The sequence below is a fragment of the Oryza sativa genome, chromosome 6 (assembly GCF_034140825.1).
Source record: "Oryza sativa Japonica Group chromosome 6, ASM3414082v1".
Classification (NCBI taxonomy): domain Eukaryota; kingdom Viridiplantae; phylum Streptophyta; class Magnoliopsida; order Poales; family Poaceae; genus Oryza; species Oryza sativa.
This window is the reverse complement of record NC_089040.1, coordinates 8,848,431-8,990,375: the sequence shown is the minus strand read 5'-3', so window position 1 is coordinate 8,990,375 and position 141,945 is coordinate 8,848,431. Positions and strand designations below refer to the sequence as shown.

The window sequence follows — 141,945 nt, the reverse complement described above, 5'->3', positions numbered from 1 at the left end:
TTTGAAATACCAAATGTTATCATCCCCGTGTTTCTAATTATATAGTTTTTAAAAGTCACAGTCGCTACCCCTTACTTCTGACATCTCCTTTATTTATTTGCTCGATCTACCACTATTTATATTCATTCTTCTTGGAACCTTTAAAAATTGGATCTTATAGTTTTTAGAGTTTATTGCCTTGTTGGGTTTCTTTTTATAATTTCTAGAAGTCCCATCAAATGTTGCTATTATACTCCTTTATGGCCCGTTGACGGAGCTCGTGGCCCCTCACCGGGAGACCGCACAGGCCCCCCTTTGCCGGTTCGGCCGGGGGCTCAGGGTGAGATCTCAAGCTCTCGCTGTAGATGACGGAAAGATCGCCACCTCTCAAGAGAACATGAAACACAAGCGATGTATACAGGTTCGGGCCGCTGAGAAGCGTAATACCCTACTCCTGTGTTTTGGTGGATCTGTGTATGGAGGAGCTACAAAGTGTGAGCCGACCTCTCCCTCGTTCTAGGCTCTGAATCTGGAAAGAATCAACCAACCCCTTTCTCTATGGGCAAGGTCCTCCTTTTATACTTCAAGGGGATACCACATGCACCCCTCCCTTTCCAAACTGGACTTTTCTTCTTTTCATAAATGGACGGAGATTTGCACGGTCGTCCTCCGAACATCCTCCTGACGGGACGGCACATACCTACCTCCACTTCTGCCTGAGGCGGGCACGTCGTGGGAAGGTGGCTGTGTGCTGACGACATGAGCAGTGTCAGACCGGTCACAAATCGGTCATTCTTGTCCACCAAGCGTCGGCTCAGCAACGTGCATGTTTGCCCTTCTTCACACAACATCTTGCTTGTAATGGTTAGGATGAAGCCTGGCATATATCGATCGGGGCTAACGTGTCATCTCTGGGATGTAACACGCTAGCTCCAGCCGGGAACGAGTGCCTAGAAGCTCTCGTCTTGACAGGATGGGGCGAAGCATGCGTCTGACCGCCTGTCGCCACCTAACCCGCGATTTGACCGGTCTGTGACTGGTCACAGACCGGATAATCGAGTGCACTGCACCGCACTTCGTGCGGCGTGACACGCTTAGCCGAGGCGCAATAAATGCGGTTAGGTGAGCCCTGCTGTGCTCACCTAACCCATACACGTGGAGTAGAAAACGCGAGGGGTCGGGGCGCCTCGGCCCTCGGGGGCGAGGCTGGAGTGGTCCGACCCCCCCCTCGGGGAGACCAAGAGGTGGGCGCACACATCACCCTCGGGCCCGACGTCCCCCGAGGGTGCCAGGCCACGTGGGCGATTGTGTCTGCCTCAAGCCTCGAGTCATGATACTCCCAGTCCCATGTCACCGACAGTAGCCCCCGGCGTTATGCCAGGGCGATCGCCCTTCTTATGGGAAGCGGCCGGGCGTGACGCCACTCCTAAAGCCTGGTGACAGGTGGGACCGGTCTCCATGGTTGGGCAAAAACCCAACGGTCTCAAACCATGCACACCGGTAATGGTAATTTGGCTGTCAATAATGGGCGGTCTCTTCAAGACTGCCACATCACCTGAGCGGCGCACGAATCTGGGCGAGCCGATTTGCCTCGCCTGGAGATACGGTAATGTCGTTTCGGTCGGCGAGCGTAATTAACGCGCGCACGATACGATCTATCTCGACTGCCGCAACCGCATATCCATCTCACGCGCCGCAAGCGGGCGAATGGGATTAGTGGAAGCGTGGGCGCGAGAAACGAGGGGGCGAAATAATGGGCGCGAGAAACGAGGAGCCAGGCACAGCGTTGGCAAGGGTATAAAGGCACTGAGGATGAGATTTGTCTCCTTCCTTTCGCCATCATTTCCCTTGCCTTCGCCGCTTGCGTCCTAACTCCTTCTTCCCTGCGCCCTTCTTTCGCCACACGCGCTCGCTCTTCATCTTCTCTTCGTCCGGCGCCATGGCACGGGGCTCCGCACTGCTTGATGGTAGCGTGCTGCCGCCTTCTCGCATTGTGAGCGAGAAGCAGGCCGGGTTGCCGCGCCGCTTCATGCCGGAATCTGCCACCGGCCGTGAGATAGTAATGCTGGGTGAGGGACGCCCGGCGCCAGACTACCCGGGGCGGTCCGTCTTCTTTCTCCCCTTCGCAATGGCAGGGCTGGTTCCGCCATTTTCTTCTTTCTTCATGGATGTCCTGGAGTTCTACGATCTCCAGATGGCGCACCTTACCCCCAACGCAGTGATGACATTGGGCATCTTCGCACACCTGTGCGAGATGTTCATTGGGGTGCGCCCATCTCTCCGGCTGTTCCGGTGGTTCTTTACCGTGCAGTCGGTATCGCCACCGTCGGTGGTCGGCGGCTGCTATTTCCTGCCGCGGGGGCCGGTGTTGAACCGCTACATCCCCTGCGTCCTCCGTAAAAAGTGGGATGACTGGAAGAGCGACTGGTTCTACACCCCCCTCGCCGACGAAGCGCATCTCCGACTTCCGAGCCAGCCCCCGGCGCAGGCCTCCAGCTGGCGGGCGCCGGTAGATCTGGGGGATGGCTATGACGCCGTCCTCGACCGCCTCGCGGGCCTGCGATCCCAGGGGCTCACCGGGGCCATGGTGTACGGCGACTACCTCCGTCGTCGGATTGCGCCGCTCCAGCGGCGCGCTCGGGCCGCCTGGGAGTACACCGGGTCCGAAGACTACATGCGGACCCACCAGGGAGTCAGATGGGATTGGGCCCCCGAGGACTTCAAGATACTGGTCCAACGGGTGCTAAATCTCAACTCCGTGGAGGCGTCCCTCATCCCCCACGGTATCCTCCCCCTTTGCAGCGATCCCGACCGCGCCTCCATTCTGACCATTATGACGGCGGTCGGGGCCTCAGAGGAGCAGGCTCCTAAGGGCCATGACGGCGCAGGTGGGAGCCGCCGGGGGGATCAATCTACCCCCGGAGGGGGTCGTGCTTCTGGGCCCCGCGTCGGGGGCTCGGGGAGCAACCGTCCTACCGACGCCCGGGGGAAGAGGAAACTGGGAGGAACACCTCCCCCATCTCCTCCCCGAGGGGGCGGGGCGGTGCGTGCCAGCAGCAGGCGCCCGGAGGGGGCCGCGCCAACATCGCAGCCCGAGGGGGAGCGCAAGAAGAAGCGGCTGCGCAAGATGGGGGAGACAGAACCATCCCGGGGAAACCTAATTTCCCCTCCAAGGTGGTCATTTAACCGACCCCCTCGCAGGTTCGTCCCACGCTCATTGCGACCGTCTTTTCTTCTATCCCAAAAGCAAGTTTTCTCTTACCCATCTTGTTTGCCTTCTGGTTTTTCTTTCTGCTTCAGTGATATCCCATCGCGTTCCTCCCACCATCCCAAGTCCGGCCAGTCCGAGGCCGAAGATCCGGCGGCCGCAGAGGCACGGAGGCGGGAATCTGACCGGCGAGAGGCCGCAGACCGCCTACGGGAAGCTGAAGAGGCCGCCCGGGAAGCCGCTCGGGCTCGCCATGCAGAGGATACCGCTCGGGAGGAGGCCGCCCGGGCCCGCCAAGCCGAGGAAGCCGCTCGGGAGGAGGCCGCCCGGGTTCGCCAGGCCGAAGAAGCCGCTCGGGAGGAGGCCGCCCGGGTTCGCCGGGCTGAGGCGATGGCGGCTTCCGAGGCAGTTCACGACGAGGCCGCGGACGCCTCGCTTGGGCCCACCCCTTCAGGCGACGCCCAGGACCAAACAGGTCCGGGGGTGGCCCGCGATGAGGCCGGCGCGTCCATTGGCGGGCCGAGCCGCGCGGCGTCTTCTTCAAGGCAGCTCTTCCCCTCGTCTTCTGTCGCCCCGCTGAGCGCCGAGCCCCTTCTGCAGGCCTTGGCCGCCGCAAACACCGCGGTGCTAGATGGGTTCAGCGCCCAAGTGGAGGCCCTGCAGGCGGAGCGTGCGGAGCTCGACGCCGCATGGGCGCGTGTCGAGGAGGGGCGGCGCTCGGTGGAGGCCATGGTAGAAGCGGGCCGCAAGGCACACCGCCGGCACGTCTCAGATCTTGAGGCCCGCAAGACGGCACTGGCGGAGATCGCACGAGAGGTGGAGGAGGAGCGGGGGGCTGCCCTCATCGCCACCACTGTGATGATCGAGGCGCAGGATTCCTGTCACGACCGGAAATAACCCAACGGGCATTCCTTACGTGCGTGCATTAATCCTTGTCCCAGGAGGCAAGGTACACCAAAAGTTGATACAATTCAGAGTTTAACAAGCGGAAGCGTAAATAGTTAATTTATTACATGGGCGACGAAGGCCCAGCACACACAGAGACAAACGAGAAACAGCGGAAGACTAGGGCGACGACCACAGGCGCTTGACGGCAGGCACGAGCTAGACACCAAAGCCTTCATCTTCAAGGAGCTCCTCTTCTGGGCTTGGGAAAAATTGAGCAAGACTGAGTACAACCACCGTACTCAACAAGACACACCCACAAATGCAGAATAAATGCAAGGGAGTACAAGGGAATTATACCATAGAGGGGTTAGGGTTGCAGTAAACAGCATTTAAAGACATTTAGTTGCTCAAGCTATTTTGTAAACACGATCCTAGAACTAAACAATATTATTAATCAAGGCCGTGAACCCACACGAACCTGCCTTAACCCAAGGCCTACGATGATTCAGACCGAACTGGCAACCCGACCCTGGGTCCCAGCTCGTCCTAAGCCAACCCAGGCCAACCATTCCATATTTTAGTTGTTAAGCAGGTTTTAAGAATTAAAACACTAACTTGGGTACATTGCTCGGCTTGCCCATAACCGAGGGCTCGGCTATTCGAATAGATTATACTCTGATCAGAGGTGTACATCTTTACCCACAAGACACATCTTCCTCACGTGTAACCACGTGCCACATACCACCACGGTATACAGACGGAAGACGTGACATAGTTTCCAACCCATCCTAGCCTTAGACAAGAGTACCGACCCAATCCCACCTACGGCCGGGATACCCGGGACAGGCAGGCAGAACTGAGCCCCTAGCAGCAGGGCACCAACCCTCTGCCATATGACATCTCGACTACCGGGCCGCAGCTCGTGTAGCCTTCATTTGCCCTGGAGAATGTCCATCGACACCCGACTTCATCCATCTCCAATCCGTGTACTTTTGTTTATGACTAGACTGAGCCACAAACTAAGCCTTACCCATTAGACATGTGGAAGTACGGTAGTGCTTTGCAACAGAGGCCCGAAGACCGGTCCTTATATGGCCGAGGTGCTACCATCAAAACCATGCACCCCGAGCCCAGCCTAAAACCATTTTAGGGGATTTTGAATAGAGGGGGCGGTGTGAAGCCAATTCCACAATAATCCAACAATTCCACAGTGTCCAGGTGATATGAATATTTCCCAAGTCTAAAGTTATAAAACCACCTAATGTTACCTAATTAAATTGCGAAGCATCTACCTAAATTTAAACTAGGGATACCACGAGTAGAGTGTCCACTAGTTGAGGTTTTGTTTAATCTAGGGTGAACAAGGTAATAATAATAACAATAACAATAATAATATGGTCATAACAAAGGTAAATAGGCATGGCTAAATAAAACAGTGATAACGCGGGAATTTAAATAAAGCGATAATGCAATAATTTAAATCAACATAATTTTACAAACTGGGATTCAATATGTTCAAAGATGATGTGACTTGCCTTGCTCGCTTTCCCAACCGACGGCTTCGACTTCCACGAAGAGCGGATCTTCCGAAGCTGCAGCGTCTACACGACCAACGGAAAAGAAAAGGCTTTTACTCTAATAAACTCCACATAACAGCAGAAACAAAGCACAAAAATGGGTTCTTGACTTCTTAAGGAAAAATTAGAGACTTGAACGGTCCAATTCCGAGTTCAAATGGCCAAGATATGGCCATTTGAAGTTTATATGCTCTTTAAATGGATATTTACGAATTTCTTCATTTAAATTTTAATTAAAAACGCATTTATTGCGTCAGCCGAGGGAGAGGGCGCGCGGACCGGGTCCACGGGAGTGGGGCCCACGCGTCAGCCTCTCGGTCCACGGTGGACCGGGAGCACGCGTCTTGCGGCGGTCGGCGCCGTGGGTCCCACGCGTCAGCCGCACCCGCGGGCGCGGGCGGCTGACGGCCGGGCCCACTTGGCAGCCGCGAGGGCGCGCCCGAAGGCGGCCTCGCCGGCACGGCCGACGGGAGGGGAACGCGCCCGCGCCCCGATGGTCACCGCCGGCGACCACCGGCGCGGCGGAGCGGCACCCGAGAGAGAGGAGGGAAGGGGGAAGCGAACGGAACGGTCTTCGGCTCACCCCGGTCGACGGCGACGACGGGAACGGCGGCCGAAGCGGAAGAAGGCGGCGGCGCGGTTCGGGACGGCGAGGACGACGGAGCTCCGGCGGTCGGCGGGCGAAGCGAAGGCGCGGACGAGGTCGACGGGAACACGGCGAAGCCGATGGAGGTGACGCCGAGTGGGGAGGAAGTCCGGAGCGACGGCGGCGGCGAACCGGAACTCGTCGGCGACGGCGGAGAGAGAGGAAAGCGGCGCGAGCACGAATCCGACGGGGAGAGCGAGCGGCGAGCGGCGGAAACGGAGGAGCGGAGCTCGGGGGTTGATTTTATAGCGTCGGGAGAGAGGGAAAGCGGCCGGAGAGGAAGGAAACCGGCCGCGGAGTTCTCGGGCTCCATAGATGCGCCGGCGGAGATTGCGGGAGTGATTCCGAACGAATCCGAGGGAGAGAGAGAGGGAAAAGAGGGGGAAACGGGAGAGGGAATCACGGGGAGTGATTCGCCCCTCTTTATGGCGCGCGGGGAAGGCGGGATGCGGCGGATTCGGCGGCGGCGGCGGCGCTAGGGCACGGGCGGCGGCGGGCGCGGCGCGGGGTTGGGGATGACAGGTGGGCCCCACCCGTCAGCGAGGGCGGCGGGCGGGCCCGCCTGTCAGCGGCGCGCGCGCGGGGAGTAGCCGATGGGACGCGGGGGAAGAGAGAGAGAGGGAGGGACTGGGCCGAGGGGAAGGGGCCCAAGAGGAGGGAGAGAAGGAGAGGGAGAGAAAGAGAGGGAGGAGAGGGAGACTTTGGGCTGGGCTTGGCCCAAAGGAGGAAGAGGATTTATTTTTTTAGGTTTTCCTTTTTAGTAAACTTTGATAATTGTTTTTGTTGCTTAATAATTATTTCCGGTGCTCTGAAAATTCAAGTAAAATTTGAGGGCTCCTTTTAGACCAAGGAGAATTTAACAAAAATTCTCCGGGCCACATTCGAATTTTTCTTATACGTACTTTAGTGTTTGCCAATTTCTTTTCGAATTTTAATTAATTCTATTATTCCTTTTAGAAAATGAATTTTATTTTGGAATGAATTTATCAGGACGTGACAAATCCACCCCCCTTACAGGAATCTCGTCCCCGAGATTCGAGGAGGCTAGCAAGAAGATAGGTTGGGCGGTCTTCTCTTCTTGTCCGACTTCTTCCGTCGCATCTTTTATAACAAACTTGCCTAGCAAAACTTCTCCACTCTGGACTGCTTGGCTCAATCTCCTGTTGCAGATGGAATCTTCTCTTCACCTGACTTTTCCCTGGTTGCACCTCTAGCTGACTTCGACTGGGCTGCGGCATTGGAAGATGGGGCTTCAGTTCCAGAACTTCTTATAACTCATATCTTTGGAGTCAACCTCATACAAGTTACCACTTCATGTCATGCGTCAACACTAGCTTGTCATTACTAGGATACCATGTTTGTCATCATTTAGCATTCAAAGTATTCCTTTACACATTCAACCCTGATGTGTTCTTTTCAAATTTCTCTTATCAATCACCTTTCGACCTACTTCCTTGCCCGGTAATAAACACCTTTGCTGGTATCTTCTATCAATCACCTTTTAAACTTTGCCAACCAAGTACTCTTCTCTCCGAGAGTTGTGGATGCTTCTGGTGACGATGTGGTCCTTTGGTCTGCTACCTTTCAGTGAAACCTTGAAGTGTTTCGCCAAAAGCTATACTGACTGTCATTGCCTTCGATCCGAAAAAGACACATCTGAAACTCTTAGTCCAAACAAATGTCTCTTTGGTTAATCACTTGATTTTCTTTTCCATCCTCAGGTTGGTTATTAGCTCGAGGTTAGAATATAGTTCCTCTGGCACGAGACCCTAGGTCTCCTTTGTCAGTAAACAATTATACACATGATCACATATCCGCATCTTCCAAAAGAATCCTCTTAGAACTTGTTTTTATTACAAATTTCTCCCATATTTCATGAATACAAGGCACTGTCTTAAACAAAAAGGGAAGGTGCTTAACATCGGTACATTGTTTCTACTATGGGTTAGAATTAACATGAGGCCTCACAGGTACAGCGTTTGCTCCAGTGACCACAAGGCGAGTGACTTGTCTTCTTCTTGCATAATGGCCGGAGTGATGGCGCAGGTTACGCTTCGGCTGTGGACAATCTCTAGAGAAATGACCTGGTTCTTTGCAGTTGTAACAAATCAACGTCTTCTTTACTGAGCTGTCCATCTGGGGACGATCATTTTGACTTGGAGTTGGAATTGGTGGTTGGGAATCCTTGCTAACATTGGCATCAGTGGTACCATAGTTGCTATCACCATTGGAGTCTTTCTCAGTGTCGAAATTGCTAAGGTTGTCATTCTGGGTTCCAACATTGATACTATCGTTGACATCTTGGTGAATGCTACTGACATTGCACGCTTTATTCGAGTGGTCACTAATGGGGCAAGAACCATGGTTGTTGGTGGTATCATCATCATTAGTATTGCTAGTGTTGTTGTCTGCATTGTGTTCATCTTCTTGGGGCAGGAACTCTTGATGCACAACAGAAGATCCGGTGATCTGAAGTGGCTCAGTGCGCTGTCTTTGGTTACCACCTGGAAATACTGGGATGTTGACAATCCTTCTCTTGCAGTTCGTCATCCGATTATGCTCACTTTCGAGTTGCATGGCTTTGTCCACAAGTTTCTCAAAATCTTCATAATCCTCTAGAAGTAGTTGCACTGCAAGCTCATCTTTTAACCCCTGGAGAAACTTCTCTTGTTTGTCTTCATCCGTTTCCACATCTTCTGGTGCATAGTGAGCCAAACGATAGAACTCATGCAGGTACTCTGTGACGGTCAAATCTCCTTGCTTCAGGTAGCGAAACTCTCGTTTTCTTAGTGTGATCATTCCTGCGGGAACATGTGATCTCCTGAATTCAGATGAAAACTCGTTCCAGGTGATGGTATGTCCTTCTGGCCGTGATGCTTCGTAGCTATCCCACCACTCTGAAGCCGGTCCAACCAACTGATGAGTTGCGAAGCCAACCCGCTCCTGGTCGGTGCACTGAATCAACCCTAGCTTCTTCTCGACTGTGCGCAACCAATCACTGGCTTCCATAGGATCGACGGCCATGGCAAAGGTTGGAGGCCCCGTTTTGAGAAATTCTGATAACTTGCACTGTTGCTGGACTGTAGGTACTTGAACGTTGGTTGCCCCTGCTGGGTTGTTCCGATTCTGTAATAGTTGAAAGGCTGTTGCCAACATGTTGGTTTGGTTAACCACAATTTGGATTAGCTCTGGTGAGGTTTCGTTGATGCTTTTCTCATTCCCATTGGCTTGGGTTCTTGAGTCATCGGATCCATCATTCCCATAGCCTTTGTTACCAGTGTTATCCATCTGTCACAAGGTAGGGGTTGAGAGAGGAAGCATACAAGGAAAGAATAGACCAGAGCTAGGGACAAGACCTTAAAGGAACTAACTCTTTTTGTTGATGTGTTGTTTGTTTTGCTTATTCTGCAAGTTGATTAAACAAACAACCTAGCATGGTCACATCACAACCCACCGATGCAAACCACGCACTACACACACAAGCAAGGAACACACGACTAACGACTCTACCCTAGAGGGTGGCTTAGGTTCAGCGACAGGTTCTCCAAGATCTTAGCTTCGGCTTCACAGCTGGCTTCACTGCTTCCTACACTTCGCTAGCGAATCCTGCAGTCTTCCGGAGCTTCGGCAAACAACTGACGATATCTTTTTCTTCACAAATCTGACCAACTAGTACTAATTGAAATTTGAAGAAGGAAGAAAAGAGTAAACCTTTTGCAAATAGCATTAGGGGAAGGAGAAAAAGAGGAACTTTCGCAAATAGTTTTATTTATAAAATATGTCCTTAGGTTTTATCCACTTGGCTTACCCTACAGTCGAGATGGCTCTGATACCACTTTCCTCCGCCTTCAGCATGGGAACTGGGAGGCGGAGCTGAAGAAAAAGCTCGACGCCGCCCAGGGGGTTCTTGATGCCGCCGCTGCCCGAGAGCAGCGAGCGACGGAGACCGAAGCGGCGCTCCGGCGGCGTGAAGAGGCCCTCGAGGCGCGCGCCATGGCGATGGAGGAGCGCGCCTGCGTCGCGGAGAAAGTCCTGGCGGACCGCGAGGCCGCCGTCACCTCCCGGGAGGCAACGCTGGCGGCGCACGAGTCTGCCTGCGCCGAAGAGGAGTCCGCACTCCGCCTCCGCGAAGACGCGCTTGCCGAGCGGGAGCGAGCTCTCGAAGAGGCCGAGGCCGAAGCGCAACGGTTGGCGGACTCCCTGTCCCTCCGTGAGGCAGCGCTGACGGAGCAGGCCCGCCGCAATTTGGAATCCGTCCGCGCCGAGAGAGCCGCACTGGAGCAGCGGGCTGCCGATCTCGAGGCGCGGGAAAAAGAGCTGGACGCGAGGGCGTGCATCGGCGGGGCGGCTGCGGGCGAAAGCGACTTAGCCGCCCGCCTCGCAGATGCCGAACACACCGTCGCGGACATGCAGCGCGCGCTAGACTCATCCGCCGGGGAAGCCGAGGCCCTCCGCTTGGCGGGCGAGATAGGGCCCGGCATGCTCTGGGATGCAGTCTCCCGTCTGGATCGCGCCGGCCAGCAAGCGGGCCTCTGGAAAGGCCAGACAAGGACGCACTCCACCAACCTGGAAGGCCTCGCTCCGCACCTCACGAAGATGGCCTGGGCTCTTCAACAACTCCCCGAGGAGCTCGAGAAGACCATCAAGTCATCCTCGAGGGACCTCGCCCAAGGAGCGGTTGAACTCGTACTAGCGAGTTACCAGGCCAGGGACCCCAACTTCTCTCCATGGATGGCGCTGGAAGAGTTCCCTCCCGGGACCGAGGACGACGCGCGCGCGCGGGTCCGGGATGCCGCCGACCACATCGTCCACAGTTTCGAGGGGTCGGCCCCTCGGCTCGCGTTCGCCCCCAACTCCGACGAGGAGGGCGATGCCAGCGGTGCAGACGACGTGGAAGACGAGGCCGGCGACCCGGGCGCATCGGATTGAGCCCCCAGGCCCCCGCCAATCTTCAATTTTCTTCTTTTTCTTTCTTCTAAGGCCCTCGGGCCTGTTTTTTGTATAAATCAACTTACAATCTGCAATCAAAAATGATGAAAAAATTCTTTGTGTTAATTTTATTTTGCTATGCGAATGAGATGAGGATGATCTGTGCCGTGATCCTCTTTTTGTGTCTTAGCTTGATTTAAGGGCCCGTGCCCAAGTCCCAGTCCTCGAAAAGCGCGGGTCGGGACTAGTGCCTGGGGAGATCCGCATGTCGAGACTGGCCAGGCCGGGAACGTGGTGACCGAGGGTTATGGGTGACCCGATTGTGGGTTTTTGCCGATTCCCCCCCGGAGTTCACCACGCCCCGGGCACGGCTCGGTTCTGGGCCCCGTTTGGCGATTTTAGCTGACCGAACCGAGCCCCCGAGGGCAAGGTTGAGCACGAGTGACCTTATTTCAAGTCAAAATTCTTCAAAAAGGAAAAAAAAACGGCACAGATACAGCCCTTAGGAAATTGAAACTGCTTTTATTGAAATACTGAAATGAGAGAAATGAGAATGTGCATGTGTGGCAGCCCCCGGTCAACCCTGCACACCCGAGGGGGGGTGCGGGGTTGACCCGAGCCCGAAACCTGACACCCGACCCCCCCTCAGGGGTAGAAGCGACGAAGGTGCTCGATGTTCCAAGGGTTAGGCAACTCTGTGCCGTCGCCCGTGGCCAGCCGTATGGAGCCCGGCCGGGGGATACCGATCACTCGATACGGACCCTCCCACATTGGTGAGAGCTTGCTCAATCCAGCACGCGTTTGAACGCGGCGTAAGACGAGGTCGTCAACGCAGAGTGATCGGGCCCGGACGTGGCGCTGATGGTAACGCCGCAGGCTCTGCTGGTAGCGTGCAGCTCGGAGGGCCGCACGCCGCCTTCGTTCTTCCAAGTAGTCGAGGTCATCTCTACGAAGCTGATCTTGATCAACCTCGCAGTACATGGTAGCCCGAGGAGACCTCAGGGTGAGCTCGGATGGGAGAACCGCTTCCGCGCCGTAGACGAGGAAGAAAGGCGTTTCCCCGGTTGCTCGGCTTGGTGTGGTTCGGTTCGCCCAGAGCACCGCTGGTAACTCCTCGATCCATGAATCGCCATGCTTCTTGAGAATATTGAAGGTCTTGGTTTTAAGGCCTTTGAGGATTTCTGCATTGGCGCGCTCCACTTGGCCATTGCTTCTGGGGTGGGCAGGTGAGGCGAAGCAGAGCTTGATGCCCATGTCTTCGCAGTAGTCGCCGAAGAGTTCACTAGTGAATTGGGTGCCATTATCCGTAATAATACGGTTAGGCACTCCAAAACGGGCCGTGATGCCCTTAATAAATTTAAGTGCAGAGTGCTTATCGATCTTGACGACCGGATAAGCCTCGGGCTACTTAGTGAACTTGTCGATCGCGACATACAGATACTCAAACCCGCCCGGGGCCCGCTTAAACGGTCCCAGGATATCGAGCCCCCAGACAGCAAATGGCCACGAAAGTGGTATGATCTGCAGGGCCTGGGCCGGCTGATGGATTTGCTTGGCGTGAAACTGACACGCTCTGCATCGCCGGACCAGATCAACTGCATCATTGAGAGCTGTCGGCCAATAGAACCCTTGACGAAAGGCCTTGCCAACCAAGGTGCGCGAGGCGGAATGGGCTCCGCACTCGCCTTCATGGATATCGGCAAGAAGCTCAACGCCTTGTTCCTGAGGAATGCACTTCAGGAGGATTCCATTAGCCGCGCGCCGATAGAGGATCCCTTCTACCAGCACGTAGCGTTTGGAAATGCGTTGGACGCGTTCACTCCCTTCGCGGTCCTCAGGTAGAGTCTTATCTGTGAGGTATGCTTGGATCTCGGAGATCCAAGCAATCAATCTAAGGGAGCTTGCAGCGCTCCCTTCGGGTCCCGAGGCCTGGACTCCGACGGACCTCGGGGGCCGGTCAGGCACATCCGTCTCCCCTAGGGGGTCGGGTCGCGCCGACGGCTGGGTAAGCCTTTCTTCAAAGGTGCCCGGTGGGGTCTGGGCTCGCGAGGACGCGAGCCGTGAGAGTTCGTCGGTAATCATGTTATCCCGTCTGGGCACATGCCGAAGCTCTATCCCGTCAAAATGGCGCTCCATACACCGCACTTGGCGTACGTAAGCGTCCATTTGCGGGTCAGAGCACCGGTACTCCTTACAGACTTGGTTAACGACTAGCTGGGAGTCGCCTAACACCAAGAGACGGCGGATCCCCAGTCCAGCTGCCACTCTGAGTCCGGCAAGGAGTCCCTCGTACTCTGCCATATTATTGGTCGCTCGAAAGTCGAGACGGACCAAGTATCTGAGGACGTCTCCGTTCGGAGAGGTCAACATGACCCCCGCACCGGCGCCCTGGAGAGACAGAGAACCGTCGAACTGCATCACCCAGTGGGCGGTGTGAGGCAGCTGAGAGGGGTCCGTGCTGGCCTCGGGGATTGAGACGGTCTCTGGAGCCGGGGTCCACTCTGCCACAAAATCGGCGAGGGCCTGGCTCTTGATAGCGTGGCGTGGTTCAAAGTGCAGATCGAACTCAGAAAGCTCGATTGCCCATTTTACCACTCGTCCTGTACCCTCTCGATTATGCAAGATTTGACCGAGGGGGTAAGACGTAACCACAGTGACCCGATGCGCCTGGAAATAATGGCGCAGTTTCCTCGAGGCCATCAGAATAGCGTAAAGCATCTTCTGGGCCTGAGGGTATCGGGTCTTGGCGTCCCGGAGGGCCTCGCTAACAAAGTAGACAGGCCGCTGCACCCTTCGGTGGGGCCGATCCCCTTCGCTAAGGGCCATATCCCCGGGGCGCTCCTCGTCCAAGTGGCCCCTCGGGGCGCACTCGTCTTCTGTGCCGATGACCTCGGGGTCGGAGGACGACAGGGGCGGCCTTCCCGCAGTGGCCTCGGGGCCGTCCTGGGGGTCGGGGGCTCCTGGCGTCGTCGGACAAGCGGGCAAAGGGCCAACCCTGGTCGTCAGGGGCCTTAGGCCACCGTTCGGCTCGGGGGCCTCTTCTCCCTGCTCCCTCCCGGGTCGAATCGGTACAGGGTTAGCCTCGGGGTCAGAGGGCGATAGGTGCAGCCTTCCCGCAGTGGCCTCGGGGCCTTCCTGAGGGTCGGGGGCGCCCAGCACCATCTGACGAGCGGGGAGAGGGCCGACTCCGGTCGCCAGGGGCCTTAGGCCACCGTTCGGCTCGGGGCCTCTCCTCCCTGCTCGCTCCCGGGCCAAGTTAGCACAGGGTGGGGGTGCGCGGAATGAGGATTGCCCTCATCGCGCTCCACAACCAACGCTGCACTAACTACTTGGGGGGTCGCCGCTAAGTAGAGTAGCAGGGGCTCGTTTGGCTCCGGGGCGACTAGAACCGGAGGAGAGCTGAGATATGCTTTCAACTGAGTGAGGGCGCGTTCAGCTTCCTCCGTCCAAGTAAACGGCCCGGAGCGCTTGAGGAGCTTAAATAAGGGTAGCGCCTTCTCTCCCAGTTTCGATATGAACCGACTTAGGGCGGCCATGCAACCGGTGACACATTGCACATCCCTAAGTTTACTGGGGGGGCGCATCCGCTCTATAGCTCGTATCTTCTCGGGGTTGGCCTCGATGCCTCGGGCAGAGACCAAGAACCCGAGAAGCTTGCCCGCAGGTACACCAAACACACACTTATCGGGGTTCAGTTTTATGCGGGCGGAGCGGAGGCTCTCAAAAGTTTCCGCTAAATCTGAAAGCAACGTTTCCTGGTTGCGCGTTTTTACAACCAAGTCATCGACATAAGCCTCAACATTACGTCCTAATTGGCTACCCAAAGAAATTCGAGTAGTACGTTGAAAAGTAGGACCTGCATTCTTTAACCCAAAGGGCATTGTCGTATAACAATAAGTTCCTATGGGAGTAATGAACGCAGTTTTTTCCTCATCTTCCCTAGCCATGCGAATCTGATGGTAACCAGAATATGCATCTAGAAAACACAAAAGGTCGCACCCTGCTGTGGAGTCGACAATCTGATCTATGCGAGGCAAGGGGTAAGGATCCTTAGGACATGCCTTGTTAAGGTCGGTGTAGTCGATGCACATCCGAAGCTTGCCGTTCGCCTTGGGAACGACCACCGGGTTCGCCAGCCACTCCGGGTGGATGACCTCGCGGATGAATCCGGCCTCCAGAAGTCGCGCCACCTCCTCGCGGATGAAGGCTTGACGTTCCGGGGCCTGGCGCCGCACTTTCTGCCGGACCGGCCTTGCGCCCGGCCGCACGGCGAGACGGTGCTCAATCACCTCCCTGGGGACCCCGGGCATATCCGCCGGTCTCCATGCGAAGACGTCAGCGTTTGCCCGCAGGAAGGAGACGAGCGCGTCTTCCTATTTGCCGTCCAAAAGACCACCGATCCGTGTGGTCTTGGACGGGCCGTCGCCCAGTGTGACCTCCTTGACCGGGACCTCATCGGACGTGACTATCCGCTGCTTCGGGGCGGCGGGGGCGGATGTGTCAAGCCTCTCGTCGCCGCCCTCGGGCTTGGACACGACGGCGAGGCGGTCCGCACGCTGCTCCATACAAGCAAGCGCGACTTTGAGGTCGCCATGGACAGAGATGGGGCCGTCGGGGCCCGGCATCTTCATCTGGAGGTAGGCGTAGTGGACAGCCGCCATGAACTTCACCAACGCGGGCCTCCCCAGGACCGCATTGTAGGGCAGACTGAGGTCCGCCACATCGAAGTTCACCCGCTCCGTGCGGAAATTGGCGGGTCCACCAAAGGTGACCGGGAGGTCGATATGACCTAGCGGCCAAGTGTGCCCCGGCGTCACGCCGATGATTGGCTGGGACGGCCGGAGCATCATCCCCGGGGCCTTGATGGCATCAAAGGCTGCGGGGGAAAGGATATTGAGGGCTGCTCCTCCATCAATGAGGACACGCCCCAACGGTGTCCTCATTGCAAACATGCAGTGAGCGCAGCCAGATCCTCAGAGCGAGCGCGTGTGGCGAAAGAAGGGCGCAGGGAAGAAGGAGTTAGGACGCAAGCGGCGAAGGCAAGGGAAATGATGGCGAAAGGAAGGAGACAAATCTCATCCTCAGTGCCTTTATACCCTTGCCAACGCTGTGCCCGGCTCCTCGTTTCTCGCGCCCATTATTTCGCCCCCTCGTTTCTCGCGCCCACGCTTCCACTAATCCCATTCGCCCGCTTGCGGCGCGTGAGATGGATATGCGGTTGCGGCAGTCGAGATAGATCGTATCGTGCGCGCGTTAATTACGCTCGCCGACCGAAGCGACATTACCGTATCTCCAGGCGAGGCAAATCGGCTCGCCCAGATTCGTGCGCCGCTCAGGTGATGTGGCAGTCTTGAAGAGACCGCCCATTATTGACAGCCAAATTACCATTACCGGTGTGCATGGTTTGAGACCGTTGGGTTTTTGCCCAACCATGGAGACCGGTCCCACCTGTCACCAGGCTTTAGGAGTGGCGTCACGCCCGGCCGCTTCCCATAAGAAGGGCGATCGCCCTGGCATAACGCCGGGGGCTACTGTCGGTGACATGGGACCGGGAGTATCATGACTCGAGGCTTGAGGCAGACACAATCGCCCACGTGGCCTGGCACCCTCGGGGGACGTCGGGCCCGAGGGTGATGTGTGCGCCCACCTCTTGGTCTCCCCGAGGGGGGGGTCGGACCACTCCAGCCTCGCCCCCGAGGGCCGAGGCGCCCTGACCCCTCGCGTTTTCTACTCCACGTGTATGGGTTAGGTGAGCACAGCAGGGCTCACCTAACCGCATTTATTGCGCCTCGGCTAAGCGTGTCACGCCGCACGAAGTGCGGTGCAGTGCACTCGATTATCCGGTCTGTGACCAGTCACAGACCGGTCAAATCGCGGGTTAGGTGGCGACAGGCGGTCAGACGCATGCTTCGCCCCATCCTGTCAAGACGAGAGCTTCTAGGCACTCGTTCCCGGCTGGAGCTAGCGTGTTACATCCCAGAGATGACACGTTAGCCCCGATCGATATATGCCAGGCTTCATCCTAACCATTACAAGCAAGATGTTGTGTGAAGAAGGGCAAACATGCACGTTGCTGAGCCGACGCTTGGTGGACAAGAATGACCGATTTGTGACCGGTCTGACACTGCTCATGTCGTCAGCACACAGCCACCTTCCCACGACGTGCCCGCCTCAGGCAGAAGTGGAGGTAGGTATGTGCCGTCCCGTCAGGAGGATGTTCGGAGGACGACCGTGCAAATCTCCGTCCATTTATGAAAAGAAGAAAAGTCCAGTTTGGAAAGGGAGGGGTGCATGTGGTATCCCCTTGAAGTATAAAAGGAGGACCTTGCCCATAGAGAAAGGGGTTGGTTGATTCTTCCCAAATTCAGAGCCTTGAACGAGGGAGAGGTCGGCTCACACTTTGTAGCTCCTTCATACACAGATCCACCAAAACACAGGAGTAGGGTATTACGCTTCTCAGCGGCCCGAACCTGTATACATCGCCCGTGTCTCGCGTTTCTTCCTGGCGGACGATCTTTCCACATACCGAGAGAGCTTGAGATTTCACCCTGAGCCCCCGGCCGAACCGGCAAAGGGGGGCCTGTGCGGTCTCCCGGTGAGGAGCGAGGACTTCTGCTTAGGCTGTTTCCTAAGCAGAAGGTCGTAGGTTTCACGTTGCAAACGGTGGGAGAAACCACCATCGCAATTTGCCCTCCCCGGGCAACGCACGGCGGGCGGTCGGACTGGTCAAAAGTGAGGGCAACTTCCGACCACCGCGCCCGGCGCGTCGCCTCATGAGTAGGGGCAGCGGCCAGAAGCTCTCGCTTCATGGCCTTGAGGCTCCGGCGAGAAACGTGCGCACACGCTCCTCCATCGACAGTGGCTATGGTAGCCCCAGGCTCTTGGAAACCTAGGTCATTATCGCCATCATCGATGTCCTCGGCGGGGGCCTTCTGCTTGGCCTCACTTCGCCGACGGCCGGAAGGAACCGCCGGGGACTTGCCTTCCCGGCGCTCCTGCCTCCTCTCCTCCTCCCACTTCCTTGTCCGCTCAGCCAAGCTTTTGACTGCGCGACAGTCCGCAAGGTCATGGAGGGAGGTGTTGTGGACGGTGCACCACTTGCCGGTAGGGCGCTCCCTGCTGGGAACGCTGGCCTCCTTCTTTTTGTCGCTCGCAGGCCTCCCCTTTCGGGTGGCCCGTGAAGCGCCCTCGACGGCGAGGACATGACCCTCGTAGTCGGAACGGACTGACCTCTTCTTCCTCCTCCTGTCACGCCGCCCTGACTGAGCGGCGGATCCGGGGGCGGCCGAAGCTGCCACTCCGGAACCGGAGGGGTTCCAAGTCCAGGCCTCCTCCTTGCGAGCCACTCGGTCCGCGAGCTGAAAAAGCTCTGCGGTAGTCTGGGGCTCTTTGGAGGCGATCTTTTCGAGCATGCGGTTGTGCCGCACACCCCCCCTGAACGCGTAGATTACTGCGTGTGCAGGGATGCATGGTATGGTATTGCGGACTTGACAAAACCGCTGAATGTACGATTGAAGCGACTCATCGTCCCTTCGCTGTACAGCGTGCAAGTCCGCTTCCTCACCGGGGCGCGGATACGTGCCTTGGAAGTTCATGGTGAACTGCTGGCACAAATCCTCCCAGGAGTGGACAGACGCGGGTGGCAAGTTCATTAGCCAACCCCGTGCTTGCCCCTTCAGGGCCATGGGAAAGAAATTCGCCATGACCCTGTCGTCACCCCCGGCGGCCTCAATCCCGGTCGTGTAGACCTGGAGAAACTCGGCGGGGTTGACGCTGCCATCATATTTTTCGGCGATGGTGGGCCGGAACCTTGGGGGCCAACGGACATTCCGAAGACTCACCACGAAGGCTCTACAGCCAACACCACCAACCGGGGGCACGGAGGGCTGATTCCCACGTCCGTGTCGAGGTGACACTCTAGACGAGGAAGCGCCTTCCATTGCGTGGGCAGCACTTCGGTCATTACGCCGGCGCTCGAGGCTGGCGCGGGCGCCCTGCTCCCTACGCAGATCTTCTCGGGTCGAAGGAGTCGATGAGGGAGTGGCTACTGAACGGCGAACAGCGGCTGCTGCTCGTCGTGCCCTTCGTCTTGACGACGCGGAGCCAGTGGTAGCAGCACCAGAGGTCTTGGTGGCGGAGGACCGCCCACCAGCATCTAGGCGCTGCCGCGCCGTCATGACCAATTTGGCCACGTCGTCCAGCCATCGTTGGGCTGGAGATTCCGGGTCAGGGACGACAGGCGGGTGGCGTAAGAGCGCGCCCGCAGCTTGGAGCGCGCCCTGGGGCGTGCTGCCGTCGCCGTAGACGAGGAGGCGACGCTCCCCATCTCGCCGTTCTCCTCCATCGCCCGCGATCGGTGAAGCCGCGGATCTTTCGACCCTTTCGAGCGCCTCCCCCTGCTTAGGACTTTGGCGAGGAGGGGGCGGTGGAGTACGAGCTCGACGGCGTGGATTCGGCTCCCCGTCGTCGCCACTCACACTGGGAGAGAGGTCGGGTGCCTTTGCTTGCTCAGCCATGAGGCTGATCAAGAAAAACTTGACGCACCCGGAAAAGTGCGAGAGCTCAGAAAACACTCGCTGAGCCCCCTACCTGGCGCGCCAGATGACGGAGCTCGTGGCCCCTCACCGGGAGACCGCACAGGCCCCCCTTTGCCGGTTCGGCCGGGGGCTCAGGGTGAGATCTCAAGCTCTCGCTGTAGATGACGGAAAGATCGCCACCTCTCAAGAGAACATGAAACACAAGCGATGTATACAGGTTCGGGCCGCTGAGAAGCGTAATACCCTACTCCTGTGTTTTGGTGGATCTGTGTATGGAGGAGCTACAAAGTGTGAGCCGACCTCTCCCTCGTTCTAGGCTCTGAATCTGGAAAGAATCAACCAACCCCTTTCTCTATGGGCAAGGTCCTCCTTTTATACTTCAAGGGGATACCACATGCACCCCTCCCTTTCCAAACTGGACTTTTCTTCTTTTCATAAATGGACGGAGATTTGCACGGTCGTCCTCCGAACATCCTCCTGACGGGACGGCACATACCTACCTCCACTTCTGCCTGAGGCGGGCACGTCGTGGGAAGGTGGCTGTGTGCTGACGACATGAGCAGTGTCAGACCGGTCACAAATCGGTCATTCTTGTCCACCAAGCGTCGGCTCAGCAACGTGCATGTTTGCCCTTCTTCACACAACATCTTGCTTGTAATGGTTAGGATGAAGCCTGGCATATATCGATCGGGGCTAACGTGTCATCTCTGGGATGTAACACGCTAGCTCCAGCCGGGAACGAGTGCCTAGAAGCTCTCGTCTTGACAGGATGGGGCGAAGCATGCGTCTGACCGCCTGTCGCCACCTAACCCGCGATTTGACCGGTCTGTGACTGGTCACAGACCGGATAATCGAGTGCACTGCACCGCACTTCGTGCGGCGTGACACGCTTAGCCGAGGCGCAATAAATGCGGTTAGGTGAGCCCTGCTGTGCTCACCTAACCCATACACGTGGAGTAGAAAACGCGAGGGGTCGGGGCGCCTCGGCCCTCGGGGGCGAGGCTGGAGTGGTCCGACCCCCCCCCTCGGGGAGACCAAGAGGTGGGCGCACACATCACCCTCGGGCCCGACGTCCCCCGAGGGTGCCAGGCCACGTGGGCGATTGTGTCTGCCTCAAGCCTCGAGTCATGATACTCCCGGTCCCATGTCACCGACACCCGTCCATTGTCTTTTCTCTTTATTGTCATTGGGATTTTGAAAATCGAACATAATTATCGTTCGGGTTCATTTTTTTACTTTCTAGAAGTCCTACCAAACCGTCGACAGCTTTGCCATTGTACTCCTCTATGACTCGCTCGCTGCCTCCCTTCTTATTATCATTGAGATTTTAAAATCGAACATGATTATCATCGTTTTTTTCACTTTGTAGAAGTTTTGAACCTTTAAAAATTGGTTTATTGTCTTGTTGGGTTTCATTTTTTTATAACTTTTGAAGTATCGTCACACGATGCCACTATACTCCTATACGACCCATTCGCCTCTTAGTCTTTATTATCATTGGGATTCTAAAAATCAAACATAACTATTGTTGGAATTCATTTTTTATTTTCTAGAAGTCCCGCCAACTGTACGGCTATGTAACTATACTCCTATACACCCCGCCCGCTGCTTCTCCTTTTTATTGTCATTGAGATTTTTAAAATTGAATATGATTATCAATGGGGTTTATTTTTTCTACTTTCAAGAAGTCCCGGCAACCGCATTGCCCGTTTGCTTCACGGCCTTCCTGTCGTCCCTCCTTTTAATCGTCATTTGGATTCTATTTGGTGTTTTATGAACAGCTTTTATATGTTTTCTCAACCGCCACCACTCTACATTTTTATAGGCCAATTACTTATAATTCTATTTGGTGTATTATTAACAATTTTTATATGTCGTATCAACCACCACCTCTCTATTCTTTTATAGGACTGTTACTTAATTTATGTCGTCATGTGTTTTACATGGTCTTTTCTTTCAATAGTATTTATTTTTTATCACCAATTTTAGTTATTTATAAATTATATTTCTAATTAAATCTTTTTTCTTTTTCTAATTTCAGAATTTATTTTTTTTCCAAATTTTAATTAATACCGTATAGTGTTCTTTTAATATTTTTATAGCAAAATTTGCTACAGGACACTCAAAAAACGCGTAATTAGCTGAGGGACACCGAGAAAATGTTTAACTGCTCCAGGACACTACAAATTTTGTGAAATTTGCCGTAGGACACCGAGCTTATTATTTTATCATTTCCCGGCTGAAAGTGGCGAGTATTTTTTCAAAATGCCTAAATTGCCCCGCGTCCCAATCTATACTCTGGAGCTTTGGAGCTGATGATGGCATCAACCTGCTCTTTCGGGGAGATGAAGTTGTGCGCAGGGTTGGTGAGATCCGGCACGAGGAGGTTGTGGGCACACACCATGTCTGCCTCATCGAAGGAGCCCATCTCGATGAGCACAAAGGCGAGCGCAAAGGCGATGTGCAGGCAGCACGGGGCCATCCATGCTGCTCTCCTGAGGTGATTCGTCGCCTTTTGCTGATCCGCGCGCGCGAAGTACCATTGCGCAAGGATGGTGTGGTACCTCCCGAGGAGCTGCTTGGTGGCGAGCCCGTCTCCGCCTGTGTCCTGCAGCGCGGCGATCGCCCCGTCGGCCTCCTCGGTGAATGCGGCGTCACAGTCCGACCAGTCCCAGTTGCTCGCCGGCCGCTCGCCGCTGGCACCGGCCATGGGAGGAGGAGGAGGAGGAGGAGGAGCGCGTCACGACGTTGCAGCCCGCCGCGAGGCAGACGACCGACACCAAAGAAGCGCGCGCGTGAGGTGTTTGTCGAAATGCCGATGTGGCGGGACGCGACGACTTAGGATATACGCGAGACTTAGGATATACCGACACCAAAGGAGCGCGCGCGTGAGGTATTTGTATGGTATGGGGATCGTTGGAACTAGGATATACGCGAGACTTAGGTAAAAGAGACAGACGAGAATTTTTATACAGGTTTGGGCCCCTGAATTATCAGGTAATAACCCTACATCCTTGTCAGGGTTATGGAAACCACATACCATGTCGGTAGGGCCCACCACATACTATGTCTTATACGGAAACTGACCTCGAGGGAGTTCCGGATAAGGAAAGACAACCAAAGTTCTACATGGAAACGACAAAGACTGCTCGAATTGTATCCATATTGGTTTCCCTAGTTCTACTTGGACAAGGGGACACATATGGGTATAAATAAAAGGCCCCTTAGGAGGAGAGGGGACACAATCAACATCCACCATAGAAGACACGGAACATAGATCAAGACAGAAGATCAATATACAAGCCAACATACGCCAAGACAAGACGTCGGATATCGACTTCAGGGATAAGCACGGCTAGTCCCCTACGGTGTCTCCGGATACTGTCAGGAGAGACGAAAGCGTTATCTCTGATCTCGCCGGGCACGGATTCGAGGAGGAAGACTACTTTGTTGTTGACTACGAGTTAGATCTTCAGACCGCCATGTCGACAACAGTTAGATAGGCTACCCCAAATATTGTACTGGTGTGATTATGGTGAATAAGAGCAATACCGGCTTCGGCCAACAGGATGTAGGGTTATTACCTGACCATTCAGGGGCCCGAACCTGTATAAAACTCCTTGTCCCCATCTCTTTTATCTCAGTCTAGCGTATATCCTAGTACCAACGATCCCCATACTATGCAAATACCGGAATCGCGACATCAAACGTCGACAGTCCTGTTGGCCGAAGCCGGTCGTTGCTCTTATTCATCATAATCACACCAGTACAATATTTGGGGTAGCCTATCTAACTGTTGTCGACATGGCGGTCTGAAGGTCTGACTCATAGTTGACAACAGGATAGCCTTCCTCCTCGAATCCGCATCCGGCGAGATCAGAGACAACACTATATCTCTCCTGACAGTAGCCATAGGCACCGTAGGGGAGTAGCCATGCCTATCTCTAAAGTCGATATCCGGCGTCTTGTCTTGGCGTATGTTCGCTTGTATGTTGTGGCTTCTGTTGTTCCGTGTCCCTTCTCCTCCTAGGGGGCCTTGTATTTATACCCATAGGTATCCCCTTGTCCAAGTAGAATTAGAGAAACCAATATGGATACAATCCGAGTAGTCCTTTTCGTTTCTACGTAGAACTCTATTCATCCTTCCTTATGCGGAACTCCTCCTATATCCGAAGGTTGTTTTCGTATAAGACATGGTATGTGGTGGGTCCTACCGAGATTTAGTCAACTACTATTAGGTATGTGGTATCCATAACCCTGACAAATAGGACAATAGGTTTTCATCAAAGTCTCGCTTGGGAAACATATTAGTTTTTTTTATTGATTTTAGACAATTATATTAAGTGATACTCTTTCTGTCTCAAAATAAGTACAATTTTGTACTATTCATATTCAACGTTTGACCGTTCATCTTATTTGATTTTTTTATAATTAGTATTTTTTTGTTATTAGATGTTAAAATATGAATAGTACTTTATTGCTATTAGATGATAAAATGTAAGATTTTAATAAGAATATAAGTGCAACGTAAGTACTCCATCCGTCCTAAAATATAAAAACTTTTTACCTTCTAGAATTTGACTCAAAATATAACTTCTCTTCCCAAAGAATCATAACCTTCCATCATTCAATTTTTCCACCTATCTTCAATTTCAAACTATATAATTATAACTTTTTCTTATTTAATTCTACCTATTTTCTTAATACCCGTGTCTACATTCTTGTATTTAGAGATGGAGGTAGTAGAAGATTATAAATATAAGAAAACGTAAGAATGATTGTTTGAATATACCACGGGAGAAAAATGTTGAAATCGGTTGAGCGAGATAGACTCAATAAAATTTTGCAAGAGGTTGAATCTCGTACTAACTTTTCTCTAAAATATCTATATTGTCCATTCAATAAGAATTACAAAATAAAAAGATATAATTCAATCATTTATTTCAAAAGCCATCCTAGTATTTTTCTTCTTATAGAATTGAAATGCCCCAAGTTTTCTATATGTTTCTTACAAATTGTGTGTGTGTGGGGGGGGGGGGGGGCATTATTTCCTACTCCAGATCGTACTATATCCATACCTAAGCTGTCGGCAACGATGGTTGCTAATGCCGGCTGTCGGAGGATTTTAATTGTCTAGAAAAATTTCCTAAAAGAATATTTCAACTATAGGATTAAATCATATTTTTTTCTATAAAATCCCTATAAAATAGGCAATAATATAGAGATTTTAAAGAAAAGTTAGCTATAATTATCTTTAAGTTTATTTCCCACATTTAATTTCTACTGACTAATTAAATGACCATTTACATATTTTTCCTGTGATTTACAACTGTTGGTTTTACGCTCACTATTATGCCAAAATCTTACTACTTCATGTGTTTCTATTTCTCAAGTATTTTTTTTCATCGCGTTTTAAACGAGCCTTTCACTGCTCTCCATACACAGCACCCGTGAGCAACCGGCTACTCCTACTCTATAATTAATGAGGGTAGAGTATCTGAAGTGTCCCCCCCCCCCCGCACTTTTGTCCTGTTCGCGGTCACGCCTCTACGTAGTACTACCTAGGTGTAGGTATGTTTGAGGAGGAGTGGATTGGGGAGATTGGGAATATACGTAAAACGAGGTGAGTCATTAGCGTATGATTAATTGAGTATTAAATATTTTAAATTTTAAAAATAGATTAATATGACTTTTTAAAGTAACTTTACTATAGAAAATTTTTATAAAAAACGTTTAGTAGTTTGGAAAGCGTGCGCACGGAAAACGAGGTGCTTTCTCACCCTATATCACACACACGAACGCAGCTTTACTGTATAGACCCTCTAGTCAAAGAGCAACTGAAGTTGCAACACCAACCTCCGACCCTGGACCAAACAACAATATGGCTACCACATCACTAGAGGGATGATGAAGATGAACCATCAAAAAACCTGCACAGGCTGCAGGGTCCCCTACTCCACAATCCACAACGCTCAGTTCAAGGTTCCTCCAGGCTTTTTCCCCTGTCACGGCCTCTCTCGTCGTCGTCGCTTGCGTAGCTCTGTAGGAGTACGCAAGCACACTCGAATACTACACCACCACCATCGGTTGATTGACATTTGACCCTGATTGACGCCTCTGCGACTGCACTGATCGATCGATCTCTGACATGCACCGATCGACACGTCCGGATCATGATATCTTTTCCCTCTCTTCTTGCATCGTCTGATGAATCCACAATATTCATATCCTTGCTATAAAGCGCGGCTGCAAGCGTACGCTGCTGTCGCTGTCGCCATTGTTCTTCATCTTCGTCGTCGTCGTCGTCGTCGTCGTCCTCGCCGCTTGCAGTCGCTGCTGCCGCCGCCGTCGCCGCCGATGCACCACCATCCGTCACACGTCTTTACTACTAGGTACTGTAGTGTTGTAGCAGTGCGTGTCGTCTTGCGACGAGCTTTGTGTTGGACCACGACGCCATGCTTGGCTGTAAGCTCTAGCTTGGCATCGCGCTAACCCCTTTTTTGTTGGCTTGCGCGGCGGCGTCACGCCCGTGGCGGTGCTACTGTTCAGCTGCAGGGCGGAGGAGCAGCAGCTGGGTGGCATCGGCACAGCTGGATACCACATCGGAGATGGCGCCATCTTCCCTCCTCATCATCTTCTTCCTCCTCCCGACCTCCCGCTCCTCCGCACTAGTAACTCACGCCACTGTCTCTTCCACTGTTGCATTCCAAGAACTGCTCCTTTGTTTGATTCTTGCTGCATTTTGTTTTTTGTTTTTTTTTTGAAAAGGTCCGAATCCGAGCTCCAAGTCGTCGAGCAACCTCACCGCCGGAGGACACCTTCCGCCGCTCGCCGTCGCCGCCGCCGCCGCCGCCGCGGTGAGTTTGGTTCTTTCTTCTTGCTGATTGATTGATTCTTCGGCTGATGCAATGCGACCAGCAGCAGCATGGCGTAGCGGTGGTGGGCATGGCGGCGCACCAGGGGATGGCGGCGGCGACGGCGGCGGACCGGTTCTGCCTGCCGAGGATGGCGGCGGCGGCGGCGGCCGCCTCGCAGGTGGAGAACTGGGGCGACTCCGGCGTCATCGTCAGCAGCCCGTTCACCGACGACACCTCCACCGACCTCGACGACAGCGCCGACAAGCACCACCTCCACGCTCTAGTGGTGCCACTGCCACCAGCTACCTCCTCTCGCCGCCGTCTTTCTTGGCTGGCTCCACTCGTGTAATGCGGTTTCTCGTGCTACTCCCAGGGCGGCGGCGATGGCGGCGACGACGCCGGCGAGCAGCGAGGCGCGGATTCCTCCGCCGTGTCCAAGGAAAGAAGAGGGGATCAGAAGGTGCAGTCATTTTGTGTCAGAGGGGAAACGGAATCTGATCTCATGAGTGATCAATTTGGTTGTGTTCATTCTGAATATGATTTGTCCCCGAATTTGTGTGCAGATGCAGCGGAGGCTTGCGCAGAATCGCGAGGCGGCGCGGAAGAGCCGGATGAGGAAGAAGGTGATCGTCTGAACCTATACATTATCGATCATTCATTCGATTAATGGGACAATTACAATATCTGTTAAATATACTAGAGCATTAATTGCTTCGGAATCAATGTTGACTGCTGCTGCCGTTGCTGCAATGTTCTGGGAGTAGATGCTCTGCTGTTACTTGCATCTTTGTTTTGTGGTTATTGATGATGACTAAAGACATTGCGAATTGCTGTTTGTCGTAGGCATACATTCAGCAGTTGGAGAGCAGCAGGTCCAAGCTGATGCACCTTGAGCAGGAGCTCCAAAGGGCAAGACAGCAGGTGAGCCCTGCATTGTTCAGCATACTTATCAAATCGCCTTGCAGAATCTAATGTTTGAAGTCTGAACAGCTCAGTAACAAATACGCAAATGCAATTGACGACTATCCTTTACAGGGAATCTTCATTGCAACTGGAGGCTCCGGCGATCACGGGCACTCGATCGGAGGAAATGGTGGTGTTTTCCACTTGCTTGATTTCTCTGATCTGTCATGGCATCTGCGCAAACATCGCAATTCTGATTCTGTGTTGTGTTGTGTTTGCTTCTGCAGGTACGTTGGCGTTCGACCTTGAGTACGCGCGGTGGCTGGACGAGCACCAGCGGCACATCAACGACCTGCGGGTGGCGCTGAACGCGCAGATGAGCGACGACGAGCTGTGCGAGCTCGTCGACGCCGTGATGATGCACTACGACCAGGTGTTCCGCCTCAAGAGCTTCGCCACCAAGTCCGACGTGTTCCACGTCCTCTCCGGCATGTGGATGAGCCCCGCCGAGCGCTTCTTCATGTGGCTCGGCGGCTTCCGCTCGTCGGAGCTCCTCAAGGTTTTGACACGATCGAGTGATCACCCACCCAATTCAGCAACAAGCAAAGAATCTGAAGCTACCATTGACCGCCATTGTTGATGATGTTGTTTGTGCAGGTTCTTGCCAGCCATCTTGAGCCGCTGACGGATCAGCAGCTGATGGGCATCTGCAACCTGCAGCAGTCGTCGCAGCAGGCCGAGGACGCGCTGTCGCAGGGGATGGAGGCGCTGCAGCAGACGCTGGGGGACACGTTGGTGTCGGCGGCCGCCACCGTGGTCAGCGGCGGCGGCGGCGCCGACAACGTCACCAACTACATGGGACAGATGGCCATCGCCATGGCCAAGCTCACCACGCTGGAGAACTTCCTCCGTCAGGTAATTGAAGCTTCGGAAAAACATCGACGGCGAGGCGAACTGAATTGCTCATTACCACAGCGTGATGCGATGATTGATTGTGTGTAGGCTGATCTGCTGAGGCATCAGACGCTGCAGCAGATGCACCGGATCCTGACCACGAGGCAAGCGGCGCGGGCGCTGCTCGTCATCAGCGACTACTTCTCGCGGCTCCGGGCGCTGAGCTCGCTGTGGCTGGCGCGGCCGAGGGACTAGACTGACTAAAGAGGATCAATATCATTTGCCTGAGTTCTGAGTTCTGACGATGGATGGAGGTGAACCTGTTTTTTGATTGCTGAATCCTGAGAGAGCGTTAACTGCGATCGGCATTGTAAAATCAGTTGCTTTGGTGATGAAGCAGTAGTAGTAGGAGAATATTTTAGATTGGGCTCTTGGGCCTGTAACGTGTTGTAGTGTTAGCGTAGTAAGAACTAATCCGCGTACAATGTCAAAAGGAGAAGTTTTATTACAGGCCTATTTCCAATCTCGGATGCCGTCAAGGACCAGGTCATTGCATCTGATCGGTGCTACCTGCGACTTTAGCAGGTTTGTGCATAAGCCCGTTACTTGACCGAAACAGCGGAGTAGCTCAGAGAAGACCCTTACGTCCTCTTTGTCTGGATTTATGAAGACGACCGTCTCGTCGGTGTACATGGATGTGCAGAAGCGGACGGCTCTACCTCGCATCTTGCTAATCACCAGTGGATAGTGGGTCGCCCTAACGTAGCCTCTTGCCATGGCTGATCGCTTCTCCCGGGATCCCATTTGGGATGATCTTTGAGGTGGAGGTGGATAGGAGGCCCGTTATCTAGTTCTGCCTCTTATTTTTTTGGAACCCTCTATTTTGAAGGTGAGGAGGTATATAGCCCCATCTCATCAAGTCGAAAGCTTTGGAGATGTCTAGTTTAAAGAGCAGGATTGGTCTTCTACTCATGTGGTGTTTCCTCACCATATTCCTGACGTACATTAAGTTGTCGTAAATGCTTCGATCGGGGATGTAAGAGCTTTGGTTTGTTGAGATCAGCTAGTGCATGAGCGGCCGTAGCCTGATGGCCAGAACTCTGGAGAAGATTTTGGCAAAGCCATGAACCAGGCTTATTGGTTTATAGTCCTAGATTCCCTCAGCCCCATCCTTTTTTAGAATGAGGATCACGTTTGCTGAGTTTAGCAGGTTTACGTGCGTGCTCCTAGCGTCATGCAAGGCGTTGAAGGCCGCCACGATGTTGTCCTTGATGATGTCCCAACATGACTTGAAGTATTTCCCAGTGAAGCCATCTGGGCCTGGTGCCTTGTCAACCAACATTTCATTTATCGCCTTGCGAATCCCTGATTATGTGAATGGGGTCATTAAAACTAGACATTTCTATCAGGGCGGTCCTCATGGAAGACCAGTTGAGATCTTGCGTTCTTGGCTCCAATTGGCCCATTACTTGCTAGAGGTGCTTGGCAACGGAAAGTTCCTTTTATGTGTGTTGTATTGCCCATCTGTTGTGCTTACGCAATCGATAGATGTGGTTTTTTTTTTCCTTTTGTGTGCATTCATTTTGGGGTGAAAGAATTACATGTTTACGTCTCCTTCTTTGATGTTGGTTACATGCGCGGCATGTTTCTTCCTTTCTCATTCTATGACCGTGAGGCCGAGTAGCCTTCACTTTAAGGCCGTGCGAAACCTATACTTTGATGGGCAAATCGTACATATAATTAAAAAAAAGGAATTTAAAAAGTAGCAGAAAATAACATCTTCACAAAGTGTGTTTAGATTATTTAACATCTTGGCACACTTCTATTGACTTAGATGATCCCATATGTAATCCTCACAAATATCAATTAAATTAAACTAAGGTAGCCCACATACATGCGTGGGTATATTTAATATTGCTTAAATTTTCTATTACAAATGTTTATAAGTTGGTGATATTTTTCTAAATATTTTTTACTTCATTTTAAACATGTTTCGTTAGTAATTTGTTTGGGCATTGGTTATGATCTTTTTGCTAACTACCCTTGGAACATATAAATTTTAAACTAAAAATGTTTGAAACCGTGTAGTGTTGAATTTATGAGAAAATAGTGTAGTAATAATAGAGTTGGTTCCTATCTCTAGATACCATATGTTATTTTTTTGGAATATTTAGCATATCTTATTTGTGAGTTTTAAAACTTTAAATAACAAATTGTCTTGTATACTATAGATGTCTTCACATAATTTAGGATATATTAATGAATTTTTAGGATTGTTTCATCCACTTAAAGGTAGCAATGTATTTATTTCTAATTAGAGTGAGATGATTAGTTATGTATAGAGATATATGATGGGTTAGATAGTGAGTGGATGCCAGTCGCTCTCGATTGGACAAGGAGTAGTATAAACTTGCACCAACATAAGGAGAAGTATCATGACTTAATTTCGTTAACAATAGAAGCAATATCATTCTGTTGCCAGCTATGTTCTAGATATCACATATAGGAAGTAAAAACAGTAACAAGCAATTTCTATGTGATTCGTATGAAATTTCTAGTTCCAAAGGGTTCTAGGGTCAGATTTGCACCAACATTTAAATTCAGCCAGGTCACACCTCAAAACCCAGTACACGAAACATATACAAGCAAGTAACACTTTAAGTACATGCTTACCAAGGCATCAATATGCTTCCATTTGCCGTATGTTCTTACTCTGCTTCCATTTGCCGTATGTTCTTACTCTTCACTTCGTCTGATTCTTCTAATTTCCTTTTCCTTTTCATTTTGGAACCTTTGATTCTCCTAATTTCATCCCCCCAGTTAAGCTTCGCTGCCAAAGCAGTCTTGTTAAAAGCATGGATAATCTTAGAGTCCCTAGCAGGATCAAAAATATATGTAGTCCTCTCCAAATGTACCCCGTCGACAAGCTATTAGCTTCCCATGACTGATGATTCGCTCATTGTCAATAGTACGTCTCCCCAAAGCCATCTTCTCGAAATCCATGGCATCTCCACAGTAACTTTCAAATGGATGCAGAATCCTGGTCCCTTCAAAGTCACAATAACAGCAACAAGCTTTTTTTTAACAGATCAATTATATTGAACCGGCTTTGAAAGAAAGCCCAACAAACAAACAGAGTCTTATAAAAAAAGAACAAAAATAGAAAAACACAGCTCAAACACAGGCTGTTTTTCCCTTGAAGCACAGGTACATGCAAACATCCACACACACTACTCCAGACCTAGATGCAAAAGAGCACCAACTGAACTACATAGCTACAAATCTTCAGGCAATCGATCTGCCTTCAGTTGTCCCATTTTCTCCAGCAGACGATCACGCCATTCTTCCAAGATACCATGCTCCTCCCATTTTAGCATGATACATCATTTCTGAACAAAAGACAGAGTTTTGTAAACAATATGCAAAGGGTATTTAATCAACACATTTTCAAAAACCCAATCGTTCCTAACCAACCGCAATGCCCAACACACAGTAGCCAGAAGCACCACCCAAACCCTATTTATTTTCTTCCCCTTAACCAAATCCAAACCCTCACTGATATTACTTGGTCTTTTATCCAAGCCAAGAGCATCCCTAATGACACAACACGCAAAACTAGCTAAAGGGCACATAAAAAGGATATAGTTCGAGGTTTCTTTTTTTACCACACAGCTTACACAACTCATCTCCCCCTCTCCACTTCCTTTTAACCAATTGAGTAGCATAAGGTAGTCTTCCTATTCCTGCCATATACAAGAAATGCTTGATCTTTTGAGGAATTTTACTCTTCCAAATACTCATCATTTCAGAATCTTTCACACCTCCAAAAGTTATCAATCTATACATCGATCTCACATTAAAGATCTTGTTGCTGGTATAAGGCCAAACCACTCTATTTGCTCCCCCATCCAAATTATATTCATTTAAAAGGCCTCTCAACCTAATTAAATCTTGACCTCTGTTATCATCCAAATTCCTTCTAAACTCCAAATTCCAAGTCTCATTCTCCCATAAATCACTCACAGTCGCTTCTTGATGATAATTTATGTCAAACAACTCAGAAAAAACAACTTTCAAAGGTACCTAACCCAGCCAAACATCCCTCCAGAATTTCACACACCCTCCCTGGTGAACTTCTTTAACCACTAACCTTTCTAGCCAACCCTTACAGTCATGCAAACCCTTCCAAAACTTGGACCCCCCCTTGAGGAGAACTCTGAAAAAAACTAGGCTATACCATGTATAATTTCCTTCTCAAAACTTGTAAGCACATATCCTGCTCTCCATTCTCAATTCTCATGATCCATTTGCTTAGCAAACACAGGTTCATCACCCTAGTATCTAGAAAACCCAAACCCCCAAACTCCTTTGGTCTGATTAGAGCTTTCCATTTCAACATATGATACTTTATTTTCCCCGAAACCCTGCCCGTAGAACCTACTTCTTATAGAGTCCATTCTCTTGTGAAACTTCTCAGGTAGATAGTAAAAACCCATTGCATACATAGGAGCACTTGACAGGCAAGAGTTAATTTTAATTTCTTTTTCCATAAGAAAGGTAACCACTTTTCCAGAACTGCAGCCTCTTATCAACTTTCTGAGTAATGTGACACAAATCTTTTATTCCTATCTTCTCAACCCCCATAGGAAGCCCCAAGTAAGTAAAAGGTAAAGTACCAACTTTACAATTCAGCATATTAGCAACTCTCAATTCCTCCTCCTTACTAACACCCAGAACATAGACCTCACTCTTTTGATAGTTAATTTGCATCCCAGACATTTCCTCAAAACAAAACAACAGAAATTTCAGCACCCTAATGTTGTCCTCCCCATTCTTGATAAAATGAGCAGTATCATTAGCATATTGCAAATGAATTAAACCCCCAAGCACTAGATTAGACACCAAACCTTCTGACACCCCATTTGTTTTTGCACTTTCAAGGACAGCTGCCAAAGCATCATCCACCAGATTGAATAACAGAGGGGACAAAGGGTCCCCCAGCCTAAGCCCTCTATGAGCCTTAAAGAAAGGACCTTGCTCCCCATTTATATTGATACTCATCCTGCCACCTTTTGTTATCTTCTTCACCCAGCCAATAAACTCATCACTAAAATTCTTCTTTCTCATCACCTCATACAGGAAGTTCCAATTAACTCTATCATATGCCTTCTCAAAATCAATCTTAAAGATAATCCCCATGTCACCCTTTCTTTGCAACTCATGCAGGATGACACACCCCTCAAGAATATTCCTCCCTTAATATTTTATCTACCAATTCTGAAACCCTTCCATTGATTGTCTTTGTCAAGATTTTGAAAAAAACATTCTGCAGACAGATAGGGCTATATTGTTTGATGGTCCAGGGGCAGTATTAGCTTTCATCACCTTCATATTTTTGTCTAGTTACTCAAGAGAGAAAGGTATGATCATGTTTTCCTTTTAAGCATCATTCAATCTAAGAGAAGCACTCCAAACATTTCCCCCCAAATGTACATTCCTGCACTCTTCCTTACCAAAAAGTTTCTTATAGTAACTATACACAAGTTCCTATATATCCTTAAACTCAGAAATGGTTTGATCCCCACTTTACAAAGAGAAAATGTGTCTTTTCTACTCCATGAAAAAAAAAGAAGTATTAGCATCACCTTGTAGCAATGAGCTTTTTAGGATGAAAAGAACATTAAAGAGAAAATGAATAATGAGCTTCAACATAGAAACATGAAAGAATTATATCAAAAGTTCAAGAAAATGCCAAAAATATGTAGATGTATCCGGTGTAGTAAATAAAACGTACCGTTTGTTGAGAGACTTGACACTAGCCAGCAAAAGGACTGGTTATGTTGCTTATCTTCATCATCATTACTGACTTGGGAAAAAAATAAGGTCAAATTTGCTTCATCTTTTGCACTCTCCCAAAAGTTGACATGAGAATACGGGTACTTTGTTGGAATTAATAGATGGGCTAAGGCCCATTCGAAGATTAATTCTTTGGAAAATCACAAAGCCCACCTCATGGGATGGCATGCATGTGGAGTTTAGTACCACCTTGCTTATTCTAGGAGAGGGGGACCTCCTTAAAAGGGAGGATGCCCTCCTAGCCACTTGAAGCATGTGTGGTGGAGAGAAGAGGGGGAATACACGCGCGTGCTCACTCGCCTCACCTCGCCTGGCAGGCGGCGCGCGTGCACGACGTACGCGTCGAATGGTCCGCAAAATTGGCTCCTCACCCTTGCGCAGATGCAGCCTCCTTTTGCAGTTTTGTTTAGTTGCAAGAAAATTTGGATTTGTTTTGTTTTGAAAACATTCCGAAAAATCCGGTGCCTGAAAACGGCGTGGAGTCCGGATAAGTTACGCGCGACTTATCCGGTTCGGTTACGCGGAGTGGAGATCGTGCGGGCACCCTGATCAAGCGACCTATCTCTATATAAACCGAGCCACCGCCTTCACGCAAAACACATGAAATCAATCTAGGGTTTGCCTCCTCCTCTGTGTTGCGTCGTCGCTCGTGGACTACTCCATCCCGCTCGTCAGTGTGCACCGGCGATCGGGAGAGCAGGTCTCCGGAACCTCTGCCTTTCGACGTCCTGCACCTGGAGAAGGCGGCGATAAGGTTTTTGGGAAGCGCTTCACGCGACTGCTCCCTGTTCGTCCGCGATGGCTCGCCTTCCTCTCCGCTCGCGTGCTGCACGCCTTCATCGACGCTCGCAACCGCGAGTAGTTCCTGCCGAGCAATCAGTCTTTCCGCCACCTCGGTACGTGTTCGACATGTTGCGCATATTTGATCTGTTCATGTTTTACTGCTTAGTTTACATGTATAGATCTAATGATGCGTTAATGCTAGTATACATCTGTAATGTCATGATTTATTTATGGAATATATTAAATCATTATATGACTATATTCTCAACAATCCAAAAATCTTAATATAGGCGCTATGATTTTACTATGGCTGTTTTTGCCGATGCACTGAGGCCGGATAAATTTAATGGTGTGCACTTTAAGAGATGGCAGATCAGGGTCACTCTGTGGCTGACAGCTATGAAATGCTTCTGGGTGAGTACTGGCAAGCCTATGGGCGTTCTTAATGCTGACTAGCAGAAAGAATTCGATGAGGCCACTACTCTCTTTGTGGGATGCATTCTTAGCGTGCTTGGCGATCATCTGGTCGAGGTGTATATGCATATGACCGACGCTAAGGAGTTGTGGGATGCATTGAATACTAAATTCGGTGCTACTAATGCTAGCAATGATCTGTATATCATGGAGCAGTTTCATGACTACAAGATGGCTGACAACCGTTCTGTAGTCGAACAAGCTCATGAGATACAAACCATGGCTAAGGAACTCGAACTCCTTAAGTGTGTCTTACCCGACAAATTTGTGGTCGGGTGCATTATTGCGAAACTACCTCCATCTTGGAGAGGTTTCGGTACTGCACTCAAACACAAGAGACAGGAATACTCCGTTGAGGGGTTGATAGCGTCTCTTGATGTTGAGGAGAAAGCTCGGGAAAAAGATGCGGCGTCTAAGGGCGATGGTGGGCAGTCCATTGCCAATGTTGTGCACCAGGCCCAGAACAAGAGCAAGGGGAAATACAAAGCTCAGCAGACCACCAACTTCAAGAAGAAGAAGAACAACAGCAATCCTAATCAGGATGAGAGGACTTGCTTTGTGTGTGGTCAACCTGGCCATCTGGCCAGGAAGTGTCCACAACGCAAGGGGATGAAGGCACCTGGAGGGCAGACCTCTAAGTTTGCTAATGTGACCATTGGCAACACTGGAGATGGAAGCGGGTATGGTAATTTACCTACTGTTTTTTCAGTTAACCAGTCTACTAATTGGTGGGTTGATACAGGGGCCAATGTACATGTTTGTGCTGACATCTCATTATTGTCTTCTTATCAGGTCGCACGGGGTTCTACCGTCCTAATGGGGAATGGGTCACATGCTTCTGTTCATGATGTTGGCACGGTAGATCTGAAGTTTACTTCGGGAAAGATCGTGCAGCTGAAGAACATGCAGCATGTCCCTTCTATCGACAAGAATCTTGTTAGTGGCTCCCGTCTGACTAGAGACGGATTTAAGTTGGTTTTTGAGTCTAATAAAGTAGTCGTGTCTAAACATGGATATTTTATTGGTAAAGGTTATGAGTGCGGAGGCCTGTTCCGCTTTTCCCTTTCTGCTTTCTGCAATAAGTCTGTGAACCATATTTGTGGCAGTGTGGATGATGAGGCTAATGTATGGCACTCACGTTTATGTCATATTAATTTTGGATTGATGTCTCGGTTTTCCAGCATGTGTTTAATTCCTAAGTTTTCCATTGTCAAAGGTTCTAAGTGCCATAGTTGTGTGCAATCAAAGCAACCTCGCAAGCCTCACAAGGCTACTGAGGAGAGAAACTTGGCACCTCTAGAACTCCTACACTCAGATCTCTGTGAAATGAATGGGGTGTTGACGAAGGGTGGAAAACGATATTTCATGACGTTGATTGATGATGCTACTAGATTTTGCTATGTGTACTTGTTGAAAACGAAAGACGAGGCTCTAGACTATTTTAAAATTTATAAGGCAGAAGTTGAAAATCAACTTGACAGAAAGATAAAAATACTTAGGTCTGATCGTGGTGGAGAGTTTTTCTCAAACGAGTTTGACTTATTCTGTGAGGAACATGGTATTATACATGAGAGGACGCCTCCCTATTCTCCCGAGTCTAATAGGATTGCTGAAAGGAAGAACCGCACACTGACCGACTTGGTGAATGCCATGTTGGACACCGCGGGATTACCTAAAGCATGGTGGAGGGAGGCATTGTTGACCTCGAATCATGTGTTAAACAGAGTTCCTAACAGAAATAAGGACAAAACACCATATGAGATATGGATTGGGAGAAAACCATCACTTTCTTACTTGCGCACATGAGGGTGCTTGGCGAAAGTCAATGTACCAATAACGAAGAAGCGCAAACTTGGACCTAAGACTGTGGACTGTGTCTTTCTGGGATATGCTCACCACAGCATTGCCTATAGATTTTTAATAGTTAAATCTGAGGTACCTGACATGCATGTTGGTACAATTATGGAGTCTCGTGATGCTACCTTCTTTGAGAGCTTTTTCCCAATGAAGGATACACATAGTAGTTCTAGCCAACCCTCTGAAATAATTCCCAGTTCAATCACACCACCAGAACAAACTGAACATACACATGAACATGTTACTAAGGAGGATGACAGTGAAGCTCCTCGAAGTAGCAAAAGACAAAGGACAGCTAAGTCTTTTGGTTATGATTTCACTGTGTACCTCGTGGATGACACTCCTAAGTCAATTTCAGAAGCATACGCATCTCTTGATGCAGACTACTGGAAGGAGGCTATCCGTAGTGAAATGGATTCCATTATCACTAACGGGACTTGGGAGGTGACAGAGCGACCCTATGGGTGTAAACCTGTGGGGTGCAAGTGGGTGTTCAAGAAGAAGCTCAGGCTTGATGGTACTATTGAAAAGTACAAGGCTCGGCTTATTGCTAAGGGTTATACTCAGAAAGAAGGCGAAGATTTCTTTGACACTTACTCACTTGTTGCTAGATTGACCACAATTCGTGTGCTACTTTCCCTAGCAGCCTCACATGGTCTTCTCGTTCATCAAATGGACATTAAGACAGCTTTTCTTAATGGAGAGCTGGATGAGGAGATCTATATGGATCAACGTGATGGGTTTGTAGTTGAAGGTCAAGAAGGCAAAGTGTGTAAATTGTTGAAGTCTTTGTATGGTCTGAAACAAGCTCATAAGAAATGGCATAAGAAATTTGACAAAACATTGACATCTGCAAGCTTTGCAGTCAATGAGGCAGATAAATGTGTGTATTATCGCCATGGTGGGGGTGAGGGAGTTATTCTGTGCTTGTATGTTGATGACATACTGATATTTGGGACAAACCTTGAGGTGATAAATGAGGTTAAATCATTCTTGTCTCAAAATTTTGATATGAAGGATTTGGGAGTAGCTGATGTTATCTTAAACATTAAGCTAATTAGAGGTGAGAATGAGATTACACTCTTGCAGTCCCATTATGTGGAGAAGATCTTGAATCGCTTTGGCTACATTGATAGTAAGCCTTCTCCAACACCTTATGATTCTAGCTTGTTGCTTCGCAAGAATAAGAGAATTGCTAGGAATTAACTGGAATACTCTCAAATCATTGGCTCGCTGATGTACCTGGCTAGTGCAACTAGGCCTGATATCTCCTTTGCTGTGAGCAAGTTGAGCCGGTTTACCTCTAATCCAGGAGATGATCACTGGCGTGCGCTTCAGCGAGTAATGCGCTATCTGAAATGTACTATGGAATTGGGGCTTTACTATTCTGGGTATCCTGCAGTATTGGAGGGATATAGTGATTCTAATTGGATCTCTGATGTGGATAAGATCAAAGCCACTAGTGGATATGTCTTCACACTAGGTGGTGGTGCTGTTTCGTGGAGGTCTTGCAAATAGACTATTTTGACGAGGTCAACCATGGAAGCAGAACTGACGGCACTGGATACTGCTACTGTTGAGGCAGAATGGCTGCGTGATCTATTAATGGATATGCCTATTGTTGAAAACTGGTGCCGGCTATCCTTATGAACAGTGACAATCAAACGGTAATTGTCAAAGTGAATAGTTCTAAGAATAATATGAAATCGTCTAGACATGTGAAAAGACAATTGAAGTCTGTTAGGAAATTGAGAAACTCCGGAGTTATAACGTTGGATTACATCCAAACAGCTAGAAACCTGGCAGATCCTTTCACGAAGGGACTATCACGAAATGTGATAGATAATGCATCGAAGGAGATGGGTTTGAGACCCATGTGAGTTATACTATGGTGGTAACCCAGTCTATGTGATCGGAGATCCTGTGAATTAGAACCTGGGAAGAACAAACCATTAGTAAACTAGAGGAGAGTACCAATCTATACCCTCTCTAAGTGAAGATGCATGTACTCTCGTGAGCTACAAGGCAGGTTGGCTATGCCTTAATGAGTTCTGTTGGCTTTATATAGCGAAGATGCTGTCCTGCAGAGCATTCTTGAAAGAACTCACCTTTGTAAGCTTGACTGTTGGTCGCAGTCTATGAAGATTTTGGGTGAATCTTCTAGGAAGCTTACTAAAGACCTAGGAGTATGACTTATATGCTCTACCCGAGGGGTAAACTACAGACGGTCTAGTACCAGATAAGACTCTGAGTGAAACTTGCTTGCACAAGACTGTCAATTCAAGGCGTAGTCCATTGTTCAAGTTGTGAGTAAGTGTAGCTTGGAGATCTAGGTGGATGTTCAACCTTGATCGGTCTCCATCGAACCGCTGGTATATAAACAATACATTGGAAAAGACAAATCTCAGTGGGATTCTGAGATTTGGTTGGGGATTGTTGGAATTAATAGATGGGCTAAGGCCCATTCGAAGATTAATTCTTTGGAAAATCACAAAAGCCCACCTCATAGGATGGCATGCATGTGGAGTTTAGTACCACCTTGCTTATTCTAGGAGAGGGGGACCTCCTTAAAATGGAGGATGCCCTCCTAGCCACTTGAGGCATGTGTGGTGGAGAGAAGAGGGGGAACACACGCGCGCGCTCGCTCGCCTCGCCTAGCCTGGCAGGCGGCGCGCGTGCACGACGTACGCGTCGAATGGTCCGCAAAATTGGCTCCTCACCTTTGCGCAGATGCAGCCTCCTTTTGCAGTTTTGTTTTGCTGCAGGAAAATTCAGATTTGTTTTGTTTTGGAGTCCGGAAAATCCGGTTCGGTGCGTGAAAACGGCGTGGAGTCCGGATAAGTTACGCGCGACTTATCCGGTTCGGTTACGTGGAGTGGAGATCGTGCGGGTGCACTGAGCAAGCAACCGTCGCCTTATCCGGTTCGGTTACGCGGGTTTATCTCTATATAAACCGAGCCGCCGCCTTCACGCAAAACACACGAAATCAATCTAGGGATTGCCTCCTCCTCTGTGTTGTGCCGTCGCTCGTGGACTACTCCATCCCGCTCGCCAGCGTGCACCGGCGATCGGGAGAGCAGGTATCCCGAACCTCTGCCTTCGACGTCCTGCACCGGGAGAAGGCGGCAATAAGGTTTTTGGGAAGCGCTTCGCGCGCTGCTCCTTGTTCATCCGCGATGGCTCGCCTTCCTCTCTGCTCGCGTGCTGCGCGCCTTCATCGACGCTCGCAACCGCGAGTAGTTCCTGCCGAGCAACCGGTCTTTCCGCCACCTCGGTACGTGTTCGACATGTTGCGCATATTTGATTTGTTCATGTTTTACTGCTTAGTTTACATATGTAGATCTAATGATGCGTTAATGCTAGTATACATCTGTAATGTCATGATTTATTTATGGAATATATTAAATCATTATATGCCTATATTCTCAACATACTTCAAGTCCCTGAAGCTTTTGCTGCCCACACACTCATGGTGCAAATGAAACGTAGTTCATATTGTCCCTATAGTCACAAGTGTCAAAAATATGAGATTTGCTCCGTCCAATAAAAAAGTACCTCGACGTACCAGTACCTCACGGTACCAAATCATTTCTGACCATTGGATCTAACAATACTCGTCATGCCCAACTATATCCAACGATCGAAAACGATTTGGTATCATGAGCTACCGATACCTCCAGGTACTTTTTGCTGGACCAAAGAGCCTCGCATGTGCCCATCCTAAAAATCACAAAAAGGAATAATGGGCAACTAAACAACTGATTTTACAACCGGGGCATGCACATTAAACTGTAAGATGTGGAGGGCATAAATTACACGAAAGCTAAAGTTGTAGGACCAGAACTAACCTTATTTTGATCATAGTTTCACAATGTATGTTCCACCTTTTTGCGAACAATGTTCTGTTGAGAGAAAAAGTTTGATTTGTAGCTTTAGGCCATTTTCAAGGCGTCCTGTGTTAGCTCATCAGTTGGCTGCAATGAATTATAAGGGTAACTCCTTGTATATGATAACAACTCTGAGAGGTGAAGGGTAACTCCTTGAATATGATAACAACTCTGGCAGGTGAAGAATATGGTTGGAAGAGAGAGTATGTGCCAACAGTTCTTGAAGAATGTGGCTGGAAGAGAGAGTATGTGCCAACAGTTCTTGAAGAATGTGGCTGGAAGAGAGAGTATGTGCCAACAGTTCCATGACAACAGACCGCACCATAGGTAGCAATTCCATGGCAAAATGCAGATAAGCCTCAGGTTTCGGATGAGACGATGCATATGTTGTAGCTATGTAAGCAGTAACATCCCAACTTGATGTCTTATATCATTTTGTCCCGCTGTCTAGATTGCTTGAGTAAGATCTAGATTACTTTTGAGCAAATAAACCATGGCATCATGTTCAGAGAGGCCAGAAACACGGGCAACCAACACATTGATGAGACCATCCAAAGATTGAGACTCGATACATATAAAAATTTGAGAGCTTGATCCGGTGCAGGAAACATTGGATTGAGTGGCCCGTAACAATAGCCGGCCTTGAGAAGGCCGTGGTGATAACGGCCGCGGAAATCTTCCATAGGGATCCGAGAAATTGCCCTGAGGTACACACCATGGATTCTGTCCAGAAAAATGCCCCGGAGTGACAGTGTCAATGTAGGCTGAACCTTCATTTCGAATTTATGGCATCTCATAGCAGCAAGATCCATAGGATTGTTCAAATTCTTCAGATCCAGCGGCTTCTGCATCAATCTGGTTAACCTGGTCACATCTTGAATCGAGAGGAGGCGACGACGGGCCGGAATTCTCTGCAGACAAAGAGTGGGCGAGGTGAGACACTGGCGCGGACAATCCAATGAGGAAAGCATCAGCATCAACATCAGGCAGCCTCGTGGACAACGCGGCGCATCTAAGAGCAGCCTTGGCAGCATGTGAGCGGAATTGGAATCTGTCCTTGTGACGATGATGGTGGCGGTCAACCTCGATGAGGCGGACGGCGAGAAGGAGATCCGCCATGGATAGGCGGAGGTAGCGGAGCGCATCCTAGGTGGGGAGATAGTGGTAGTACGATGTCAAGGTGATCAGGCCTTCCAGCGAGCGCTCCGCGACGGTGTGCGCCTCTGGAGGGGAGGGGACGTCGCCGCCGGTGACGATCTTAGAGAGGACCATCTCCCCACTTGCTCTTGCCACCCGCGACCGTGAGGCCATGGTGGTCTCCCGCTTCGGAATCATGGCACCGTCGGAGTCGGGGAGTTCGCTGGGGACGACGCGGAGGGTGTTGGCGATGATGTTGTTGACAGGGTCGGCGAAGCCGAAGTAGACGCCTGCGTTGAGGAGGCGTGTGTTAACGACCAAATTTGGTAAGATATGAACCAGGTTCGGCATTGGAATCGAAGCAGATTCGGCAAAGAGTTAGATTCGAAGAACAGAGTATGCATCGGCTGCGAAGGCATCGGCTGGAGTCTGCATCGTTTGAGATGGATCGGATAGAGAACAACGGATACAGCCGGTAGAGTCAATACAACCGATTCCGATGGGGATGGCTCCGAGGCTGTTTCTAGAATCAATCAACGTGCTTCACAAGGATTGCCACGATGGAGATAAATCTCTCAGAAAGACAATTATATATATTAATTAGGATATTTCGTGTAATTCTCTTTAGAGATATGTTTGGGCAAAAGTCTGCCGCAAAGACTTATGGTATCTTAGAGTTTGTTAGAGATAAGAGTTGTGTCCGGCAAGGACATATTTTGTATCTCAGGTATAAATATGACCTGAACGGCTGAACCCAATGTAATAAAAAACAACAGTTCAATAATACTTTCGGTGCATCGCCACCCTTTTACTTTCGTTCTATTTCGACGAGTTCCTACTTTTGGGTTGAACTGCATCGGTTTCGATCTTCAACTAGATGAAACTTGTCATGGCGGTTTGCGTTCTCCGGATTAGTGTGTCCATCTTTATGACACTCTAATCCTGTTTATGTAATTCGTCGAGTTATCATATACACTCTGTAATCTCTGTTAGTTGCGCTATATGACTTGTCATCGGCTGGTTCTTACTATTAGGAAGTAAACGATAGAGTTATGTTTTGTTATTAATCTAGATTATATAATGTATCTACCATCTCTTAGAGGTTTTCATCCTCTTGCCTAGATCTTATACTTGTCTTTATGCTTAATGCTACATCGGTTGAATTCGATCTATTAAGTAATATCTATAATTAATTATGATATCTGGCTTGTTTTATGATTATCAAGAGAGATAGCATCGGGGTTTCAGCCGATCTTACCTGATTTAGCTACTTTACATCTCATATGCTTGATTGATAGGCTAGATCTACCCTTTAGAGTGAGATCTTATTGCATTAAAGTATATTAGACTTTTTGTTTGATATATTTTGCCTGTTTTAATATCTTAGTATAAAGTGGTATCGGAGTATTAGCCGATACATGCTAGATCTACCTGATCGGCTATGCTATAAACGTATATATAATCATTACTTTAGTGTATACTTCGACTTTAGTGATTTATACTATCTCGGCATGGCGACCGATCTATCCCAATCACGTAGTTTAAATATACATCGAAGAAAGCATTATATATCGTTAATATCTACAGCCGATCGAGTAGATTTAGCTTTATCTTATTTATTCATAACTGTCGATCGATTCCAACATGACATCGGCTCAAAGATAAATGATATGTCATCGGCAACTAGCCGATCGGCTATCGTTTATAGATTTAACCGCGGTTTTTCTTATCTTTCTTTCTTATTGATTGCATGATCAAATCAACTGGCACGCTCACGAACCTAAAAGCAAGATTTTGGACCTGCACTGAAGTTAAGCAGATCTTACAGGCTAGTGTGTGTTTTTAGCATCAATAGCGTGCGGCGAGCACTAGCACACGGTCCAGCGACAGCGCGTCGAGCGCCTCCTCGTAGTACCCGTACATCAGTCCTAGAATCACGCGTCTGTTGCGAGCCATGCCCTCCCGCGAGCAATCGGAACGGTTTGGCCCGACGCCGGAGTCGCTGCCGTCTCCATCGCGGTCGCTCCCGCCTCGCACCGCTGTCGGCCGGCCATGATCTGGGGTTAGGGTGAGCGTGGATCACAGGAGGAGGAGGGAAACAGATCCTCTGACATTGGGTGGAAAGTCACGGTGTTGCAGTTGGTTTCATCCCTGCTGACCACTGCATCCAACGGCACACATCCATCTTCCCTCCTTCGAACTGCATATTGTGCGGCCCAGTTCGATTTCTGTGGCCATCGGCTAGGCCATCAGGTCACAATGACCCTGTTGCCTGCTACTACATGCAAGGACTCAGTCTCGCAGAGGACAAGGCTGTCAAGTCTACAACAAGAACAAGAGAACCAAAACTACTGAAGCATAAAACTGCTATCATTTAGAATAATTCAAAATAAGACCTAAGTTTCAACTAGCATCATTCATGCATTGCAAATCAACAGCTGAGTTTGGAGAACACTACAAGGCGTGGCTATTGTGACTAAAACAGTAGAATTGAAAAAAAAACAAAAGTATTGCACTGGGTACAAGCAGCGTGTGTAGCCAAGATTATGCGGTCCAGTAACTTCTTAACATGCCAACTCATTGCAGCTTTTGGCCTAATCCCTGAATTACCAGCCGCTTCAATTTCAAAGGCTTGAATTTCTGAAATTTTTCTTTGTGATGCCATCAAGTGGATGGTTTCTGGCAAATGAAGGATGTGATTATGCTCAAGAACTAGATCCGACACTTGATAATTTCCTACCTCTCGATTTATTATGAGACCCATGCGTACTTTACAGTCAGTTCTAGTTTCAGCTCTAGGATACCTAGTGAGATGATCTCTTTTGTCCTCTGTTCGTCGACCCTCATTTGAACATACATATCTGCAGGATGTGATCTTGTCATCAGACTTGCTTTTATTTTTGTATCTTTTTTTTACATCAAAGCCCATATGACCTCCATATTGTACCCAAAACTCCCAAGCCTTATCCTCATCAACCTAGGTAAGAAGAGCTTCAGTGCGGAAGCAGAAGGCCTCGAGCCAACAGAGGAGTCTGTCAACAAGCATTTCTGCACAAGGAAAGTTCTCCTAAGCAATGACACGCCAAACGTTGTCGCCACTCTATGTTTCTCATACTGATCTACATTTGTTTTATTTTTTCTGCAAGGAAATCAATTTCATACTATCTATGTCAATGCTATAAGCAAGAAGAAAAATTCTTCTTGAGATTGAATTATATCATCAAATAAAGGAAGCTATTTAATCAGTTGAGGACTAGACACGATTTATTTCCGCCTTTGTTCCACTAATGGCAACTTGGAGAACTAATTTGTTATTGCAACAATTTTCATTCTATATATGTAGCTGCACAAGAATTGGCAATTAATTTAATTATGAACTATTTCGTTATTACTTCAACAGTTTATCTAAGGTATGATTCACACCCCCTCAAACCCCTCTATTCTAAGAAAATAAAAATCAAGAAAATATTTGTTTTTCGATCTATGTGTTGGAAAATTATTGGGATTTTATGTGTTGGAAGAAAATTATTGTACATATTATCTTTTAATTAATGAGTAGATGATAGGGTTAAAATTAGAGCTAGTAGTCACATTTACTATAAAACTTGCTCTAAGGCAAGTAGCACATTCCAACGAAGTTCAATCAAAAGAAGCCAAACCATCGCGCCACCGCTAGTGATGACTAGAATGACCCGTCACAACATGTGCACAATCTCCGTGGTACAATCTCAACTCCAGTAGTACTCCAGTGCTCTCTGGAACCTCCTAGCTTGCCCGAGACAGAGAAAAAAAAGCCTCTTCTCTGGCCCCTCTTCCTCCTTGATTCCGGTGGCTCGCCGCCGGTGACGGGAGGGAGAGGGGTCAGGCTCAATCGCGTCTCCTTCGTATAGTAGTTTAGTCGGGTTAGTCTCGTAGTCGAGTTAGTCTCATTCTGTGTCCTTCCTATTCTTCGTCTTTGGTCCTCTATGAAGAGTCCAGTGTTCCCTTCTTCAGATCTGAAATCTTGTGGGTGGATCAGCCAGGGAGGTCAGTCTTCGCGGTGCCAGACCTCGATTTCGTCGGCCCTAGCGACGCCTGATTGTGGAAAATTCAGCTACAGTGCCGGTGGCCGAAAGTCTTCAAGCTTTGACTCTTTGAGGTCGCTAGCCATAGTTTGCGGTGGATCTGGATGGCTTCAACCGATTTTCGCGGCCCCTTTGTCCATCTGATCCTTGGCGATGTGCCCTTCCTCAGCGATGTGCTCAGCCGCGTCGTGTCCGGTGAGGGTGGGCTCACACACACCCAGATCGTCGTCGTATTTGGTGGGTTTGGAGGTGCAGAGTTAGCTGAGTTGTTGAAGCAGTTCGTGCTTGCTGATTCCTCCCATGCGAGCATCAAGAACATTGTCTCGACCGACAGCATCTCCATCAATTTGCTGCTGTGCCTAAATCAGTTATCCAAGCAGTAGCACAAGTCATGGGCCAGCAAGGAGCACGCCATGAATCCCCTGCATCATACAGGCAACCAACAAGCTACACAACAAGGCAAAGCTGGTCCCGGCAATTCTGTGCATGCTGGCAACGAGGTCTCCTTCTCAATCCTCACCCATGGGATACATCTTAAGTTCGTAAGACTTTATCATCGCCACCATCTAGCTTCTCTAAAGCTTAAGGTCAGCTGGGTTTTGGGTGCATCTTCCATTTCATTCCTTTGCAGCAGTATCCATGTCGAGATTATCGTTCGGGTTGAGCACCGACTATCTGTTAGACTTTGGTCGGCAGGGATGTTGTTAGTGTTCCTCAGATTTGACGATGACTTTCATGGCAATCATTGGTTGAGTCCGGTGAAGCCACCAACATATCTACGACTCAACTCCAAACCTCAATTAGTGCCAAATCCGTGGAGGCAGCCGGAGGGATCGCTGGCAGGTCAAGCGGGAAGCACGTTTGAAGAGGCCCTTGGGTGCAATCGTCGCGGCAATGCCGCGGATCTCCAACGATTGTATTCACTACTGATGTATTAGATGATCTGGAGGTTTGCTTTCATCATTCAATCTTTACCTTCTTTCAGGAAAATGGTCCTTAACGTTTGTTGTCAATTTTTTGCAAGGCGATGTTTCAGGGAATGTTGTTCCCTTCCAATGTACTCTGTTTAATATGCAATAAAACTTTATGAGTTTCAAAAAAAAAAACAACATGTGCACATTGTTTAAGGGCTGTTTGGATAGCTCTCATACTTGTAAAGTGTAGCATGACACACTTTGTGTTGCCAAGAATTTTTTGTCACAATTGTGATAGTCCATGGTAAAAAAGTAGCTCTATGATAAGTAGGTCAGCTTATTTGTGTCTAGCTATGCGACAAGTAGACTATGGTAAAATATGGCATAACCTATTTGTGGCTTAAATCAAACACAAAACTTTAGTCTTAGTAGATCAAACTTAGTGTCTATAAGGTTGGCAACTAAATTTGCTACGCTTTAACTTAGGTAAGCCACAATTTTAGTAGGTAGTGTTTGGTTCATGCCACAAATCTACTTTGCCTAACCCTTAGGACCTGTTTGGTACAGCTTCAACTCCTGAATTTAGCTCCATGAGTTGAGTCTGGAGTGGAGTTGTGGAGCTGCCTAAACCTAGCTCCACAACTCTAGTACATTTTGAGAGAGCTCCACCCAACTCCACTCCCAGTTTTGGTGGAGCTGAAACTGTTTGGCTGAGCTCCAGCTCCAGGAGCTGGAGCTGTGCCAAACAGGCCCTTAGTCACCTGGGCCACATGTTGTACACTATATTTTCTTGTCTAACTTTGTCTAAACTTAGTTTGTCATTTTATTTGCCACAAAAATGTGGCAAGACTCAATTTAGTAACCTTAGTCAAAAAATGTGTGACATAATTAGTCCTCAACCAAACAAACCCTTAATTACCAAAAAAAATGCTTAAGTTTGACACTCAACCAAATAGTCCCTTAGGCCTTATTCGGTGCAGCAGTTTGGAGATAGATTTTTATTACACGTAAAACGAGAAATCTTATTAGCACATGATTAATTAAGTATTAACTATTATGAAAGCTTTTTCTGTCAAAAACACACTATTTAATAGTTTGAAAAACGTGCTAACTAAAAACGAGCTTGAAGTTTGGAGTTGAGGAAATGGAAACAAACTTCATTCCATCAGTGCTAACTCTTCTGAGCCATACACGAGCCACATATCATATCAGCTGGACGATATCGCTAACGTTATCCTTACATCCACGAGGGAAATGCCGCACGTACCCAGAAGCGTACTAAAGAGAATCAGACCAACAAAAAGGTTGGCAGAAGAAAAAAAAAAAAAGCCATTGCAGCCCACAGCCCAGAGCCCACTGGCTCGGCATGGCCCACAACTCCCGGAATCCGCCTCACGTGGACGGCCAGAATCCCCGCGCGGTCGCGGTCCAAGATTCTGACCCCCCCCCCCCAAACCCTCCACAATACCCACGCGTCTCCACTCTACCCTCTCCCACTGCAATCGGGACCCACGTCGCACTCTACCCCACATGTCACCCGCACTAGACAACCACCCCCACCCTTTCGGCGCGAGCCGGATTAGACAGCCGCCCTCGTGCCGCGTGCGCCACCGATGACGCAGTCACTCGGCTAACACGCGAATCCGACGGCCGGGACGCGATTAGCGGCTCGCAAAGCCCTAATTAGATCCCCTCTCCTCCCTCCTAAACCCATCCGTGACGCGAGGCAGTGCGGTGCGGATTCCATTCTCCTCTTGGCATCACGAGGCGGCGCCGCTTGGTCTAGCTAGTAGCCACAGGGAGAGGTGGTAGCCGCAGCCGCCGCCGACGAGACCTCGCCGCCGGGGGGAGGGCACCATGTGTGGCATCCTCGCCGTGCTCGGCGTCGCAGACGTCTCCCTCGCCAAGCGCTCCCGCATCATCGAGCTATCCCGCCGGTAGCATGCCGCCCTCGTCCCCTTCCCCTCTCTCTCTCTTTCTCTCTCTCTGTCTCTCGCTGTATATCTGGTCCGCGCACGTTCGTGTGTTCGTTCTGAATCGAGGGATGGAGATTTTGGCCGTGGATCTGGAAGGGTTGGACTCGTCGCCGCCGTGAGATGGTTGTGCTCTAGGTGGCGTCCTGTTTATTCGACTATCAAATAGCTCCGTTAAAATAGTTCGTCGGAATTTTGATGATTCAACGTGGTCGAAAAGTTCGTCGGAATGTTTGGGGGGGGGGGGGGGTAAATCCAACGTTGTTTTTGTTTTTGGTTATCAATATGGGAGCGAGCTGTGGTGCATCATTAATGACGGGTTGTTCGATGGATGGTGACTTTACTGGTTAGGAGTGTTTATGTCGTGTAAGCTTGTAAAGAGATAAGAATATAGATGGATTATGGAAATGGAGACATGGAGTTCTATGTAGTGTAGCTACCGTTTTGGTGAGTCTAATTCCTCAGAGTTTTCATTCGGAAATGATAACGTATCAACAAGTTTTATTTGCACGAGATGCCTCTGGCGTGTGCTCTTGCATGGTAATGCCGTTAAATGATGTTGATTCCAATTTGATTAAAATGTAGTATTATATACGTCAACTGTAACATGTAACACATGCCTCCGTGATGTGCCCCTTGTGCTTGCTGTGACAAGTACGGGGTTCTGATTTAAAATTACGACAATGGCGATATAATGGGCTTAATAATCTGTAAAATACGGTCAGCTTTGTTTTGCCTGGAATTCTATTGTTGTGGGAAGTGTGGGCCTGCTAACTCAGAGTTATGCTATGGATTGCCAATATGTAGAAAATGCATCTTTCTATTCTACTGTAGTATAATGTGGCATGTTTTTATCACTGTAGTCTGCACTCTGCAACCACTTGATCTTTAGGAACTGAATGGTTACAGTTTCTTGTGTATGTCCTTATATTAGAGCAAATAATTTTCAACGTAGATTTAATAAATCTTCTGATAGAATTAGTACCAACTTGTTGTAGACTCAAGGCATGCTGCATTTTTCATAGGTTGTTGTGACGGTATGTAATTCATAGTTTTCATAGATTTAATAAATCTTCTGATAGAATTTTTTGAACTGCTTATGCACTGACTAACCCAAGTTTTCCAATTTTCATAGGTTACGTCATAGAGGCCCTGATTGGAGTGGTATACACTGCTATCAGGATTGCTATCTTGCACACCAGCGGTTGGCTATTGTTGATCCCACATCCGGAGACCAGCCGTTGTACAATGAGGACAAATCTGTTGTTGTGACGGTATGTACCTTGACTGTTCCATTGACCCTTATGCACCCTCCGCAGATTTTTTTTTTAGTATTTCATTAACTTTTAAGTTTTAATATGTGATTTGCCTCGCTATTCTACTTTTGGTAAATAGCATGTTTCTGAAATATTTTGTCATGGGACTTTCCAAATATGTCCCTTGAGCTCTTTGCATCTTATAACGGTACAATATTTTAATCATCAAAATGTCTTGTAATGAAATAAATCAAAGATTTCTTTCCTTATTATAGTTTCTGTGGAACCACATCTGATCTTGTAGTTGACACATCCAGGTGAATGGAGAGATCTATAACCATGAAGAATTGAAAGCTAACCTGAAATCTCATAAATTCCAAACTGCTAGCGATTGTGAAGTTATTGCTCATCTGGTAAGTTACATGTTCTCTTTGTTGCACCTTGTTATTGCTCAAATTTCATCTAAGCATCGCCTGGTATACACTTACTATTCCTTCGTATTGACACTTTCATATTGATCTTTTTCACAGTATGAGGAATATGGGGAGGAATTTGTGGATATGTTGGATGGGATGTTCGCTTTTGTTCTTCTTGACACACGTGATAAAAGCTTCATTGCAGCCCGTGATGCTATTGGCATTTGTCCTTTATACATGGGCTGGGGTCTTGATGGTATGTGCACTCCTGCAGTGAATCTGTTCACCACTTCATCTAGTTATTGATCCTTGTGCTGGAAACCAGGAGGTTTGATTCCTTATTTTTCTACAAAAAATTGTGGTGGTCACAATTTTCCATTGGTTTGTTTGGTTATACCACTGTTTCAGTGGCTAGTCAGTGCTTCAAGGCTAGGGTTCACATTGATTCTTGCTGGAACCATTTTTCTCTGTTTGATCAATGAGGAGAAAAAACAGTGCCGGATCATTTACCATCAATTGCCTATTGTGTTGCAAATTAAATTAAAATGGAAAGGACCAAACAAAATTTGCAAACAACCTGGCATATGCATAGTTTTAGCACAGGATAATTTGGAACTGTAACCGTCTGTCCGTGTGGATTGCATCACTTCGAGTGAGTCTGAGAAAATGAATAATTTGTGGCATTCAGTATTTCTTGCAATTTTCAATATATCTGTTGGGAATGTTGTTGATTGATATTCTGTATATGTGCAAGCATTTACATTTTGAAAAGTTAAATGTGATAGTCAGTTGATGGAAATCTTGATACTTGCTATTCAACAAGCAATCGCCAGCTCTCTCTTACTTATGTTGTTGACGGTCATAGGCTTTAAGCCTACTTTATGCGTGTAAGAAAGAAATTAAATTGTTTGGCATGTCCTAATCTCTTGGACTGTCAGATAAATATAAGATACTCCCTCCGTCCCATAATATAAGGGATTTTGAGTTTTGCTTGTAATATTTGACCATTCGTCTTATTCAAAAAATTTTGAAATTATTAATTATTTTATTTGTGACTTACTTTATTATCTACAGTATTTTAAGCACAACTTTTTGTTTTTAATATTTGCAAAAAAAATTTGAATAAGACGAGTGGTCAAACGTTGCAAGCAAAAACTGAAAATCCCTTATATTGTGGGACGGAGGGAGTAGTTCACTTAATAGTTACCTATTTTCTTGACAAGGTTATCAAATCTGCCCTTTTAGCTTGCAAATAGAACTATAGAGATCCTGGTTTGATGCCTGTTGCTTCAAAGAACATTAAGGTTTTTGCTACTCACCATGATGGAACATTATTCCTTTTGGATCCGAATATCTGATATTGGGACCCTTCAAGACTTTTGTTGCCCAAGCCCATAAAAACACAAAACAAGGGCAATATAATATGTTTGAAGATGCACTTTTTTTCTTTGGTATGTTTGGTTACCAAATCTCCACGTTTAGTTTGCAGGATAAAAATTCTGGTTTTGATATATGTTCCTTCTAAGAAATTTAAGGTTTTCGTCACTGGTCATGAAGTAGGATTCTTTTTCGATGTAATATCAGGGTCCTTGTTCAAGGTCTTTGTTGCCCAAGCTCATAATACAGAATGACAATATAATATACTTGCAGAGGGCAAGAGGCACCGTTTCCTTCCATATGTCTGGAAATATAATTTCTCCTTGTCTTCGAATCTTGGCTAGTGCGATGTTAGTTTAGCATTATTGCCTTTGTGATTTTTATTAGGGTATACTTGGTGTTTATTTGTAGGTGTATTGTGTTTTCAGGTTCGGTTTGGTTTTCGTCAGAGATGAAGGCATTAAGTGATGATTGCGAGCGATTCATATCCTTCCCCCCTGGGCACTTGTACTCCAGCAAAACAGGTGTGCTATTTCGCATTTGTGACATACTGACAGTATCGTCTAACAGTTGATGTTAGAAACACTGTTTTTAGGCCCAGAAGACGAAAAAAAGAGGAAGGCAGAAATGATCAAAACTATTATAATATTGCAAATATCATTTTGTTTTGTCTATGATTACTGACTTGTCTTCTAATATCCAACCTAGGTGGCCTAAGGAGATGGTACAACCCACCATGGTTTTCTGAAAGCATTCCCTCCACCCCGTACAATCCTCTTCTTCTCCGACAGAGCTTTGAGAAGGCACGTCCCATTCCCATATCTCTTACGCTGCACAAAATCTCTTCTAAACTTTTGATATGTTGTGTTTATGCCGCTGATTAGGAAAAGCTTGTTCAAACCTCAGATGGTTTTTCATACAATAGATTATTTTAGCATGATATATTATACTGCTCTCAGATTGACCAATGATGGTTCACCATGTTGACCTCTGTATTAATATTCAAATAGATGGCATAACATTTCTGAATGGTCTATGCATGTTTATGGTAGCATAAGCAAATGATTATATCTTACATAAGATGCAAATTCTGCAGGCTATTATTAAGAGGCTAATGACAGATGTGCCATTTGGTGTTCTCTTGTCTGGTGGACTGGACTCTTCTTTGGTTGCATCTGTTGTTTCGCGGCACTTGGCAGAGGCAAAAGTTGCCGCACAGTGGGGAAACAAACTGCATACATTTTGCATTGGTTTGAAAGTAAGTTTCTTAAGCATTGAGTCCTATTATTGCGAAGATTTGTGTTAGCCTGTAGGGTATCTTTCCAATTTTTACCTGTTCTCCTGGTGTTCTGAGTATTTTGAAAGAAAATGGATTTTTTTTTAAAAAAAAGGAGTGATATGCTTAGATATTGGGCACATGATGATCTAGTTCTTCAATGTTCCCCTTTTTTGTAGGGTTCTCCTGATCTTAGAGCTGCTAAGGAAGTTGCAGACTACCTTGGTACTGTTCATCACGAACTCCACTTCACAGTGCAGGTTCTGTATCTGTTCTCTGTTTTTTTTGCATAGTGAGAAAAAAAATCTTTTGAAGCTCTGATTCAATATTGTAAAAAAAAAATGAAAACAGGAAGGCATTGATGCACTGGAGGAAGTCATTTACCATGTTGAGACATATGATGTAACGACAATTAGAGCAAGCACCCCAATGTTCTTGATGTCACGTAAAATTAAATCTTTGGGGGTGAAGATGGTTCTTTCGGGAGAAGGTTCTGATGAAATATTTGGCGGTTACCTTTATTTTCACAAGGCACCAAACAAGAAGGAATTCCATGAGGAAACATGTCGGAAGGTAATTAAGGAGAATATTTTCATGATTAATCTTCTTCTGCCCAAGGCAGCTAAATGTATTCTTGAAGCATTTTCAGTAGTATACTATTGCACTTTTAGTTTAACTACTTAACTAGTATTTGGTTGGTGTTTATGCACATTACAGTAGCTGGTCTACTTACAAGAATTATTTTTCTTGACCTTTAGATAAAAGCCCTTCATTTATATGATTGCTTGAGAGCGAACAAATCAACTTCTGCATGGGGTGTTGAGGCCCGTGTTCCGTTCCTTGACAAAAACTTCATCAATGTAGCTATGGACATTGATCCTGAATGGAAAATGGTATGTACACCGGACATCAACTTTTATTGCAGTTATTTTTCTTATATTGTAACCAGTACTGTCACTTTCTAACACTTATTATCCTGTAAATTTTAGATAAAACGTGATCTTGGCCGTATTGAGAAATGGGTTCTCCGGAATGCATTTGATGATGAGGAGAAGCCCTATTTACCTAAGGTTGCAAAAAGTTAAACTTTTTGAGTCGTATTTGACCTATAATGTACATAAACTTCCATATGTGCTTAAACTTATAATTTATTCGTCTTGCACAGCACATTCTATACAGGCAAAAGGAGCAATTCAGTGATGGTGTTGGGTACAGTTGGATTGATGGATTGAAGGATCATGCAAATGAACATGTATACTGTCTTCTCTGTTTTAAAACTATTGACAACTTAGCGGTTTTCATTTTTTAGCCTACAGTTTGTTTGATTTCTTCTGACCTAAGCTGGAATTCACATATTTTTCTGTTCATTTTCAGGTATCAGATTCCATGATGATGAACGCTAGCTTTGTTTACCCAGAAAACACTCCAGTTACAAAAGAAGCGTACTATTATAGGACAATATTCGAGAAATTCTTTCCCAAGGCATGGAAGATACTATCAACTTTTGCTGTTCTCATACTATGCTGAGCTATGCCCTAGCTAATTAACTTTCGGTTTTATGCAGAATGCTGCTAGGTTGACAGTACCTGGAGGTCCTAGCGTCGCGTGCAGCACTGCTAAAGCTGTTGAATGGGACGCAGCCTGGTCCAAAAACCTTGATCCATCTGGTCGTGCTGCTCTTGGTGTTCATGATGCTGCATATGAAGATACTCTACAAAAATCTCCTGCCTCTGCCAATCCTGTCTTGGATAACGGCTTTGGTCCAGCCCTTGGGGAAAGCATGGTCAAAACCGTTGCTTCAGCCACTGCCGTTTAACTTTCTATCGTCGCATAAAACTCCGTAGTTTGTTGTTCTTGGTTCAATCCCAGCTTCTTTCAGATGTCGTTAGTTTCTTCAAACATGTAATGGAGATGCGTGCTTTTCCTGGCTTGTTAGTTACTGTATGCTTGTCATCGTGTATGTTTTCTTTTCTTTTCCAATATGCAAACTGTTTGGTCGTGGACTGATCAGAACATTGTAAATATGAATAACCGCGACTGATATCCTCAAGTTGCTTTTGGTTTGCAATAGTTCTAATCTTGATGTTCTGCTGGGAATCGGAAGATGTTATGCAGTATGCGTATTGTTGGGGTGTAACCGTGTAAGTGCATCTGAAATGAAGTTACGGGCGATGGTAACTGGGAAGCAACTTACGTGTGATTTGCTACAGGAGTTCTTTTTTCCCTAATTTCATGGATATACCGTAGGCCTTTGTCAAGTGTGTGAAACTGTAAATGTATTCTTTAATGGTGGCTTATGTCCGCGTTCTTTAAGTTATTGAATAAAAGTGTACATCCTCATCTTTTCGCTTATGTTTATACTTATAAGTTAAAATTTATTTTTTCAATCTTAAATTTGGAGTTGATTTTGAGTTTTTTTCATCGTAGTTTATTTTTCAGTTTTTGTTTTTAGATCGCTAAGTATACGTATATAAAAAAGTTTTATTCACAAATTATTTTTTATTTGTAAATATGCTGTTTGACTTATTCCTTAAATAAACTAAATGATGGTGTTTGTAGTTGCATACACTTGAAATTTTTTTTAAGAGAACACCGGTTCCTATTATTGATACCGTTGTATTTTAATTTTTTTTTAATAATATTATAGATAAATATGTAGGTAAATCGATGGTATAAGTTTATATATAGAGTTTGTCGGAACATTTTTTTTCTTTTAAAACATAGGGCCTGTTCACTTTGATGCCAAAAAAAACCTTACCAAATTTTGGCAAAGTTGCCAAAATTTTAGTAACTTGCCAAAATTTTGGCAGGATTTCTTATATAATTGCCAAAATTTGGTAGCAAACTAAATGTAGCTACTTTTTTTTGGTAACTTTACCAAAATTTGGCAAAATTTGGTAAGGTTGAAAATGGCATCAAAGTGAACAGGCCTAGAGTTCCTTTAAACAAATCATAATCTTTTTAGTTGTATTTTATAAACCCCCCCCAAACTCTTAAAACCTAAAATTCTTTTAAAACAAATTACAATATATGTGGTTTTACTTTATGGATGCACCAAATCCTGATATTCTTCCCTCGAAACATAAACCCTGATGTTCCTAGGAAGACAGTAGCTCAAATAGTTCACTGAATACAAGCCTAATGACCAATGCTAGTCATGTCATATTGCATGTTGGCCTTTTCTCTTTATTTTTCTCTTTCCTAAATGTGATTGGGTTATTTATACAGTTTATACCTCCCTTGATATAAATACATATAAAACCAAAAACGTGAACTTTCGATGCTATATAACCAATTTTTTCTCAATAATATTAGTAAATTATGTTTAATTTGTAAAGAAAAAAGGAAAAAAAATGAAAATATCAAATGGAGGAGTACATGACAGAACAAATTTCTTGATTTCAACACCAAAAAAACAAAAAAAAATTACTTTATCTTTTCAAACGAATTGCAAATTTGCGACACATCTCGCAGTGCATTTGTATCGTCCATCAGCGGATGCACGGTCCAGATTTTTCGATACACCCTAGATGGGAGAAACCCGAATAACAGAGTTCATCAGAGAGAGAGAAAAAAAAAGGAAGGGAAAACCCGAAGTCCTCCTTCCCTGTCTCCCCACCGCCACATCTCGCCGGCGGCGATGGCGTCCGCCGCCCCGCGATCGCGGCTCACGCCGCCGACGCCGGCCATGCACCCCCACAGGAAGCGCGCGCGCTCTCCCCCGGCCTCGGGCTCGCTGGTGCGTTGCTCGTCCTCCGGAAACGGCGCGCCGCGCGACCACCGCCGCCGCTGGCAGAGCCCTGCCGCGGGCTCGCCTGGTCGCGTTTATCAGCGGCACCGCGCGCAGCAGTACGGGGTGCCCTCCCGGAGGTGGGTCCTTGCGGAGGAAGCCTCGACCTCCGACGGAGGTATTATGCTGGATGTATCGTTGGTGAAATTTTGTTGCCTTTGCTCACCATCTGTTTGTGCCAATGTCTGAGTGAAGATTGCACTTTTGCTTCTTTTTTTTTTCTCTTTGCTAGTTTTGCTAGAGTAAATAGTGAGAAATCAGTTGACCCAGCTAGTGCAAGTATGAAGCTTCGCCCCAACCAGTGCCAATTTCACCCCTAAAGTTGTGATTTTTGTTCGTCCTTTTTGTTTGACTTGCATCTGTTTGGGTTGATGGAGCTGTATTACTCTGGGATGATGCCATTCTGGCTTTGTTAGTGTAATACTAAGAGTAATAAAGCTTTTGTCAGATGCGTGCACAATCATGTCATACAACATCTTGGCGGATAACAATGCACATTACCATCCTGACCTTTATTTGGATGTCCCTTGGGATGCAATGAGGTGGGATTCGCGGAGGAGGCTTATTATTCGTGAAATTAGACACTGGGATCCTGACCTAGTGTGTCTACAGGTCAGAACTCAATCTGCATGATGTTTATACCACTTGTGCGACCGTACTCCTATAACATTTTGTGATTCCGAAATTAGGAGGTGGATAGATTCCGAGACATTGCTACAGAAATGGAGAACAGGGGTTATCAAAGTAGATTTAAGGTATAACATTTTTGTCAGAATGCCACCTTTCAACCTTCATGTACATCATGCTGAAGCAAGTCTGGTGACATCCTTAGGGCCGAACTGGTGATGCTAAAGATGGATGTGCTACCTTTTGGAAGTCAAAAGGGTATGGTGAATGGATTTTATCCTTTGTTACCTTCATTGGTTTAAACCAAGTCGCATTTTCATATTCTTTCTTTATTTCCAAATGTAGGTTACATCTGCTTGAGGAAGACAGTATTGATTTTAGTGAATACAACCTACGTAATAATGTTGCTCAAATATTTGTTTTTGAGGTACTTTGGTTTACAATAAAGCAGTTTGTTCAAAGGATAAAATAAGGAGAGTATATCACTTACATCCTGGCAGCACCTAGTGTATAATCACTGCATGTGTTCCAGAAATGGTGCTTTCCTATTTAATATTGTCCTGAGCCCTGTTGCTGGGTAAAACTAAAGGAAACTAGAGAGAAGGGATGACTTAGATACTTCTCTGTCGGTTTCTTCCCATCCCCAATTCCGGACACTATCTACGAGCCTTATCTTTATTAGAAGGACCTACACTTGTCTAAGTTTAACATAGTATTTTAGTATTAGCTCATATTATGCATTAAAATTAGTTTCCAGACCAAATATTGTGTCCAAAATAATTTCCAAATTAGCACCATCTGTTTAATCTGGTATTTGTTTTCAGATGTCCTTGCATTACAATTAAGTAACTACTGTTTTAATGCTAATACATTGGGTGCACTAATTATTGTCTTTTTCCTTACCTGTTTTCGTTTCAGCTTAATAGAGCACAAAAGTTAGTAGTTGGGAATATTCATGTCCTTTTTAATCCAAAGAGGGGAGATGTAAAACTGGGCCAGGTATATATATCAGTTAACTTCAGCATCATCCATTTCCCGTATATCATTCGTCCAGTTCTCTATCATGTCCTAAAATCGCCTGCACAAAATATTCATTGTAAAATGTCCACTTTTGGTCCTTCAACTATTACTGGAGCCTAATTTAGTTGTTTTCACCATGTTTTTCAATAACTTTTAGTTTTTCCCTTAAATGTTAAAACTGGAGCAAATTGCATCCAAAGCTGTTTATGTTTCTTTTTTTTTATTTGGGTTTTGTGCATAGGATTATGTGGTTTCTGCACCATCATTTTATTTTGACGCATGGTATCCACTCGTCCTCTGGAAAATGGTCCAACTAATTTCCTTTTCTAAATTATGAAGCCACATTACCTCACTAGCACACGGGCACACACCATGTAGGATCCATATAAACCTCCTTCAAAACTATCACCAGGATGTGATGTGCATGGTTTTTTATTTGTTGAATGACATCTTTTAGAAATTACTGAAGGTTAGGGTGTAAAGTACTGAGGGACAAAAACTGGACCTTTTTCATGTTAATCACTGATGTACTGCATAATGCTCATATATGCTGATGTAAATAGGATGCACCATATGTACTATACCTCAACCTTATCTATGTATATTCAACGCACTATATTTTTACTGCAATTAAGATGCACCATTGAAACTATACCTCAACTTTATCTATGTCTATTCAACATATTATACTTTTTACTCGACTAATTGTTTGCTAAGCAGTTTTCGTTTCCAATTATCTGTCCGTTCAGATCCGCATGCTACTGGAGAAGGCAAATGCTCTTGCTGAAAAATGGGGTGGAATTCCTATCGTGCTTGCTGGTGATTTCAACAGCACACCTGATGTATGTATTAGTTGTTTCTTGGCATGTTTAGATTTCTTAAATATCTAGGGTAAACTAATTACTTAAAGTTTTTGGTTACCAGAACTGAAATGTAAACATGTCAATACTTTCTACTCATCATGCTCTAGATTGATAGTGTCACATTTAGTCCATCTTAAGTTATGAAGTAGATTTGTCTGATTTGAAGAACTTGGGTACCTTTTGTTAAAGCGCTGACACTTCTCTTTCTTTTTTGGGAGCAGAGTGCCATCTACAAGTTCTTGTCAACAATGAAGGTGGAATAATGCCTTAAAATATTTCTTAGGCCTTTTCAAAGCTGAAATCACATCCAATTATAATTAAATTGACATTGCATATATTGTGTTTTTGTGTCACCAGCTTGACATTTCTTTGCATGATAGAAGGCAGTTGTCTGGACTTGATAGCTCTGAGTTTGCTTTATATGATCTTTGTAGGTCAGAACCTTTCTCGTGATACAACGGTTGACCTGTCAAATAGTCTTTTTCTCTACTCAATACTCATCTCCTTCCTCGCAGTTCACTGAAGTACCAATGGAGCGGCGAAGAAGTAAGAAATGCAACTGGGTCTTCAAATGTCATGGTTGCTAAACATCCATTGAATATTTGTAGTTCGTATGCTATGTTAAAGGTACTAGTTTCTAGTTAAGATCAAAACTGATTGTTTGACCATTTCATATTTTGCTGAAACTAGTTGCCAATTATATTAGGGAAACTCAAACAATAGGGGTCATCATGGCGAACCCCTTGCAACTTCCTATCACAAGAAGTTTCTTGGCACTGTTGATTACCTGTGGTATGCTTCTAAATACTTTCTAATACAGTATGATGCAATTGCTCAAAAGTACAGTATGACGCAGAATAAAATAAAATAAAAATGTGGCTGATATTCTTTCTTTAAGGTACACTGCAGGGCTTGAATGCTCCAGAGTTTTAGATACTCTGCCTGTGGGTTTTTTGAGGAGAACTAGGGGTCTTCCAACCAGGGTATTCTCATTTGATCATCACAGTAACTTAAATGATCATCTGCAACAATTTGAGTCATGAATAATTTGATATTGTTGCTTTTATATACTTCTCATCTTTAACTGCTAACAATGATTTTATGCCAAAAACAAAATCAGGAAATTGGCAGTGACCATTTGCCCATTGTCGCTGAATTTGTTTTCACGGAATCAGCAGCTTCGACCGATTCTGATCAAGAAGATGAATCTGACGAAGACAAGGAATCTGAGGAAGAAGCAACTAGAGGACAGCACATATATTTCTCCTCAGATAGTGACAGTTCAGATGAAGTGGGTTAATGATTTATTTGGTGGAAAGTATTTAATACAAATGTTGAAGTATGGGAAGCGAAGTGCATAAAAATGACACATGCTCGTCATGATCGTGAGACAGCAGTTCTCTTGTATTTATACAGCGCCGTATCCTTCAGTCTGCACACAAGGAATTTTGCAGAAACCATTAGTTGGTGAGGCGTTCTGCCAATGCCTCACTCTGCAAGTGCGGAGGAGCTGAACCCTCAATACTCGCAGGCAATACTAAGTTAGCATTTAATGGATACTAGCTAGTGCTGAACAAAATAAGAAAAGAAACTTACTAGCATTTAATGGATGTATTTGTTCTTGCATCACTAGAGCAAAGCAAGAACTTGTTGACTAACTATTGTTAACTGTTATGCTGTGGTATGATGGCTTGTACATTGCGTACTGGATGGAATCATTCCAGAAATATTACTGGCTTATTTGACATTGTTGATTGAAAATTTACCAGGAGATAACAAAACATTTTACCCCTATTGAACAGTGATGGCTTATGATTATGACCTGGAAGTATAACTGTTTCTGGTAAAATGGAAACATGGTACTGTATAGTGTACAGTATGCCTCCTAACCGAAAAAGTACACCCAGATAGCTGTACTGCCAGAATTCAGAGAAACCAAAGCTGTACTGCCAGAATTCAGAGAAGCAAAAGCAGCAAGAAGTACCAAAGTGTGGACCTTGCATTCTCCATCATCTACAAATCAAATGCCGGGAATGAGAGGCCATCCAGGGATTTCCAAGATAGGGAGCCAACCAATCACAGACCAGCATCCTGCCACGTGTCAGCCAGAGGCAGCACACCATCCTGCCACGTGGCTACCCACCATGCGAGGCCGAGGTCCCGAGCTGTGGTGCAAGGGTGCACCGTTAATTTCGTTTCGCTAGTAGATAGCGTGACAGTGTGAGATCGAGCTGAAAAAAAAAGAGAGGCCACGAAGAGAGCTCAGCTGCTGCCTCTAGCTTACTTGGTGATAAGGAGGAGGAGGAGGAGGAGGGCACCGACATGGCCGCAGCCACGGCGTACACCGTGGCGCTCCTCGGCGCCACCGGCGCGCGCGTCCCCGCCGCTCCACGCTCCGCCGCGCTTCTGCCGCGCCGCGGCGGCGTGCTCCAACCGCTGCGCCTCCAGGACGCGCCGCGACTGTCCCTGCTCCGCGTCAGGGCCGCCTCCGACGACACCTCCACCTCGGCCAGCGGCGACGAGCTCGTCGCCGACCTCAAGGCAAAGGTGAGTTCGTGCATATGTTTGCATCCATCCATGGTCCCATGGAACATCTCGTCTTAATTTGACATATGGTTGGATGCAGTGGGAGGCGATCGAGGACAAGCCGACGTTCCTCCTCTACAGCGGCGGCGCCGTCGTCGCCCTCTGGCTCACCACCGTCGTCGTCGGCGCCATCAACTCCGTGCCGCTGGTACGTACCATCGAATTAATCAATCACTTGCAGCTTTGTCTGAACTGTGACTGATGACGAGTTGGCCGACGTGCTCTTCTCTTGCAGCTCCCCAAGATCCTGGAGCTCGTCGGCCTCGGCTACACCGGCTGGTTCGTCTACCGCTACCTCCTCTTCAAGGTAACTAAGAAATCAATCGTCCATGCAGATGCATCCATCGGTATTAATTAACATGGGAATTAACCGAATCTTGTCCAATTCATGCACTGAAAAGTTTGGATTTTCAAGTCGAATAATCGTCCTGAACTTCTCTATCAGTTTACTTCAATTTGAATTGGAATCTGAATTTCTGTGAATGTTTTTTTTTTCGTGTGATATAAACAACAGGAGAGCAGGAAAGAGTTGGCGACCGACATCGAGACCTTGAAGAAGAAGATCGCTGGAACGGAGTAATTAAGCAGCTGCATTTGTCCGGGGAAGTTTTGGGGGGTGACTCTCTAGAGTGCTTGCTGCTGCTTCCTCTGTGTGATGTTTGTATATCTCTACGAGAATATGTTCTGCTCCCATGTGCAGTAACAGCGTAGTGCAAAAACTGTATCAAACCTACTATCAGTTGTTTCTTCGAAATTCAAAACAATTTCTTCGCTTTCTTGTTGCGTGGAAGTGTTCATATAATCTGGCGTATGACAATGAGAATATATATCTCGGAGAATGGTTGATCGACTCATTAGAAAAGAATTGCAAATGAGTTGATGATAAACATCTCTGAAATGCATCCCCTCATGGCCATTAACGATCCTGCTGATTTATGAAGAAGCAATTATCCCGTTTACCATGACTCCTCCCTTCAGATCTTCATAAGTGCAATTATCTCCTACAACAAATAACGCCAGAAAATATTGATTCTATAACAATTCGGGAGGTAGTGAAACAACCAAAATAATATGCAAAACACAAGGAACATGACACCGCAGAAAGTCAATTTACAGAAATGCTTATTCACAGCGAGACCGGTCACAGAATGTGGCCCATATTGAAGCGACGGTGTTCCCGCATACAAGGGTTGAAATGCAATGGACCAACCGTAGGAATTTTTCATATTTGTCCTTAAAAAAATTATTTCCTCTGTTTAAAAATAAAGAATTTTTATGTTGTTTAGCAAATATTAAGGATAGGTTAAAATATTTCTTTTTAATCACTTTGTTTTTGTTAATTTTTAAATTTTCAGTTGTTTAGATCAACTAGGAAGGTAGCCCGCGCATATGCGCGGACATCATATTTAATTGTGTTAGAAATTTGATTAGGAATATTTATGATTAATCTATTGTAAATATCTTTAATTTTTTAATAATTTGTGTGGTGTTTCTCTGAATGCTAGTAACCATCGCCGACGTATAAATTGTAAACTAAAATTACTCAAAACAATGCAGTTTTGGTTTTATAAGAAAAAATATATATGAAACTATATATCATTTGTACATAACGCGTTTCTTTTTTTTAATATTTAGCATAACTTAATTTTGTACTTTCTAAACTCTAAGTAACAATTTTCTTTTGTATAATATATATGTCTTTATGAATTTTAGGATATATTAATTGAAGATATTTTCTATTAAAAATATGCCTAATATGACTACATATAATTATGAGCTGAATATGTTGAAATATTGATTTATTTGTGTGTATATAGTATTGCAGTATGAAACTACAGTTTAGCATTTATTTGTGTGTATATAGTATTGCAGTATGAAACTACAGTTTAGCGGTAAATGTTTTTCTCAATGAGAAAATATATTAGAAAATAAGACTTTTATCGCTCCCAAGTTGTAGTTTAGGGTTGTATACTTTGAACTGAAATTATGTTAGATTTTGTTTCCAACATAATACAGAAAAATTCAAATTTTCTATTATATTTTATTTAAAATTTTAGTTATTTTCATTATTTCAGTACTCCAAAAATATTAAAACATTGCTATTTAGGATGGGTATCAATTTTTTTAAGAAAATGTTAAATTTAGAAAAAAAAAAGTTCAGTCTTCAATTATTTTTATCATGTTATTTTTTTATAGATTTCCATTCCATCAAGCATCTCTTAAATGTTTTGATCTCTGCCATCTAGAATGGTAATATAAGTGAGTTAAGGCTATACAACTTGGCATGAGATAAAGGTATCCCTTAAATGTTTTCAATGTGTTGTGTATGATAAATAGATCCTAGACGGGGTACACGTTATGACATGAAATAATGATATAATTAAAAGTTTTTTCTCTAATCTATTAGTGACATCAGATATCATATGTATAATTTAGATATTATCATCATCTTAGGAACGTTTATTTATCCCTAAAAAGATCATTTATTTATAAAAGTGTATCTACTTATGATCAAGTAAATAGCCCCCCTATATGCATGTTAAGATAAATTAACTACTTCCACTGTTGAGGAAAAATATATCAATATTTACAACACCAAATTATTTTTATTGAATTCAAAATTGAATATGTTTTTATAATATGATTGTTTTGTGTTGAAAATATTACTATATTTTTTATAAACTAATTCAAGTAATTTCACATTGACAAAATTTAAAATGACTTATAATCTGAAATAGAAGGAGTTGGAAAAAGGTGATTAGATGTCTAGCATGGTATAAATAATGGGTTGACCGTTTATTAAAAACATAAGTGGTATATTTTAACTTTTTAATGAGAAATTTTAGTATTCTATTTTATTTATTGGAGGCTTAAAGGTGGATAGATGTGGTCCACAATGTAAGTCAATACAAATATTAAATTATTGATTTAATTGAAAATTACAATAGTGTAGAAATATCATAAATGAATATACGATTTAAAATTTTATGAGTATTTTAAAGTCTAATTTACGTTGTTTTTATAAGTGCTAGCTTGAGGAGAAAGAGAAGAAAAGCACTTGACACAGGGGAAACTGGCTAGACTTGTTATGCGGAGTCCATTTGTGGGAGTTTGTTTTTATCACAAAGATAATGTTGGATTTAGTTACTATGGAGATAAAAAAAAGAACAGAGAAGGAATGGTAGGGAGAGAGGAATCGGAGGAATGGGAGGAACAGGAGGGGGTTTTGGGATTTTCTTTTTAAAGATAGATCTAACCATATAAAATAGTGGATCCATCGATTTAAGTGGAAAGCGATGGTTAGATGTTTTATTTTCATTTGTCATACTTATAGATTTTTCTAATTTATTAGAGTGTTACGTGGCGAGATCAACTTAGAAGTGTTTATGGGCGTACCATTAGGCCCTAACATTTGTAGTTAGAACGGCAGCACGATCTATTTTTTAATAACAAAATATGAGTAATATGGATTTTGAATTTTATATTTAATTATAAATAACACAACAACTGATAAAAACTGAGTATAAAATTATAACTTGAGAGTCGTGATCATTTAGATGTCCGAATTATTTTTTGATATATTGAGTGTTAATGAGAAAATAGGATAAGTTAGCTCGAAAATAGGAGAGGATGGGAGATTCGGAGGATGGAAGGAGTACGTACTACCTTTTTTTACCTTATGTACGTAAGGTGTTGGTGGTGGGGATACCAAATTTATTTTCTTTGCGTTGGAGATCTAATTGTTAAAATTAACGGGTCCACCATTTTAAAAGAAAATCGACGGTGTGATTATAGAATACCACGTGGTGATTTATGAGCGTTTGTAGAAGGCCATATGACGGCTTGAGAGTATTTATTGAAAGTTTAATTAACTTTTAGTATATAAGTCCTTTAAACTTTTTAGAAACGCTATTAAGCTGTCACGTGACACTCATATAAAAGCTTGTAGGTCACCACATGTCATATCTCTCAATTAAAAGAATTATTAAAAATTATAAGAAAAAGAAAAAAAATCTAACTGTGGATTTTCACTTAAATCGGTAAGATGTGATTTTATATATCTATTAACACTACCTCCTAAACTCCCCTAGTGTACGTACGATGTGCGTAGTAGTAGTACTGTTTTCAGAACGTGTAAAGGAAAAGTACTTTTGCAAAAGAAAGGAAAAAAAACAATACTAACGTGGAGTATGTATGTATGCCGCCGGAAAAAAAAGGAAAAAAAATAATACTAACGTTTCCTGCCCGATCCAGACTTTTTCTATATATTAGTTAGAGTAAACATGGTAATTTTTTTAAAAAAAAAGTAGGGACACCAGATTTATTTTTTAGATGGAGATCTAATGGTTAAAATTAATGGGTCCACCGATTTTAAAAAAAAAATCGACGGTGAGATTTTAGAATGCCACATGACGACATAAGAGCATTTGTAGAAGGCCACATGGCGGCTTGAGAGTGTTTGTAGGAAGTTTTATGGACTTTTAGTATATAATAGATAGATTACAATTAAGTATGTGATTGGCTTTGAACCCATAAAAAATTAATGATAGGAACCAATACATAAATGCTTATATTGTGGTACAACATTTAAATCCTAAAATACTTATATTTTAAAATGGATGAAGTATTTTACAAATATATCCTCCTCAAGCACACTAGGCACTTATATATGACAGCTCGGTACCATGTTTGTAGATGTGGCCGAGGGTCAACACAAACCTCGTTCATGCCAAGGGGTTTGAGGCTTATGGACTCCAAGTCTTGTTCATTTTATTTCTATCTTTAATCCAATCTCATTGGCATGGGCCTTATAGACTTTGAGGCTTGTTTATTTTATTGTTGCCTTTAATCCTATCAATTTTTGGTAAGATAATGAATTTAAGATAGTCTTACTAATGCTATCATACCAGAATTTGGTAGCTCTAGGAATTTCCTCTCATAAAAACAACACCAGCATAACAAAGGTATTAAACTAGACACATCCAACGCTGCCAAATTTTAGTGACACAAAAACGTGCTAAAATTTGGCTGAATTTTGGTAATGTTGATTTTAGCAATAAAATGAATAAGCCATTAGTACCAAATAGTCCTTGGTTGCAGAGTGAACACTTGAAGGGTTCGGTCTTCGTTGCCAAATTCTTTAGTTGTAGGCTTCTACGCTTCATTGCCAAGGAAGCAAACCCTCTGACTTAACTGCACATGCAGTTGAGTCACTGACATGTGGATCCTACTTTGCTATAGCTCACATGCCAGTAAATCCCTTTCATCTCGCCAATTATGTATTGACAACTTGGTACGAGGTCCAACATGAACTCTTGTATCTCAAAGCCAAATGCTATGGCAATACATATCATTTCACATATTTTAGCTTTAGATCTGTAGCACTATTATTTATTTAAAGTTACAAAAGTTGTAATTTATTAATAAAATTGATGTTCAATATATAGTTTTGTGATACAATTCCTTAGATCTATCGTTTTGTAAAAATAATTGACACTAAATCTATAGTTTGTAATACACATTCTTATAAGTTTGTAGTTTTACGACAGTTTCCTTAGATCTATCGTTTTGTAAAAAAAATTGACACTAAATCTATAGTTTGTAATACACATCCTTATAAGTTTGTAGTTTTACGACAGTTTGTTTTAAATATCAATAGTTTTGTAAAATTTATTTTATTTTTATTTTCTTTTTACTAGCGGATGTCTGGTTGATAGATTGCAATGAAAATGAGAAAGCTGAGGGAGCATATATTTACATAGGTTTTTCAAATTGTTTTATTACGAGTTCAGTGAGGGGTCTATTAGAGCAGGTACAATAGCGGGCTATTAGCCAGCTATAAGCATATTTTAATGAGATAAAAGATGAGAGAGGAGTAGCGGGCTACAGATCTGTAGCCAGCTGCAGCACGGACTCCAGAATACAATATGTGTATGGTAGGTGGGACCATGTGTTAATAGTATAGTAAGCAACTATTATACGAATTGGCTATTAGATCGGTTATTATAGATAAATTGGAGTTAGTAGTGGGCTATACTATTTAACTTGCTCTTAAATTGACGAAAACACACAGAAATCTACACGGGCACACACATTGCGTGTAGTGTGAAGCATGCATGAACCGTCCGATCCAAATCCAATGGTGCAGTTAACGTGCTAGATGGCACCGCAGTTTCCCATCTATGGGCCGACGCTTCGAAGCTCCAGAAACCCTCTCTCTCTCTCTCTCTCTCTCTCTCTCTCTCTCTCCCCTTCCTTCCCCGTGTCTTCCAGAATGTTCCCTTCCGCCACCGCGCCACGCCTCGCCCTCACCCCGCGCTCCGTCGCCGCCGCCCGCCGCGCCATGGCCTCCGCCGCCACCCCGCAGCCAAGCCCGCCCAGCCCCAAGGCGGTGCGGGTTGTGGTGAAGGGCCGGGTGCAGGGGGTCTTCTTCCGCGACTGGACGGTGGAGACGGCGCGCGCGCTGGGCCTCGCCGGCTGGGTCCGCAACCGCCGCGACGGCACCGTGGAGGCCCTCCTCTCCGGCGACCCCGCCAGGGTCGACGAGATGGTGTCCCGCCACCTCCCCGTCGGCCCCCGCGCCGCCGCCGTCACCGCCGTCCTCCCCTCCCCCGCCGACCCCGTCGACCCCGCCGAGGGCTTCACCCGCAAGCCCACCGCCTGAGGAGGAAGACGACGTACTGCTTCTTGCTGTTTGATGATGCGATAAAATAATCTTCACCTCTAATCCTTACGAGTTTCACTGGGAGTGTTTGTTTCTCGATCGATGAGCGATTTGATCATACGATGTTTAGAAATTTGTTCAGATGTTGATAATGGCGGTGTGCCACTTTGCGGTTACTATATGCGCTGTTTGTGTCTTCAGAAACTGTTAGCATGACACAACTTTTAAACTGTGTGCTTCTGTTCTGTTAAGAATGAAAGTTTATTAGCAGATGATGGTGATCTCACCCAAAGGTTAACATCGCTGACTTCTCTATTGCTCATTGTTGTTGTGTTGTTGCGTTTGGTTTGGTGTGCTCTTAAAATATTGCTCATTAGATTGGTCGAAACCGGTTATCGAGCAGGGTGTTAAAAATCACGCAAACACACGAGACCGAGACCGATCTTAAAGAAAAAGGGATTTTTGATCCCGTTGACGCTCTAGTATGTTTCTTCTCGTGGTTACTCTTGCCTCCGCCAAAATCCATTTTTAGAGAAGAAATTTTACGATTTCTAGAATGTCTCGAGGTAACTAAATTTTACCTTACAAATTTTGATACCTCGAAGTATTAAGTACCAGAGGTATCAAAATTTACGCTGGAATTACCCTACAAATTTTAGTACCTCGATGTTAGCACTAAAGGTACTAAATTTGTATTAGAAAATATTGTATTTTTCGGTACTTTATTAATTGCCCCTTATTAAAAGTGATAAAACTAACTTATTGGGCCGGCCGGTTTGCAAGTAGCTCGAGAGGCCCAGCAAGCAGCAGCGTCCACCACACTCCAGATTCCTCTTTGCAGGACACGTCTCCTCTGCCGCCGCCTCGGGCTCGCCATGGCCACGCCGGCGGCCGACGCCACGTCCTCCTCGCCCACGCCATCGCCGCCGCCGCAGGAGACACCGGCGCGCAAGGCGGTGCGGGTGGTGGTGAAGGGGCGGGTGCAGGGGGTGGGGTTCCGCGACTGGACGGCGGAGACGGCGGAGTCCCTCGGCCTCGCCGGGTGGGTCCGCAACCGCCGCGACGGCACCGTGGAGGCCCTCCTCTCCGGCGACCCCGCCAAGGTCGACGAGATGGTCTCCCGCCACCTCCCCGTCGGCTCCCCCGCCTCCGCCGTCACCGCCGTCGTCCCCTCCCCCGCCGACCCCATCCACCCCTCCCTCGGCTTCGAGATCAACTTCACCGTCTGATCTTCGCCGCCGCCGCCACGTCATCAGGTACAATCAATCACGAATAAAGATCAAGAAAACCTGATTTGTTTATCCATGTTAGGTTGTGATGCTAATACTAGTAGTACCATGTATGCTAGTGTTTCTTCATCAATAATAGTCCATCTCTATGTTGAGTTGTGAATTGTGAATTGTGGGCTATGCCAATATCAAATCTTCTCTGGAATTGGCACACCAGTTACATCTCATTGGCCACTGGAATGATCTGCATAATCCAGCTTGCCTGAATAATCTGCATCAAACTAGAGATGTTCTAGCCTTCCAGGTTCCTGTATTATCTCAATTCGAGTGATGCATTCCTCTCTGGTTTGTTCCTGATGTACATACAAATCCATACATATAGTGATATATACCTCAAAGTTGATCAACCTACCTACTTGATTCTAGCTAGACCTGCATCTCAGATACATCAATGCTCTTCACTGGCCCAATGACTGAAAGGTGAAGCCTTTTTCTTGCACTTTCACTGGCTCAATGACTCAAAGGTGAAGCCTTTTCTTGCAGCTCAATTTGGGGCTTGGCATCATCGTCCACCTCACGGAGCTGCAAGGGCTTGAACAAGTAGCACCTAGCGCAAATGGCGTAGTATGCCAGGTTGAGCACCTGGAGCAGCGCGACGATCCAGTAGAAGTAGTCGAGCCTGCCGCGGTTGATGTTGTCGGGGAGCCAGTTGGACCCGTCGGCGCCGGCGCTCCATCGATGCACGGCGGAGATGAGCATCGTGCTGACGTAGCTCCCCAGCGAGATGGACAGCCAGAACAGCGCCGTCGCCATGCTCCGCATGCTCTCTGGCGACTGGTCGTACATGAACTCGAGGTGACCCACGGAGTTGAATGCCTCCGCCATGCCGTGGAGCGCGTACTGCGGCACCAGCCAGTACGCCGACAGCGGCGACGTCCCCGCGTCGGTGGTGCCCGCGGCGGCAGCGGACTCCCTCCGGTGGCGCTCCACGAACCCGGCCACGAGGGTAGCCGCCACGGAGATGGCGAACCCAACGCCCATCCGGTGGAGGTAGGAGATTCCACGGTCCAGTCCCGTGACGCGGCGCGCTAGCGGGACGAGCACACGGTCGTAGGCAAGGAGCGTGGTGAGCATGGCGAGCAGGGTGAACACGGTCATGGAGCCTGCTGGGATCTGGAACGACGACAGCCCCGGCGCGAGGCGGCGGTCCATGGTGCTCGCCTGCTGCAGGGCGAAGGTGTGCTGCTGCGAGTACGCCGTGATCACCAGGATGCCCGCTGCCCAGATCGGGCCCATGCGGAGCAGCGACTTGAGCTCCTCGACGCGGTGCACCGTGCTCAGCCGCCACGGCTTGGGGATGGGAGACAACGACGGCTTGCCGTTGGAGGTGTCCGTCGTCAGGTCGCCGTCGGTGACGATGGCCGCTCGGTCAAAAAAGCTGTACCACCGGAGTCAAGAAACATCACAATCAGTGCAAAAATAACAGAAAAAAAATCAAATTGATCATAATTGTTGCACGATCAGTTAACACTTTTGGACAATTGGATCGAAGTCGAAATCATTGCACAAAACACATTCATATCAGAAGAAACCAAATGGCAAGAGTTTGCAATTTGCAATGGACATTCTAGCACTCAACCTTAGGCTGTGCTGCTATTAGTGTACGTTTTCTTTTTGTTGAAAGACCTTTATAACAATTTGTTGAGACTACGAAAGCTTTGGAAATTTGAATATAATTTTAGGTTCTGACAGAGCTTTACATCATTCTGGGACTTACGGTTTCTTTCACTAAGTACTAAAGGGTACCTCCTATCTGCCATTACAAAACTTATTGCATTTCTAAAGGATTTCTCCAAGAGCATAAAGTAGCAAATCTAGAGAGGTTTTCAGAAAACACAGTACCCCTCTAAACCCTGAAATATATTGTAAAGTTTGGCCTTAGTTTGTTACTTGTTACTCCTATCCAAACCGTGCTCAAAGTTGCATGACATAGCTAGCCTTCGGAAGCAAAGCAGAGACTCGTTTTGAGTTTGAACAGAGTTACCAAGTTCCTCATGAAAACAATTGAATAAATTTCACAAAACGCCAGGTTTTTTTTTGATATTAAAAAACGCCAGGTTTTAGGCACCCATTTCCAGATATTACTATTTGTTCTGAATAATCCTAGGTTTTATGACAAAATGTTTAAAGAAACCTCATGTTTAAGCTTATATTGTCATTTTTTGCTAATATTTTTTTGCACAATAATTGTTAGAAAAACATAACTAATTTTTAGCTTACTAGTTATGGTTTATTTACTAGTTAAGCTCAATCATCTTTGTTCTCTCATCCAAAAAAGTAAATAAACCATAACTAATTATCTATTGACCAGAACATATCTTGACAGACATATGATTGATGCTGCAATCACGAGTCACTCGTAGTCATAGTTATATCTCTTAATCAATCATGGACCCATGAATTCCCATATTTTCTTTGGTCCAGTCAAATTATCAAAAGCCAGAGACCACAAGTCCACAAGAGATAGATTATCCAGCGGCTGCTGTCGTTTCAGTACTGTGCTGCAGCAGTGCAGCGTGGAAAAAGCTGTTCTAAGTTTCGGCGCCATTGGCCGACATCTCCTCCTAATCTGCTTATCCATGTCTTCTTGTTCATCAATGGTTTTTGGCTTCGACCCCCCGGCTTTGCTGGTTGCATGATAGTGAGTACCAAATCTCTTTTTCCCTCAAACTTTGGGTTTGTTTAGGTCACTCCAAAATTAAAAGTTCGGTTGAAATTGGAATGATGCGACGGAAAAGTTGAAAGTCTGTGTGTAGGAAAGTTTTAATGTGATGGAAAAGTTAAAAGTTTAAAGAAAAATTTTAGAACTAAACTCGGCCTTTGGTTTATTTACCAGCTACACGTCTCTTCAGAGTTCAGAAACACCACCTCCTCTATTATTTTTGAGTGATTGCTATATAGCCCCATAATCAGCGGGTCCACGAATCAGTGACCCATGCCAGAAGAGACTCATCATGTCTCTTCTGGTTTTGGAATGTGGTAGTTAGTAGTAGTTCTCTAAATAAGAGTTGCTAGGTGGTGTTACTTGTCAATGATTTTAATTTCCTTATGGACTAAACGTGTTTAAATATTTTGCAAGAAGAGAAATGTAAATTAAAACTTAATATTTTTCTATGCATTAGTTGCCTGAAAATTTGTTTTGTCTACCACGTAGGCTTCCTACTATACAAAATCGCAACTTTAATGTAACTTTACTAAATCAATTAATCTGCTCTGTTTTATATTTTTATTGGTTTATGCTAATGTGTTCTCATGCTTCATCTATATATTAGTTTTTTTTTCATATTGGTGGAAATTCATAAAAGTATAACATTTTTTATATTAATTTATTTCATTATTTAATTGTTTCACCTTTTTTTGAAAGTAAAAGAAAGGTAAATATGTGAGTCTTTGGATGCTTCGATATAGTAGTGCAAAATAATTGATAGGTAAGAGAAAACCAGTTAACCAGGTAATAACCGATCACATGTCGAAACTATAGTTGTTCACCTTTTGCATTGTAAAGAGTTCCTTTTTCTCAAAAAAAGAAGATAAAAATGCTATAAATGGAGCAAAGATTGAATTTTCACCACAAAAAAAGGAAATCATCCAATTTTCAAAAATTGAAATATATATATATATATATATATATATATATATATATATATATATATATATATATATATATATATATATATATATATATATATATATATATATATATATATATATATATATATATATATATATATATATATATATATATATATATATATATATACACACTCAAAATTTCGATGGTGCCGGGGACGGCAAGACCGAAAACAACCAAATTCGGTCCGAATTCAGCTGAAATTAATCGAAACCACACTCGATCAGAACCGGTCGCAGTCAGCTGGTACCTGAGTTGTTCGGTGTGGACGAGCTTGCCGTAGAGCGAGATGGGCGCGTCCATGTCGTCGTTCTCGTACAGCGCCGCGGCGTCGTCGGCGTCCGTCGGCACCCGCCGCTTCCTGACGGCGGCGACGACCACCTGCGCGAGCCGCGTGAAGGGGCTCCCCGACGGGTGGAGCCTCCGGTAGAGCGGGTAGCCGGCGACGAAGGCGACGACGGAGACGGCCATGCAGAAGGTGGGCACACCGAGGCCCCAGCCCCAGCCGACGTTGTCCTGCACGTACACCACCGCCGTGACGGCGACCAGCTGCGACGCGCCGTTGCAGAAGTAGTACCAGTTGAAGAAGCCCCAGGTGCGCGCCCGCTCCGCCGCCTCCGACTCGTCGAACTGGTCGGCGCCGAACGCCACCACGCACGGCCTGTACCCGCCGGCGCCCAGCGCGTTCAGCAGCAGCGCCGCGTACAGCACCGCCAGCTGCCACGGCGCCGCCTCGTCGCACGCGCCCGCGCCGCCGGCGCCGCTGCACGGCGGCGGCCGGAACACCGGCATCGCCGCCGACACCGTCAGGAGGAGCATGCCCTGCCACGCGAACACGAACGCTCCGGTCAGCTCAGCGCGCCGCGGCGGCGTGCGTGGTGCGTGCGTGCGTGCGTGGATGTGTATACGTACGACTTGGTAGATGAGGGAGGCGGCGGCGATGGTCCAGAAGCGGCCGACGAGGGAGTCGGCGAGGAAGGCGCCGATGAGCGGGGTCATGGCGGAGACGCCGCCGAAGTTGGTGAGGGTGGTGGCGGCCTTGGCGAGCGGCATGTGCAGCTGCCTCGTCAGGTACATGAGCATGTTCGTCGTGAACCCCAGCACGGCCAGCTTCTCCGCCACCTCGTTCGCTGCGTGCGTGCGTGCGTGCAAAAACACGCCAAATCTCATGCGAATTTGAAACAAAAACTCACAGCGTTTCAAACAGATCGAGATTTCCTACTCACCGAAGATGAAGGGCATCGTTCTGAACCCACCCTTCTTCCTCATCTTGCTCTTCTTCGCCTCCTCCTCCTCCGCCATGGCTGCCTCCACCGTCTCCATTGCTGGTGCTTTGATGTGTAGCGACTGGTCAGTGGTGTGTATGGTGGTAGCTATAGCTTGGATATACACATATTTATAGCTTGAGCTTTCAAGTTTCGTTCTTCCTATCTAGCTAGCCAGCTCTCTTTCACATTTCCGAAAAGAAGATCAAACTGAAGTGGCCGTCCGCGTCAGAATGACACGCCTCTACCGGTTAATTCAAATGGTAAAAAATATTATAAATCCCAATCAAGAAATTTTTGAGCTTGGCTTTGTTAGTTTGGAAGGGTTGGAACCATTTCCCAACTGATAAGCGCATAATTAATTACTCCCTCTATTCCATAATATAAAGTACGATCAAAATTGGTACGGTCTTTAAAACTAGAGTGAAGTGTACAGGCGGTCCTTAAACTTGTAGATGTGTGTCATCTAGTTCCCTAAACTCTTAAAATGCATATGTAAGTCCCAGAACTTGTCATAATGTGTCATCTAGGTCCCAAATCGTCACAACCCCTTCAGGATCCTATGTGGCGTTGATGTGGCATACCACATGGACATGACGTGGCATCATTTTGACTGACAAATGGGATCCATTTAAAATTTTTTCTTTTTCTTCTCTTATTTTCACTTTCTTCTCCTTTCTCTGTAACCCAAGTAGAAGAAAGAAAAAAAAGAAGAATGAGAAGAAAACAAGAAAGAAAAAAAGAAAAAAAAGAAAAGGACATGTCATGTCCATGTGGCATGCCACATCAGCGCCACGTAGGATACTAGATGGGATGTGTCGATTTGGGACCTAGATGATACACTTTGACAAGTTCTGGAACCCAGATATGCATTTTGAGAGTTTAAGAGTTTAGAGACCTATATGACATAACCCTATAAGTTTAAGGACCACCAATGCACTTTACTCTTAAAACTAATCTTTAGCTTATAATTTCTCATATAGTATAAGGTTTGTAGCAACAAGGGTGTGTTTTCAACTACACCTTTTCATCTTTTATTTCATCTTTTCCATGCACAAGTTTCCTAAACTAATAAATGGTATGTTTTTAAAAATATTTTTATATAAATTTGCTTTAAAACATCATATTAATTCATTTTTAAATATTTAGCTAATTCTTACTCCCTCCATCCCATAATATAAGACGCGTACACATTGTAAGATTCAACATTTAAAACATTTGACCAAAACCTAGTATAATATGAAATGAATTTTATTTGCTAAAAATTATGTCATTAAATTGAGATTTAAATTTACTTTCATACGGAGCAATGTACAGGAAAAATAACAGAAGGAGACACGTACGGCCGAGAGAGAGTTGGATTGTACAGGTACAACTGTGCATGTAACTAGATAGCAACAGGTTATAAAATACATTCTTGTTTGCATAATGGAAATTCAGAAATCAAGCAATATTGACAGATGATCGACCGAGATCGGGCCGGGAGGCATGAAAAGAGCAGAATCGATCATGTGCGCTCTGCAGATTTCATTGGAATGAAGGGTCAGCGTCAATGTGTCATTGGAGCCGTGGCCCGTAGAGTTGATGCCTACAATACGATCCACGTACACACGCATGCAACCTAGTAATAAAAGCACTGATGGCGAAGACTAGCTTACCCGTTGCCTTTCTTCCTCTGTTTTATTAGTTGATGCATCCGTACTGCATAAAAGTCTATTGGTGCTGGTCGGAAATCTAGACCCACTCCAATGACGGCACTGATGTGGAGATTCAAAGGTAAACGGCATCAAATGCATCGAGCCAATGCTTTCAGCCAACAACTGAATCTCAGAAACAACAATTCCACAATTCCATAGGTGAAGAAATCAAGAACATCCACAACTCTAGAGCAAATTAAGAAAATCCACAAGTCAGGAAGAAATCAAGAACACTGCCGCTGCCGCCAAAAGTGAGGGGGGCCCGCTGCCGAGAAAAGCTCAGAGATGACGAGGTCGTCGCTGCCTTCACCGCCGAGAAGGATGAGGGGAAGAGGTTCGGTGGTGGAGGTGGGGCCAACCACTAGGGAGGGTGGAGTAGCCGTCGCCACTGCCGCCATGCTAGGGAGGGTGGAGTAGCCGCCGCCGCCGTCGCCGGGGAGCAGCAGGCATCACGTTGGGGAGGAGGGAGCAATTGTTGATGCCACCATGCCTGGGAAGAGGGAGCTACCCACAACCAGATCCCCATGCGTGAGCCGATATCACCAGATCCGTGCGCGCGAGCGGCCGAAGCCGCTGGATCCGCACGCGCAAGTAACCGTCGTCATCGAGGTGGAACAAGAGAGGAAGCAAGAAAACGAGAGCAAAAGAGAGAGTGAGAAAGGACGGACGAAAAGGAGGGAGTGGATAAGGTGGGGGGACGGAGCCACGGAGGGAAAAAATAGGATTGACTGACTCAGCTCAGTCGGCTCGGCACATAGGTCCAGTTTTGAAACTATAATTATAGGTGCTCTTTTTTTTAAGAAAATCGACACCTATAGTATAAGTGCCGGTTTTTCTTCAGAACCGATGCCTATAGTTGCTTAATGGTGTTGGTTTTTTGTGTTTTTAGCCCGCAGAGGTGGGAAAAGATCTATAGGTATCAGTTTTAGTATTTCCGGTATCTAAAGTGCCAACATCTATGTGCCTTTTGTAGTAGTGCATGTGTGCGATCAGCCTACATAATAGTGCGATATTTCATATTAATATAGTAAAAGATTACAAGAGTATAGTTATGAGAGACCATGATTAAGAAAAAAAAATAGACAGTAAGCCATGCCACATGCCTACAATAGAATACCTCGTTGTTGAGAAAATAATTACAAGAGTATAGTTATGAGAGACCATGATTGAGAAAAAAATAGACATTAAGCCATGCCACACGCCTACAATAGAATACCCCGTTGTTGAGAAAACAAATAGAAGCACCATATCCCAACTGTGCCCTCACAGAGGGATACAAGTCTTTTTCTGCACACTTTGTTCTCACTCGTACGCACTCGGGAAGAATTTTCCGATCATCGGCATCCAGAAAAGAAGTTGCAACTTGTTGTATGAGTATTCTATTAATCCTATTAAGCCCTGGGCCAGGATGTCACATCCTCACCCCCCTTAAGAGATCGACGTCCTTGTCGGTCAACCCCATACGTCCCGCCTCTGCCAGGTCGGGACCTCTTACATCTGGCAGCTTTTATAGGTCATCGACTGTCCTCACAGACCAACACAAGTCTTTTTTGCACACTTTGTCCTCATTCGGGAAGAATTTACCAATCGGTTCACCCATCCCAAAATTGCTCCAGGCCAAGCACGCTTAACCTCAGAGTTCTTTGGAGATCAGTATCCAGATAAAAAGCTGTAACTTGTGGTATGAGTATTCTATTAATCCTATTAAGCTCTGGGTCGGGATATCACAAAATAGGCCTTCAACCACTCATCCAAGATGCTTGAGATGCCAAGGACTTTGCCATGCCCATCCTGGAAAATCAAGATGTGGTTTTCAACTGAAGAACTCCACCAAAGACATGAGGAGAGATACCACAACTACGCCCCTAGGGGGTTAATGGTGCTCTTAGGGCACCCACAATGGTTATCTATAGGCTCTCTATAAGAGATCCATGTCAGCATATTTTCCTACTTGGAAGAGATTAAATGAAGATAGAGAGCAAAGCTATCTACTAACCTGGAGATAGTCTATAGAGAAAAACGAGGCAATGTATTAAAGAGCTATAGATACCCATGTAGACATACTATTAAGTTGGTTTACTATTAATCTAGTCTATTGCTGAGATGTACATGTTTTATAGATAGCACCTTACTTTACTATTACGGGTGCTCTTAAGCGTCGCCACGACCGGCCTTGAATAGGGTTAGCCTTTCGCGTGGAAATCTTGCTCCCCTCTCTTGTCACTGCATCCACATTGTCACCATCATCCACCACCATATGAACGGATTAGGATCGTCTGCCTTCACAGCACAGGCGTGCAGTCAGTCCTCATCCACCGTCCAAGTCATCCGATGGCTCACGGCTCGCATGGCATGACGCTTAATGGAACCACCTAGTGGCAGCATACGCACCTGGCTACAATGGTGTTCGCCATCGCCTGTGTATGCGCCGCCACCAGCCACCGACAGCGCCGAGAGCCACGGCTTCCCCAATCCCATTCCCTACCACCACTTTCGTCAGGGAAAAAACCCGTCGCACACATCGACCTCCTCTCGCGTCGCTACCGCTGAAGGCCGCGTTGAGGCCCACGCTCGCTGAAGTCGCTGCCTGGGCGCCAATAAGATAGTCACCTGACTGCCTGCGAGGTCGTCAAGCGACATGATTTGTTCAGTTGTTTCATTTACCTATTTTGACAGTGAGGTGGAGACGTGGAGTCAAGCTAGGCTATCAATTCAACATATATCAGCAGCCTTGATCAAACCAGCTAACTAATCTGCTGCTAATCTAGTGTTTTGATCGTATTATATATGTTACAGTTCATCTCCTTCCAGAACCAGCAACAGGGGAAATCAACAACCAACTAAACCTAGCTAGCGGTCGTCAAGCTCCACGCCGGCCGGCCATGTGGTGTGGTTAATCCATCCATCGGCGGCCTCCGACTTCGCAGCGGCAAGCCTACATAGCCTCCCGCAGATGGCAAGCCAAGGTTTTCCTCCACCTCGTCGACGCACCGCGGGTCACGGCAGACACAACATTGTGACTAGTGACAACGGTAGTGACATGATTTGCTCGATCTACCGGTCCCTGTGGGAGATGACGCCGGTGACAAGGCAAGGAAAGATTGTTGGCTGGGCTAGACGTCGGTGACAGAAAGGCAAGGAAGATGATGGTTTGGCTGGGCTAGCTCTCTTCAACGCATACACCACGCAAAACGTTAGATGGCATGGACAGTGGATGATGGTCAACTGCACGCCCGTGCCTTCATCCCGTGAAGGCAGACGATCTGAATCCCATATGAACACCATCAGCACGCGGCCATCGCACCAGTGCCCCACCACTAGCTGGCCATCAGGAAGGAGGCCCTTTCCTAAGAAGGAAATGGTGTCCCATGCGCCGCAGAACTCCAACATGCCATTGGCAAAGCGGCCGCTAGCATCTTCATGTACCACCCGCGTCGTTGCTCCATGCCCTCCTATCACCTCGGGTCATTTGCCTGTGTCGTATCCTGCATGCTGCCTCACACTGCAGCCACCTCATAGGCCCTGAGTGAAAATTTTGGCCTCAATGAGTCCAGCCACCGCCTCACATTGCCTCACTCATCTGGAGTACTTCAGCCATTCCTTGCATCTTAGGTGGCTCTGATATGACTGGACGGCAGAAGGGAAACCTTGGCAGGGCTCCATCCTACCATGCGATGAAACAGACAAACAACTCTTCAGGGTTTCAATGATCATTACTTTAGGCAATGGGGGTAAGGCAAAATTCTGGCACGACAGATGGCTTGATGGCCAATTCCCCAAAGAGATAACTCTTTCCCTTTATAAGCTGGTGACGAGGAAAAACAAAACAGTGGCCCAAGAACTAAAAAATCATAGGTGGTTAAGGCCATTACGGAGGATGAGCTCGACAACCGAAGTTCGAGAATTCATTCTCCTATGGCATTTGATACAACAGGTACAAATTGATGAGGAGAGGGAAGACGACCTAACATAGAAATGGATTGCAAATGGAATCTACTCAGTCAATTGGATCTACAGAATCCAATTCACTGGAAGCATACAGGACAATAGATCTAACTTCATTTGGCGAGCAAAAACAGAAAACAAATGCAAATTCTTTGGATGGCTCATGGTTCAAAAGAAAATCTTGACGTCTGACAAGCTACAACTTCTAGGTTGGGACAACAGCCCGACATGCTCCCTCTGTGGGACAAAATCAGAAACAACGGTACATCTCTTCATGGACTGCCCCTTCGCGAAACAGGTATGGACAAAAATTTGGATGAAACTAGGCTTCAACATGCTTGCGTCTTCTTCTTTCAATGGAGACATAATGGGTTGGTGGGAAGCATGCCGGAGAGAAATGATCAAAGAACAGAGAAGGAACTTTGATGGCCTATTCATCTACACGATATGGGTATTTGGCTTCAAAGGAATGCAAGAATTTTTAATGACGATTATGGTACGGTGTCACATGTGGTTGATTCCATCATCAACATGGGCAAAGTTTTTGATGAGGCGCAAAATGGATAGATGATAGAACGCCGACTTTTGATGTTAATGGCCTTGCACTGTCTCAAAGTGTTTTAATTTCCTCCTGTTTTCAAACAATAGACACCTCTTGGAGGTGCTCCTGTACGTGACCTTCTTCTTCTCCTTTTATGAATAGGCTAGGCAGAGCTCCTGCCATTATCCCTAAAAAAAAAGAATTATAATGGTATGGTTTCAACTAATTGGATAGCAATTTTAATTTTTTTAATAGGACGAATTTGTAGTTGCATGGATCAAATTTAACTTAATATTTATGAGCACCTATATATATTATACCCATGACTCCACCATTATACCACCAGCGTTTTCTTTCTATATTGCTTATTCTCTACTGCAGAGCATTGTTTCCATTATTGTGCTTGGATTCCGCACGTACGTGAACAGGTGTGTACGGAAATTATCTAAATTGTTAATTGGTTATGAATTTTTAAAGAAAACATAATATATATTATTGAATTTTATATTGCTCTAGAGATATTAGTGAGAAATTCAATCTACAGAAGTTTAGATAATAGATTGATTAAGTCCAGCCTCTATATCAACCAGAGATGTACATAGCCAATTTACCGATAGAGAAATAAAACAACAAATGTAATCCAATTTACTCAGCTGGATGTATAGGCCGGGTAAAAAAAATACACATATCTAAAAAACAAATGTAACTTTGATATGTCCATATACCTTTTTAGTTCGATTTTTTTCTAGATATGTAAATCTAAATTTGCTGCACGTATGTGTTCTAATACCATAATTTATCTATGATGTTCTATATAAAAATATAATCACATTTATGAAAGCAGAGCACATATTTTCAAGGTCTCTTAAAGTACTTTGATATCCAGCAGTTCCAAAGCACCTCCATATATTATCTTTATGTCTTGCTCAGATCTGCCTTACAGGTATAAAAACGACCACTTTTATGAGCAGAGACCGCGACGTACGTACGCCACCAGGGAAATCGATCGCCGGCCAGGTCCCGTGATCCCGACGCACTACAAATCATTGAGCCCCCTGCTATGTCTAGCGAAAGCAACAGTCGACAACAAGTTGATGCGTGATTGAACCAACCATCTTCCTGTAGGAGTAAGTAGGACACAGCTTCCTTTCTTCTAACTCGGGAAATATGTAAAATATATAGTGAAAATCACATGTATTGTGAAAATCTGGATACTACCATCAGATCAAAAATGAACGTCTAAAAATTATTCACGTCAGCAAAAGTAAAAAAAAAACTTATAGATTTACCTAGAAACTACCATTGGATTAAAAAAATAGACGTATGAGATTTATCCAAATCATTAGATTAAAATTTTTACGTACAGTAAAAAATTTGCAAGTAAAATTTATACTCTTGGTGACGTGATAAATCTCAAACAGTACCCAAGTTTTTACTATATATGTGGCTTACACCACATATTTTCCTCTTCTAACTCCCTGTTCTTTTCTGCTTCTTTATCACATCATTATCATAAATTATTTGCTTCACGTATCAAAAACATGTTTTTTTAAAAAGAAATCATACATGGCTTCGGTTGTGTTCTAGTGTCCAGCTCCCAACTTCTATTCCCTCGTTTTTCACGCGCACACTTTCTAAATTGCTAAATGGTGTTTTTTAAAAAAATTTCTAAAAAAGGGTTGATGTAAAAAAAATCATATTAATTCCATTTTTCAAGTTGTCTAGATAATACTTAATCATACGCACGGAATATGAGAGAGTATAATTAAATTAGGAAAGATGAGTACAGAACAATTGTTTAAAGTTATTTGTTAATTTATGTCTTCAAAATATTTTATTTATCCCTATAATCAATTAGTTCATTCCTAGCAATAATCCGATTTATAATATGGTTCAAACATGCAAAAGGAGACCACATACTAGAGAATCCCTCTCACAAAGATGACGAATTTCCCTGCCACCATAGAAACTGCATTAATAATGAAGACTCATTAAGAATGGGTACCGATAAGTCACACGATTTTTTTTTTAAAAAAAGAGCTGGCCCGGTTTGATTCGAGCCAATGCTTGGATTAAAGAAAAAGGATAAAAATAATCTCAAATTATTTTCCATCAATCAAAATTTGTTCTTCAACATCACATTTTACGAAATCGAGTCACAAATTTTGACACAAACAAACAATTGAATCACTGCAATCAAAATCTATTACACATATCATTTGCATGCATTAGAAGAGAATAGAAGAAGATGAACAAAGAAAAAAACATGTAACAGGTTATCGTCTCTACCATAGTGAAAGAATAGATCACCCTCCCTGTCTCCGTTGCAGCCAACCTTGTGGAGGCTAGATCAGGGTGATGGTGACGTAGAAGTGCCCCGCTCTCCATCATTGGAGCAACCTGCACTCGCCATCCTGGATAAGTCCATCCGCCTTCCATGTCAAACGGGCCCCTACGCACAGTTCTGGCCACCCCAAGCTCGTGGTGGCTGGATATCCACCCTACCTCCACATTTCCCTCCCTTCTCCTCAACGGCGTGTAAGAGATAGTGACGCTATGGTCAGCTCCAACAACCCAAGCTTAGGGGAGGAGGAAGAGACGGCGACTACATAGCGGTGCAATGTCAATAAGGAGGACGTGGTGTAGCATTGCTAGCAGAGGAGGAAGAGATGTTAGCGACACAGCTAGGAAGGAGACACGTCGGTGGCGGTGAGGAGGAAGCAGTGGCACAGCCAAGAAGGAGGTACGATGGCGGAGGAGAGAGGGAGTGTGTGAGCTGGGAGAGAGGGTTTCAAGGCGCTTAAAATAACCGATGACTTAGTGAATGTTCAGCTCTGCTCTCTTGATCCATCCTATTGGTGTTGCTTTAGTTAAAAAAAACGGTACCGATATTATTAGTGTCCAACTTTTTAAAAAGATAATCACCGATGAGCCGTTACCAGTTTTATATTTAAGGCTCCGCTTAAGAGCTGAGACATACAAGAAGAAACCAGCATATATGAGTTATCCCCGCCTATTAGGAGTTATGTAGTACCCTACGTATAGAGTGTGTTCCTCTCATGTGGCCTAGAGGTAGCTTGCTAGGTCGGTGGGACCGTGAAATGGACGTGAGCTAACCTTTGGCAGTGCCTCGGTTTTGTTCATTCTCTCGCACTCACGGATTGTGCTGGGGAAGTAAAATGCAGGGAAGAGACAAAGGGCAAGAGACAGCTGATAGGCATGCAGGTAGGCAGGCGGTGAAGGCAAATCCGTCGTGACTCGTGAATGCATCGATCCTACTGTTCGATCGGGAAGAGGAAGAGCGAATACCTATGTGTGCCTGTGTGGTAGTGTTAGCTTGCGCCTCTTTCATTTTTGCTTTCACATATTGAAAGATGCATATGAAGAATCGATCGAAGACATCCAAGAGTCTGAATGTCTGAGTCTCGTCTTTTGGGTTCAGATAATTGAAGTTGCATGCCACACCCTTTTCGATCATGGAAATGGAAGTTGCAGCATATGACACTCAGTTCCTATATATGACACTCAAGCTGATCGGTGACAACTGACAAGCGAGGCAGCCTGCCAAGTAATCCATCATTCCACAGGCTCATGCATAAGCCTCCTTTGAAAAAAAAAAGAATTTTAGGGGACTTTTGAACGATTGAATTCCTATGAAAAAAAATCTTATATGGTGTTATGTTTTTCCTAGCTATTGCTGTGTTTAAATCCTGCATTTCAAAGGAGTCCACATAGCTTTCTTACTTTGTTGTTTCTACTGCTTTCCATTTGTGAAAAGAGTAAATAAAACATGGGCCATCTTGGTGACTTGGAGTGATATCTGTAGTATCGAAATGCAAGTGGCACCATGCCCGTATCAGTCACGGTCTTGAGCTGATCTCTGCATGGGAAAGCATCTACAGTCATGCAACGACAATTGCCTATTGCCACAGCCATGAAACTTCAGTCGTCCTAACTTATCCTGTCAGAGGCAGATGCGTCCGTTAACCCTATCAAATCAATATCAAAAGCATGGACTAGTCATGGGTAGTATTCCTACGTAGAAGCAACCACACCTTGTTTATTATCAGCAAGCTCATGACTGCAAGATAGGATTAGGCAGAAACAGAGGTGCTCGATCTAAGTAAGTTGTACTATCTAACACAGTGACTGAACATCGTGGATTGCATGTTAGCCCTGAGCTAGAAAAAAAGCATTTGAGTATGACAAATCCGGTGTCATATGGTGGTCAAATGATCAACTACTCCCTCCAATCACAAGTGACATTTTAAAATACGTGTAATCAAGACCATAGATATTATTTTGAGTATTTCAAATTCAACTGTTAAAAATGGTACGGTTAGATCTATCTTAAAAATAGTTTAAAATATTATAACTTTGCTATTTTTCCAAATCTTTATACTAGAAAATTCATAATCAAACAAGTGTCCTGATGACCATGTCGATATGTCCAAAACTGTCACTTATTAGTTATTTGTTTCTGGGGATTCTTCACCTTGTCCTGCAGCTCCTCAGCTTTGCTAGTCTCAGTGAGAAAGCATCTAGTGTGTTACTTGCACTGCTTCACATCCTCTCTGTTCTCTGCATAGAGACAATTCTGTCATTTCAAGTTACTTCCAAATCTCTTGTGCCATGTCTGCACCGGGACATTTGCTCAAAGCTGCCACCCTTGTCTATTGTCCTGATCTACCAGTAGAGACATGCATGCATGACACGACCCAATAATTTGATATGCTGAGACATATCCTGTCTAGCAAACGATGACAAAAAGATGCCAAAATGGTTAGTTCAATCTGAATTCCAGCAGAGATTAAATTGAAGGATTGTCTCAAAAAAAATTTGAAGGATCTTTTTTGCGCTAGGAACAGGAGAAATATATATATACGCACAGGGAAATCTGTGTAAGATCTGCATGAAGAGTAAGCGAAGGTAGACGATGAAATCAGCATGGTCACGACTGACGATGAGCAGAAATCTTGGGAGGAAGAATTAATGTTAGGTGACGCTGAAGAGTAATCGAGAAGAAGTTCCCGATTTCGTGGTTGTGGGGCTTAGATGTTTGCAGTGTAGCAACAAAAGATTGCGTCCTTCACCTCACTCGTTTGTCGCGCAGAAGTCGTAGCAAAACTTTAGACAATTAATCCGACGTGATGAGCCAACGGTATCTGGATAGGGATATGCACGAGGGCATCATCAAGTATATATATGTCTACAACTGCTGTGACCTCCTCTAATATATGTAAGAGAAATGTCTCTTACGTGTATTCTATGAGAATGAGTTTCACTTGTCCGGGACTCACGTCCCTCTAACTTTACGTCTGAGAAGCTCCTTCTCTACAACTATAAATCTGCATTTCGAGGCTTCTGTGGCGGAGCGTTTTTTTAGAGCAGTCCAAAGTATCTAAACTCGATGGAGGCTCACAAACTCACAGAAGAAATTTTTGCATGTTCTTGTTTCAGGGGTCTCACCTACACCCACTCTTCCACTCCTACACTTGGCGGCTCAAGCCATACTGCCATCAGCCTATATATATATTTAGAAAAAGTCTGTTTTGAATCTCATGACTATGGTCCAAGTCTAATTCATATGGCTCAACCATAAAACCAGTTATGGAGACTCCGTTAACTATTAAAATCAATTCATTTTAAGGAGGACAGTGCGGAGGAAAGGAGTGAGGACGAGAGTTGAGAGGTAGCTTGTGGCGGTGAGGAAATGGTTGAGGAGGACCCAGGTGAGGTGGCCTAGAAGGGTGATGTCAATGGCAGAATTTGTCTTGGTGCCGTTAGTGTCGACGTGTGATAGTAAGGAGTGGAGGTGGCAGCAACAGGCAGAGGGATCAGAGTAAGCAACAGCCATCAGGCATCTAGCGCCGACACGATAACTACAATGCTGGCTAACGGGGGCGATGAAGGGAACACTAGTGAGTATAGTGAGTATGGCCCATGAGAAACGCAACGCCGATGACCGGTCAAGGCGGCTGAGCGGTGAGTAGGGGATGAAATAGTGCCACACTCAATATTGGTGGAGCGGAGCGGAGTTGAGTCATGGTAACTATCTTTTATATAGATGGATATAACTTTTTCCTTATTCTGCCCCATATTTTCATATTTTCCTTTCTTTCCCAACTAACTTCGTTCATTAAAAAACAGATAACTTCTTCCCTTCAAGCATTTTCTTTTCAGTTTAAAAGTTAATTTATTCATATTTTCTCATATTTTCATATGGATTCGGATGCGCACTCGGATAGTGCCACCTAGAACAAAATCTCTGTTAAAACCATTTTGGGAGGAAAAAACTAGTAGAGGGAGCCTTCAGATCTGTTTTTGTAGTGGAGGGATAAATCAAACTTGGAAACTAGTTGACGAAGGGATGAGTCATTCTGCATTGAACCCAGTAGAACCGTGGACTGGGTCACATTAGCAACCTTAAAGAATTGGCGACGCATGTTGTGCTTGCTTGGTACTCCGGCTTACGTAATAATGATATAATAACCGCGCTGAATTAACGAATCTCAAATCTCAATCCCACGCATCACAACAGCCAAAGTGACCCCATCAACGTGAGAACGATTCTAGCATACGGAACACGTAACACAGACGAGCCCTCGTAAAACTAATTAGCTGCGCATTTTTCCTAATGCAACAGAACTTGCACACAAGGCCAACATGCAACTTTTATACACAGTATAATATGTGAATATGAAATTAATATGTACTTTAAAAGCATTCCCAAGACACAGGAAATTAAAACATAGTCAGCGGCATTGCACACACGGCCAGGTATCTCTCAGCAGTCAGAAATAATAACGATACTGAACTGCACTGCTTCTGCCTCGATTTCATTTTTTTTTTGGGGTCTCCCAGCCACGATGAGACCAAACTAACAACACCTATTGTTGATCCTCAAACTCATGGCCATGATCCAAAAGATAGTTGGCAGCCAGCTCTTCATCCTTGTTGCATGCGAAGAAGACCTCCAAAACGAGCTCACGGTTGAACCCCATTGCCTCCAGCTGTCAAGAAAGTATACATGAAAGTTTACAAGGAAACTCGAAAACCATGCTGATGATTAAATCAATGAAAAAGCTGTTATTTAAGGATGCCATTGTCTCAACAAAAGAACTAATAATAGAACAGGCTCATGTTAAAAGAACAGCCCTAACTGGTTATAAAATTTAAAATATCCATTCAATGGTTATAAAACAAAAGTTCAAATTTAGAACTTTCAAAAAGGACTAATGGGTATTTTGGGTAAGTTTCTTGATGTAAATCACAAATTGGACATAAGTGTCAACATTTGGAAACTGAGGTGTGAAAATTTCAGAAGCAGCGAATTGTCTTTCATTAGAAAATCCAAAATAGCATATAAAGCAAACATACCCGCTGAATGGCCTCCCGTTCCTCTGGAGTAACTGTAAGTGCCTGTGGCATAGCGGCTGCTAGTTGACCTAGTATGTTTCTGATTTACCAGAGCGTATAAAATGTAATGTAAATATTGTATGTGTATCAATTAGAATATAATACATGTTTTGTAGTTCTCTTGGTTCTTACCCCCCAGCAGCGCCGCTATCAGGAGATTCATTCACCAGACGGAGAAATTCAGCCTGATTTTCCTGAATCAACCGCAAGATTTGCGGATTCTGCTTCCCAAGCTCTTGAAGCATTGGCTGTGAATCAACAGAATTGCTCAAGTCACATAAAATAGCATATGCACTGGCATTTTAATGTCTACAAAGAAAAAGAAAAGCAACAAGAAGCTTATGAGTTGATTTATATTAGCACCTGCAAGATTTGGGGATTAGCCTGGACCAATGCAAGCAGCGCTTGGAACTGAGCAGAAACAAGTAAATAGCTGTTAGGGCAATGCATTATTTTAACAAGTATAAAAGTTACACCAACATATAATAATACCTGTGGAAGTTGTCGCAATGCATCAAGGGCACCAGCACCGGCACCGGCACCAGCAGCAGCACCAGGATTTGACCCAGCACTTGGAATGCCCTAAACATATTTTAAAAATCATGTTTTCAAAACAAACACAATAGCAAGCAAATAGAAACAAAATTCCAGGAAATACAGCAGTTTCTGTGAAACCACTGGTTTAATAAAGCAAAAGCAACTTTGCTTTTGTTCCACACAGACTTTAACTCAAAACATCCAAGCAACATATAGGAAAACTACAAATATGGGTGACAGTTACTGGTAATATCAGCTCTACCAACACCCATGAGGAATACGCGTAACCAGCTAACCAGAATTTGAACCCAGAATATGGATACATTGGACTATGCATTGTCAAAAGTCAAAACAGGTGCTGAACTGCTTGTATGTATATGTGCCAGTGCAAAATACCATGGATGTATGGAACTAACAATTCAAAAGCATATAATACGATGCCGGATGTCCTGAAATTGTCTTACCCAAGAACATCAGTGCTAATGTTTTCAAGAATATTCTTGACAAACTGATGATGACAGCTTCCTAATAAGATGTTAACTGGTCTGCCTCGATCCTTAGACTTACAAGCAGTCCAGAAGTTGGAAACATTTTGGTTTCTTATAAAACTAACCTCCAAATATAAAGGTAGCAATTTACATTTACACATACCTGGGGGAATAGGTTTAGAGGATTCGCATTAGGTCCTGAGGCACCACCAGCTGGCTGCACAGGCGGTGGAGGTGCAGCCTGAGCCTGAGATGGAACCTGTGGATTTCCCTGTTGAACAGCAGCAGGTGCTCGAGCCACAGGTTGTGGGGGCTCCACATTCTCAGGAATTCCCTAACAGATGAACCAGAGTACAACATCAATAGTTGAATTTTATGCACAGTAAAATTAACATTGGATTATAATTTGGTTACAAACAATGTAAGAAAATTGGATTGAACTCTCTTGTTCTATATAAATTTTAAAACTGCTGGGCGTTGCCCTTGCTGAATTCTCTTTAAAAACATAAGTTCTTTAAATGAGTTTTCCAATTCCCCATCAGCATAGAAATGTGCATTTGTGAAAAGAAATTATCAAACGTGGAACTTACAGAATACAGATAGTCAATAGCTCTCTCAGGGTTGTTATATGCAGCACGCAAAGCACGGACAACCATGTCACGTTCCCAGGTGCCACCACCCATGTCAAGAATTTGTTGGATTGTCTGTTCTAGGTTGCTACCTGAAACAAGATTTGATGCAGCCTGACTGTAGACATCCGCATCACTTCTGTTTATCATAACAATAAAAGGGAAACATTAATATGACATTAAAAGAGGAATCATCACAGTGGACGTGAAACAAAACCAAATCCAGGAGCTTTGTAAGTTTCAAGATTACAGATGAATCGAGCAAGCTGAGCACCATATGTGTTTATGCCAAATATACACAACTACGTAGTCTTAACTTTAATTCATAAATCTTACCAACAAAAAATAATATGGACAGTACCAAAACGTTCTGGTTATAAACAAATCAGTTGTGTTCTATTTTTTTGACCAGGACAATCAGTCATGTGATGTTCTAAACATGATACCTATACAATGTGAATTGCTGAATCTTTAAAATTCCATAAATACACTTGTAAAACTATTCTACTGTTTAGTATAGTGTTATCTATTATAGTTGCAGTGCAAGTTACAAATATGTAGTAAAGACAAATACGGGCTTGTTTGGTTTGAAACCCTACCAAAATATTGGTAGTACCAAACCTTGGGCACATTTTGGCACTACCAAATTTTTTATAGTACAGATTTGGCTCCACTCTATTGATTTGGCAAAATTTGGCTCCAATCCAAAATGCTAACATGTACTATTCAAAACTACCAAAGAATTGGTAGGGAAAGAATTGGCACCAAACCAAAATGGCCCTACATTAAATGCCTACAGAAGTCAAAGCCACAGTCCAGAAACATTGTGTATAGTGTATGACTGTACCACACACTAGCTTATGGTATGCCTAATTTTTTTAGCATTCTTTAATTGTCTATTAGTTTACAACATGCTGGAGAAACATTTCAGGATGCCACATTGAAACTCATCGAGTGATAAATTTCTACACCATGGAGTTACAGGAACATTAATGGAACTATTCCTAAAACTGGATCATTGTTTATAGAAACTAATCTAGACATGACAACAGATGATGTGGAAGAAAATAGAATGCAGCAGTTAACAGAATCCTGTTCCATATACATCTTTGCACAAGTGAAGTACAAAATATAAGTTCATTCAAGGCCAGAATCGAATTGTCTCGTGCAAAATTCCTATCAAATTTATTGTGTTCCAAACAAACACAGGGACCTAATAAAAAATTGAAATAATGGATCCAAAAGGGAGCTTACGATGCGGTCACAGCAGCAGCTGGAGTGGCAGCAGCAGCTGGAGTGGCAGAAGCAACTGGAGGCTGTGCACTTGGAGGTGCCCTACGAATGACATGATAATAAATAAGGAAAACAATATTTGACATTATACAAATTAGAGGAATAGATATAACTCACGGTTCAGGTGTAACAACAGGTGCTTGTGGAGGTGGTGTTCTTGCAACTGAGGCAACTGGAGTTGCTGGTTGAGACTAGTGCAAATAAACAGTAAGGAATTTTCAGGTCATGAACGAAACAAAGACACTCAAAAGTTATGCAGAAATAACAAAATTACATGATGAACATATTCAATTGCTTTTGAACCTAAAATCAGCTAAAGCTAAAACAAAAACAAAATGACAAATTATACCTTTCCATAATCAGAAAATAAGATTACTTTCTTTACAGCTCTCTAAGCTCTTGTTGGTTCTAGTCATTAATCACATGAATTGGAGATGTGCAACAATTTACGAATTAACAAATGGAAAAATTACCAGGAAAATAACAAATTTTCAAACAAGAGATGAAGGTGCATAACAGAACAGAATATATTTATCCCAAATACTGGATACCAAAAAAAAAAGAGAGGAGTGCAGGTTGAATCCCTAACTAATTAGATAAAACTTTTTCATATGAACAGAGACACGCAGAGATTATTGACAGAATTATATATGCCAATAAAATTACCTGGCTCACAGGTGCCTTTGAAGCAGTTGAAGCTCCACTTGATGATGCTTTGGCCTGAAATTTTATACATATTCAACAAGTGATTAATATTCACAGAAAAATGAATAATTAAAAGAGCTTCAAACTACACTTCCACCGTTAATTTCAGCAGAATTTAAAATGTTAACATAAGATCATCAGAGGTCAAAGGCTCAAAGAGCAGTCGAGATATCATTTAGAACTCAGGCAAATCATGGAATGTTCTTCACCTAAACATGTTAATTTTAGCCTCCTGGACATAACACAAACGGCTGTTAAAACTAAAAAAAAAAAGGTAATTACTTCCTGTAATTAGAGGGTGTATTTAACAGCAATAAATATCATGCAAAGCTTGCACCCGTATTTTGCATATCAATGATTTGTTCGGGTTTGATGACACAACACAAAGTTTGGGCTCTGATTTTGGCTATCGGATGGGAAGAATACCCCAATCACACAAAAGTTTGCATCCCATACATTTAGCAATTCATTCAGTTATAACATTACAATTTAAAGAAATATCTAGTATGAAACTGCAGCATTAACCAAAAAAAATACATATATTCACTAATAATGTACACATAATAGCACGATTATAAAAAGCTACAAGGCCCAGCTTAAGGGAAACAAAGCCACAGTATTCAAAATATGGCATGATTTTACTGCAAATTATCAAGAATACTCTGGTCTGCAAATACCCTTATTGTCTAGCTGTAAATAATAATTTAGAAGGGTAGTTACTGCTAAACAATCAAATGCCATTAAACAAGATCATCACATACCTTAGACAGCATTATAACAAGGAAGCTGTTCTCAGCAACTTTGTTGCCTTCCAAAGTTGTATCATCCTTGAGAATTTTCCCTTGGTGTATGAGCATCTGCTGATCCGCCGGGTACACATTCTGCCCCTGAGTACTCTCAATGATTCTCTTCACCTCAGCCACCTGCAAAACAGAGCTAGCTGTAAGTATAAGGCACAAATAGTCCCATATCCAAGCATACACACATTAAACATTGCAGCATCAACCACATTGACAACAGCCAGGTTCTAATTTCCAAAACCATCTCCTACAGATGCCGAGTTCGAATTTCTACCAAAAAAACATCTACACATGTAACTTAAACCGATCAGTTCACAACAAGCCGAATTAGTAGCACACGACTCAGATTACAACCCTAATAACAAACTCCGAGCGCCCAAAAAAAAAACCGATCCGAAGCTCCGCATCGCGTCGTCTACTACTCTACTCTAAACCCTAGATTCAGATCAAAACCACACCCGCGCAAGGCGCCCGATCCCCCCGAACCAAACCCTATCCCAAAATCGCACCCAAACGCCCCCCGAATCGAGCGGATTCCCGGAGAATTCCCTCGAAATCGCGCGGATTGGGGGAGAGAGAAGGAGAGGGGGGAAGGGGGAAGGGATCGTACCGACGCCTCGGGGCTCGCCTCGATCTCGAAGTTGGTGCCCTTCAGGGTCTTCACGAACAGCTTCATGTCGGCGACGTCGCCTTCTCCCACCTCGGCGATATCCCTATCCCCGACTCTGCCTTCGCGAGGGTTTGGACTTTCTCCTCCCGGTTCGCTCGCGGCGGCGACGACGACGACGAGGAGAGCGCACGGGGCGAGTAGTGGTAAAGTTTATAGGGGCGAGAGAGGAAACGAAAAAAAAAAATCTCTTAGTCCCCCAATATCTCCCGGACATCACGGGGCCCGATCCTAACCCCTCTCACTTACGAGTGGGACCCACTGGGATATGGACCCACCTGGCAGTGGGTGGTACGGGTAGGCGGACGGGGTGGGGAGGGAGACGAGCAGCGTTCGGTGGGCGGATCCGGTGCGGCGTGCACGCGTGTGGCGTCTGGTGGTTGGGGGTTGGGATACATGTGTATGGGTAGTTGAAGCGGTGGTGCGTGGGGTTGTGCGGCGTAGGGGATCCGAGGAGATACTTCGCAGCGGAGGAATGGATAGATGCCGGGTGGGAAAAGGTTGTTGGGGTTGGAGAGCGAGAGCGAGAGATGGAGAGAGAAAGTGGTTTTCCCCCGGAGAAGGCGTAAAATCTGGGTGCGCCGGCGGAGGAGCTCCTCCGGTGAGAACCTGTTTTTTTTTTAAAAAAAAAGGAGTATATGCATTTTACTACGGGATCGCCTGGAGACGTCGTCCATTCTGGTTAGCAAGGGTTGCTATGGAAACTTTGAGCAAATAGCCTTTGCCTCTTCTCCTCCCTGAGAAGTGAGAATATACTGAAATAATGTCAACGGTGGTAATGGCATCACCCACCAGCTTTATCAGCTATCGCACGCGATGGTGGACATGATCCCGTCTGAAACATGATAGTAGTTTTAGTTGGAGGAACTTTTCTGCCTCACATTTTAGTGTACACTGTGTACTTACAAGGATGTGTTTGTATGCAGATACTCTTAAGAGCACCATATTAGTTTTTATTTTGCACAAATTTATGAAGGTGTAATGAGGAGAAAGAATACATTCATATTGCATATCGAAATTTAGAGATTACGGTTATGCATATTTTTGTCAACTTTGAATGAAGATTTTGTAATAGGATTGATGTCTCAGTAAGTTGTATCCCTTCTTTTTGGTGGCGGAGTGGTTATTTATATTCCATTTCATCTTATGGTAGCTACCTTTTTGGAATATAAACCAATAATTATATAATAATTGGTTGTAGCTTCGGTTGTAGTGAATGTCGGATTTCATCCATTATCTAAAAGTCACTTCTCTAGCAGGTTTAACTCTCTGGGCTCCTTTCAAACATGTGATTTTGATAACGCAAGAACATAAAAAAATGTATAAATAGGATGTTGTATAGGATTCTAAACCATAAAAATACCAGAAGTAGATTTCATAAAACTACGTATACTTCGATCAAACTATCATAAAACTATATTTAAGATGTTGATCACAAAACTATATATTTAGCGTAAAATTTCTCACAAAACTATATATTTAAGATGGAGTGTCACAAAAATAAAGAATAAGTAGCAATTTTGATTATCATAAAACTAAAGGTTTGGGCAATTTAATCACAACACTATAATTTTATAGCTCCAATATAACGATAGTGCTAGGATTTAAGTTCTAGAATATGTAGTTTTGTGATAACTTCAATATTAAATATATAGCTTGTGATAATTTTGTCATTAAATCTGTAGTTTTGTGATTTATCTGTAATTTTTGCAATAAGTTAATCAAAATATGTAGTTTTATAAAATTTATTCAAATACTAGGGGTAGTGTATCTGAGTAATTTACAGGAAATCTAACACTGGAACTTTGTGGAACTAAAGAGAGAGAGTGAAAGTTCGTTGGACTTCTCAAAGGAAATGAAAACATGAGATAGGACCACAATTACCAAACCAGACGGTGAAGCTTTAAAGCCCACACTTGTTAGCAATAGTGTCTCAGCCCATAGCTTGGCATGCATGAGGCAAATATTTGGGCTAGCTTTTCATAGGAAGTTTGAGCCACATATGTGTAACTTTGCCCCTCTTCGTTTAACATTAGACGAAGTGGAATGAGTTTATAACTTTATATAGCTCAGTTAGGCATATTGGCTCTACAGCAGATTAGGGAAGTGAAATTTGATTCCACTTGCTTGCGTCAAATTTAGGTGCGTAAGTAAACTTTAAATAAAAAAATTGAAGTCTAAACCCTATCTAAGAAATGCAACATAAAGTATCCATTTATTTTATTTCTCAATGTTTAAACTTAAAGATGCTACTTTTCCTCCTTTCATGTGTGAACATTTCGTTCATAATAATAAAGAGAAAAGTCATGTGTTTGCTTGTGTTGGATCATGGGTGTCCTAGGCAACTAGCCTTTATAGAACACTGGCCCTCTTGCAGTTCTTTCACCATTAAATGATATATTTCCCATAAAAAATTACAGAGAGTATAATCAACTCTAACTATTGTTCACGGAATCAACCAAACATATATGTGTTTCTTCAAGGTTCACTACTAGAGAAATCATCTTTGTTCATGGTTTATAAGCGCAACGGAATGTGATTTTTAGTCCCGGTTCACTTGTTGTCAGGGGCTATCAGCCCCCCCTATCTTTAGTCCTGGTTGGTGTTATCAACCGGGACTAAAGTTAGCTTCCTTTATATATGTCTTCTTCCAGCCTGAGCTAAGCTTCAAAATTTCTTGAGGAGGAGGGAAGGTGCTGCCAAAATTTATTGTGAATTTATTTTGGTGATAATATACAAATTGGAGGCGTCTAAAAGGTTAGCAACTTCATCCTCCAATGTTTTTTGCTTAGCATATTACATTTAGAGATATGTTTTGCATACATTATTGCCTCTAAAAACTTTGATGGAAGTTGATGAGAAAGAAAATTTGTGTAGGGAGGAAAGAATATAGAATTTTTGTTTATGTAGAATTTTATAAAATGTTTTGATAAAAGAGTTGAGAAGGAAAAAATATTGAAAATTAATCTAAGAGAACAGAAAAAAAGTTAATTTAAAACTAAAATAAGTACAACACATTAAATATGTGTTTGCAACAATAAAAATAATTAAAACAAGAATAATATGTGGGATTATTTTATAATTATTGTATGAATAATTATATACAATTATTGTATGATTGTTTAATTGGTTTGACTTTTGTTGATTATTTTTACGATTTTTGTGTATTTCATGTAGATGGATCGGCAATGGATGTACGCGGACCGACGGTCAAAAGAGTTTATTGATGACGTGCATTATTTTTTGAGAGTGGCTGATGCTAACAAGCATAAGGGTTTTATCTGTTGTCCATGCAATAAGTGAAAAAACCAGAAGGAGTATTCTACATTAAGAACTATTCATTTCCACTTATTTGAGTCGGGGTTCATGCCTAGTTATAATTGTTGGACATCGCACGGAGAGCAAGGGGTTGAAATGGAAGAAGATGAAGTGGAAGACGACAATATTCCGGACTTTGCTCAGTACGCTGGATTTGAAGGAAATCAAACGGGTGAGGAGGAAAGGGATGCTGATGGTAACGACGTTGCTGATGATCTTGGTCAGATGTTGCAGGACGCCAAGGAGGACTGCGAAAGTGAAAAGGGGGCCCATAAATTGGACAAGATGTTAGAGGACTACAGAATGTCGTTGTACCCAGGTTACTAGCAGGGGCACAAAAAGTTGGATACCACTCTGAAGTTCTTGCAATGGAAGGCAAAAAATGGTGTTAGTGACAAGGCATTTGGCGATTTATTGAAACTCGTCAAGAACATTCTTCCGGAGGGAAACAAATTGCCCGAGACAACGTACGAGGCTAAGAAGATAGTCTGCCCTCTAGGACTAGAAGTTCAGAAGATTCACGCATGTTCGAATGATTGTATCCTATATCGCGGTGAGGAGTACGAGAACCTAGAAGCATGCCCTGTTTGCAAAGCACTACCATACAAGATTAGACGAGACGATCCAGGAGAAGTTGACGGGCAGCTAACGTAGAAGAGAATTCCTACTAAGGTGATGTGGTATTTCCCTATAATACCACGGCTAAGGCGTTTGTTCAGGAACAAGGGGAATGCTAGAATGATGCGATGGCACGCTGAAGAGCGTTAACAGGATGGGATGCTGAGACACTTCGCTGATGGTTCGTAGTGGCGAAACATCGACAGAAAATTTAAAGACTTTGGAAAGAACGAACGAAACATACGGTTTGGTTTAAGTACAGATGGCATGAATCCTTTTGGAGAGATGAGCAACGGCCATAGCACTTGGCCCGTTACGATGTGTATATACAACCTCCCCCCTTGGCTATGCATGAAGAGGAAGTACATAATGATGCCGATTATTATTCAAGGTCCCAAGCAACCTGGTAACGACATCGATGTGTACTTAAGACCACTGGTCGAAAATCTTAAACTGTTGTGGAAAAAGGAAGGTGTCCCCATGTGGGACGAGGACAAACAGGAGGAGTTTAACCTACGAGCGCTGCTGTTCGTAACCATCAACGATTGGCTTGCACTTAGCAACCTTTCCGGTCAGTCCAATAAGGGGTACAAGGCTTGCACTCACTGTATGGATGAAATAGAAAGTACGTATCTTAAGCACTGTAGGAAGGTTGTGTATATGGGTCATCGTCGATTCCTTACTGCAAACCACCCGGTACGGAAGAAAGGCAAGCACTTTGAACATAAGGCGAACCACCGTACGAAGCCTAAACATCGCAGCGGGAAAACAGTGTTTGCTATGGTTAAAGATCTTAAAGTAGTGTTCAGAAAGGGGTCTGGAAGCCAGCCTATAGAGAGCGAAGATGGTCACGCGGCGATGTGGAAAAAGAACTCTATATTTTGGGAGTTACCCTATTGGGAATTCTTGGACGTCCGCCACGCAATCGACGTGATGCACCTCACTAAGAACCTTTGCGTAAACCTTCTTGGCTTCCTAGGTGTATATGGAAAGTCGAAAGATACACTGGAAGCACGTAATGATCTGAAGCATATGGAACAACGCGGCGACCTTCACCCGGAACCAAAGGAGAAAGGAAGCCATTACTTGAGTCCAGCCAGCTACACTCTTAGCAAGGCAGAGAAGGAAAGTATATTTGAATGCTTAAAGAGCATAAAGGTACCGTCTGGATACTCCACGAATATAAAGCGAATAATAAGCACGAAGGAGAAGAAGTTCACAAACCTAAAGTCTCATGACTGTCACGTGTTGATGACACAACTGCTACCAGTTGTAATAAGGGGTATCCTTCCAGACAATCTCCGGGCAATAATAACAAAGCTATGTGCTTTCATGAACGCAATTTCGCAGAAGATCATCGATCCAGATAGATTAGAAGCCCTTCAGAATGATGTGGTGCAATGTCTTGTCAGTTTTAAGTTGATATTTCCACCGTCATTTTTCAATATAATGACGCATCTGCTTTGTCACCTTGTCAAAGAGATCGGTATTCTCGGGCCTGTGTACCTACACAACATGTTTCCTTTCGAGAGTTACATGGGCGTTCTGAAGAAGTATGTTCGTAACCGTGCTCGTCCAGAGGCAAGCATCGCCAAGGGGTATGGAACAGAGGAGGTCATCGAATTTTGCATAGAATTTATTGAAGACCTTCGCCCAATCGGGGTACCTGAATCACGCTATGAAGGTAAACTACGGGGAAAGGGATCTCTCGGAAGGAAAGCAATAATGACGGTAGACAACAATTTATTCCGTAAAGCCCATTTCACGGTTCTGCAACAATCTTCATTGGTAGCTCCTTACATCGAGGAGCACTTGGCTTTAGTTCGCGCCAGAAACATCGGTAAGTCCGATGCATGGATTACACGGCATCACATTGATACTTTCCCCGCGTGGCTACGACAACATCTCATGGGTAACAAGACGATCAACCAACAACTGGCCTTCCTGGTGAGGGGACCATCTGGCTCGATCGCGACATTCCAGGGATATGAGATCAATGGGTACACATTCTACACGAGAGCCCAAGACATGAAGAGCACGAACCAAAATAGCGCTGTTCGTACCGATGCCATGGGACACGATGGAACAACTGGCACGTATTACGGTGCCATCGAGGACATATGGGAACTTGACTATGGTCCTCTCAAGGTCCCTCTGTTCTGGTGCCAATGGGTTAGGTTGACTGGTGGAGGCGTAACGATTGATGACAGTGGGATGACAACAGTTGATCTTAACAAGGTTGGATGCTCGGACCAACCTTTTGTCCTTGCCAATGATGTAACGCAAGTCTTTTACGTGAAGGACATGTCTAGCAAAGCAAAGAAGGGCAAAGGGCCTGACGAGTCGAAGCGTCACGTGGTTTTCCCAGGCAAAAGAAAAATTGTCGGAGTTGAGGACAAGACTGACGAGGATTACGATCAGTTGGATGGGCAACCCCCTTTCATGGTGACGATTGACCCTAGCATCCTCGTATCAAATGAAGACACCCCTTACTCACGTAGCGATCACAAGGAGGGAACAATAGTGAGGAGAAAGTACGTGCGGTCAATCGTCACCGCCGATGTATTGCCGTAATTATTGTGTACACGATGTAAACTATTTTGAATGTATTGATTATCCATATAAATCAATTGTTGTATGGCATATGTTAATTACGTACGATTATTAGAGTTTTTAACAACTTTAAATCATGCATATGCTAGTTATATGCGATAATTAGAATTTTTAAAATTTTTAAATCATGCATGTGGCATTTACATATGTTAATTAGAGTTTTTAACAATTTAATATCATGCATATGCTAATTATATATGATTATTAGAATTTTTATTAATTTTAAATCATGCATGTGGTATGTACATATGTTAATTAAAATTTTTAACAATTTAATATCATTCATATGCTAATTATATATGATTATTAGAATTTTTATTAATTTTAAATCATATATTTGCTTATTACGTTTTATCCACTTAATTTACAACAGACAACAATAATTTTTTGAAGTAATTGTCATTACTTTTTCGACTTTAAATAATTTTAATGCATTATTTTCTATTTTAGAAACACATATGTAATGAAAATCAATATTCAGTGTGTTTATCAGTAGTCTCGGTTCTTAACCCTAACCGGGTTTAAAAAGAATTTGGAAATAGCGGAAAAATATCTTTAGTCCCGGTTGATGAGAACAACCGGAACTAAAGATATCTTTACTCCCGGTTGTTGAGTAAAGATATCTTTAGTCCCGGTTGTTCTTACGAACCGGGACTAAAGATCTAGGGGTATATATATTCCCGATGCGCGCCCTCGTCTTCTCCACCAACACTTAGAAGTTTTTTCCCCGATCGATCTCTCTCGGCTTCTCCTTCGCCGCCACTGCCTAGGGCATCCTCGCACCGACGCCGCCGTCGTATCTCGCCGTCGTCTCGGACATCTACAGAAAATGTTACATCCGCCTCCCTCTCTCTCTCGACGACCTCGATCTCTCTCTCTCCCCAAACCGCCACCGGCCGCCTCGTTGCCGACGCCGCCGCCGACGTCGACGCGGTCGAACACGACTCCGCCTCCCGCCGATGCCGACCCCGACCTCGATGCGGCCGCCATCGCCGACGACGTCGCGCCGGCAGTGCCAATGATGCCGCCGCAACGCCTCCGGACCGCGTCACGCCCGCCGTGCCATGACGCCGGGCCGCGCCACACCGCCGCGGCACGCCACCGCCGTGCCACGCCGACGCCGTGCCGCCACGCCGCCGCCGCGCCAAGCCGCAGCCGCGCCGCCACGCCGCCGCTCCGCTGCCACCACACTGCCACTCCGCTGCCGCCACATGAACGAACGAAACGTGACTTAGGCGAGAACTTAACGACAACGTGAACGGTAACAAACGATCGTGAATGAACGAACGTACGTGAAGTTGAACGAACGTGAACTTAACGTGAACGTGAACGAACGAACGTACGTGAACATGAACGCGGACGTGAACAAACGTGAACTTAACGTGAACGTGAACGAAACGTGAACTTAACGTACGTTAACGTGAACGAACGAACGTACGTGAACGATACGTGAACTTAACGTACGTTAACGTGAACGGACGTAAACGAACGAACGTACGTGAACGAAACATGAACTTAACGAGAACACGAACATGAACTTAACGTACGTTAACGTGAACGAACGAACGTAGGTGAACGAAACATGAACTTAATGAGAACGCGAACGTGAACGATCGTGAACGGAACATGAACTTAACGAGAACGCGAATGTGAAATTATGTTACTTTGCGTTTAGCCTAATACATTTTTTTGTATGTTGCAGAAAAGACGTCGTCGTCGTCGTCCCTCAAGCCGGAGTGGTAGCTAGCCCTCGAAGGAATTCGCGCAGGCAAGTGATGTAAATATATGATTATCTAGGGTTCTAATATACGACACTTAGGCTTAGCATATATGACTGTTAGAGTTTTAATATAAGATTATTAGAGTTTTAATACAAGATTATTTGAGTTTTAATATAAGATTATTAGATTTGTAATTAGACTTAGCATATATGATTGTTTAGGGTTCTAATATACGACACTTAGGCTTAGCATATATGACTGTTAGAGTTTTAATATAAGATTATTAGAGGTTTAATACAAGATTATTTTAGTTTTAATATAAGATTATTAGATTTGTAATTAGACTTAGCATATATGATTGTCTAGGGTTCTAATATACGACACTTAGGCTTAGCATATATGACTGTTAGAGTTTTAATATAAGATTATTAGAGTTTTAATATAAGATTATTTGAGTTTTAATATAAGATTATTAGATTTGTAATTAGACTTAGCATATATGATTGTCTAGGTTTCTAATATACGACAGTTAGACTTAGCATATATGACTATTAGATTTTTAATATAAGATTATTAGAGTTTTAATACACGATTATTTGAGTTTTATTATAAGATTATTAGATTTGTAATTAGACTTAGCATATATGATTGTCTAGGGTTCTAATATACAACAGTTAGACTTAGCATATATGACTATTAGATTTTTAATATAAGATTATTTGAGTTTTAATACAAGATTATTTGAGTCTTAATATAAGATTATTAGATTTGTAATTAGACTTAGCATATATGATTGTTAGAGTTTTAGTACAAGATTAGTACAGTTTTAATGATTATCTAGGGTTCTAATATACGACACTTAGACTTAGCATTTATGATTGTTAGCATATAAGATTGTTAAAGCAAATATGACCTATAGACTTAGCAAATATTTCTTGTATGAACAGATGGCTGATCGCAATGAGGAACAGATACTGTACGATACAATTGCGGAGGGAAGCAGCTAGTACTGGAACGAAGAAGAGGGGAACGAGGATCCAAACCAGTACATGAACGAGGAAGGGAACGTGGAGAGGGATGCGGAGGGGAACCAGGAGGAGAACGTGGAGAGGGATGTAGAGGGGAACGAGGAGGAGGAGGCTAGTGGAAGTCAACCCTCCGCTGGACAGAAGAGGGCATGCGGACAACGAGGTGCCGCGAAGAAGCTAGAGGGTCGGCACATCATAACGGAAGTGGACGAAGATGGCCGACCTAGTGCCCCGGCAGAAGCAGCCAAGAACTACGTACAACACAACGGTTGGTTTGTGCGGGATAACGTGCCTGTCAGTACGGTGTATTGGCGTAGAACAAGGGCACACGGAGATCATGAGAGCTTTGTCCCAGATTCGGAGAAAGAGATGTTGTGGACCACAATGCTTGAGACATTCACCCTTCCCGCGGGTATAGAGAACAAAGTGAAAAGGTGGACTCTAAAGAAAATGGCAGAACAGTTTCAGAGCTTCAAGGGAGATCTGTACCAGAAATACATCCTGAAGGGGCAGGCACCGAACTTCGACACATTCCCAAAGCTAAGGGATCACTAGGACGAGTTCGTTGCATATAAGACAGGTCAACAAGGGCAGGCGATGATGGAAAGAAACAATGAAAATGCCGCCAAGAAGAAGTACCATCACCACTTGGGGTCAGGCGGCTATAGCGTCGCGATGCCGAAGTGGGAGGAGATGGAGGCAAGCTTGCTTGAGAGGGGTATCGAACCGGCCACCGCTAAATGGCCGGATCGATCGAAGTTCTGGTACTATGCTCACGGTGGAATGCTCAACCCAGTTGATGGCTCCCTGGTCTTCAGCGATCAGATACACGAGGCTGCGCGTCGACTAACGGACGCAGTGGAAGCCTCTTCTCAAGGCACGTTCCAACCCGACAGAGAGAAGGACGAGCTGTCACTCGCCCTGTAGACTCCCGAGCATCCAGGACGAACATGAGGGAAAGGGGTGATTCCTTGGAAGATTGGATTCAAGGAGGACATCCACACGTACAGGAGTCGGATAAGGAGCAAGAGAGATACCGAGGCGAAGATTGCAGATCTTGAGTACAGGGTATCGAGCTACGAGCTCAGCATGCAAGAGGAGGTGGCAAGGAAGGTTGATGAACGCATGGCCGCACATCGGTCCCATGATCCCCAGCCGTACATTCCTCCTGCAATGGTGAGCCCTTCAGCAATCGTAGCAGCTGCGCCTCAACGGGGTAGGTAGGATCACAAAGCATGGACGCCATGCAAACCCAGGACGAATCCACCTGTCCCGTTGATGATATCACTCAGCAGACACCATGTGAGCTGCATATTCCCTTCAAGAACTTATCAATAAAGGTAAGCTCGTAGTTTATAGATTTTAGACTTGTCCATTCCGCAAGTTGCTGCTTATATATGTTGATTACTAATAAATAACCTATCACCACGTGAAGGTGGCGTCAGGCATGGCCATCCCAACGGACCCTTCAGGGACTTACCACTGCAGGCCGATTCCAGCAGGATACTCCAAGGTCGAAATTGAGTTGGTGGAAGGCGCGTACGAGGACCTCGAGTTGGACTACCCTGGAGGAGACGGTGAGACGCATCTACGAGACACAAGCCACGCCATTATACTACGGCGCAAGCGATACATCATCCCCCTGGGCGACAAGCGGCGTCTCGTGCACCATCTCCTCCGGCTCCGCCATCTCCTCCTCAGGCTCCTGCACCGTCTCCTCCTCATGCTCCAGCACCGTCTCCACCTCAGGCTTTTGCACCGACTCCTCCTCAGGCTCCTGCACCGACTCCTCCTCAGGCTCCTACACCGACTCCTCCGCAAGCTCCTCGTCCAGCACCTTCCAAGTCAAGGGCCTCCCAAGCTCCACCGCCTGCCCCCACAAGGGCAACGAAGAAGGCGAAAGTTGACGCTGCAAAAAACAAGGACCCGGGGTACGATTGCACGCAAGAGGAGCTTGACGCTTATGTGGCATCAGAAGTCAGGAGACAATTGAAGCCTCGAAGTCGAGAAAAGAAGATTCCTATAGACCCGAGTGCTAGGAACTTCTTCAGGGGTATGTCTGCACCTGCCAAGGAGGCCATAAAGCTATCAGACTATGAGCGAACACTTAAGAAAGCATCTTCTGGAAAGTCCAAACCAGTCCCTCAGCTTGGAGAGCAACCAAACCAGGAGATCGAGCCGTTGGTGACCAGTGAAGATTTTGGAATACAAGAATTTATTAATGACACCGGGCTAACTACAGATCAATTGCTACGAGGCGCACCAATCGAAAAGGCGGAAGTGAAATACATGTACGAACTCGGTAAACCGCTTGTCAAGCCTGAGCAGTTGCAGTCCCTATCCACACAAATGTACAAATTCCATCAACTGTACATGGAGATGAGTGCCACCGGTAGAGAGATGATCGGAGCGAGGATCAGGGACACGGACTTCTTGCGAGGAGAAGATATTCTCTGGATCAATTTTAAGGGTATCTACGAACTATACCAGCTGGACGCCCTCGACGTCTCTATTATGAGTTGCTGGGTTTTGTAAGTATCGTTCATTTAGATTTCTTATTACATTTCCTTTAGTTAATTAGGTCCTTGTATATAAGTAGACTATATATAATATATACTTCCTTTTATCGTTGTAGAATGGAGATTCAAAGGGCCCGACGGCGGGGGGTTTTCGATACTGGATTCATCGACCCTCGGAAAGTAAACGTCGCAATGCTCGACCAGTATCCGCAAGCCACAGAGGACAATCTCGTCCATCTCCTAAAGGCGCAGCATTACAAGACGTTCATACTATTGCCGTACAACACCGAGTTAGTTTTTACTGTCTTCCTATACCAAATTTCATTCTCGTATGAACATGCTAAGTGTTTCATATGTAATGCATCCGATGCACATTGCAAATTCCACTGGGTCCTTTTACTCTTCGACTTGGAGGCCTGCACCGTCAACGTATATGACTCAATGGATAAAAAAGAGTCTACGTTTGACAAGGTTTTTGAACTTATAGATAGGTACTGTCATAAGTTCCTATGTTAATTAAGAATCTTGTTATAATTAATTGCTACTACGGATCATAGCTTTAAACTCCATGTAGGGCTTGGTATCGGTTCCGTCATTTGGTCCGCGGCAATTGGAGAGAAAGACTTAGGCGGAAGTTTAATTTTCCTGTGAGTACACATGCTCTAAATTTATATTGAATCTCCAATTCAAATACATACAAGTGTATATTAATTAGATCTCTCACCATTTGTCATTTATATATAGTGCGCAAAGCAAGCCCAGGGAACTAACTTGTGCGGCTACTACGTGTGCGAGTATTGCCACTGCCTTGCAGACCAAATCATCACCACAAGAGAGCTCGATGTACGTACAAATAAATTCAAAATTTCATTGCGTACGTATCGATTTGTTGTTTACTAATTAATTTCATACATTCATATAGTTTATTCGTATAAGGGATAATCTCACACACAAGGAATTTATCGCGGTGGTTCAAGAACAACTTATGGGATTCATCAACGAACAAATCCTTGATCCCAACGGTGAATTCTACTACGACGGAAATACAATTCATATGTTCTTAGCTTCTGAGATAATGACTACTACTACGTCGAAATCGTAGCTAGCTAGGACATCATAATGGATTGTAATTAATACATATCTATTTTTTTATATGCATGTACACATTTCTTTAATGTAAATATATATTTTGGTCATATATATATGCACATAAAATGTTAAGTGCTTTCACACACACACACATATATATACATACATACATACATACATACATACATACATACATACATACATATGCATTTGCATAACATATATATGTATAAATACATATATATTATGCATGTATATGTATTGAAACATATATATATATATATATATATATATATATATATATATATATATATATATATATATATATATATATATATATATATATAAACCATGCAGCAACAGGGCCATGCAAATATAAAAAAAAGGTCAGCTCGATCTTTAGTCCCGGTTATTTCACCCGGGACTAAAGATAGCGATCTTTAGTCCCGGATTGGTAGTCCCGGTTTGAAAACCGGGACTAAAGGGGGTTACGAACCGGGACTACAAACGCTTTCTCCACCAGTGCCCATTGAACTGATCAGGGGGAAAATCTAATCAAGCCGGGCTTTAGTCCCAAGCCCTATGTCCCTTGTCTCATTATTCTCAAGTTGGAGCAGTGATTCACATACTGTATTTCTAGAAATAAATTAACTTAACAACATACTTCTTGAGTCCATTGTTAAGCTTTTGGAGACTATTTATGAACTAACCACTACTAGAGAACTGATCTTTACTCGGATGACAAAAATCACATTTGTCCCGGTTCGAAAAGGAACCGGGACTAAATAAGAAATCTTTAGCTCCAGTTTAAAAGCCTAACGGTACTTTATGATCTTTAGTCCCGGCTGGTAACACTAATCGGGACTAAAGATTATTTTTAAACAGAAAGTTAAGGAGGAATTCAATTCCATAACTTTATTCGAACAAATACCTCAGCAAAAACTGATTACCAATAAAGTTTGTATTTTGCAATCCTGAATACATACAATAATTTATCCCCCTTTCAAAATTTAAAGTTGGGAGAAAGTGAAAGAACTTCTATTCAACTCAACAAACATATGAGGTCATCACTGAATCAATTAGTTGTATATATTGATTGATTGATTTACATGTATATCTCCTGGCCTCGAACTGTACCCGTGCAGGACAACCAATGGACATATATGCATACAGCACAGCTACAGGCTACTACTGTCAACCAACCCCCTGAATCTGAAGGGAGGAAAAAAACTTTCAAAACTTTCAGCAATTGAGCGCAGGGGTACTGTATACCTCTCAACAAATAGTACAATTCACTTTTTAGTATTATCATTATTATTATAGTAATAATTATTATTAAAAGTCCTTGGATCCTTAGCAACCATCAATGGTGAACTGATGGAAAAAGAAGACGCATGTGTGACCGTAAAAGAAACCAGCTAAAACTAATGCAGTTTCGACGAGTTGTTTTGTTCTTGTGTGATTTCATGGCGAGCGCGCGGCCGGCAGATCAAACTTCCGCCATGCAGCGCTACGCGACGCACGCCGTGGCGACGGCGGCGGTGGCGGCGGCGGCGGCGCGCTTGACGAAGCGGCCCTTCATCCGCGGCCGCTTCTCGGCGTTGAGCTTGCGCACCTCGTACCGGATCTTCTTGGAGAAGAGCCGCGTCCGCCGCTTCTCCCTGTACCTCGACACCCGCGCCTCCCTGCCGCCGTCCATCCCCAGCCTCGGCGTCAGCGCCTGCTCCTCGCCGCCGTGCCCGAACACCCCTGCCGCCGCCATCCACACCCCCTGCACCGCCGCACGTCGCCGGAGCAAGTCATCAGTACCAGCTAAATTGTGGAGTATACGGTGAGACGAGGCGTACGGTGTGCATGGCGTGGCACGTACCGAGTAATCGCGGGGCCAGGAGTCGTCGAGCTTGACGTGCGGCCGCTCGCCGTCGGTCCACGGCGAGGTCCCCCAGCTCTCGATGATGGCCTCGTAGTTGAGGCTGAGGGCGAGGTTGCTCTGCTGGAGCTGCGCGTCGTCGTCGGCGGCGGCGGGCCCGCTGCTCCCGACCTTCTCGTCGGGTGTCGTCGCCGCCTGAGGTGAGCCGCAGTCGAAGTCGATGTCCAGCATCTCGCCGGACGATGTCTCCGTGTCCAGCTCGTGGCACCACGCTAGGGTCATCCCGGCGTCGCCGTCGGCCTCCACCTTGACCCGCCCGGCGTCGTCGTCCACCGGCTCGATGAGCCCCAGCGTCTCCATGCAGAAGGAGTCCTCGTCGTTGCCGTCGTCCAGGCCACGCCCGAGGAGGGCCTCCATGTCGGCGGCGAACTCCCTCAGCTCGGCGTCGGTCGGCCCGAAATTGGCTTGGCCGTCGGGGAAGAACTGGAGCGGTGGCGTTGTAGCCGTCGTCGTCGTCATGGACGGCTTCGTCGGGTTCTCGACGGCGCCGTCCTCATTGCAGCAGGACACGGCGGCCGCCGCGTCCTCGAGGGGAGGCGGCGAGCAGAACTCCGAGAGGGCCGGGTCAAAGATGGGGACGCGGTACAGCAGCTGCTCCTGCTCCTCCACGATCTCCCCCTCGTCCTTCCGCTCCTCCGGCGAGTCCCCTCCACTACCAGCCGCCGCCTCGGGAACGACGACGAGCCGCCTCGACAGCAGCTGCCCGAAGGCGGCGGCGCTCTTGGCGGCGTGCGACCGCGGGGTCCGCGCCTTGCGCTTGAACCACGCCGCGGGGACGGCCTCGTCGCGCCGCCCCGACCCCGACGGCGGCACCAGCGGCGGCGGCGACGACGGCCGCAGCCGCAGCCGCTCGTGGCGCCGCGCGAGCGGGTTCGCGGAGTGCACCGACGTGTCGCACCCCTGGCACAGGAACGCGTCGTCCGCCGCGCAGTACCACCTCGCCCGCCGGCGCAGGCAGCCGTCGCACGCCCGCGCCGACTTGGCACCCACCGCCCCGGCGGCCGCCGCCTTCGCCGTGCTGCTCATCTACCACTCCTCTTCTTCTTCCTCCTTCAGTCCCCGTGTCGTGTCGTGTCGCGGCTGGACGAACACCTACGAGGCTTACAAATATTTGTGGCGAAAATATCGCGGGTTTACGTTTATACCCTACGTAGCAGGTAGCACTAGCCAGGGGTGGGGCCCGTGTGGTGCGCTTTTTGTGGGACCCACGATGGGTGTACTTTGCACTTTGGGGGTGGCTGGTGGGGCACACCTGTCAGGCCTTATCTGCGACGTGATTGGTTGACGGGGAATACCCCATCCGGCAGGAAGGCCTGGGATTGGGCGGAGCCGGATTTTTGGTGGGGCCACGGCGTTTTGCTACGGGACGCCCGGAGTCCTGTCCACCGTCGCCCTCGCGGTTGATGCGGCTCGCAACGCCGCTGGCAGTGGGCCCATTCTAGGCCTGCCGCTGAAAAGTCTTTCTAGGAATATATAGGGCCTATTTGGGGGAGTTGTTCTGAGAAAGAACTGGTAGTGCTTCTGAAAATCCGGAAAAGCCGGGTTTTTCAGCTTCTGTCTTCTAGTTCATTTTTAGGATTTTACAACTACAGCTTCTCAGAATCTGGACCAAAAGCTGAACTGTTTGGGAGAGCTTCTGATTCTGGGAGAAGCCGCAGCAGCTAGAAGCTCCCCCAAGCAAGCCCAGTTTCTTTTTAGATATAGGAGTATATATATATATATAATATGTAGTAGTAATAATGAAAATATTTTGTTTTAAAAAACTACTTTGAGACACTACTAATAAAAATAGGTTTTGCATTCTTGTTTATAAAACATGTTCACAACTTGGGTTGCCATTTATTTATTTATTTTGTTTACTGAAGGATATAAGGTAAAGTCGATGCATGATGAAAATATGTTGTGCGATGCTATTCTTTTGTACCTATCACAATGCATCCAAAGGGCCCATCCACAAGCTTGCACAATCATCTCTTCATTTTAGGTGGAAGGTGCACTGGTAATGGCGATTCATCGGCAACAACTCTTTTACATAACGTTATATGGTAGAATGTAAGAACATCTTTTGGGGACACAACGGCAACCATGCTCCATGCATTCAGTAGTCATCCATCAGGCAAATCCGCTTCCTCGTGTGTGGTTTGCAAGTGCCCTTCTTAGGGAGCTATGGTGGTAAAGAAAAAGGAAGGAAGAAGAATCTTACCATATAGGGTTATATGTTACTTTTTCTTTTTCGACAAAGAAAGCATAACTAGGGTTCTATGTTACCATTGCCTTGAAAACTAGGTTTTCTTTATCTGAGCTTTACTTTTAAAATATGTTTGTAAGCTTTGGTCAAATACTACTTTGCAAATAGACTTCATTTTTAGATAGTCAGATAAGTATATATGTGTGTTCGCTAGATTCGCATACAATCGGTGTTTTGGATCTACATTGTATTTATTTATTTATTTTTGAAGAAAAGACAAGAAGATCTACATTGTATTTATGAAATGTTAGTACATCCAAGTGATAACGATTGGGTCACTATTCAATTATTGGCACTTATTCGGCGTAAAATTTCACGATATATAAGTGAAGTAAAATCAGCATATATACATAGTTTTCGCCGCGTCCTGGTATATGGTCCCGGAAGAAAGTTGTTGTGCTATTAGCCATGCCTGGATATGCAACCAAACAAGGAACCTCTCTCACACCCAAATCCGAAGAAAATATTGCCTGGGGTCCCCAGGCCTGTGATTTGTATACCCTCCTTGAAAAGTTGATGTTGTGGAACATAGCGGTTGATGAGCAATTTGGAACTTTGCAGGGAGGTCAGCATGGGCTTACAAAACACTCGGACTCATGGTGATGCTGATGTGATACACTAAAATTGTACAGGCCTTATCCACTTAAGATAATGCCATGTAATTAAGTATGTTCAAAAATTAAAATAGATAATGCATTCTAAATATTTTCTTATGTGGTTAGTATCCAAGAAGAAAAGGGAATTATTTGAGAAAAGTTGGCGTCCATTATTACCTTTTTTTTAATTCCTTTTGCATAGGGAATTAGCACTAATTCTCTTTTTTTGAAAAAAATGAATAAATTTGTTTCTATGCATGGACATGTATGCAAGTTTATTTGGAAGTATATAAGAATATACAAATTTTTAGAGATGTACACAAAATATTGTATGGATGTTACTTGCCAACTAGCACGTGGCCTTGCGTTGTTCAGAAATATCATTGCTGCTAATTTCCAAAAGCTGGAAATAGCATTTTCCAAAAGCTGTACACAACAGTGGACCTGGGTGGATATTCATAAGCTTTATGCTTAAGTGTTTTCACTCAACATTGTATTTTAGGATCCCATCAAAAACCACTGTATTTTAGGATCAAGTACTACCACCCCCTCCGATCATATACTACGTTTTCTAAAACTAAAATTGGTGTTAAAATGTCATATATGAATGAACGAATGAAGTATTTTGTTAGTTGTTTATTTTAGGCTAGGACCAATGGTCCAATACTTAGTAATAATAAATAGTTGAGTGCATGCCTTATGCAGAGGTCGAAGTAAATTTATTCTATTATCTTAAACAATATAATTGATGGTAATTTGGTAGAGCTCTGCTCTATTTTCTACACTGAAAATTTGGTAGAGGTCCGCCCTAGTATTTCCTTTCAGAGATCTGGTCTCCTAATTCACCGTGGATCTGGAAGTGTGTTTAACAAAAAAAAAAAGATTGTTACAAGTAAGGTCTCCTTCGGAACAAAGGATTCGTGGAGGAAATCTGTAGAAAATTTTTAGGAGACTAATTAAAGAGGTTTCCAAGGTGAATTAGCAACAAGGCCCATGGGTTAGCATCCAATGTTTTTTGCAGCAATTTTAACTACTCTAGCATAAATTTCACATTGGCATTATAGCAAGGAACTGGTGGCACAAATGGATTTTTTTTTAAAAAAAAATATAGCTCAGCTCTAAAAAATTATTGGGTGTTGAATTGGATTTGGATCAGCTCTGAATTTTCTATTAAGATCTGCTAGTGCAAATGTGACATTAGCTATACGCCTTGTTAGGAGAGCTGCAATTACTTTCATAATCTCTAGCTTCTCCAAAAATTCTAGATTCTCACTCAAATTTTGAAACTCAGTTATAGTCCTAGTCACCAAAAGCTAGGTAACCTCAACTCCCCCAAATTCTCATCAGCTGGTTATTAGAATCTCCAGCTCTCGCAAAAGACAATAAAATGCACCATCCATTTGAAATGACTAGTTCGGGTTCTATCTTTCATTTTCTTTTTTACTTATTGTTTAGGACACCGACACAACCTCTAACTCCAAAGCAAATACTTGATTTTGTTTTAATCATATTAAAAGAAAATATAATTACATCAAAATATTTTTTTTCATAAAAACTTAATCAGTAGGTAACCCTAATCAGACGGGTTCTCCTCACCGGCGACTTCAACCAGACAATCACCGTGACGGCTCCAAAGATTCCTGGGTTGTTTTTGTTTTAATTTGATGAATAGCCTAGATTTCTGTCAATGTCTTCTCAGACAATCCTGCTTCCATAGTGCCAATATTGGAGAAGTCACAGCTCAGAACACACAAGCCGACCTGCCACTGCCAGAATGAGCCCAGCTGGGTCAACACTAGACTCCCTAGTCCCTAGCACACCATGCATCTCTCAATGGATCTCAAGCGTCAATTCAGCGTATCTGAAAAAGAAATGGAAATGGGAAAAGAGGGAGTAACAGATGCTGTGTTTAGTTCATGTACTAAAAATTTTTTTTTTGACGCATACGGACACACATTTAAAGTATTAATCGTAGATTAATAACAAAACAAATTACATATTCCGCCTGTAAACTGCGAGATGAATCTATTAAGCCTAATTAATCCATCATTAGCAAATATTTACTGTAGCACCACATTATCAAATCATGGCGTAATCAGGCTCAAAAGATTTGTCTCGCGATTTACATGCAAACTGTGTAATTGTTAATAGGCTCTCAATACCTTGGGTTAGCTTGATCTGGTCCACTTATTATATTAACAAAGTTCCTCATGCTGATCGCCCTAGAGGGTCTTTTTGGTGGAAAGATGTTCTACAATTTGCAGACATTTTCAGGGGATTGTCCACCTGTAAGGTTGGGGGTGGAAAGACTTGTCTGTTTTGGGATGATTTCTGGAATAATAAAGTCAGGTCAGTAATGTACCCAAGGATTCACTCTTATGCTGTTTCTTTGAAGGATTCAGTGAGTTTAACCTCTTCCAAGAGTATTTCGCAGCGTTTTAATCTCCCTCTGTCTGAGCAAGCCTTCCATGAGTATGATATAATGTCTGCAGCTGATCCTTTAAATCAATTATCTGATGAGAATGATGTCTGGTCTTATGTTTGGGGAAATGGTTTGTTCTCTTCCAAGAAAATATATGACATTAATTTCATGCATATACATGCGCCTAGTTATCTAGCTTGGATCTGGAAGAGTAAGTGCGCTATGAAGGTTAAAGTTTTTGGATGGCTTCCGACTCAATACTTATGACATGCTTGACAGAAGGCATTGCCCTCCCAATAATTCAGATCTAACTTGTGTCCTTTGCTCAACCTGTGCAAGAGAAACCACCTTTCATCTATTTTTTCAATGTCCTTTTAGTGCTGATTGCTGGGCACAGTTTGGAATTGTCTGGGATATTTCTCTTGCCTTCACAGATATGCTGTATCAGGCAATGAATTCTTATAGGTCTACGCACTTTGTGGAGAAAATTCTTTATGCAGCCTGGAATATTTGGAAACAGAGGAACTCCCTGATTTTCCAGAATTTAGCACCCTCAATTTCTTCTTGGAAAGCTCTCTTTAAGAGTGATCTTTCCCTTTTAGTTTTTAGATTAAATGTTTCTGAGAGACGGTCCCTTTTGAATTGGTTATATCTTTTGTAATTTTTTTCTATAATAAAGTTATTTAACTGTGGGGGCTTCCCCTACAGTGCCTTCCCTCAAAAAAAAAACTGTGTAATTATTTTTTTATCCACATTTAATACTTCATGCATGTGTATAAACATTTGATGTGACGGAAAAGTTGGAAGTTAGAGAGTGGCAGTTCCGTGGAGAAATTGGGGAATAACAATGTCATATCCACCTACATATGTTCAAATAGTTATGCTCTGTATACCGATAGATATGAAGTCTCCGGAGTCGCTTTTGCTAGTACTCCAGTCTCTTTCACTTCTATTTCCACCCTAAATTTTTTGGGACAAAATTAAGATCAAAATCCCAAAAAGAGTATGGATAGTAAAACCTCCACGTCACTCAAGAGTCAAAAACTCAAAGCGTTATTAGAGATATATAGGTCTGTCAATTTTCCAAAACCTAGTGTTTTTAATTATGTATTCGGTGATGCACTGATGCTTGTATATAGTATCACCTAGTGATTTGATAGTTACAAGGGAGAAAATAGCTGGTTTGCCCGTTGGGAAATATACCCCTACTACTACCATCCAAAGTGGCATTGATTCAAGCTGTTCTTTGATTGGTTTGGAGGATTCGGCACTATTTATCCTGTTCAAATTAATGGATCATAATAATGGGGCATAGGAAAAGTGGAGTGTACAAATGTAAATGACCATACTTTGAGCATATGTTGAGGAGTAGCATTGTACCTTATGCTTATTTAGCCTGATTATGTGTTTACCTTTTTCTTGTGTATTCCAAACAATTCATCTCATACATTTTACAACTTTTTTCTCAACCATTTGTTTGCAAATGCAATCCTATACTAAAATTCGTATGTGTTTCTTTTTCAATTTTTCACATTTTTTATTATGCAACTAAAAAGGCTCATCAAGTCTTATTAACTTGCAAGATATGCATAACATGCTAAGGTATGGGATGGATTGGAGTGGTTGCAACTTAGGAGAAAAGAAAAGATGAATAGAACAGAAATTTTACCTTATTTTAATACTTCAGAGCTCTTATGGAATGTAAGATTCTGAAAATACAAGAATAGGAAAAAACAATAAGGTATCATGCCACAACAAATCGTAGAGGAAATTAAGGCACAGAATTTTGCAAATCATTTTGTTGGTAGTATCATAGGAAAAGTATAAGAATTTTGAGTCACGAATGAAGAGAAAACAAGGGCTCTAGCCCTTATATTAAATTTCCTCTAAAGTTTGTGTGAAATGAGCTATTTCATTCAAAGGTCAAAGGATTCTATAGGATTCATTCCAGTATTCAAAAGGATAAAATGTTTTCCAAGGGATTTCAGTCCTACAAAATTCATCCACTTCTACTTTGTTATAAAATATGCCCTCAGATGGTGGTTTGGCCCCAGAAAGCACACACTTTCAGAACTTGAATTGAATAATTCTTGTATAATTTCTGCGTTTCAAATGGCTTTTCAGTTGAGTATCATACTTAACTTTTTAAAGGAAAAAGCATGACCGGTAGCACTAAGTTCGTGCAGACGAGTGATGAAACCCAAGAAATTGTTAGGGTCTATTGAAGCGAAATGGTATTCCTTACAACATACTCCCTCCGTTTTTTAATAGATGACGCCGTTGACTTTTTCTCATATGTTTGACCACTCGTCTTATTCAAAAAATTTACGTAATTATAATTTATTTTGTTATGAGTTGTTTTTATCACTCATAGTATTTTAAGTGTGATTTATATCATATGCATTTGCATAAAATTTTTGAATAAGACGAGTGTTCAAATATGTGAGAAAAAGTCAACAGTGTCATCTATTAAAAAACGAAGGTAGTATATATCTGTCAGACTGTCACACCCATGACCTTGTAGTGGCCGAAAATCAGCACCAAGGGGACATAGATTCTTCTCTTACATGTAACATGGCTGCATGCACTGCCATACATAACCTTAGTAGTGTACTGTTTATATCCCCTTCTTTACTGATATATATAGCAATATATATATCGGTAGAGTCCGAATACAAACCATTTCCATTATTAAAAAAACAATATACTAATCATTTGACTCATTTTTTTTAGAAAAACAAGTTCATCGGGCTAAGGATATGATTCATGTCATCACACTTTAGGATCGAAACATATGCATGCAAGTATGCAACTACTCTTGTGTATTTTTCATTTCTTTAATGATGATGCACTAAAGATTTGGCGTCTGCACCTGTTACACGTCAACACGTGTTTTTCCCTTGCACTTAAACATTTCAAAATAAAGTGGCTGAATTTCTTTCTTGTGTTTTGTATTCTTGTTCGTATTTTTGCTTTGAAAGTGAAATGTGGCATGTACGAAGACAAAGACCGTATACCATAGTACACATAGACAAAGACATGAATCAAGTGGATAAACACGATGCCCACCAGCTGCCAAAGAGAAACTTGATTTCATACGCTCTCATAGGGTCATTCCAAACTGTTCTACTCAATCTTTATAAATGTAAAAAAAAAAAACAAGTTACAGCTACAGTCTCTATACAACTTCAGAATATCAATTACGCAAGAATTTTATCTTTCTCCAGCATTCTCAGATAATTAATATTGTAATTAAGTTCAGTTCATAATTGTATACCATGACTCCATGAGAGCAAATCCACATGGGTTTAAATTAATTATCAAGAAACGCACATGCTAGAAAATTGCTCCTGAAGTTATATACTCCTGAGTAAGTTGCAAGTAAAAAAGTAACAAAAAGGCTATGCATTTATCTCTGTTCCTAGTAAAAATTCCATCATCTATCGGAAGGGATGTGTCGGCGTCAGTGATGTGGACACGAGTCACATAGGACCAAGATCTGGGCGTGCAATTGGCAAAAATTAGCATGCTTTGGATCACGATTCATCAAACAAATGGGGGTGTACCCATCTTCTCCAACTGGACCGCAGGGATGGGCTTGATGTTGATGCCCTGGCGAAGCACACACTCGCCTCCAAATCTCACTCCGTTGTCCAGCTTTCCAGGAGCGGTTCCTGCCTGGATTTCACGAAGAATATGCCGTTTCTGGTGACAGCTAATGCGTCTGTACAGAGCACTGCAAATTTTGTGAAAGCTAGTTCAATTTTTCAGGTATTAATCTACACCGCTATAATCTCAATCTATCGCTTTATGGAAACTAGTTGAATTAATTGTTTGTGCATTAATCTACACCGCTATAATATTAGTCTCAATTTGCGAAAATTAGTTGAATTGTTTGGGTAGTTTACACCGCTATAATATGTCAGCCTCACCATGATGGCATATGATTTTTTTCTCTCTTTTTTTTTATTAACATGGTGATTTTATACCTTCACGACGATATCGATGGCTCCTATTAACCCTCACTTTATATTATACTCCATCTGTTTCACAATGTAAGTCATTCTAGTATTTCCCATATTTATATTGATGTTAATGAATCTAGACATATATATCTATCTATTGATGTTAATGAATCTAGACATATATATCTATCTGATGTTAATGAATCTAGACATGAATGAATCTAGATAGATATATATGTCTAGATTTATTAACATCAATATAAATGTAGGAAATGTTAGAATGACTTATATTGTAAAACGGATGAAGTACTTTGTAGATAAAATAAATTTGCAGGAGAAATAGGGTATTGAATGTTTTCCAGAAGAGGCAGCCAAACAGCCGACTCTTTCTTTTGAGAACTATTTGAAAGGGACAGAAAGATTGGAGACAATTGGACAAAATAGGTCACTAGCTCTGTATAATTTGGCATTGGAATAGTCTTCAGTCTACAAAAGAATTCATAACATGCTTGTAATCTCCAATATGAAATTTACCCCATCTTTTTAATGGGATAACAAAAGGATAGAAATATTACCGTTGCATCAACTATATTCTTCAATGACAGGTCTCTACCGCCATCAATTTCTGCTTTTAAAAGGATAGATTGTGGTACCTTTTCTTTTGGGAGAAAGAAAGATTACAGAAGGTAATCAAAAAACTTGCCCAAGATTACAGAAGGTAATCAAAAAACTTGCCCTCATCTTCCTCCCTTCTTTTATTCTTCCCTCGTTCATTACCTGAGCTCCGTCCACCAACGAGCTCCAACTGTTGGCATGCATCGACCGCAAATGCTAATTCGCGCAGACGCGACAGATGCTTATCTCGCGCGCACGCGGCAAACCAATTGCACATGCATGCATGCACCTCGGTCTCCACCCGTGCAGCTGCATCGACTATATCTGCCAGCTTGAGCTCTGCCTCCCGAATGAGCTCACCTAGACCCCTAACCAAGATCCACTACCCGTTCCCCACCGCCACTGAATTCTTCCATGACCAGTCTCAACCGTGAGGGCACTGGAGCTCAGGCACAGGGGCCGGCAGTGGAGCTCATGCACAGGAATAGCAGCCGGAGTTGATGCATGACAGTCGGAGCTCGGTATGGACGGAGCTTGGAGATGAATCAGGGAAGAAGATGATTTAGGAGAAAGACAAGGGTAAATTTGGTATTTCATATGTTAGGGTGGCAAAAGAGAAGGTTGCTGGCACTGAACTATGGGATAAAATTACAAAGCCAACCAACTTCAGAGCAAATCTACGCATGCACCCATTTCCCAACCGATTTACTGATCCGAGGCTTATGGGATGGATACAATAGAGCAAAATGAACACTCATCACTCACTACAGGGTAATATCACTGGAATCGTATCCTCTGACATTAGATTACAGGGTAATGTCACGCTGTGACATTCCTTCCTTCCACTCTTTCCGTTCGAAAGCAACGGCTGTGAATTAATCAACAGATTATTAGTTAAATAGCCCCGTAATTACTGGTGGTGAGGGCGGGAGATAATTTCTGTTTACTCCTCTGTTGGCACCAAAATAATCCCTCCATCTTCGTTACCATTAACCCACTGGCAAGAGTGCCATACTTACAAAAAAACAGATTGATTATAGACTGAGGGTTGCATCGTTCTGATGGAGGATGGTAGTACAAATGAGAATGATGCACATCATTCTTCACTTCCTCAACGGCCGGGTAATGTGCCAATTGCAGCATCTAATAGGTAAGTAAAACCTAAATGTCGTCATGTGCTAAGTTGTCCGCTGACAAAAAAAGATTCGCCACAACTGGTGCACGATTTCAGACCAATAAGCTTAATTCACTTGATGGCAAAGCTCATATCAAAGGTTCTCGCGATGAGGTTAGCAACACTGTTGGACGACCTGGTCTCAAATGCCCAAAGTGCTTTCATCAAAAGGCGATGTATATGTTAACGACCAAATTTGGAAATATTAGCATCGGAAAAGGAGATTAGGTCAAGGTGGAGTCGAAGGCGGAGATTGATCCGAGAACAGAGCAAGAATCGGCTGAAGTCCAGATCGGCTACGATTAGGATCGGCTGGGTCTGAGTCGGACTAGGTGAGCCGATGCAGCCGATTCTGACAGTATAATTTGGTGTATGACATTGGATTGAATTGAGGTGCTTCAAGATGATTGCCGCACATGGATAGTCCTGAGAAGGCAATTGTATCTATTAATTAGGATGTTTTGTGTAACTTCCTTAGAGATATGTTTGGGCAAAAGTCTGCCGCAAAGACTTATGGTATCTTAGAGTTTGTTAGAGATAGTGGTCGTGTCCGGTATGGACATATCTTGTAATTCTCGGGTATAAATAGACCCCGAGCCCTATGTAATTTTTAACACACATTATGACGGATTGAGCTCTTGCTTTCGGGTTGAGCTGCATCGGTTTCGATCTTCAACAAGAAGTAAAACTTGTTATGACGGATTGTGTTCTCGGGATTAGTGCTTCCATCTTTATGACACTCTAATCTTGTCTATATAATTCGTCAAGTTATCATATATTTTACATAATCTTTGGCAATATCGTCATCTAACCTACAATCGGCTAACATCCGTTAATAGAAGGCAGCCGATTAGGTTAAATAGTGACGTTGTCCTAGATTATATGAGATATCTACCACTTTATGAAACACCCAGCGGCTTGATTGTCTAGATATTGTTCTTCTTTTCATACTTAATGCTACATCAGTTGAGTTTGATCTATTAAGTCATGCTTAGAATATCAATCTCTAGCCTGTCCTTTGGTTGCCGATTAGGGTAGTATCGGAGTTTCAGCCGATCTTATCTGATTTAACCATATTCGATCTATATGCTTCAATGACATGTTAAATCCGCCCTTTGTGTCAAGATATCGTCGCAATCTAAATATATTAAGCTTTTGTTTAATACATTATACCTGTTTTAATATCTTGATTTAGAGTAGTATCGGAGTATTAGCCGATAGACGCTAGATCTATCTGATCGGCTATGCTATAAACATATATAATCCTGTTATTAATATATATGTCGATATAAGTGATTTATACTATCTCGGCATGGTGACCGATCTATCCCAATCACTTGATTTAAGTATATATTAATATAAGAATTATATATCGTTAATATCTACAGCCGATCGAATAGATTTAGTTCCTTACTATCTATTTATAACCGCCGATTGATTCATATATTACATCGGCTCAAAGATAAATGATATGTCATCGGCACCTAGCCGATTGGCTATCATTTATAGATTTAACCACGAATTCTTTGTTTCTATTTCTTGTTGATTACAGGATCAAATCAACTGGCACGCTCATACATTCGAAGGAGAGCTTTGGACCTGCACTGGAGTTAAGCAGATCTCTCTGGCCTCGTGTTTTCTATCAACACGCTTTTGGCACGCCCAGTGGGACCGATTAGAAGTCAGCAAGCAATTCTTCTGTCGCGTCCCAAAACGACCCTAAAATACATCCTCTAAATTATGCCTAGAATAATTAAAATCCGTGTGAAAGCCTCCAACAATTAAAATGTGCAAAGTTAAAAGTCAAATAAGGCTTGGAGGATTTTTGTATATTTCCTAAAAGCCTAAAATGCGTAAATAAATTTTAGTGGAATTTTCAGAGCACAAATAATAATTAAGAAGAAATAAACAAAGTTAAAAAGGTTTTATAAAAAAGAAAAACCCTAAAAAGTCTTTTTCCCCCCCTCCCCCTCTTGGGCCGGCTCGGCCCACCTCCCTCCCTCTCTCTCCTCTCCCCCGCGGCCCATTCGGCCTCCTCCCCGCGCGCGTGCCGCTGACGGGCGGGCCCGCCCGCCACCCTCGCTGACGGGTGGGGCCCACCCGTCATCCCCTACCTCCCGCCGCTCCCGCCGCCTCGCCCGTGCCCTAGCGCCGCCGCCGCCACGAATCCCGCCGCTCCCGTCCGCCCCGCGTGCAATCAAGAGGGGGGAAATATTCCCCGTGATTCCCTCCCTCTTTCCCCCCATTTTTCCCTCTCTCTCTCCATCGGATTCGTTCGGGATCTTTCCCCCTAAACCTCGCCGGCGCATCAATGGCGGTCGGATCTTCCGCGGCCGTTTCCCCCTCATCCGACCGCCCTCTCTCACTCCCAACCCTATATAAACGCTCCCCGTGCCTCCCTCCACCGTTTCCGCCACTCGTCGCTCTCTCTCCCCGTCGGAATCGAGCTCGCGCCATCGCTCTCTCTCTCCGCCGTCGCCGCCGAGCTCCGGTCCGCCGCCGTCGTCGCCCCGGACCCTCTCCCGCCTCGGCGCCGCCTCCTTCGGGTTCGCCGCAACCTCGCCGACCTCGTCCACCTCTCCGTTTCGGTCGCCGATCGCCGGAACGCCGCCGTCCCCGTCTACCCGAGCCGCGCCGCCGCCTTCCTCCGCTCCGGTCGCCGTTCCCGTCGTCGCCGTCGACCCGGGGTGAGCCGTGGACCGCCGATTCGCTTCCCCCTTCCCTCCCCTCTTTCGGGCGCCGCTCCGCCGTGCCGGTGGTCGCCGGCGGCGACCATCGGGGCGCGAGTGCGCCGCCTCCCGTCGGCTGTGCCGGCGTGGCCGCCTTCGGGCGCGTCCCGCGGCTGCCATGTGGGGCCCGGCCGTCAGCCGCCCGCGCCCTCGGGTGCGGCTGACGCATGGGACCCACGGCGCCGGCCGGTGTGAGCCGGGTGCACCCGGTCCACCGTGGACCGTGAGGCTGCCGCGTGGGCCCCACTCCCGTGGACCCGGTCCGCGCGCCCTCTCCCCTCGGCTGACGCAATAAATCCATTTTAAATTAAAATTTAAATGAAGAAATTCGCAAATATTCATTTAAAGAGCATATAAACTTCAAATGGCCATAACTTGGCCATTTGAACTCGGAATTGGACCGTTCAAGTCTCTAATTTTTCCTTAAGAAGTCAAGAATCCATTTTTGTGCTTTGTTTCTGCTTGTTATATAGAGTTTATTAGAGTAAAAGCCTTTTCTTTTCCGTTGGTCGTGTAGACGCTGCAGCTTCGGAAGATCCGCTCTTCGTGGAAGTTGAAGCCGACGTTTGGGAAAGCGAGCAAGGCAAGTCACATCATCTTTGAACATATTGAATCCCAGTTTATAAAATTATGTTGATTTAAATTATTGCATTATCGCTTTATTTAAATTCCCGCGTTATCACTGTTTTATCTAGCCATGCCTATTTACCTTTGTTATGACCTTATTATTATTGTTATTGTTATTATTACCTTGTTCACCCTAGATTAAACAAAACCCCAACTAGTGGGCACTCTACTCATGGTACCACTAGCATGATTTTAGGTAGATGCTTCGCTATTTTAATTAGGTAACATTAGGTGGTTTTTTTCAACTCTAGACTTTGGGAATATTCATATCACCTGGACTCTATGGAATGGTTTGGTTATTGTGAAATTGGCTTCACACCGCTCCTTCTATTCAAAATCCCCAAAATGGTTTTAGGCTGGGCTCGGGGTGCATGGTTTTGATAGTAGCACCTCGGCCATATAAGGACCGTTCTTCGGGCCTCTGTTGCAAAGCACTACCGTACTTCCACATGTCTAGTGGGTAAGGCTTAGTTTGTGGCTCAGTCTGGTTATAAACAAAAGTACACGGATGGAGATGGAAGAAGTCGGGGGTCGATGGACATCTCTAGGACAAATGAAGGCTACACGAGCTGCGGCCCGGTAGTCGAGATGTCATGGCACAGGGCCGGTGTCCTGCTGCTAGGGGCTCAGTCCTGCCTGCCTGTCCCGGGGGTTCCGGCCGTAGGTGGGATTGGGTCGGTACTCTTGTCTATGGCTAGGATGGGTTAGAAACTATGTCACGTCTTCCGTCTGTATACCGTGGTGGTATGTGGCACGTGGTTACACGTGAGGAAGATGTGTCTTGTGGGTAAAGATGTACACCTCTGATCAGAGTATAATCTATTCGAATAGCCGCGCCCTCGGTTATGGGCAAGCCGAGCAATGTACCCAAGTTAGTGTTTTAATTCTTAAAACCTGCTTAACAACTAAAAGGTGGAATGGTTGGCCTGGGTTGGCTTGGGACGAGCTGGGACCCAGGGTCGGGTTGCCAGTTCGGTCTGAATCATCGTAGGCCTTGGGTTAAGGCAGGTTCGTGTGGGTTCACGGCCTTGATTAATAATTGTATAGTTCTAGAATCGTGTTTACAAAATAGCTTTGAGCAACTAAATATCTTTAAATGCTGTTTACTGCAACCCTAACCCTTTATAGTATAACTCCTTTGTACTCCCTTGCATTTATTCTGCACTTGTGGGTGTGTCTTGTTGAGTACGGTGGTTGTACTCAGTCTTGCTCAATTTTTCCCAAACCCAGAAGAGGAGTTCCTGGAGGATGAAGGCTCTGGTGTCTAGCTCGTGCCTGCCGTCAAGTGCCTGTGGTCGTCGCCCTAGTCTTCCGCTGTTTCTCGTTTGTCTTTGTGTGTGCTGGGCCTTCGCTGCCCATGTAATAAATTAACTATTTACGCTTCCGCTTGTTAAACTCTGAATTGTATCAACTCTTGGTGTACCTTGCCTCCTGGGACAAGGAATAATACACGCACGTAAGGAACGCCTGTTGGGTTAATTCCGGTCGTGACATCTTCCTCATGGCCGAGAAGCCACCGCTGTCGCCATCCTCGGCTAGCCCAAGCACTGTTAAAGAAAAGATCCAGAAGTTGGGGTTGACTGACGTCAATGAAGGAAACGTCGTGCCCATCGATCCAGAGAAATTCACACCTGAGCAGAAGAAGGATTTTGAAGCAATGTTGCAGCAAGCCTGGGATCAGTTCTTGAACTCATTCATGCAGACCCGCAAGGGAACACTGGTTCAGAAGTATAAAGTAAAGGTAGTTGCCGATGATCCTGGGACCAGTTCTTCCAAAGGTGAAGACGGGAAACAAGCTCCAGATGGCTCGGCTCAACTGAGTGACAAAGGTGCTACCGACGGTTCTCTAGGAAGTCAAGGTGACAACTCTCAAGGGGTCCATGGAGTTCAAGGCGATAGAGTGCATGGAGTTCAAGGTGATGGTGCTCAGGGGTTGCAAGGAGGAAATCTTAATCAGAATAGTGATGCAGCACAAGATTTTTTCAATAATTTCCAAGACCGGGTCAACTATGCTGTGCACCATGCTTTGATCAATCAGTCTGGGGTGTTAGTCAATACCTTATCAAACATGATGAAGTCAATAGCCGATGGATCAATAGCTGAGCATCAGGCTGCAGACCCAGTTTATTTGCAAGGAGTTGTCTTTGCAAATTATCGGCCTTTGATCACTGATGCCTAGCCATCTACTCAGGCAGCTTTCCTCGTCACACCATCAGCTCAGCCGACGGCGCCGGCATCGACTCCCTTACCTACTTCGTCAGCATTGGCACCAGGCCAGCTGGTGAACCCTCAGTTGTTGATGAGAGAGCAGCCACAGCATAGTGGGCAGGTTGTGAATCGGCCGACGCAAGATCAGGTTGCCGCCATGTTTCTGCCGCCTCAATTTGCTGTTGATCCAATACAGCAGTAGCCGATTCAACAGACACTCCCGATTCAGCAGGTTGTACAACCAATCCAGCAACAAGTTGTGCAACTAGTCCAACAAACGCCACCAAGGCAACAGCCTCCGCGGCCGATTCAACAAACGCCGTTAAGACAGCAAATCGTTCAGCCGATTCAGCATCAAGGCTCAATGAGCGCATCGGCCGGGTTTGTGGCACCTGGTGGACAGCCTGTGCAACGATTTTTAAATCAAGTCGTCCCAGAACACTTGGTTCACCATGTACAGCCGGATGGCACAGTAATGCCTCAAGTTGTTCCCGAGCATTTGGCACGTAATATTCAGCCGAACCTTCATAATTACCAGGGGGGCAACTTGAGTTATCAATATCAGCCTTCTTCTCCGCAAGCCCAATATCAGCCAGGGGGACTGGCTCAACGTCAGTTTGCGTCTCAGTACGGTCAGTTCGAGCCCATGCAACAACAGTCACAGGGAGCAGCTCAGCAACGATCGTGGGCTGATGTGATTGCTGATGTAATGAGGGAACAGTTTGGGCTTAAACCAAAAGAGACTGGAAGCTTGTATCGGCAGCGTTACCCTGAGTGGTTTGAGAGAGTTCCTCTCCCCAATCGGTTCAAAGTTCCGGACTTCTCCAAATTTTCAGGACAAGATGGTGTCAACTTATGAGCACATTAGCCGATTTTTAGCTCAGTGTGGTGAAGCATCGGCTGTGGACGCTCTGAGGGTTAGGTTGTTCCGGTTATCTTTGTCTGGATCGGCTTTTACTTGGTTTTCTTCTTTGCCGTATGGGTCGATCAATAGTTGGGCCGATTTGGAGAAGCAATTCCACAACTATTTCTACAGTGGGGTTCATGAGATGAAGTTATCTGACTTGACGGCGATTAAGCATCGACATGATGAACCTGTGCACGAGTATATTCAGAGATTCAGGGAGATGAGGAACAAGTGCTTCAGCTTGAGTTTAACTGACGCTCAGTTAGCCGATCTGGCCTTTCAGGGTATGGTTGCTCCGATTAGGGAGAAATTCTCGTCTGAAGACTTTGATAGCTTGTCACATCTGATACAAAAGGTAACCTTGCATGAGCATAGGTCTGCGGATGCTAGGAAAAGCTCTAAGAAGGTTAATCATGTTTGTCCTTACATGTATGGGTCGGATGACGATGAGGATGACTCTGAGATAGCTGCAGCCGAATGGGTGAGGAGTAAAAAGGTTATACCATGCCAATAGGTAAAGAGTTCTGGAAAGGAAGAAAAGTATGATTTTGATATTACTAAAACTGACAAGATTTTTGATCTGCTACTCCGAGAGAAGCAAATTTAACTCCCTGCTGGTCATACGATTCCGTCGGTTGAGGAATTAGACAAAAAGAGATATTGCAAATGGCATAATTCTGGGTCCCATTCTACTAACGATTGCAAGGTGTTTAGACAACAAATTCAGGTGGCCATTGAGGGAGGCAAGATTAAGTTTGATGATTCCAAAAAGCCGATGAGGGTCGATGGTAACCCATTTCCCATTAACATGGTACACACAGCTGGCCGAACAGCTAATACGGGGCGCATGAGGGGTAATCAAGTAAGTTCGGCTAGAATTATAAACAAATATCAAAGGAAATATGACAAGCAACAGGAAAGGCATCGTGAAGAAGATAATGGTGGCTTTGATCCTCATTGGGGCTGTGAGTTCTTCAGGTTCTGTTGGAATGAAGGTATGAGGTTACCATCTATCGAGAATTGTCCTGGATGCAGTGATGTTGCAAGGGGTTCAAGCCGATTGTACGATGGAGGCAATTGGCCAAAACAGACAAGAGTGCCTGTTCATTAGAGATTGGGTCCAGTAAACCAACGTGGTGATTTGGAATATGATAAGAATAAGAAGACTCAATGGTGTCCTCCTGGTATTTTTATGAAGAATCAGAAAAGAAGGGTTCAAAGATTGAGGAGTAGGGAACGCTTCCAGGAAGTCGAGCAAGAAATTAATCATCGGCTGAAGAAAGCAAAACTGAGGCAAGAGTGGCATGCTAAGAATCAGGATCCTGTAGCTGACGATGTTGCAGCTGATGAGGCAAGGAGGTTGGCAAAAGGAAAGAGTGTTGTGATGGCACCAGTTAACATGGTTTTTACCTTGCCAGCCGAATTCGGGATCGATCAAGCCGATGTCGACGAGGTGGAAGAGGAATCAGCTAGGTTGGTTCTATCACTAGAACAGGTGATGTTCGAGAAGCCTGAGGGGATAGAGAATCGGCATCTTAAACCATTGTATATAAATGGCTATATCAATGTGAAGCCGATGTCTAAAATGATGGTTGATGGTGGGGCCGCGGTGAGTTTGATGCCTTATGCTACGCTCAAAAAGTTGGGTATAAATGCCGAGGATCTCATCAAGACAAATATGGTGCTCAAGGACTTTGGTGGCAATCCATCGGAAACCAAAGGTGTTCTAAATGTGGAGCTGACAGTCGGCAGTAAGACTATTCCTACCACGTTTTTTTGTCATCGATGGGAAGGGTTCTTACAGCTTGTTGCTTGGAAGGGATTGGATTCACGCCAATTGTTGTATTCCTTCAACTATGCATCAATGCTTGATTCAGTGGCAAGGCGACAAAATAGAGATCGTACCAGCCGACAGGTCAGTTAATGTTGCCAGTGCCGATTTAGCTCTTTGGGAGATGGATGGCCTTTATTGTTTATCTGGAAAAGTTTGGAATGGAGATTTTCTAAAAGTGTCCGATTCTGATATACAGCCAGTTGAAGATGGAGAACCCAAGCTATTATTTTGAGGGCGTCGTGGAGGGTTCAAGTGTCTACACTAAGGATATGGTAGATGATCTCGATAACAAGCAAGGTCAAGGTTTTATGTCGGCCGATGATTTGGAAGAAATAGATATAGGTCCAGGCGATCGGCCAAGGCCGACATTTATTAGTAAGAATTTGTCTCCAGGATTTAGAACCAAGCTAATAGAGCTCTTAAAAGAGTTTAGAGATTGCTTCGCTTGGGAGTATTATGAGATGCCTGGACTCAGCCGATCAATTGTAGAACATCGGCTACCTATCAAGCCAGGGGTTAGGCCGCACCAGCAGCCTCCGAGGAGATGCAAAGCTGATATGCTTGAACCTGTCAAAGTTGAGATTAAGCGTTTATATGATGCTGGTTTTATTCATCCTTGCCAATATGCTGAGTGGGTTTCTAGCATAGTTCTTGTCATCAAGAAGAACGGCAAGTTGAGGGTATGCATTGATTTTAGAGATCTGAATAAAGCTACACCGAAAGATGAATATCCAATGCCAGTAGCCGATCAGCTGGTTGATGCTACGTTAGGGAACAAAATTTTGAGTTTTATGGATGGAAACGCTAGGTATAATCAAATTTTTATGGCTGAAGAAGATATCCATAAGACAGCTTTTAGATGTCCTGGTGCAATCGGCTTATTTGAATGGGTTGTTATGACTTTCGGCTTGAAGAGTGCTGGAGTTACATATCAACGGGTCATGAATTATATTTATATGATATAATCGGCTGGCTGGTTGAGGTCTATATTGATGATGTGGTTGTTAAATCTAAGGAAATAAAAGACCACATAGCCGATTTAAGAAAAGTTTTCGAGAGGACCAGGAAATATCGCTTGAAGATGAATCCGACAAAGTGTGCTTTTGGTGTATCGGCTGGCCAGTTCTTGGGATTTCTTGTCCATGAGAGGGGAATTGAGATAACTCAGAGAAGTATAAATGCGATCAAAAAGATTAAGGCCCCGGAAAACAAGACCGAATTGCAGGAGATGATCGGCAAGATTAATTTCGTTCGAAGGTTTATTTTTAATTTGTCTGGAAAATTAGAACCTTTTACACCATTCTTGAGATTGAAGGCCGATCAGCAGTTTACTTGGGGGGAAGAGCAGCAAAAGGCGTTGGATAATATTAAAGGATACCTGAGTTCCCCTCCTGTTTTGATTCCTCCACAGAAAGGGATACCTTTTAGATTGTATCTGTCGGCCGGTGAGAAGTCAATCGGCTCGGTCCTGATTTAGGAGTTGGATGGAAAAGAATGAGTTGTATTTTATCTCAGTCGTTGGCTCTTGGATGCAGAGACTAGATATTCTCATGTGGAGAAGTTATCCTTATGTTTATATTTTTCATGCACGAGGTTAAGGCATTATTTACTGTCCAATGAATGTACTATTATATGCAAGGCCGACGTTGTTAGATACATGTTATCGGCTCCAATATTGAAGGAAGGGTTTGAAAGTGGATATTTTCCTTAACTGAGTTTGATCTTCGGTATGAGTCTCCGAAGGCGATTAAGGGACAAGCTGTAGCCAATTTTATTGTGGAACATCGTGATGATTCAATCGGCTCGGTTGAAATGGTGCCATGGACTTTATTCTTTGATGGATCGGTGTGTACTCATGGTTGTGGTATCGGCCTAGTTATAATTTCCCCTAGGGGGGCATGTTTCGAGTTTGCTTATACTATTAAACCTTATGCGACTAATAATCAAGCTGAGTATGAAGCAGTGCTTAAAGGGTTGCAATTGCTCAAGGAAGTTGAAGCCGATGCTATTGAAATCATGGGGGATTCTTTGATGGTAATCAGTCAGTTGGCAGGGAAGTATGAATGCAAGAATGATACATTAATAGTTTATAATGAGAAGTGCCAAGAACTGATGAAGGAATTTTGGCTTGTTACTTTAAAGCATGTATCTCGAGAACAAAATATTGAAGCTAATGATTTGGCCCAAGGGGCATCGGGGTATAAGCCGATGATCAAAGATGTTAAGGTTGAAATTGCAGCAATAACAGCCGATGATTGGAGGTATGATGTGCATCAATATTTACATAATCGATCTCAATCGGCTTCTAGGAAATTAAGATATAAGGCGTTGAAGTACACTCTATTGGATGATGAGCTTTATTATCGGACGGTTGATGGAGTGTTACTGAAGTGCTTGAGTGCCGATCAGGCTAAAGTTGCAATCGGCGAAGTTCATGAAGGAATTTGTGGCACTCACCAATCGGCCCATAAGATGAACTGGCTACTTCAGCGTGCAGGGTATTTTTGGCCGACAATGCTGGAGGATTGCTTCAAATATTATAAGGGGTGTCAAGATTGTCAGAAGTTTGGAGCAATTCAACGAGCGCCGGCGTCGGCTATGAATCCTATTATTAAACCGTGGCCATTTAGAGGTTGGGGAATTGATATGATCGGTATGATAAACCCACCATCAAGTAAAGGGCATAAGTTTATATTGGTGGCGACTGATTATTTCACCAAGTGGGTGGAGGCCATTCCTTTGAAGAAAGTTGATTCTGGGGATGCAATTCAATTTGTTCAAGAACATATAATCTACCGATTTGGTATTCCTCAAACTATTACAACTGATCAAGGTTCAATCTTTGTGTCTGATGAGTTTGTTCAGTTTGCCGATAGCGTGGGTATCAAATTGTTGAATTCTTCACCATATTATGCACAAGCTAATGGGCAGGCTGAGGCATCTAACAAGAGCTTGATCAAATTAATTAAGCGGAAGATTTCTGATTATCCTCAGCAATGGCATACCCGGTTGGCCGAAGCATTGTGGTCTTATCGGATGGCTTGTCATGGATCAATTCAAGTTCCTCCTTATAAGCTTGTTTATGGACATGAAGCTGTTTTGCCATGGGAAGTTAGAATCGGCTCTAGAAGGATAGAGTTGCAAGACAGTTTGACAGCCGGTGAGTATTATAACCTTATGGCCGATGAGAGGGAGGACTTGGTTCAATCGCGTTTACGAGCCCTTGCTAAGGTTACCAAAGATAAGGAACGAGTTGCTAGGCATTATAACAAGAAAGTAGTGCCTAAGGATTTTTCGGAAGGTGAACTTATATGGAAGTTGATTTTGTCGATTGGAACTCGGGATAACAAGTTCGGCAAGTGGTCACCAAATTGGGAAGGACCGTTTCAAATCTTTAAGGTTGTGTCTAAAGGGGCATATATGTTGCAAGGGCTTGATGGTGAGGTTTATGGATGAGCGCTCAATGGCAAATACTTGAAGAAGTATTACCCAAGTGTTTAGGTTGACGCATGATCGGCTAATGTTGCTGATGCATGACAGCCGATGTGTTTTACATCGTCTTGAGATGGCCGATATTGTTATATCGCTCTTAGTCATTTTTCTAATTGTAATCGGTTATGGTTTGCCGATATATAACGGCTGAAATTGTTATATCGCCCCTAGTTGTTTTTTAGTTTTATCAATGCTGTTGACATTATAAAATTGGGGGGCACATATATACAAAAAATGAAAAATAATGAAAAATTAGAAGTTATGTTAATCGGCATAAAGGATAGTGAAAACAGCAGGGTATTAAGGTATCTTAGCCGATTACAAGAATTTCTAAGTCCTATTACACAAAAGTTATTGAGACAAGTACTGCTGGATAGCCGAAATATCTCTTTGCCTAATTTGTTCGACTTCTTCAATGGCTTGGGCATCTTGAGCATCAGTCCCGAGAATGATCTTCAGGGACTTGGTTACGTCAACAACATTCTTGATAGCCGATTTGAGCCTTGCTTTTTGCTCTTTGACAGATTTTGGGAGATCGGCTAGCTTTTTGTGCTCCATATCCAATTCAACATTGCATTGTTCAAGCTGTGCCAAGAGATCGATCTTGCGGGCTTCAAGCCGGTTGATATTGGATTTGATCGGACCTTCGGATAACTGATCGAGTTTGACTTTTTCTTCATACACAAGCTGCCGATTGACTTGGATTGTGGCTTCAATCTCCTTACGCTCACGGCGTTCGGCTAATCTTAGCTTGGCTTTTTCTAGTTTAAATTGATGTTGCTCAAGATAAGCGGCTGGAGTTAGGACATCGGCCAGTTCTTCAGGAATTAGAACTTGAACTTTGTGCAATCGTGTCCTAATCGATCCACAGTCGACCACTAAGCTATCCATAGAAGAGGCTTCTAGCCGACGCGAGATATCTTCAAGTGTTTTCTTTGCATCGTCAGATAAGGGAGCTAGAGCTTTGCTTGAAGTATCTTCTTCTGCCTCATCAAGATAATCTTTGATATCAAAAGAAAAGAGATCGGCTAGAGCCTGCAGGTATAAGTTTAGAAAGTTTGAGAGCTAAGTCAATATAGTCGATCTAAATTCTTGCATCAAAGAAAGACTTACTGGGATAGCAGGAGCAGCCGGTTGTTCTTCTTCCACAATATGATGACTCCCCACAGTCGATGGAGTTCAGTCACTCGATGATTGTTGTACAGGAGAAGAAGGAGGAGGAGGAGGCTGTAAACAGACAAGTGTTAGACAAAATCGGCTGAAATCAACTAGTAAAATTGAGAGTGTCTTACTGGTGGAGCTGGTTTGAGAATTGGTGCTGCCGATTTCTTCTTTATAGCAGTTTTCTTCTTCTGCAACTACAAAACCTATGAGTAGTCGGCTGAAAAATAATGATTACAAAAGAGTTTGCAAGGAAAGATGTTTTACTCTGAAGAAGTGAGTGGGGGCAGAAGGAGTTGAAGGTATCTGCTTAGGCGAAGCCGATGGTGTTTTTTCAGTATCACTTACTTCGGCTGCAGCCTGATCAACATTGTCCTCAATATCTTCTTCATCCAGAGCTTGTTCAATGGATGGATCCAAAGCAGGCAGGTCGTCGGTTGGCTTGGTTTTCTTAGACATGGCCTTTTTCTTTGGAGCTAGAGTCAAGGTGCTCACAGCCGATGATCTAGTTTTTCTTTTCTTGGTTACATCGGTTGGTTCCCTGATGGCGCCTTGGAGGAGGGTTGAGACCTTGGGGGCGTGATAGCCGATGACAGGGGGAGACAATCCGCCTCTATTAGGAATCAGACCTGGGGCATATTCAATGTTCCTACCACTATTGTTCTGATATGGAGGGGAGGATTCTGTTGTCTGCAAAACAGGAAAAAAAGATTAGTCAAGTAATGAATTGGCTAACCGTTATGAAATTTAGTGATGACAATGTTTACCTGGGGTATGACAGCAGGGAATAGATCTGTCATATACATTGTGGCCAATTGATGAAATAGATGCAACTTCCATTCACCCCACCATCTGTCAAAGTTCCTGCTCCTGAATCCTGCTAACTCAATATTGTCGATACTGCCTAAGGGAGGTCCTTGGAGGTTAAGCAGTGTAACACCCTGAAAATTCAACCGACAAAATCAAAACTCTAAAAATTCGGATTTTCAAAAACTTTTTAAATTAATTGCATCATGCCGATCTTATTCGTCTATTTTATCTGGATTTGATCTCGAAGATTATTAATCGTGAGTAAAGAATAGTTAAATAGGAATAAACCGTAAAAACAAAATTGGTAAAATACATACAAATTAAAATAAAGATTAGGTGGGGATAGAAATAAATAAAATATTATCGCGACCATATTTGGATCAATTAAATTTAAATACGATGGAATAAGAATTAACCCTAATTAAAACTCAAATAAATTATATAAAAATAAAACATGAGTAATATTAATCTAGGGTGAGTTCATTAGTTGAGATAACACAAATATTGAGTAAAATGCATATGTGCAAAAATTTGGAATTGTGGAACCAAATTTATATAAGAAATAGACTAAAATGAGAGAAATGGGAAAAAGACACTGTTCATTGCACTCTAGGTGTTCGACGTGGTCCCCTAGCCCTAGACCCTCCTCTGCCGCGTGCCCGGCCATGCCCCGAGCCCCGCGCCGCCGCCGTCGCGCCGTCGCTGTCGCCGTCCCGTCGCTGTCGCGTTGCCGCGCGCCGTCGCCACCACCGCTGCCGCGCCGCCTCGTTCCGCGCGCCCTTCGTCTCGCGCCCCGTGCCGCCGCGCACCGTCGCCGTCGCGTCCCATCGTCACTCCGAGCCGCGCGCCGCCGCTGCCACGCCGTCCCCATCGCCATCCCGCTGCCGCGCCGCGTGAGCCGCCGTCGCCTCAAGCCCCGTCCCGTTGTCGCGTCGCTCGCCCCGCACGCCGCTCACCCATCGCGTCGCCGCCTCGCGCCCCGCGCTACTGCCGCGCCGCTCGCCCGTCGCATCGCCGTCGTCGTCGCGCCGAGCCCCGTGCCGAGCCGCGCCGAGCCCTGCGCCGCGCCGCCCGCCCGTCGCCATCACCGCCAGCCGCGCCGCCCGTCGCGTCGCCATTAGGCCGCCCGCCCCTTTCCCGTGCCCTTATAAAACCCTGCCCTTCCCTTCTCCATCCCACACCCATCCCCTCCATTTCCCCTCCCTCTCCTCCTTCTCCACGCACCGCCGCCATCGTGTCGCCGCGCCGCCGCCTTCGTGCGCCGCGCCGTCGCCCCGGAGCCGCCGCGCCATGCGTCGCCGCCTTGCGCCGCCGTCGCCGCCGCCGTCTTGCGCCGCCGTCGCCGCCGCCGCCGTCGGTAAGCCGCCGCCCCCCCCTCCGTGCGTGCTGTCGCCACCGCCGCCTCGGGTAGGGAGAGAGAGAGAGCCGAGAGAGAGAGGAAGGGAGAAGCCGAGGGAGAGGGAGAAGGAAAAAAAGAAAAGAAAGGAGAGAGAGAAGGAAAAAGAAAAGAAAGGAGAAAAAGAGAAGGAAAAAGAAAAAAATAATAAAAATAAAAAGAAATTAGAGGGAGATTAGGAAAGTTTAGAAAATTTAAAATAATTGGAATTTAATTATAGATTAATTATAGTCGTAGAATTGCAAAATTTAATATAAATTATGGATTATTCTTGGCAATTTCTATAAGAAATAAATTCGCGGTAATAATTTAGATGTAGTTAATAACTAAACAAATAGATGAATTCTTATGGATTATTATAGATTATTTATGGGTAATCCCTATAAGTAATCGATTCACGGTAGAAATTTGGATTTAACTACTAGGGATTTTACCAGTGTATTATATTTAATCATTTAGTCATAGACTAAATTAAATCGTATAATATTTCTAGGATTCCGTCCGATATTTAGCTCGCGATAGAAATTTCTAACCTATTATATGGATATAATGCTCGGGTAGATTAAATTAAAAACTTATGACAACAAAATATTTATACCCGCAAAATAGTTTGAATCGAAATTGGGTTTGCCTTAGTTCGCGAATAATAAAGTTAATATAAAGAAATCGACTTTCGCATTCGACTTTCATTTGGATTCATTTGGATTTTTATTTGAATTCTAACCGAATTCAAATCAATTTTCGCACGTAACTATAGAGCCCGAGGGAGTTGCGGATCCAAGCGAAGGTCAAGACCCGCAAGACATTGAGCAATGCAAGTCATCACTATTCCTTGAACATGTTGATCCCAATTGCGAAATTGTTTTGTTTACAAATAAAATTGCATGCAATGATGAACATCCCAGTTGTGATTATGCCATGCCTTGATTATTGTTTACCCTTAAATCTTTGTAACCATGTTTACGTATGAGTCCCTAGTCAACTATGACAATTGCTTAGAAATGCTATTCTAGAATCATGCATACTCATATTTATCAAATGCTATATGCTTGGGCAATTACCTTTGGGAAGGTAATTGAGATGCGGCATGTGGAGACATGAGCGCCACATTGCCATGATGTTGATGACATGATTTGTGAAAGAAGAAATAAAATTAAACAACTGTTTTCGACTGGGGCGGACGGAGGATTTGGGTGGTATCTGGAAAAGGCTAGTACTGTCGCCGGTCAATTAAGGACCGAGCCATGAAGTTAAGCATGAAACGACCCCCGTACAACCGTACTTCTCGAATGGGTATAGACCTAGCGGATTAGATAGCCGAGCGGAGGCAGTATCCCTGCATAGATGGTTCACCCCTGAGTGAGGCAGGTGCGCTACGGTGGGACAGCCGTTGAGGTAGGGCCGAGAGGCGTGCCCTACATCGGTGTCGCCATTGGTAGGACTGCTGTCACACCCTAAAAATCCTAAATATATAAACTGTTGTTTAATTGGAATTATTAGAATTTATTTTAAAAAGCCTAGAAGAGAAGATCTAATTTTAATTAATAAATTCCAATATAAAATGGGGCCAGATAAAATTTCATTAAATACTTTGCTTAATTCTATAATTCCTAGATTTTTCTGGGATTTATTTGAGCTAAGGAAGTATTTTTAATAAATGGAATTGCATTTCATGAATAATTTAAATTGAAAAAATGTTTTTAAAAGTCTCTTTTGGCTTTGGGCCGAAAGTCGGCCCAAAACCTTCTCTCTCTCCCTCGGCCCAGTCGGCCCAGTCGGCCCAGTCCGCAGCCGCCGCGCGCGTGCGTCCGGTCACTGACAGGTGGGTCCCACCTGTCGGACCCGTCGTCTTCCTCCGGCCGCCCGTCGCCCGAACCCTAGCGCCGCGCCGCCGCCGTCTCCTTCCAAATTCGGCCGCGCCTTTCCTTCTCCGGTGAAATCGATTGAGGGGAAATGTTTCCCGAGATCTCCTCTACCTTTTCTCTTTTGGAATCGTCGGCTAAAATCGTTTGGAAATCCGTGGATTCGATCTCGAGTCGGATTCGTCTCTTTCCTCCGAATCCTCATCTTTCCTTTGCGTCGCCGGTCGCCGTGGGCCTTCGCCGCCGCCTTTCAACCCCTATAAAAGGATCCCCGGTGTCTCCTCTACCCGCCGCCACCCTCGCCTTCGTCTCTCGCTGTCGGAAGCGCCCTAGCGCCGTGTGACCTTGAGCCGCTGTCGTCGCCGTCGCTCCAGCCGTGCGCCGCCGCCGTTCCGGTCGTCGTCGTCGCTCGGGGAGGTTGCCATCGTGGTCGCCAAGTCACCGCCGTCCTCGTCCGCCCCTTCGCCGTCGCTAAAGACCGCCGGAGCACTGTCGCCGTCGTCAAGTCGAAGAGTGCCGCCGCCTTTTTCCTCGCGCCGCCGCTGTCCGTTGATCTTCCGCCGTCGTTTTGGTCATCGGTGAGTTCGCCGCGACGTTCTCTACGTGCTGGTGCCCTCCGTTCACGTCCTTGCGCCGTCGTTCGCCGGCGAGCAAGTGCTCCCGAGCCGCCGCCGGAGATGACGTCGCCGCTGACGTCATCATGGCCGTCTGCCGTGGCCCGGCCGTGGATCGGTTGATCTCGGCCGTTCGTTTTGGATAAGATCGATCTCGGCCGTCTGTTCCCGTGAACCGCTGCCGTGCGCCTGGTCCACCGCAAAACCCTAGCCGCTGACGCAATAAATCCCTTTTTCCTTTTCAAAAATAATTCGTTATTGCGTCATAATTCAATTAAAATCCATATAAGTGTTTTAATCCGATTTAATCTTTAAAAATTCATAACTAATTCATCTTAGCTCGGATTTAGTTGGTTCAAGTCTCTAAATTTTTCTAAAAATGAGATCTACATGTTAAAAATATCCACATGTACTGTTCATGCTTGTTTATGTGCTGTTTTGGTGATTTTGCTTCTTTCTGTTTAGATTCCGGCGTTTCCGGAGAGTCCGTTTTCGCAGGAGAAGAATTTGAAGAGTTCCAAGGCCAGCAAGGCAAGTCACACAGATCCCAAACAACCCTTTGAGCATGTTGATCCCGTTTAAAGCTATTGTTTCTATTCAACTATTGCATTTATTTTCGAATGTCATTTGGTGGAATTAACCTATTGTTTGTTATAGCCCTTTTTGTTATTGGTTCCTTTATTCCTTGATACCTTGGGTTATTTTAACTTGACTAGTTGGGCTATATATATTGGTTCGACTAGATATTAGATGTGATTGCTTAGCCATGCTTAGAAACATTAGCACACTATTGGGATAACTTATGATTCATTATTATTTAATGATGGCTTAATGCTAGTTCACGATGGTCAATCGTGATTGGTTAATTAATTCCTTGCCTACTAAAATTTGATAATGGTGGGTTGTGAGCACATGGTTTTGAGAGTCGTGCTCATGACAATTAAGGACCGGTTCACGAGTTTCGGTTGTGAAACATTAACCGTGCCAACCACAAGCCAGCGTGGGCAACGGCTTTACCTTTTGTATAGCATGGTTCATTGCGGAGCACCAGACTGAGAAGTGGCGGAGATAAGCCCACGGGGGTCGCTGGGGAGTCCATGCCTTGTTTATAAGGGGGTGATTATGATCCAGGAAAGGTGCGCTGTGGTGGATTGTGTTGTGCAAGGGGTATTGTCACAGCTCCTTTCCGAGGTACCGCGGTGGTATTGAGGCACATGGTGACATGTTGTGGGGCTGTGTCTTGTGGGTACAGTGGTACACCTCTGGCCAGAGTAAAACTATTCGAATAGCCGTGCCCGCGGTTATGGGCGGGTCTAACAATGTCTTTCGTGATTAGTTTCACACCTCTCATCATGATAACAGATGCTATAACTGGTAATAATTTGTTTAGCTCCTGGTTTGGAATGGTATATTCCTGGTTTGGAGATAGAACTGTGCAGCCGGGATGGTTGTTCAGAATGGTTGGGCCTATGCAACAGGGTATGTTGTATAGCGTTGGATTAATATTGTTTAATTATTACTTAACTGTTTTATTAAATTCTGAAATGTTTATTAAATGCTGTTTGTGCAAATGAAACCCTACTATGCCACCCTTTTGTTACCCTGTGCACTTGCATATTTGCTGCGTGACTTGCTGAGTATGTCATATACTCACCTTGCAATCATTCATCAGAGGAAGAGTTCTACAGTGAAGCTGATGGTGTGGAGGATTAGGTGTAGCCTTGGTCAAGCTGCCTGTGGAGTGGAGCCGTCTGCGCCGTTTATCTTATTTTTCGCTGCTTAGATCTTTATTGATTGACAGGAACTATCTACCTCTGTAATGACATTTTATTCGCTTATTAATTAGAGTAATAATTGTACTCTATTATCAATTTGTTATTGTGTGCCTCGGCTAATTCCTGGACGAGGGTTCACACACATGTAAGCGTTTGGAATTTTGGATAGAAATTCCAGGCGTGACAACTGCCATGAGTGTGTGAGAGAGAGAACTTAACTTGAACCATAATTTAATATGTGTGTGAGACTTCTCTTTCCCGGGAGCGCCAGAACTCCTCTCACTGCTAGAAACATGGACGCCTAGAGTGCATGAGGATTGAAGTTCATGGAGCGGGTACTGCCAATGCGAGGTTATCGAAAAGTTTTGCCGTGACACGTCTCATGTGTTGGGATGAGGCTCATGTGTTGGGCAGTCGCGGAGTGCGGGTAAAGTGTACATCCACTGCAGTGTGAGTAAACCAAATCTATTCGAATAGCCGTGCTCGCGGTTATTGAGCACCGGGACATGTATTACACTTGGCTAGACTCTAAATTCTTTAACTTGTGTGGGATGGGGTATTGCATGATGATTTTTATGCTGATGGAGTCACTTCCTGAGAGGCGGGAATGTGAACGTCCTCAGAAAACCATAACGACTCAATGACGGGAAGCTATCCTTGGGATCACAATGGATGGTGGACAGAACTGTCATTGTTTAATATGAACACTGGTATTAAAAACTTGATCAGTCTATGCTAGGTCTTCGGCTTGTGAAAAGAATTACAAAACTTGCTTTGCGCAAAAAGAACCATAGCCATCCTTTGAATTCCTCTGTCATGTGCATCATTGATGTGATGGCTTGCTGAGTACGGTTGGTACTCACTCTTGCAAATATAAAATTAACCAGAAGCGGGAGATGAAGCCTCGGAGGATCCCTATGCCTATTACCAGGAGGGAGATGAAGACGATGGTGCTCAGTAGGTCTTAGTACGGTCGTTGCCTGTGGCAATGGCATGCCGCTGCCTGAATTCCGCTGCCTTATCTATTTCTGCTTTTGGATGTATTCCGGACCGCTCGGTCCGATGATTTAAGACTATGCCTGTGGGCTTATGATGTAATAATTCGTATTAGACACTCGTGTATGTGCACTTGGTATTTCAGCTATGAATTCGTGTGTACCAGACTACTTGATCCAGGGAAATGGTACTGTTTACACGATTGATTCCTGTTATAAAAACGGGGGTCTACAAGCAGTTGATCCATCATTAGAGTTGAAGAAATTTCTCCTCGGCATTGGATCTTGTTAGCAAAGAATAAGCCGATTGGGAGTTGGCCTAATCCAAGTTGTCTAGCTGAACTCATAGGGTGATAGAATTCGTAGGAGACTTGGATATTTCTTCCTTGGTGAATACCGACAGGTAGGATGCATGGGCTGATTGCAGCTGTAAAGACTTCCCTAGACGTTTGATATCTTTCATGATTGATGTCTTCAAATCTAAAGTCTAATGGGAGCTCAAGGTCTGCTGAGTCTTCATAAAGAAACCAAACCCGGGCATCTTTCTGGAAGCCTTCATAAAAGCTGCAGAACCAATCTTTGAGCAGCTCAGCCGATAGTTTTGCCCCAGCATCGGTTGGTGTGGATGCATATTCTCCATATGACATGCATCTGCGATGGGTGCGTTCTTCTCCATCGTCTTCTACAATTGGCTCCAACCTTGGGAATTCAGCTTCTGTTACAGATGGCCGATTGACAACTTTCATGACTACCAGGTTTAGCCAGGTCTGCAGTAGCCACCATGGTCCACCTGCTCCAACTATTGAGCCGACGGCTATCTTAGCCGATGCATTGTTCAACATTTGGTATAGATAGCCGAGAAGGATTTTGCTCAAGGGAAATTGTTTCTTTGATTCTAAGGCTTCGGCTACAAATTGCCAATTGGTTGTGGGACCACAGCTGGATCCACAGAAGAGAAACTTTTCTAGCCACATTAGCAAGAAAGCTACGTGCTCCCGAGGAGTGACAAGCCCTTTGCCCATGTATGCTGCTACATAACCAGACCACCCTGCTATCCTTTTGGTCTTGAAGTCAAATTGGTTCTTGGTGTTCATACTCATAGGGTTAGCTGATGAAGTTACATCTAATCCAGTAATCATGATGATGTCGATCAAAGTTGGAGTCATCGGCCCTTGGTTAAATAAGAAGGCATTGATGGTGTTGGACTAGAAATTGGCTATGGTGAAATCAAAGTTGGCAGCCATCAGAGGTTCATCCTTAGCAAAATTGGCTATGGTGAGAGCAAGCGCTTGGCCGATCCCAATCTCATCCCAGTGGGTTTTCTTACTAGCCGATATGCGTTGGTACCAGGTGGTCCAGCTCTTATCAGGGGTAGGCTTTTCGAGAGATGGCCAAGACTTGAAAGTATTCTTCCAGTGACCCAAGTTAGGGTTGGCTAGTCTAAAGGGGATTCTGTTGGTTTCACCAATGATGAAATCAGTGGGGTCAAGATTGCCGATTGGGCCAAGAAAATAGTGGTTTTTGTGCGATAGGCT

The 141,945-nt window shown here is 44.8% G+C and overlaps 9 protein-coding genes, 1 long non-coding RNA gene and 1 pseudogene across 15 annotated transcripts; 7 read left to right on the top strand and 4 right to left on the bottom strand.

Annotated features, from left to right (window-relative positions):
• The first annotated feature begins 25,718 nt into the window (after positions 1–25,718).
• LOC4340708 (transcription factor TGAL3-like) lies at positions 25,719–28,941 on the top strand. 5 transcript variants are annotated; one of them, XM_015786621.3, is made up of 11 exons: positions 25,719–26,156; positions 26,314–26,435; positions 26,533–26,621; positions 26,686–26,907; positions 26,995–27,081; positions 27,185–27,244; positions 27,465–27,542; positions 27,657–27,714; positions 27,812–28,083; positions 28,182–28,439; positions 28,527–28,941. In XM_015786621.3, the coding sequence occupies exons 1-11, from the start codon at positions 25,972–25,974 to the stop codon at positions 28,671–28,673; spliced, it is 1,578 nt and encodes a 525-aa protein (XP_015642107.1). In that variant the 5' UTR covers positions 25,719–25,971; the 3' UTR covers positions 28,674–28,941. The 5 variants fall into 5 exon arrangements, with proteins under 5 accessions (XP_015642107.1, XP_066168018.1, XP_025881815.1 ...); XM_066311921.1 differs by having other exon boundaries at positions 25,851–26,156; positions 26,320–26,435; positions 26,683–26,907; XM_026026030.2 differs by having other exon boundaries at positions 25,851–26,156; positions 26,689–26,907.
• Positions 28,942–46,135: 17,194 nt separating this feature from the next.
• Positions 46,136–47,624, top strand: LOC107281336 (uncharacterized; annotated as a pseudogene).
• Positions 47,625–49,053: 1,429 nt separating this feature from the next.
• On the top strand, positions 49,054–56,038 carry LOC4340706 (asparagine synthetase [glutamine-hydrolyzing] 2-like). Its single transcript, NM_001402802.1, has 14 exons — positions 49,054–49,327; positions 50,499–50,637; positions 50,937–51,032; positions 51,150–51,291; positions 52,841–52,936; positions 53,121–53,215; positions 53,509–53,670; positions 53,868–53,948; positions 54,040–54,261; positions 54,447–54,581; positions 54,678–54,758; positions 54,854–54,940; positions 55,063–55,170; positions 55,253–56,038. Exons 1-14 carry the CDS (start codon positions 49,248–49,250, stop codon positions 55,502–55,504), a joined length of 1,776 nt encoding a protein of 591 aa, NP_001389731.1. The 5' UTR covers positions 49,054–49,247; the 3' UTR covers positions 55,505–56,038.
• Positions 56,039–57,238: 1,200 nt separating this feature from the next.
• Positions 57,239–61,782, top strand: LOC4340705 (carbon catabolite repressor protein 4 homolog 3). Of its 2 annotated transcripts, none has more exons than XR_001546771.3 (13): positions 57,239–57,596; positions 57,927–58,090; positions 58,168–58,233; positions 58,311–58,363; positions 58,451–58,532; positions 59,024–59,104; positions 59,875–59,967; positions 60,210–60,242; positions 60,346–60,422; positions 60,504–60,615; positions 60,695–60,780; positions 60,898–60,971; positions 61,109–61,782. XR_001546771.3 is itself a non-coding variant. In XM_015787698.3 (13 exons), the coding sequence occupies exons 1-13, from the start codon at positions 57,329–57,331 to the stop codon at positions 61,286–61,288; spliced, it is 1,380 nt and encodes a 459-aa protein (XP_015643184.1). In that variant the 5' UTR covers positions 57,239–57,328; the 3' UTR covers positions 61,289–61,782. The 2 variants fall into 2 exon arrangements, 1 of the variants encoding a protein (XP_015643184.1); XM_015787698.3 differs by having other exon boundaries at positions 60,887–60,971.
• LOC4340704 (protein CURVATURE THYLAKOID 1A, chloroplastic) lies at positions 61,782–63,350 on the top strand. The gene is made up of 4 exons (XM_015787699.3): positions 61,782–62,535; positions 62,615–62,722; positions 62,810–62,881; positions 63,089–63,350. Exons 1-4 carry the CDS (start codon positions 62,311–62,313, stop codon positions 63,152–63,154), a joined length of 471 nt encoding a protein of 156 aa, XP_015643185.1. The 5' UTR covers positions 61,782–62,310; the 3' UTR covers positions 63,155–63,350.
• Positions 63,351–68,836: 5,486 nt separating this feature from the next.
• Positions 68,837–69,524, top strand: LOC4340703 (uncharacterized). Its single transcript, XM_015786563.3, has one exon. It carries the CDS (start codon positions 68,849–68,851, stop codon positions 69,236–69,238), a length of 390 nt encoding a protein of 129 aa, XP_015642049.1. The 5' UTR covers positions 68,837–68,848; the 3' UTR covers positions 69,239–69,524.
• Positions 69,525–70,046: 522 nt separating this feature from the next.
• Positions 70,047–70,694, top strand: LOC4340702 (uncharacterized). Its single transcript, XM_015788165.3, has one exon. The coding sequence runs from the start codon at positions 70,114–70,116 to the stop codon at positions 70,465–70,467; it is 354 nt and encodes a 117-aa protein (XP_015643651.1). The 5' UTR covers positions 70,047–70,113; the 3' UTR covers positions 70,468–70,694.
• Positions 70,695–70,780: 86 nt separating this feature from the next.
• Positions 70,781–75,526, bottom strand: LOC4340701 (protein NRT1/ PTR FAMILY 3.1). Its single transcript, XM_015788164.3, has 4 exons — positions 75,385–75,526; positions 75,071–75,288; positions 74,409–74,980; positions 70,781–71,905 (listed from the first exon to the last, which is right to left on the bottom strand). The coding sequence occupies exons 1-4, from the start codon at positions 75,479–75,481 to the stop codon at positions 70,978–70,980; spliced, it is 1,815 nt and encodes a 604-aa protein (XP_015643650.1). The 5' UTR covers positions 75,482–75,526; the 3' UTR covers positions 70,781–70,977.
• Positions 75,527–82,495: 6,969 nt separating this feature from the next.
• LOC136357064 (uncharacterized) lies at positions 82,496–84,448 on the bottom strand. Its single transcript, XR_010742109.1, has 2 exons — positions 83,896–84,448; positions 82,496–83,575 (listed from the first exon to the last, which is right to left on the bottom strand). It is a non-coding gene; the product is annotated as an uncharacterized lncRNA (long non-coding RNA).
• A 3,807-nt stretch (positions 84,449–88,255) lies between these two features.
• On the bottom strand, positions 88,256–94,261 carry LOC4340699 (ubiquitin receptor RAD23d). The gene is made up of 12 exons (XM_015788441.2): positions 94,088–94,261; positions 93,439–93,600; positions 92,639–92,692; positions 92,090–92,163; positions 91,934–92,014; positions 90,641–90,818; positions 90,214–90,384; positions 89,518–89,607; positions 89,389–89,436; positions 89,158–89,273; positions 88,987–89,065; positions 88,256–88,619 (listed from the first exon to the last, which is right to left on the bottom strand). Exons 1-12 carry the CDS (start codon positions 94,151–94,153, stop codon positions 88,497–88,499), a joined length of 1,242 nt encoding a protein of 413 aa, XP_015643927.1. The 5' UTR covers positions 94,154–94,261; the 3' UTR covers positions 88,256–88,496.
• A 13,856-nt stretch (positions 94,262–108,117) lies between these two features.
• On the bottom strand, positions 108,118–110,109 carry LOC4340698 (zinc finger protein CONSTANS-LIKE 16). The gene is made up of 2 exons (XM_015785931.3): positions 108,921–110,109; positions 108,118–108,821 (listed from the first exon to the last, which is right to left on the bottom strand). Exons 1-2 carry the CDS (start codon positions 110,004–110,006, stop codon positions 108,561–108,563), a joined length of 1,347 nt encoding a protein of 448 aa, XP_015641417.1. The 5' UTR covers positions 110,007–110,109; the 3' UTR covers positions 108,118–108,560.
• Between the last annotated feature and the right edge of the window lie 31,836 nt (positions 110,110–141,945).

What these genes read in the sequence shown, in the direction of transcription:
- LOC4340708 (XM_066311920.1), top strand. Translation starts at nt 25,972, where the DNA reads ATGAATCCACAATATTCATATCCTTGCTATAAAGCGCGGCTGCAAGCG. An exon ending in ACCACCTCCACGCTCTAGTG is followed by an intron (nt 26,908 to 26,994) that starts GTGCCACTGCCA and finishes TGCTACTCCCAG; the next exon opens with GGCGGCGGCGATGGCGGCGA. An exon ending in GCACTCGATCGGAGGAAATG is followed by an intron (nt 27,715 to 27,811) that starts GTGGTGTTTTCC and finishes TTGCTTCTGCAG; the next exon opens with GTACGTTGGCGTTCGACCTT.
- LOC4340705 (XM_015787698.3), top strand. Translation starts at nt 57,329, where the DNA reads ATGGCGTCCGCCGCCCCGCGATCGCGGCTCACGCCGCCGACGCCGGCC. An exon ending in GGCACTGTTGATTACCTGTG is followed by an intron (nt 60,781 to 60,886) that starts GTATGCTTCTAA and finishes TCTTTCTTTAAG; the next exon opens with GTACACTGCAGGGCTTGAAT. An exon ending in CTAGGGGTCTTCCAACCAGG is followed by an intron (nt 60,972 to 61,108) that starts GTATTCTCATTT and finishes AAACAAAATCAG; the next exon opens with GAAATTGGCAGTGACCATTT.
- LOC4340703 (XM_015786563.3), top strand. Translation starts at nt 68,849, where the DNA reads ATGTTCCCTTCCGCCACCGCGCCACGCCTCGCCCTCACCCCGCGCTCC.
- LOC4340706 (NM_001402802.1), top strand. Translation starts at nt 49,248, where the DNA reads ATGTGTGGCATCCTCGCCGTGCTCGGCGTCGCAGACGTCTCCCTCGCC. An exon ending in ACAAATCTGTTGTTGTGACG is followed by an intron (nt 50,638 to 50,936) that starts GTATGTACCTTG and finishes TGACACATCCAG; the next exon opens with GTGAATGGAGAGATCTATAA. An exon ending in TCCGACAGAGCTTTGAGAAG is followed by an intron (nt 53,216 to 53,508) that starts GCACGTCCCATT and finishes CAAATTCTGCAG; the next exon opens with GCTATTATTAAGAGGCTAAT.
- LOC4340702 (XM_015788165.3), top strand. Translation starts at nt 70,114, where the DNA reads ATGGCCACGCCGGCGGCCGACGCCACGTCCTCCTCGCCCACGCCATCG.
- LOC4340704 (XM_015787699.3), top strand. Translation starts at nt 62,311, where the DNA reads ATGGCCGCAGCCACGGCGTACACCGTGGCGCTCCTCGGCGCCACCGGC. An exon ending in TCGCCGACCTCAAGGCAAAG is followed by an intron (nt 62,536 to 62,614) that starts GTGAGTTCGTGC and finishes GGTTGGATGCAG; the next exon opens with TGGGAGGCGATCGAGGACAA. An exon ending in ACCGCTACCTCCTCTTCAAG is followed by an intron (nt 62,882 to 63,088) that starts GTAACTAAGAAA and finishes TATAAACAACAG; the next exon opens with GAGAGCAGGAAAGAGTTGGC.
- LOC4340701 (XM_015788164.3), bottom strand. Translation starts at nt 75,481, where the DNA reads ATGGAGACGGTGGAGGCAGCCATGGCGGAGGAGGAGGAGGCGAAGAAG. An exon ending in AACGATGCCCTTCATCTTCG is followed by an intron (nt 75,289 to 75,384) that starts GTGAGTAGGAAA and finishes GCACGCACGCAG; the next exon opens with CGAACGAGGTGGCGGAGAAG. An exon ending in CCTCCCTCATCTACCAAGTC is followed by an intron (nt 74,981 to 75,070) that starts GTACGTATACAC and finishes TTCGCGTGGCAG; the next exon opens with GGCATGCTCCTCCTGACGGT.
- LOC4340699 (XM_015788441.2), bottom strand. Translation starts at nt 94,153, where the DNA reads ATGAAGCTGTTCGTGAAGACCCTGAAGGGCACCAACTTCGAGATCGAG. An exon ending in CTATTGACTATCTGTATTCT is followed by an intron (nt 90,385 to 90,640) that starts GTAAGTTCCACG and finishes TTCATCTGTTAG; the next exon opens with GGAATTCCTGAGAATGTGGA. An exon ending in CATTGCGACAACTTCCACAG is followed by an intron (nt 89,437 to 89,517) that starts GTATTATTATAT and finishes GTTTCTGCTCAG; the next exon opens with TTCCAAGCGCTGCTTGCATT.
- LOC4340698 (XM_015785931.3), bottom strand. Translation starts at nt 110,006, where the DNA reads ATGAGCAGCACGGCGAAGGCGGCGGCCGCCGGGGCGGTGGGTGCCAAG. An exon ending in CCTGGCCCCGCGATTACTCG is followed by an intron (nt 108,822 to 108,920) that starts GTACGTGCCACG and finishes GCGGCGGTGCAG; the next exon opens with GGGGTGTGGATGGCGGCGGC.